The 102,009-nt window shown below is 42.4% G+C and overlaps 3 protein-coding genes across 4 annotated transcripts; all 3 read left to right on the top strand.

Moving 5' to 3' along the window:
* Positions 1-19,002: 19,002 nt before the first annotated feature.
* Positions 19,003-30,257, top strand: LOC142184519 (myosin-4-like). The gene is made up of 40 exons (XM_075259415.1): positions 19,003-19,048; positions 19,889-20,101; positions 20,191-20,334; positions 20,691-20,847; positions 20,931-20,958; positions 21,050-21,164; positions 21,398-21,490; positions 21,583-21,646; positions 21,731-21,829; positions 21,938-22,041; positions 22,134-22,272; positions 22,369-22,487; positions 22,577-22,726; positions 22,810-22,980; positions 23,064-23,370; positions 23,501-23,574; positions 23,708-23,795; positions 23,902-24,019; positions 24,150-24,273; positions 24,354-24,490; positions 24,582-24,837; positions 24,924-25,166; positions 25,250-25,426; positions 25,512-25,657; positions 25,745-25,835; positions 25,917-26,306; positions 26,388-26,514; positions 26,754-26,872; positions 26,961-27,157; positions 27,266-27,449; positions 27,540-27,705; positions 27,883-28,007; positions 28,140-28,448; positions 28,708-28,911; positions 29,003-29,128; positions 29,224-29,394; positions 29,478-29,582; positions 29,747-29,842; positions 29,928-30,062; positions 30,160-30,257. Exons 2-40 carry the CDS (start codon positions 19,901-19,903, stop codon positions 30,175-30,177), a joined length of 5,817 nt encoding a protein of 1,938 aa, XP_075115516.1. The 5' UTR covers positions 19,003-19,048; positions 19,889-19,900; the 3' UTR covers positions 30,178-30,257.
* Positions 30,258-38,447: 8,190 nt separating this feature from the next.
* LOC142184520 (myosin-4-like) lies at positions 38,448-61,869 on the top strand. The gene is made up of 39 exons (XM_075259416.1): positions 38,448-38,481; positions 38,881-39,093; positions 39,187-39,330; positions 39,436-39,592; positions 40,216-40,243; positions 40,743-40,857; positions 43,761-43,853; positions 43,937-44,000; positions 44,167-44,265; positions 44,728-44,831; positions 44,928-45,066; positions 45,146-45,264; positions 45,354-45,503; positions 45,579-45,749; positions 46,241-46,714; positions 47,425-47,512; positions 47,589-47,706; positions 49,842-49,965; positions 50,044-50,180; positions 51,723-51,978; positions 52,056-52,298; positions 52,632-52,808; positions 53,107-53,252; positions 53,328-53,418; positions 53,501-53,890; positions 53,970-54,096; positions 54,996-55,114; positions 55,187-55,383; positions 55,644-55,827; positions 56,678-56,843; positions 57,775-57,899; positions 58,433-58,741; positions 58,842-59,045; positions 59,159-59,284; positions 59,365-59,535; positions 59,614-59,718; positions 59,832-59,927; positions 60,637-60,771; positions 61,770-61,869. The coding sequence occupies exons 2-39, from the start codon at positions 38,893-38,895 to the stop codon at positions 61,785-61,787; spliced, it is 5,910 nt and encodes a 1,969-aa protein (XP_075115517.1). The 5' UTR covers positions 38,448-38,481; positions 38,881-38,892; the 3' UTR covers positions 61,788-61,869.
* Positions 61,870-65,124: 3,255 nt separating this feature from the next.
* LOC142185022 (protein bicaudal D homolog 2-like) lies at positions 65,125-99,684 on the top strand. 2 transcript variants are annotated; one of them, XM_075260234.1, is made up of 9 exons: positions 65,125-65,281; positions 69,515-69,752; positions 71,871-72,083; positions 76,258-76,410; positions 77,067-77,480; positions 85,949-86,893; positions 96,779-96,930; positions 98,216-98,440; positions 99,432-99,684. In XM_075260234.1, coding segments are annotated over exons 2-9 (2,304 nt in total). In that variant the 5' UTR covers positions 65,125-65,281; positions 69,515-69,551; the 3' UTR covers positions 99,433-99,684. The 2 variants fall into 2 exon arrangements, with proteins under 2 accessions (XP_075116335.1, XP_075116334.1); XM_075260233.1 differs by lacking the exon at positions 65,125-65,281 and having other exon boundaries at positions 69,452-69,752.
* The last annotated feature ends 2,325 nt before the right edge of the window (positions 99,685-102,009 follow it).

Consider the following 102,009-nt stretch of genomic DNA (forward strand, 5'->3'; position numbering starts at 1 on the left):
TCAGGACCCCATTTCCACCATGACTGTACATCAAGAACTGCACCGCATAGGCTTCAACAGTCAACTCCCGAACTGCGTCCCTTTGCTGATGCTGCAACACAGTGCTTGAAGACTGGCATGGTCTGATGAATCCCGGTTCCAGTTGTACAGAGCCGATGGGTGTGAGAGAGTGTGGCGTATGCCCCATGAAGCCATTGATCCAGCATGTCAACAGTGGGAGGTGGCTCCATCATGGTCTGAGCCGTGTACACATGGTCGCAATTGGGCCCCATTGTCCAGGTGACCGAGGCTCGATATGTGCAACTTATGGCAGACCATCTGCACCCCTTTCTGGTGTTGGAGTTCCCTGATGGGGATGCTCTGTACCAACAGGACAATACAACACGTCATCGCTCGTTGGTGGCACGGGACTGGCTTAATGAACACACCAGTGACCTCACGACCCTCATTTGGCCTGCCCGCTCACCCGACCTTAACCCCATACAGCATTTATGGGATGCTGAGGATACTAGTGTCTGCTCCATGGACCCACAGCCAACTACACAGGACCAATTGTAGGCTGCAGTGCAGACTGCGTGGATCAATATCCTTACAGAACTCTTCCAACACCTTGTTAAGTCCATGCCTCGTCATCTTTCTACAGTTATCAGGGCTCGCGGAGGGGCGAGCCGCTATTAACGGCACATCCGGTACCTTCCCATGATTTTTAGCCACTGATATATATTTCTCTTTTGTAGCCATTTTTTGGGTTTGGCTTAAAAAAAACGCAGCATAAGCAAAATCTGGGACAAAAAGCGATGCAGTTTGGCAACATGGGGCCTCAGCCTTAAACTAAAGCCAGGGGTGCTTTGGTGCCATTATCAACTGAATAAAATGTTGTATTGCCGCAACAGTTGCCTGTCACCCAGCTTCTGTAACAGTTACCTCTATCAGTGGAGGAAAACAGCTGTTTGCTGCTGAAAGGGCCAAGTCTGTGTGTTGGACAGGTGTTGCAAAAGACTGTATCACTCACCCTACTCCCCATCCTAACTGCACCCAGGGCATGTGCCTCTTTAGCTACAATTATGAATCACCATAGGTAATTTACTAGATTTTCAACTTAATGCCAGGTCATTGAGGGTCTAACACTCCTGTGAAAAGACTATTTAATTAAGACAAAAACTCTGATCACTCTGATCGCAGGCATTACACTGCGTTGTAGCCCCCTCTGTCTCCGTACCTTTATTGGTGTAGGATGGCTCCAGCGTGGTAAGATTGCTGGAGTCGTCCTGTTACTACGACAGCTAGAAGCCTACTGAAGGCTTTTAGGCATGTCAGTAATATAGTTATTGAGAATGGTCTATGAAAATGGTATAATTGCAAAGTACAATTTGTCACAAAAACAGTGGCTCAAAAAAAAAAAAAAAAAAGGCTCTGAACTGAAGAATAACAAATTTATGAGGTTTAGAAAGTGAGGAGTCAAAAGCGAAAATTTATAATCCTGCAGCAGGAAGGTATTAAAGGGGTTTTCACAATTATGGTTTTAACTGCTCTCCCCTTTCCCCTTCACTTACTCAATGACATGTTGGTGGTGGGTTTAGGCTATTTGATGAACAATTCAAACCACCAGTGTGCTCCAAGGCTTATTCCCTACAGCACATTATCTTTGGATTTACATACATGTAAACACACACAAAAAATGCAGCAGCACTCTGCTAAAGCACTTAGAATATTATTACTGTCTACTATAGTTATAGTTATGAAAATGAGATTCCTAGCACACACACTTTGATCAAATTGTGAGGGCCCATTTGCCAGCAACAAGATTTACATACAGAGATACCAGAGGCACTGATCAAGTGCATTTTTGAAGCCCTTACCACGACTCAGTATCTAAGTGCTCCATTAGTTATTAATCACAGTTAAGAGAACAGAAGTGGCCAGGAAAAGGAATTGTCATCACAAGTGCAGTCACTGCCGCTAGATAGTACTGGTGATCTGAAACCTAGACAATGTGCTGTAAACACAAGACACATTCAGCGGTAACTGACAAATGCAGCAAGATAGATAAAGCAATATAGTGCTGTGCCCAGTGGCTGTGTGTTGAGTGGCATTTCCCAAAGTACAGCCTTTGCATGTTGCAGTCTGATGCTTTACTATCACGCTAGGGTGTCTCTCTGGGTAGAACAATGGCTCAGTGGTTAGCACTGGTTAGCATTGTTGAATCCAACCAAGGACAACATCTTCAAGGAGTTTGTATTTTCTCCCCATGTTTGTGTGGGTTTCCTGAAGTTTCTTCCCACATTTCAAATACATACTGTTAGGAAATTTATATGGATAGTGGATGAATTTCTATAAATGCTGCAGTATAAGTTGGCAAGTAAGAGAATGAATGTTGAATGTTCATTGCAGCTTTCTGCTGTCCCAACTCATGTTGCAAGACTTCTTTATAATTAAGTTTCATACAAGGCATGAAAAAGTCGAAAGTCAGGTTTTTGTGCAAAAAGTTTCTACATTTTTCATTGTTTCTCCACTATTGACTTATAGAGTTGCTATCTTTCCATAAGTGGAAGTTTTACTTTTTCCATCAAGGAGAACTAACATGTTGTCACCCTATGGTCTGGTTGCCCTCTTTGGGACCTGATCAGTACCATTGATTTGTACTATTGAAATTACCAGTGAGGTCAAGCTGTAAGGTTATGCAAATCGAGAAGTATCAGGTGTTGCTATGATCTGCTCAAATGCTGAAGCACTAAGTTCCAATCTGTGGCATGTGTAAAGCAAGATTGAAGGCAAAGTTCTTTAGACACAGGAAACCTCAAAAACTGGATCAAGTGTTGTGGACTAATTATGTTATGCCTCCTGTTCAACAAGCCAGATAACACCACTTGTCATATACTGAGGGAAAGACTCTTTCAACTGAGAAACCTTAGTTTTTTTTGTAACTCAAATTTTTTATTGAAAATTTTTTACAATAAGAAAAGAAAAAACAATTACAAGTTACAAGGCGAACACCCGCCCTGCGAACAGAAAAGCACACAGTGCAACACAAAATACAATCATAGAAGAATAAAAAATAAAAAAATCAAAGACAAAGAAAACAACATAGAAAAAAGAAAAAGGAAAAGGGGGGGGAGGAGGAGGGAGGGGGTTAGTGGGACAGGTGGGTGGGGGAGAGGACTAAATGTGGTGGGTGAAAGGGTAGGTAGGGGTGAGTGTGAGCAGCCAGGAAACCAGTGAGAGCGCCTCCGTCGTCAGGTCATCCATACCACAGCCAGATGGGGAGGGCTCGGGAACAACCACTGGTCAAATACCTGAGACGAACAACAAGAGTATCAATCAGAGGAGGGGTCAGAGCCCAGAAGCGTCCGGTACTCTGCAGACTGTTGAAACCTGAACCAGTAGAACCAGGTTTTGATGTACGCCTCAGTCGTGCCATGCAAGAAAGACGTGAGATTTTCCATGCGCATTATCTCGTTGACCTTCGAAATCCAGAGGGAGAAGAGGAGGAGGATCCACTCGTTTCCAAAAAAGGGGGATACAAGCCCGGGCAGCGAGGATCAGGAATCTAAGTAGGGAACGCTTAAAGACCTTTACAGAAGACTCACAATGATTAAGGAGGAACAGGGCAGGGCCCAAATGGTGAGAAGTTTCAGTAAGCTGGAGGGTTATCCGCTTGACCCCCTCCCAGAAGGACGAAAGGGCAGGACAGGACCAAAAAATGTGTAGCAACGTGCCTTCCTCGTCGCCACAGCGCCAACATAATGGGGAGACCTGAGGAAACATAGCATGGAGTCTCGTAGGAACCCTATACCATCGGGACAAGATTTTGTAGCTGGCCTCCTGGTGGTGAGAGCTGATGGAAGCAGTATGAGAAAGGCGAAAAATGCGCCTATGCTGCTCCTGAGAGAGGGAAAGGGACAAATCAGATTCCCATTTCAGCAAGAACGGTGGAACAAAATCCTCCGGAGGTTCAACCAGGATCCGGTAAGTGAGCGAGAGGGAGTGGCAGAGGGGGCCAGCACCAACACAAATCTTCTCCAAGGGGGTAGGTTCGACGCGGAACTCTGCAGGAGCAGGGAGAGAATGTAAAAAGTGACGAAGTTGCATCCCCCGCCAAGCATCCAAAGGGGGCAGCTCAGGAGGGGCCTGGGAATTCAGAAGTGTAGTCCATCCCCCTGCGTCCTGGAAGTGACAGGCACGGAAAATCCCATGACGGCGCCAATTACGAAAAACTCGGTCAAACATTCCAGGTGGAAAGGCAGGATTGCCCAGCACTGGAAAAAGAGCGGAATCCTTAGGGAGGAGAGTGGAGCAAACAAGGCCTCTGGAACAAATCCGAAGCGTGGGACCAAGGGTAGGGTGAGAAAAGAGAGACGACAATGAGGAGGAGTCCAACCATGGGGCAACCTGCAAAGGGATCGGAGAGAATGCCTGTTCGATGTAGACCCAAGGTTTAGAAACAGCATGCCTACACCAGTCCACGACACGAGTCAGGTGGGTAGCCAAGTAATAGGACTTCAGGTCCGGAAGCGATAAACCACCGCAACTCTTGGGACGAAAGAGAAAAGCCTTGCTCACTCGGGCGGGTCTGCCTGACCAGATGAACTTCAGTTGGACGGAAGTGAGGGATCTAAGAAAAGACAGAGGGATGTGAATGGGAAGCGTCTGCATCAAGTAGAGAAGACGAGGGAGAATGTTCATTTTAAAAATCGCGCATCTCCCGAACCAGGTAAAGGCTCCAGTGGACCACCGAGTACAATCAGCCCTGATAGACGCCAGAAGTGGGGGAAAGAGATCTTTCGGGTCCGGAGTAAGATAAACCCCCAAATATTTGAGAGAAGTGGGGGCCCAATGAAAAGGGAAAGATTGACTCAAGGAGGTGGCCGCCGAGGAGGAAAGGGTCACATTAAGGGCTTCCGACTTCGAAAAGTTGATTTTAAAATTCGAAAGGGTCGAGTAAACCTGAAAGGCGAGCATCAGAGCCGGAAGAGAGACATGCGGGGAGGAGAGAAAAAATAGCAAGTCGTCTGCATAAGCCGCCACTTTGTATAAACGGGAAGAATGAGCAGCGCCTGAGATGTTCGGGTCGGCTTGAACCTGGCGGAGGAAGGGTTCAAGAGTCAGGACGAAAATGAGAGGCGAGAGGGGGCATCCTTGCCTAGTGCCATTTCGGATAGGGAAGGACTGGGACAATAAACCGTTCACCCTGACCATCGCTGTAGGGAGAGAGTATAGAGCCATGATCCAACTCATCATGTGATTTCCAAGACCAATATGTAACAGGGTCTCTTCCATGAACCGCCAGTTGACCCTGTCGAAGGCTTTCTCAGCGTCAGTTGAAAGAAGCATGAGAGGAGAGCCCGATTGTTTAGCCCCATACCTGAGGTTGATAGCTTTGGTAGTATTATCTCGAGCCTCACGGCCGGGTAAAAATCCAGCTTGATCTGGGTGAACAATATTTCCTAACAAAGGCGATAAACGGGTCGCAAGGATCTTGGCTAAAATTTTGAGGTCAACATTGATTAGCGAAATGGGGCGGTAGTTAGAGCACAGAAGAGGGTCTTTTCCGGGTTTGGAGATAACCGCTATGTGAGCACGCAGGGAGTCACGACAAAGGGCCGAGCCATCGGTGAGAGAATTGAAAACTTTCAACAGTCTGGGGCAGAGTTCAGGGCCAAGTTTCTTATAGTATACCAAGGTAAGGCCGTCTGGGCCTGGGGCCTTACCCGTTGCCATACTGGAGATAGCTAAAGAAATTTCCTCTTCAACAATAGGAGATTCCAAGGCCGTCAAGTCCTCTAGGGACAACGACGGGAGACCAGAGGAGGAGAGATAGGAACGAATGCGATCTTGGAACTCCGTTTCAGGGAGAGGAGAAGGGCCAGAGTCTACAGAATACAAAGAGGCATAGTAGTCCCAAAAGGCAGCCGCAATATCGAGGGGCATGTGTAGTCGAGTACCCTGGGCGGAACCGATGCATGAAACATAGGTGGAGGACTGCTGAACCCGAAGGGCCCTAGCTAGGGAATGCCCACTCTTATTTCCGAACTCGTAAAAATGACGTCTACATTTAGCTAGAGTACCCTTCACCCTATCAGTGACGAGCGTACGCAATTCTTCTCGGGCGAGAAACCTTAGTTTATCACTCCGGCAGATCTGTAGGTTCCTAGGCCAAGATCTCAGCACTGTTCTCTTTTTTTTTAAAAAAAAAACTGTAAATTTTTATTGAACATTTTTATTAATTTTTACAAACCAAAACAAGAGAAAAGATCAGACAATAGTAACACAATGGATAAGGTAAGCAGCAGATACCACAGCCTAAAAATTAAGGAGCTAGGGGGAGAAAAGTGAACAAAGGGAAAGAAGGGAAGGGAGAGGGAGGAATCACAAACCACGTAAAGCACAGTATGCATCTCAGGACGATCATACAGCTTGGAAAGCATCCAACATGTTATTAAAGGAGGCAGTAAGATGTTTCATGCTGCGTATGTCCTTCAATCGGGCGATAAGATCGGGACCTGTGTGTGTGGGGGGGGCACCATCTCCAATGCAGAGCTATAAGCATCTTAGCAGCTGTACACATATAAAGGAACAGTTTTGAAGTCTGGTTGCCCAGATGATTTGGCGGAAGGTTAAGTAAATAAACAAGTGGATCAAGCGGGACTCCCTGAATAAAGAGAACTTCTGAAAGAGACTTAACCTCCAGCCAAAAGGGGCGAATACGGGAGCAGTCCCAGAAAATATGATAAAGCGAGCCCACTTCAATTTCACAGCGCCAGCACTGGGAAGGTATGCTAGGGTTGAGTGAATGAAGTAAGGCAGGGGTATGATACCAGTGCATATGTAATTTGCATTGGGTCTCGCGAAACGTAACACATGTGGAGGACTTAGCTGCACGCAACCAAATAACCTGCACTGGCCGGGCAAGATCTGCCTTCCCAACGCTTCAGACCATCTGGACATATACTTGTGGGAGATCAGAGGTTGTCCCTCAGGAGAGGAGATAAGTCTGTAGATGGTTGATATTAATCCAACCGTGGAGGTACCTGCACAGCATATCATATATAAAAAAATAAAGGAGTTTTGGAAGGAGAGTCATTTTAACCACCGTGATGCGACCGATAAAAGAGATGGGAAGGGAGCGCCATTTATCAAGCAGGGCCCATAAGTCATTAAACAAATGGGGGTAATTGGCTGAATAAAGAGTAGGATAGGAGTGTGAGAGCTGGATCCCCAGGTAACGTAAGGAGTGTGTACACCACTGGAAGTCGAAGTTGGATTTAAGTAGCTACAAGGTCTCAGCAGGGATATTGATGGGGAGGGCTTCTGTCTTAGTGGGATTAAGCTTATACCCAGAAAGTTCACCAAAGGATTTTAGTTCTCAGAGGAGGAAGGGAAGGGACGTGTGGGGATTAGTAAGAGTTAAGAGGACATCATCCGTGAAAAGACTGATTTTGAAGTCCCTGTCCTTAACCATAACTCCGAAGATATCAGTAGTAGAGTGAATCTTGGATGCTAAAGGCTCAATACATAATGCAAATATGAGTGGGGACAAGGATGCCCCCTGACGCGTCCCATTGCGGATAGTGAACAAGGAGGAGACAGATGGTGGCAGTCATAAACGACCAGTCTAGGCGGTCAAAAACTTTTTCAGCATCCAGCCCCAGGAGAAGGGTAGGGATGGCGGAACGGTTGGCCACATCTATCGGGTCCACAGCCCTTCTAATGTTGTCTCCCCTCTGACAGCAGGAGACAAAACCCACTTGGTCCTTGTGAAGAAGAGAGGGGAGCCCAGCGATAAGTCAGTTAGCCAGGATCTTAGTGAAAAGTTTTAAATCAGTATTGAGAAGAGCGATCGGGCGATAATTATAAGTAATATGAGAATGAAGTATGGACCGGGGATGGGAGCACCCTCAAGAAATGAATTAAAAAGGCGACACAGGTGGGGAAGAAAGTCAGAACCAAATATTTTGAAGTACAAATATGTAAAACCGTCTGGGTCTGGGGCTTTGTCATTTGGCAAACCTTTGAAAGTATCGGACAGCTCGTCCTCAGAAACAGGGGCATTCAGGGAAGTAGCTGCAGAGGGTGGAAGTTTGGGAAGGGGACACACGTCGAGGTACTGTCGAAGGGCAGCATCAGGAGCTATGGAGTCAGGCCCTGAGCGAGGGGGGAGATTGTAAAGCTTAGAGTAATAATGCTGAAACAGAGAGGCAATAGAATCGGGGAGATGGTGAAGGATACTGTGGGGGTCGCGGACAGCGTGAGGAACAGAGGAGACTTGGTGGTCTCGTAGGGTCTTGGCCAAAAGGGTATGGGCTTTGTTGCCTCTCTCATAGTACCGCTGGCGAATGTAAAGGAGGAGGCGCTGGACATTCTGGGTGGTGAGATCTCAAAGGTCTGCCGAAGGACAGATATCGAGGGGGATGCAGCTAAGCGAGTGGAAAGAGATTGAATCCGAGACAGCAATGCCGCCTCTCTAGCCTTTCTATCCTTTTTCTGGGGAGTAGCTAAAGCTATACAATGCCCTCGCATAACAGCCTTATGGGTCTCCCAAAGGGTAGAGACAGAGGGGACCGAATGGGTATTGTGGGTGAAATATTCTTGAAGATGGGTATGGAGGTTGACACTTGAGGTCGCAGAGTGCAGGAGAGACTCATTCAACCGCCAGTGACACCGCCTGGTGGGAGCAGAAGCAGGGGATAGCGACACTGTGACAGGGGCGTGGTCAGACCACGAGATAGGACCAATGTAAGCATCTGCCAAGAGCCTAAGAGTCAGAGTATTGCCAAAAAAATAATCAATTCTGGTCTAGGTGGGAAGTAGAGATTGAGATGGGGCAGGAGCGGGAAAGCAAAATAGCGACTCCCCCCCCCCCCATTCCTATGGTTATTAAAAGCAGAATAAGCGTGCGGATAATAGGGATGAGCAAAATCAAAGTTGCCCGTGTGGTCAAAATGAGTCTCCTGAAGAAAAACTATGTCTTCCCTAAGAGAGCGTAACTTGCAAAGCACTAGGCGTCGCTTAGAGTTGGAGCCCAGGCCCTTGACATTCAAAGTGACACTCTTCACCATTAGGAGGCAGAAGAAAGGGTACCAGCAGATGTAGTGGAAAGAACGTAAAGGCAGATCTCACCCGGACCAGAGAGGAGGAGGCCAGCAAGGGGGGCACTGAAAACATTCCTGGGGGTAACGCAGCGCCGCACCTCTAATGAGGCAAGGTGAGGTGCCCAGACCGGAGGGGGGTGGCAGCCTGGGCGATTTATTTTTTTTTTTACTTTTTTCTCTGAACCAGCGCAAGGAAAGCTGCCACTCCTTGCGCTAGTTCAGACGTCTACGTATCAGAGTAGGCGGCGTCATCATGCCCGCTACACTGAGACGCAGTACCGCCGGGAGAACAGGAGCGGGAGCAGGAGCAGGGGGAGCAGAGCGAGTATAAGAACTTTATGTTTGTTTGTTTTATAATAGGCCGCTACCTGCTAGAGTATCTCCAGTAGGTAGCGGCCTATTTACCAACCTCCCCGGACCTGATCACTGCTGCCCCTGCTTCCCTTTATACTATAGGCCACATAGGACGGTAGTGAGTAGGCCCGGGCCAGGCCGTGATCCCACTACTGTTGTTATTATACTTTTCAGACCCCCGAGTATAATCGGAGCCCCAGGGGAGGTGAGGGAACATAATAAACTGTGTTACTTATCTCTCCGGGATCCGATGTTACTCCTAGGAGGCTTCGGGCCTATGTGGTAATGTCCCAGACGTTATGTGGTCTGCGATATTACCATATAGGCCAAAGCTTGTGCTAGCAGTACCATATAGGCCCGAAGCCTGTGCTATTAGTAATAGCCTGTTACTGCTAGCACAGGCTTTGGGCCTGTATGGCAACAGACTGTTACTGCTAGCACAGGCTTTGGGCCTATATGGTATAATATATATATATATATATATATATATATATATATATATATATAATATTGTATATGAGTATAATAGTTCATGGGTGTGCAACTGTGGGGCATAATGCAGCTTGAAGGGTCCACTGTGGCCCCTGTAACCTATATTATGCCCCACAGCAGTCCCCCTTAAACCTCTATTATGCCCCACAGTCTGTGGGTCATAATATAGGCTGCAGGGACCACTGTGGGATATATAGGGGTTGGGTGCGTGGAGAAGTGAGGAGTCAAAGATGTCTGTGTTTCAAACTTTACAGAGTCAAGCTGTAAAGCTGAAGAAGTGGTCATGTTGATCTAAAAGGAAGAGATCGGAAATGTTGGAAGACATCACCTGTGAGTATTACTGCACAAAATATTACTGCATTTCATTGTAATGTTAATGCTAGCATCCCCAACATTACTTCAATACGAGGGGGGGAGGGTGTTTTTTTATAGTCTTCCTCAATATTCCTGAGGCAATAAGCATACATTAGGATCAATATTAGTGGCATAGCCAATAGGACCCTAAAACAGGGTCCACAACTGGAAAACGCCCCAGCAGTAGGGAAACATGGAGGGACCATTTGTAGACAGACCATAATGAATTCTAGAAAACTACTAGAATGAGAAGGAGAATAACCTCCAACCCTGCCTGCATTAAAACACATGAATAAGAGAACATTATGAAAAAGACCTGCTAAGGGGGAGGAAAAAGCAAGCACATGAAAGCAAGTAAAACTCAGGAACAGGCAGCCAACCGATCTCAAAAAACATGAGCTGACAAATTCAAAACACATCCTGCAAAAAAGAGAGAAAAAAGTCAGCGTGGTGGAGACAGAGGAGCCATCCGTCTTCGTGGAGCAGCAGCGTCGGGAGAGGATAGCTGTCTCTTCTGTGGCTTAGGTTGAGACCACAGCGGGGGAGGAGCTGGAGGGGGAACTGCCAGTTCCCAATCAGAAATGTCCAGAGGAGGAGTAATGTCCAAGACCGCGCAAAACTGTTAAAGATCCAAGTGGGAGTGCAAGGTCGCTGAGCATCCGTTAAGTCTGGCCATCAGGGCGAAAGGAAAGCCCCACCTATATGGGATCCGGTGTTCTTGCAGCAAATGAAGGAGCAGATGAAGATGGCGCCGCTTTTGCAGGGTGATCCAAGAAAGATCCTGGTATAGCTGAATTTTTGCACAATCAAAGTCAATTTCCTTCATGACTCTGGCTTTAGATAAAATCGCCTCCTTTAGAGTAAAGTCATGCACACAGCAGATAATGTCCCGCGACAAGGGCCCAGAGCGTTTAGGACGCAGAGCTCTATGAGCACAGTTGAGTTTGATCTTGTGAGTGGGGGGTTCACCAAGGATGGAGTTGAAAATAGCCTCCAGGGTAACAGGCAGGTCTTCCTTGTGGGTGGCCTCTGGGAGCTCCTTTTTGTGTATGTTGTATGTTGTCCTACCTCTGTTATCCAAATCCTCAACATGGCATTGTAAGTCGAGAGAGAGATGAAACTGAGACACAACAGAGTCCTGGTGGTTGGAAATATGAGCACGGGTTTGGTCATTATCGTCCTCAAGCGTCTCCACACGGGAGGCAATGCAGTGAAGGTCCTGCCGCAAAGCCGAGATTTCAGCCCAAATTTCAGTGCAGATTTCCTTGCGACACACCGCAGTGACCTTGGTAATCAGAGAGTAAGAAAATTGGAACCACTGAGGAGGTGGATAGGTCAAAGGAGGTCCGATCAGAACCAACTGCTGAGCCTGGTCCAACTGCTGGGCCAAGGAGACTGAGGATGGAGAGTGAGCAGACAAAGCAGCATATGGAGACATACAAGGGGTAGCCCCAATGTCCAAGTCTTGCTCCCAAGAGTGCGCAAAGTAAGGCAGAATCTTGATGTGAACATACTGCCAGGGAGGAGAAGGAGGGTGGGTGGGGGGCAGCCATACCTGGAAGGTTCACTGCTACAGAAGGAGCTGCAGGCCAGGGTGCAGGATTAATACAGTCCAGGAGGGGAGGAGATGCAGGCTGTGCAGCAGAGGACGGAGGCCCAGGAGGTAGTGCAGATGTAGCAGTGCTGAAGGAGCAGGAGGAGGAGGCTCAGGGGCCAGCGCCATTTTGGGGCCTAAGGCCTCTGCAACAGGGGAGACCATACCGAGGCCGGTGGGAGTTAGTGGAGGAGATTCATCTACCAGAGGCGGTCGGACAGGAGCCAGGAGAGTGGGAGCTGTGGTGGAGCCTGTGGAGAGCCGTGCAGCATGACTGAGGCAGAGACTGATGGCAGCGCGGCCTGCAAAGATGGCCACCGCCGCATGGAGGATCGCCCAGAGGAAGCCGGCGGGACCATGAAGGTAGAGATCCCGGACTGTTTGGAGGCACCGGAGGACGCGGTCGCTGGGGGACACAGCTTCTTCCCCATGTGGAGGCAGGGAGAGCAGCTAAGCAGGCTTTAGCAAGCAGGCAGGGCCAGAGTTGAAACGCCACACATCTTACCACATCATGTCACAGGCCACACACCCCTCCTCAGCACTGTTCAACGTTGCCTGTCCTGGTGGTTGGGAGACTACAAACTTGAATGACAGCAGAAGTTGTGTGGAGGGGAACCTCTACCTGGGAGGATTATCTGATTCTAAACATGGGGCTATGAAACAGACGTCCAGCTACAGGTTTTCCATTGACATCACACCATCGGCTTTTGTCTCAGATGCAATGACAGCTGAAGATTGGTCTGGATACCGCATGTGAAATGTTATCAAGAGGACTTCACAAGGGAACGTCACAACAGTCGTACTCCTGGGATTATGGTATGGATGGCAATTTGTGCTGTAGTTGGACCTCTTTAGGCTTAATTTCACATAACCTAACAGCTAGGCAGTAATTGATTTAGTGGCAAAACCAGTGGTCAGGAGTTGTTTTTCAGGACAATGCCAAGCCGCATGCTGCTTGTGCTACTGTCAGCAGCCCGCATGACCTGAATGTACTACTATGGTCTGCAGTGTCTTTAGACTTGTCTTCCATCGAGTACATCTGGGAAGTCACTGATCGATTGTTATGGTCAGCAGGGTTTATTAAAAAAAAAAACTAAACAACTGAAAAACCCTGCGGAGCCCTCTGGGCTACTGACTGCTAAAAACCTGGTGTGAACAGTGTCTGACAGTTGATGTTACTGCCAGCTAAATTAAACAACCAGGTTTGCTCTGTTACCAATCACAGAGTCCTGTGCAGTCAGAGCAGCTAACAAATAAACAAACTGGCTAGCCTGAACTCCAGGACAAGCCAGAGACCAAGTAAACCCTGTGTGTAGTTGTTCCACCCAACCACCCAGGCAACTACTGCCAAGCCCACTCCCAGTCACCCTGTCTGAGAAGTAATGCTAGCTGAACCTACTGAGTTCTACCACACACATACAAGGCAGCATGCTGCCTGACTAACAGTGGCATTGCTACCTCAGGGGTACATTACTAGCTAGGGCAATTAATGTTTACAGGCTGGAACCCATACATACATACATACATATACATATACACACACACACACACACACACACATTATTTCAGGTTTCAGAATGTGATCATAGAGCGCCGGGCGTCCAGAACAGCCCCCTTATATAGGCAAGGGGCGGTCACCAGCAGATAGCCCAGCTGCCCAATCCGAGTGTCCATTGGTCGACACACCAGTCCATCAAAGACTCGACCACACCCGGCTGTTGCAAGGCAGATTAACCCTTGCAACCCTTGACTGTGCAGAGGAACAGACAGCGACGCTCAGATCATGGCCGCAGTTACTGCACAATCCTAACATCGATAGAGCTGCCAGCAGCCAAACATGATGATTTATGTGCCCATGTGCATTCAGAGTGGCATAACTTTTCTCAGTCAACCATTAATAAGCTCACTGATGGCATGCCAAGGCATTTGAGATGTTTTGCATATTTTGTTTCCATTTTTATCATTTACATATCATTAACTTGCCTATGGAATCTGTGATTTCCATAATTCCGACTTTTCCTTTTTGGTGTTGTAATTTCAATGTTGAGGAGTGTATAATAAATATAGGATAATAGGATAATAAACTACTCTACTCTTAAAAAATAAAAAAGTTTTATGTGCCCTGATTAAATAAATAAATAAACTCAGAGTAAATTAAGAAAAGGCATCTTAAGAAAAATGTCTTACTTTTATCTGACATGCTGCAGCAAGTCAGCCATTTACTCTGCAATAGTTGTATCAGAAGGCTGGCATTTATGTAATACATGAACCACTCTCAGGGTATGTTCACATTGTGTTTGTTTTCTTGTCCATTTTGGAATATTTCCAGTGTTGGAATCAATGTGTAAAACACTAGCTACTGCCTCCTATTGTGTTTGGTGGGAAATCACACTATCAAGCTGTAGTTTATACGACACACAATTTCCCCTGCCAGTGAAAATCAATTCCTGTGTTGCAATAGTAAGCAGCATGGTTTTACTTGTGAGGCCACAAAGATTTTAGAAAATACACATGGTACCTCCAACATATATAAACTGACCTCAAAGTATACAAATCTAAAATATAGGAAAAAATAAGGGCCGGAAAAACCAAAAAAGAATCATTCAATCATAAAACAATTAAATTTATTAATCATAAATGTAAAATCACAATCCAATAATACAGCAGGGATGTAACATATGCCAAAACACAACAGGACACTAGACGTAAAGCAGAGCAGTCAGATGGATGCTAACACGATGTTAAATCAAAATTATATATATATATATATATATACTGTATATATATATGCATAACATAATATGAATATATCAAAGTAACCAATGAAGATTATATATCTATCATGGACTGAATAAAGTAATGTATATAACCCAAACAAGGGGTTAATGATGTCTCTATATACTTGCAGGTCACATAAAAGCAATATGGTTGTAATAATATAAAACCAATAAAAAATTAAGGAAAACCTTATCCCTTGTAGTTTCCCATGCACTATTTATCCTAATTCATAATCTATAATGACTTCCCTCTTGGACTTGAATTTGGTCGGAGAATGAATTGGCAGCTTGTGTTCTAAATAGTGCATGGGATACTACAAGGGACAAGGATTTCCTTAATTTTTTATTGGTTTTATATTATTACAACCATATTGTAACCATATTATAACCCCTTGTTTGGTCTAAACATGTAAATTTACATACTACACCAGCTGGTTATACAGTGTTGGCCAAAAGTATTGGCACCCCTACAATTCTGTCAGATATTACTCATTTTCTTCCAGAAAATGATTGCAATCACAAATTCTTTGGTATTATTATCTTCATTTAATTTGTCTTCAATGGAAAACCACAAAAAGAATTGTCAAAAGGCCAAATTGGATATAATTCAACAGCAAACATAAAAAGAGGATGGACAAAAGTATTGGCACTGTTTGAAAAATCATGTGATGCTTCTCTAATTTTGTGTAAGTAACAGCACCTGTTACTTAACTGAGGCACCTAACAGGTGGTGGCAATAACTAACTCACACTTGCAGCCAGTTGAAATGGATTAAAGTTGACTCAACCTCTGTCCTGTGTCCTTGTGTGTACCACATTGAGCATGGAGAAAAGAAAGAAGACCAAAGAACTGTCTGAGGACTTGAGAAGCAAAATTGTGAGGAAGCATGAGCAATCTCAAGGCTACAAGTCCATCTCCAAAGACCTGAATGTTCCTGTGTCTACTGTCCGCAGTGTCATCAATAAGTTTAAAGCCCATGGCACTGTGGCTAACCTCCATAATGTGGACGGAAAAGAAAAATTGACGAGAGATTTCAACGCAAGATTGTGCGGATGGTGAATAATGAACCTCAGCTAACATCCAAACAAGTTCAAGCTGCCCTGCAGTCCGAGGGTACAACAGCGTCAACCCGTACTATCCGTCGGCGTCTGAATGAAAAGGGACTGTATGGTAGGATACCCAGGAAGACCCCACTTCTTACCCAGAGACATAAAAAAGCCAGGCTGGAGTTTGCCAAAACTTACATGAGAAAGCCAAAAATGTTTTGGAAGAATGTTCTCTGGTCAGATGAGACAAAAGTAGAGCTTTTTGGGAAAAGGCATCAACATAAAGTTTACAGGAAAAAAAAAAAAAAAAGAGGCCTTCAAAGAAAAGAACATGGTCCCCACAGTCAAACACGGCAAAGGTTCCCTGATGTTTTGGGGTTGCGTTGCTGCCTCTGGCACTGGACTGCTTGACCGTGTGCATGGCATTATGAAGTCTGAAGACTACCAACAAATTTTGCAGCATAATGTAGGGCCCAGTGTGAGAAAGCTGGGTCTCCCTCAGAGGTCATGGGTCTTCCAGCAGGACAATGACCCAAAACACACTTCAAAAAGCACTAAAAAATGGTTTGCGAGAAAGCACTGGAGACTTCTAAAGTTGCCAGACCTGAATCCCATAGAACATCTGTGGAGATATCTCAAAATGGCAGTTTGGAGAAGGCCCCCTTCACATCTCAGGGCCTGGAGCAGTTTGCCAAAAAAGAATGGTCTAAAATTCCAGCAGAGCATTGTAAGAAACTCATTGATGGTTACCGGAAGCGGTTGTTCGCAGTTATTTTGTCTAAAGGTTGTGTTACCAAGTATTAGGCTGAGGGTGCCAATACTTTTGTTCGGCCCAATTTTGGAGTTTTGTGTAAAATGATCAATGATTTGACTTTTTTTTCATTCTCTTTTGTGTTTTTTCATTGCAAGCAAAATAAATGAAGATATTAATACCAAAGAGTTTGTGATTGCAATCATTTTCTGGAAGAACATGAGTATTATCTGACAGAATTGCAGGGGTGCCAATACTTTTGGCCAACACTGTATACATTACCTTATTCAGTCCATGATAGGTATATAATCTTCATTGGTTACTTTGATATATTCATATTATGTCATGTATGTATATATATGTTTTTGATTTAACATCGTGTTAGCATCCATCTGACCGCTCTGCTTTACATCTAGTGTCCTGTTGTGTTTTTGGCATATGTTACATTCTTGCTCTGCTGTATTATTGGATTGTGATTTTACATTTATGATTAATAAATTTAATTGATTTAAGATTGATTGATTCTTTTTTGGTTTTTCTGGCCCTTACTTTTTCACAAAGATTTTAGCCCCATTGAATTGGGCCAATGTGGACCCTGCCAGTTCAAAACTGTAAACCGTGGCTGAATACAAAAACTCGGCATCTAATTTTTGCTTTGGGCTCTATGGCGCTGGTCATGTGCAGGAACCCATAAATGACGCCATATTGCTAATCTTATTTTTATCTTAAAGAGGTTGTCCAAATTAGTAAAACACAGAAGCTTTCTTTCAAAAACAGTGCTACACCTGTCCATGGGCCATGTCTGGTATTGCTGCTTTTCTCCATTGAAGTGAAAGAAGTTTTGCTGCCATGCCACAATCTGTGGACAAGTGTGGTACTGGTTTTAATTTTTATTTAAAAACAAAACAGCCATGTGTTTTTAACCCCTTTTTGCTGAGGGAATGTATCAATTTTGTTTTTGACTCTCCACCTTCCAAACCCCACAACTTTAATGAGGGCTTAATGTCTGCAGGATAAATTGTATTTATTAATAGTGTCATTTATTATTTTTTACAATGTATTAGAAAGCTTTAAAAAAACATTTCAGAATACGGAAGAATTGGAGAAAAACTGCATTTGCACGACATTCGCAAGGGCTTTGTTTTCACAGCTTTCACTGCGGAGACAAAATTACATGTCACCTGTATTCTATGGGTCGGTACAGTTCTAGCGGATTCCAAACTTGTACACTTTATTTTACATTTTAACTGCATAAAAAAAAATCCAAAACTTTGTGGAAAAAATTATTAGAGTCACCCGTACCTGTTTATATTTCCATGCGATGCTAAATGTATTCTATATATTATATTTTTATATCTATTTATTTATTTGATTATTTTTAGATGTGTACAAATATTTTATATATGTGTGTGTATATATATGTGTGTGTATATATATGTGTGTGTGTGTGTGTGTGTGTGTGTGTGTGTGATTGTAAACTGGAACATATACAAGCAATAGAAAGAATATACAAAAGATAGAAAACATAATAATTTACATAATCTAACACATATGAAATACAATGCAATGAGGTTTTATTTGAAGTAAATGATTAGAAATATACCCTCACCAATTCTCCTGTTACATTATTATTGTTTTGGATTACATTTATCTATATGCCTGAGCCTATGTAAGTTATAATGCATGTACTATAGAAGGGAACAGTTGCAGGGTATCCAGACCAGTCCTCCTGTTACATTATGTGGGTTATTTTTACTTGTGATGGATTGACTATTTGGGCTTGTTGCACACTTAAGGAAATATGAAGACACTTCCTTTTCTACAAAGAGCTGAGTAGGCAAGGGTCTGCACTATATAAGCAGGCAAGAGGGTCTTGCGCTTGTCACATCTAAGTTGGTGGTAAGTGAAGTACTCTATGTCTCTGTCTTTGTGTTAGGATATTATGGATATCTGCTAAGAAGAAAAAAAAATGTTCAACTACCTCTGTATAGGCACCTGATGGAAAATATAGAGTTACTGGACTGTTGTGTTATTATACCTTTTCTTATTCAACTACAAGGTGCTTATAGAGTCAGTACTAGATTAGGAGCCTAATGATTTAATGCATGGACTGTAGTATTCCATACTGAGGCTTCTAGCAAAAAAAGTATATATATATATATATATATATATATATATATATATATATATATATATATATATATATATATCGCCACCAAATGGAATCCTGAACAAATAGTACTTAAACAATGTCTAAGAAGCCTAAGGCTACTTTCACAATATAATTGGCTTTAGTTTTTATGACTCTTTTATTTTCTCATTTACTAGATCAGTTTAAGAGTTATGAGAATTGATGCAAACTCAAGACCTTCAGTTTATATCAGTCTTTCATAGACTTCAATGTTCAAAACTGATTTTTTTTTTGGGTGGGGGAGGATCAATGAGCATAAGAAAGGGTCAAATCTAAACAGTAGTAGAAACTATTTTAGCATCAAAGCAGTCTAACATGAAATGTACTCAAAATGTTTGCTTTTTTTGTCTTCTAGAGGGGGGATCACCAAAGATTTTTTTACAACATCTGGCAATAAAAGGTGAGTGACTCTGCTTTGTTATACTATGTTTTACATTTTATCTACTGTAGACAATTCCCTTCTCCCTTACATATGGATGCAGTAGAGTAGAAATTCTTGATTTCGACCCCTATATTTTGCTATCTGTGCTATCATGGATTACCCATTCATATTAATAAGCATCAAGTAATACGTTATTTCTAATGCATCATCCATGCAAGGTAAATAGGCACTTGACAGTTCCTTAATCTGTACATTAAAGTTAATCATGGGGTTACACAGTTTGTCCACCTCCAGATCAGAACATTACAGAGGGGCTAGTTAGAAGCATAGATATTAACAACCTGTAGCATAGACTGCCTCTAAGTGGGACCAATAGCAATGAAGATGAGTTTTATCTCATGGTGAAGAGCAATATCAATTAAAGTAAGGCTCCATGCACACGACTGAGTGTGCCATCATATGCTCCTCCAAGTATGCGTCCAATGGCCCATTTCAGTGATGAAAGTAAAGCAGGTCCTATCATATGTATGTCTACTTTGTATCCCTATATCCCTGTTTAAATTCACCATTTACTATGACATCTTCAAAAGTTAAATTTAACATAGTACAAAAACGACCCAAAAATGTGATTAAAAATGTAGGTAAAAATATATAATTCCCCATTAGAATTTTGTGTAACTAATAAATTCTGAAAACAGAGAAGGAACGTGTACAGTGATAATATTTACTGTTTATGCTTATTTGGTAATTCACCCTCAGAATAGGGTTGACTTGTCATTATGTTGTAGTATTGGTTTATGTTTTAGACATGAATATACAGTACAATATAGAGTAATATAAAAGAGTTATCTCTTGCAGAAACCAGCAACCATGGGTGACGGTGAGATGGCCTGTTTTGGCGAAGCCGCCCAGTACCTCCGTAAATCGGAGAAAGAGAGACTGGAGGCCCAGAACAAACCCTTTGATGCAAAGAACACCTGCTTCGTAGATGATCAAAAGGAACTCTACGTGAAAGGTTTTGTCACTGCTCGCGAGGATGGAAAAATCACAGTGAAAACTGATGATGGAAGGGTAAAATATTATATCTATAATTCACATAAATCAGATGCTACATTAATCATTTGCCTGGTGCACCATTAAATGTTTTCTCCTCTTTCCAGACCGTAACTGTAAAGGAAAGCCAAGTTTACCCTCAAAATCCTCCAAAGTACGACAAAATTGAAGACATGGCCATGATGACTCACTTGAATGAGGCTTCTGTGCTTTTTAACCTCAAAGAGCGTTATGCAGCCTGGATGATTTACGTAAGTAGGAAAGGTTTTGAATACCATAGTAATGAATAAGGACTGACATTTTAAGGAATAACATGTCTATTAGACATACTAAATAAGGAAAAAATTCTAAAATAAAAAAATTCTAAAAAAAATAAATAAATAAAAACAATTCTAAAATACTAATGTATGTGGCTGTATTAGTTAGAATGATATAATCATGTTAATAAAGGGATTAAAGCAGATAACATTTACATATCTAGTGGAGGAATTCACGTAAAGGAGTAGACACGTACAACAATTCTAGGTAACAGTTTAGCTTAGCAATAACCATGGATTTTTGGGAAAATTAAGGTATATTATTACACGATGTATTGAATATATTACAGACCTACTCTGGGCTTTTCTGCGTCACTGTCAACCCCTACAAGTGGCTGCCAGTGTACAACCCTGAGGTGGTAGCTGGCTACAGAGGAAAGAAGCGTATGGAAGCCCCACCACACATTTTCTCCATCTCTGATAACGCCTATCAGTTCATGTTAACAGGTACACACAAATCAACACACACACCTATGAAACATTATTTCTGCAGAATATTTAATGGTAATATTTTATCTTTTTACTGTCAGATCGTGAAAATCAGTCTGTCCTGATTACGTAAGTAATGTCAGCTACATTTTTTCTGAGATATACAATGTTTCTGAGTTCTATATAGTCATAATTCATTCACTCTCTCCCTTATCCCCAGTGGAGAATCTGGTGCTGGTAAGACTGTAAACACCAAGCGTGTCATCCAGTACTTTGCAACAATTGCAGCTATTGGAGATGCCGGAAAGAAGAAGGAAGCTGCCAACAGCATAAAGGTAAATACTAAATTACAGGAACCTTAGCGCCTACCCATGAAAAGACAAGTGTTTATGTATTATAGCAAACTATAAAAGTAAAGCTCAGAATGCGCTATGCTCTTTTCTATGTGATATAGCATGTTAACATCATAGTTTGTTAGTTTCTACTTTGATTTCCTAATCATAAAATTCACCATAAACTATTAATAATAGTGAAGAAACTAAATTGATGCATTTTTTACACTCTCAAGGGAAATCTGGAGGATCAAATTATCCAGGCTAACCCTCTGCTGGAAGCCTTTGGTAATGCCAAGACCGTGAGAAATGATAACTCCTCTCGTTTTGTAAGTATTATAAGTACCAATCTGCTCTAACAACTTTATACTTTCTTATCTATATAATTCCTAAGCATTAAACTGCTCTTTGTCTCGTTTAGGGTAAATTTATCAGAATCCATTTTGGAACCACAGGAAAACTGTCTTCTGCTGATATTGAAACTTGTAAGAATTAGATTCCTTATGTGTCTCTTACTTATTGTGACTTATGACATGTACTAAAAGGTCCCTTTTTATACACAACTACAGATCTGCTGGAAAAGTCTAGAGTAACATTCCAGCTTTCAGCTGAAAGAAGCTACCACATCTTCTACCAAATCTTGACAAACCATAAACCAGAGATTGTTGGTAAGTTTATGAAATAAGCATTTAATGCAGAGGTTCTTAAGAAAGAAAATGCATGAGATAAGTGTTATGTTTTGAGCCCTTACTGGATTATATTCTTGTTGTGTTCAGAGATGCTTCTTGTCACCACCAACCCATATGACTACCCTTGGATCAGCCAGGGTGAGATCACAGTGAAGAGTATTAATGATGAAGAGGAATTGGTAGCCACAGATGTAAGTGTGTGGTACATAAAAGAGAATGTTATTGCTGTATATCTGGTAAAGGCTAATGTCTAATGATCCTGTATTGTATTATTGTCTAACAGACTGCTATTGATATCCTGGGATTCACTCAAGAAGAGAAGATGGGCATTTACAAAATGACTGGTGCTGTCATGCACAATGGTAACATGAAATTCAAGCAGAAGCAGAGGGAAGAGCAGGCTGAGCCAGATGGCACTGAAGGTTAGCACTATTTTTCAATATGCAATAAGATAACTGTGGATTCTTCTCTTTTATCATCCACTTAAAATAACACGGTGCTATGTATCTAAAATGTAGTTGCTGACAAAGTTGGATATTTGATGGGCTTGAATGCTGCTGACTTGCTTAAGGCATTGTGCTACCCAAGAGTGAAAGTCGGTAATGAATTTGTCACCAAGGGACAGACTGTATCACAGGTACATTGTGAAGAAAAAATATTTAAGAAAAAAACTGAGCCAGTATAATAAAGCGCTTTATGTGAACATTGTGGTACTGTCCACTTCAGGTCTACAACTCTGTCGGTGCCCTCAGCAAGTCCGTCTTTGAGAAATTGTTCTTGTGGATGGTCACACGTATCAACCAACAACTGGACACCAAACAGCCCAGACAATTCTTCATTGGTGTGCTGGATATTGCTGGATTTGAAATCTTTGACGTAAATATTTAAGCTATTCAAGTATTATAAGTCTCCTGAGCCAGCCATACTGTACTTTCTCACATAATTTGTATCATTTACAGTTCAACACCCTGGAACAGCTCTGCATCAACTTCACCAATGAGAAGCTGCAGCAGTTCTTCAACCACCACATGTTCGTTCTGGAACAAGAAGAATATAAGAAGGAAGGCATTGACTGGGAGTTCATTGACTTTGGTATGGACTTGGCTGCCTGCATTGAACTCATTGAGAAGGTAAGCTTATGAATATGAATTCTATAAGTCTTCATTAAATAACCACGTTATTTAGGAACTCAATATTTACTATCTGCTTTCAGCCCATGGGTATTTTCTCCATCCTTGAAGAAGAGTGCATGTTCCCAAAAGCCACTGACACATCCTTCAAGAACAAGCTTTATGAACAGCATCTTGGCAAGTGCAAGAACTTTGAGAAGCCCAAGCCCGGCAAAGGAAAAGCTGAAGCTCACTTCTCTCTTGTGCATTATGCTGGTACTGTGGATTACAACATCACGGGCTGGCTGGAGAAGAATAAGGATCCATTGAATGAATCTGTCATCCAACTCTACCAGAAGTCTTCTGTCAAACTGTTGTCCTTCTTGTATTCCAGCCACAATGCTGCTGAAGGTAAGTGACTCGTTCTTGTCCATTACTGCTGCCTTCATATTGAGCGCATTACATCATAAAAAACATTGAGAGAACTTGCATGATAAAGATGGTCTTTAATATTTTTCTTCACTCTTATTTACTGTTGCAGATGCCGGCGCTGGTGGAAAAGGTGGAAAGAAGAAGAAGGGATCCTCCTTCCAGACTGTGTCTGCTCTCTTCAGGGTCAGTAGAAATAATTGCTTTTTATCAATATTAAATGTATGTGTAATTCAAAGTGTTAAAGATTTACAGAAATATAGATGTTCATTAGATGTCTAAATGCAACTAATTGTATATTATTTTGTGTCTGCTTTAGGAAAACTTGAACAAACTGATGACCAACTTGAAGAGCACTCATCCTCACTTTGTGCGTTGTCTGATCCCCAACGAGACCAAGACTCCAGGTATTTATTCATATATTTCTATTCAGCTGTTCAGATAAATAGAGAATATTATAACAAAATGCCATTGTTTATCACTGGTGAAATCAAAAGAATTATTTACTTTCAGGTATTATGGACAACCACTTGATCATTCACCAACTGAGATGTAACGGTGTGCTGGAAGGAATCAGAATTTGCAGAAAGGGATTCCCAAGCAGAATTCTCTATGCTGACTTTAAGCAGCGGTAATTTTGTTTTCTTCTCCCATAATACAAGTGAATAATATCTCACAACTGATATAACATATATTGCCAATTAAAATTACTAAACCATTTAAGATTGACCTGTATTTTTCCCATTCCTTTTGTTCATTAGTTACAAGGTACTGAACGCTAGCGCAATCCCTGATGGGCAATTTATTGACAGCAAGAAGGCATCTGAGAAACTCTTGGGCTCAATTGATGTCGATCACACTCAGTACAAATTTGGACACACTAAGGTAAATAGTTAGTAACTATCAGACATCTCGGTAAATGTGGCCTCTGTGGGTCTTTGAAATTAATTTTTTCATGTCTCAAGGTGTTCTTCAAAGCTGGTCTCCTGGGTACCCTGGAAGAGATGAGAGATGAAAAACTGGCACAACTGATCACTCGTACTCAGGCACTTTGCAGAGGTTTCTTGATGAGAGTTGAATTCAAGAAGATGATGGAGAGAAGGTATTTTTCTTTTTAAGAATATATCTGTTCATATCTATATTCTGTATGTGTGTTTGGATAACCAACAACTAAATCCACTGTGTTCAAACAGGGAGGCCATAATTATCATCCAGTACAACATCAGGTCCTTCACAAATGTCAAACATTGGCCATGGATGAAGCTGTACTTCAAGATCAAGCCTCTTCTGAAGAGTGCTGAGACAGAAAAAGAGATGGCTAACATGAAGGAGGAGTTTGAGAAGACAAAAGAAGCTTTGGCTAAGGCAGAAGCCAAGAAAAAGGAGCTAGAAGAAAAAATGGTTGCCCTTGTCCAAGAAAAGAATGACTTGCTTCTCCAAGTTCAATCTGTAAATACATTTTCATACATTAAAATATCCTTATATCAGTTCACTGCAAGTTGCACACAAGACTAACAGAATTTTAATTTGTGTAGGAATCTGAGACTTTGGCAGATGCTGAGGAAAGATGTGAAGGTCTCATCAAGAATAAGATCCAATTGGAATCAAAGCTCAAGGAACTGAATGAAAGACTTGAAGATGAAGAAGAAAGTAATGCTGAGCTCACCGCCAAAAAGAGGAAATTAGAGGATGAGTGCTCTGAGTTGAAGAAAGACATTGATGACTTGGAACTCACCCTGGCTAAAGTTGAAAAAGAAAAACATGCCACAGAGAACAAGGTATTGTCAATAATGAAAAGTCATCTGCTCACCAGTATACCACAAAATAAGTTTCTAAGCTCATGAGTATTCATTGATTATAGGTTAAAAACCTTACTGAAGAATTGGCAGCTCTTGATGAAAATGTCTCCAAAGTCACTAAGGAGAAGAAGGCTCTTCAAGAAGCTCATCAGCAAACTCTTGATGATCTTCAGGCTGAGGAAGACAAAGTCAGCTCTTTGACAAAAGCCAAGACAAAGCTGGAACAGCAAGTAGATGATGTAAGTATCTCTAAAATATTTCATTCCAAAGTTTTGTTAAATCCAAATTTATAAGAAATAATTGAGACATTTTCTATCCGTGTAGCTGGAAGGTTCTCTTGAACAAGAGAAGAAACTCCGCCTTGACCTTGAAAGAGCTAAGAGAAAGCTTGAAGGTGACCTCAAACTGTCTCAGGAAACAGTCATGGATCTTGAAAATGACAAGCAGCAAACTGAGGAAAAACTTAAAAAGTTTGTCATTATTTCTCAAATTCGATTTTAATACAAAATATTTAAATTAAGCTCATGTTTATAATGCACATTGTTTTTACCTCACAGGAAGGACTTTGAAATTACCCAGCTGCAAGGAAAGATAGAGGATGAGCAATCCCTGGGATCACAACTGCAGAAAAAGATCAAAGAACTGCAGGTAAAACCCTGACAAGATGGTGTCATTATGTAATAATCCAAAGATTATATTACATGTATTTACCAACTGCTGCTTTTCCAGGCTCGCATTGAAGAACTTGAGGAAGAAATTGAAGCTGAACGTGCAGCTCGTGCCAAGGTTGAAAAACAGAGAGCTGATCTTTCTAGAGAACTTGAAGAGATCAGTGAAAGACTTGAAGAAGCTGGAGGTGCAACATCTGCCCAGATTGAGGTGAACAAGAAGCGTGAAGCTGAGTTCCAGAAAGTTAGACGTGATCTGGAAGAAGCCACCCTTCAACATGAAGCTACAGCTGCTGCCCTGCGCAAGAAGCATGCCGACAGTGTTGCTGAACTTGGTGAACAAATCGATAACCTGCAGCGTGTGAAGCAAAAATTGGAGAAGGAGAAGAGTGAACTGAAGATGGAAGTTGATGATCTTGCCAGCAACCTGGAGAGCATCTCTAAAGCCAAGGTAACGCCAGATCCTAGTTACTTTCTAGGATTCTCCAAATTTTGTGGAAAAACCTCTTAATCTTAATATTTGTTTTTGTAGGCCAACCTTGAGAAGATCAACCGTGTAGTTGAGGACCAACTGAGTGAAGTGAAGGCTAAGGATGATGAGCATCAACGTGTGATTAATGACATCTCCGCTCAAAGAGCACGTTTGCAGACAGAAACCGGTAAATTCATTTATTCATTCTTTTTTTTTTTTTTTAAACTATAGTCAGTAGCATGCCATATTTTATTTATGAGAAAAAGCATATTATCAGTACATGCTATACTGGTTTTCTGATTATTTATAGTGTGGTCCTGATTATCACATTTTATCATATAAAACTTACAATATTCCATTTCCAAATGTTATCTAAAATATAACCCTTAAATATTTAGAATGTGGAACATCTTTTCATAATTCTAGGTGAGCTGTCTCGTCAACTTGAGGAGAAGGAATCTCTGATTTCTCAGCTCTCCAGAGGAAAGCAGGGATTCACCCAGCAGGTGGAGGAACTCAAGAGACAACTTGAGGAGGAATCAAAGGTATTAAGTTTATTAGATAAAGCTTACTAGTAAAATTTTGACATGATCATTTTGATGTTTTAACGAGTGAAATGTCTGTACAATTTAGGCTAAGAACGCCCTTGCCCATGCTCTTCAATCTGCCCGTCACGACAACGACTTGCTCCGTGAGCAATATGAAGAGGAACAAGAAGCCAAGGCTGAACTCCAACGTTCTTTGTCCAAAGCTAATGGTGAAGTTGCTCAGTGGAGGACCAAATATGAAACTGATGCCATTCAGCGCACAGAGGAGCTGGAAGAGGCTAAGTAAGCTCAAACACCAACTGATACTACACTCTTAGGGATCAACTTTTAAGGTATATCTATAAATAAAGAAAACCATTCCTTTGATACATTTGATAAATGTACTTATAGGAAGAAGCTGGCTCAGCGCCTTCAGGATGCCGAGGAGCAGGTAGAGGCTGTGAACTCCAAGTGTGCCTCCTTGGAAAAGACCAAGCAGAGACTGCAGGCTGAAGTGGAGGACCTTATGGTTGATGTGGAGAGAGCAAATGGTGCCGCAGCTGCCCTTGACAAGAAGCAGAGGAACTTTGATAAGGTAGACTTTCAGTTTATAACTGTAATAATATTACAACTTTGCTGATGCCTATGCAGATATATTAGATTTTATTAATTATTTTTTTTAAAGGTCCTGGTTGAATGGAAACAGAAATATGAAGAGGGACAGGCCGAGCTTGAGGCTGCTCAGAAAGAAGCCCGCAGCTTGAGCACTGAAATCTTCAAGTTGAAGAATGCTTATGAAGAAGCTCTGGAACAAGTTGAGACCTTGAAACGTGAAAACAAGAACTTGCAACGTGAGTCTATTTCTGCATCCAGTATTCCTTTTGCATACAAAATACTCAACCTAGAATCCGCTGTTACATTGTTTTATTGGCTTAACTATGGTTAATGGCCTGCACTTTTGATATTTGATACTGCAAACTTCTTCATATTTTGCAATGTTTAAATTTATTTCTAATTCTCTTCTTTAGAGGAGATCTCAGATCTGACTGAACAGATTGGTGAGACTGGAAAATCTATTAATGAGTTAGAGAAGGCCAAGAAACAGGTCGAGCAAGAAAAGGGCGATCTTCAGGCTGCTCTGGAGGAAGCTGAGGTAAATCTCAATAAATACAATTTATACACTTTACTATTAAATATTTAAAGATTTATTACATGCTCATAGTGTATCATTAACATTTCTTTACATTTCTTCTTTTTTTTTTTTTTTTTTTAATAATTTTTAAAGGGATCACTGGAACATGAGGAAGCCAAGATCCTGCGTGTCCAGCTTGAGCTTAACCAGATTAAATCAGAAGTGGACAGGAAGATTGCAGAGAAGGATGAGGAGATTGAGCAGCTGAAGAGGAACAGCCAGAGGTCTATTGACACCATTCAGAGCACACTGGACTCTGAAATCAGAAGCAGAAATGATGCTCTGAGACTGAAGAAGAAGATGGAAGGAGACTTGAATGAACTTGAGATCCAACTTAGCCATGCCAATCGCCAAGCTGCAGAGGCACAGAAACAACTCAGGAATGTGCAAGCACAACTGAAGGTACTCATAAAAAAGGAAATATACATACATACATACATGGCTACATGTATACACACATATATACATACACATATGTATTTCAAAATTTATACCTGAACCCCACTACCATATATCATTTATAAAATACCACCATGTAATTTATATTATTCTACCAATTATTGTGTTTCAGACTCTATATTTCTTATAAGCGCACTACAAATTAAAAAAAAGATTAATAGTATTTACAAAGTTTAACACTATCGGTCCACTTTTCTAACAGGATGCTCAATTGCAACTGGATGATGCCTTGAGAGGACAGGAAGATCTGAAAGAACAGGTTGCCGTCATTGAACGTAGAGCCGGTCTGCAACAAGCTGAAATTGAGGAGTCTAGAGCTGCTCTGGAACAGACTGAGAGATCTCGCAAGATTGCAGAACAGGAACTTCTGGATGCCAGTGAACGTCTTCAGCTTCTGCACTCTCAGGTAAGATCTCCTACTAACATGAACTGGAAAAACGATAAAAATATTTACCCAGACCATTGTGCAATATTAAAAAGTGTATTTTCTCCATTAGAACACCAGCCTGATCAACAGCAAGAAGAAGCTTGAAGGTGACATTGGTCAGCTCAGCAGTGAGGTTGAGGAGGCTGTTCAGGAAGCAAGAAATGCTGAAGATAAAGCCAAGAAGGCCATCACTGATGTAAGCCTACTCTTTATTGTCCCTTCATGCTACTAGTGTAGAGTATATCAGTTTTGAACTGATCCCAAACTTATTGCTGCTTTATTGTTTTTAAGGCTGCTCTGATGGCAGAAGAGCTGAAAAAGGAGCAGGACACTAGTGCTCACTTGGAGAGAATGAAGAAGAATCTGGAACAGACTGTGAAGGACCTGCAGCATCGTCTGGATGAAGCTGAACAGCTGGCACTCAAGGGTGGCAAGAAACAGCTCCAGAAACTGGAATCCAGGGTGAGCACAATTCTAAAGTCTTCAGAGAAGTGCAAATACAATTATATTACATAGTTACATCTTTATACTACTGTTATCTGCAGGTCCGTGAACTGGAAAATGAGCTGGACAATGAACAGAAACGTGGAGTTGAAGCAGTGAAAGGTGTTCGTAAATATGAGAGGAGAGTGAAGGAACTGACCTACCAGGTAACAAAAAAAAGACAGAATTAATATATATATATATATATATATATATATATATATATATATATATATATACTATGTGTCATGTAAGATATCTTTGGGTAATGGTTTTACTATATTATCTTAAATCATAGTTAATTTTGTAATAATTAATTCCCATTTTATAGACTGAGGAAGACAGGAAGAACGTTCTGAGACTCCAGGATCTGGTCGATAAACTGCAGCTGAAGGTTAAGGCCTACAAGAGACAGGCTGAGGAATCTGTAAGTAAAGTTTCTTTTCTTTTCAGAATAAAGTTATTTATTGCATATGATACATTTGTTACATTTATTATATATGTTACTATAGGAGGAACAGGCAAATGCCCACTTGAGCCGCTTCAGAAAGGTTCAGCATGAGCTGGAAGAGGCTGAGGAGAGAGCCGACATTGCTGAGTCCCAAGTAAACAAATTGAGGGCCAAGAGCCGTGACATTGGTGGAAAGGTAGCATTATATTGTCTTTTATAAAATGAGTCATATGAGATTAGGGTATATTAACAAGCTGTCAACAATTAACATATTTTTTGTTTTTTACTTGCAGAAGGACAGCGAAGAGTAAAGACTATAAATGAATGAAGACTGAGGAACACTTAAAGTGAACTTCTAATTTTTGACCCCCCCCACACCTTTCCCGAAATAATGTACCTTCTAAATAAATTTCATATTTGAGCTTTCCATAACTGTGTCATGTTGTATTTCAAGTAAAACCAGTCTGGAATAGCGGAATCCATTCCAGCATTTACTGAGTAAACTACCAATAGAATGTTTATGGATAACAGACATTTTTGACTCTCTGACACTAAAATATTTTTTATTTCGCTGGTAAAATAATATTTAAGCTGCACTATATCCCTGTAGGAATGGGATCTGAAGGAGGTTTGGCGTGTATTGTGGTGAATTTTAAGAGAAACTGTCTTGTCAGTGAGATGCAAACAGTGTAAATCAGATAACAAAATCTGGCAAACGGCACATATGGTTTACGTGGTTTACAAGTGGTTTATGTCTACAAAAAAAAACACTTTGTCACCATTTCTTGTTCCTGTTCCAGTTATTATCCACTATTAAAGAAAAGAGAAAGCACTCATCAAACTCATTGGAAACCCCTAATGTTTTTTCACTTCACCCCAATTATTGTTAGTCACTTACCTTGCTTGTGAATATTACACCTATAGGACACTTTTGCTTTGATCTTTTTACTAAAGACTAGGTTTGGAGTGAAAAGTACTCTGAAGCGGGAAAGAATGTCATAAACTAGAGGTACTGTCTGGCAAGTGACAGGTGGTTAACATCTGTCAATCTTGCTGTCTTCAAGTCCACAACATGAATCTATAGCTAGATCGAGAAGGAACGCAGAATCTTTCAAGGAAATTCAGTTTAGTTTCTGGCTTATATATATATAAAGTGACAAAATCTAATGTAGCAATTCCTCGTTAGTATAGAGGTAAATATCCCGCCTGTTACACTAGAAACTGAAATTCGATACTGTGATACTAAAATATGCAACTTTACCTCCTCCTTGGTGGTCTAGTGGCTAGATTTGGATTTGGTGCGCTCATCTGCATAACCTGGGTTTGTTTACCAGTGAGGCAAAAAGGCAGTGTTTTTCAGAATTAGTTGGAGGGCTTCTCTCCTTGACAGATTTGTCTTAAATATAAAGACTAGGTAGAGTAGATGAAGGTAAGAATAGGTAGACTAGATGAACCATACAGTCCTTTTCTGCTATCAGTCTTCTGTGTTTCTGGGTCTGTAAAAATGAGAGCTATTTCTGGTTATGATCAACGATACAAGGGAAACGTTGTAGTGCTGCTTCCAAACACTAGACACAAATAAGTTGATATAACCATCTGAATATATTGTATATACCTGTCTAGTGAAATAAACACATAAGATACATTGTATACAGCTGAACAGATTCATGAAAATCAGACTATTAATAGAGTCTCTGAATTGACCTGGAGAAAGAATTGCTTCCACGTCATAAATCAGTAGTGGCCTAGTGTCACATAGAAATGCCTTAAGCACCCAGCCAGCTGTCACACCAGCTAGGAAGGCACATAATATTCTCAGTGTCAAGTTGTAATGAAGAAAAATATATTGAACATATGCTTCGGTAATTAAGCAAGAATGTGTTCACAAATAGAAGCGTTAATGGTTTATTTCTGTCATTTAACAAAATGAAGTGAAAGAAGAAAAGTGAAATCTAAATTCCATCAATATTTTGTGTGAGCGCCTTTTGGAGAAGGAGTCCTTTGGAGAAGAAACTTATGACATGAACCCCACAGATATAGCCCTGATCTCAACAGCATCCAGTCTATCTGGGATTACACAAATAGAAGGATTGGAGTAAGCCTACATCCACAGAAGATCTGTGCTTAGTTCTCCAAGATGGTGGGAACAACCTCCCTGCCAAGTTCCTTCAAAAACTGTCTGCAAGTACTGAGAAGAACTGATGGAAGGCAAAGGGGAAAGGCCACTTGGATAGGATTTAGATTTCGCTTTGTGTCATTTACCTAATTTTGTTAAACTATGAGCACTTCTATTTTTGAAAGCATTCTTACTTTTCAGATTTTTTTCTAAATCTTTTATGTGCTTGACATAACACAAAAAAACCACTAAATTTTATTATTGTTATGGACAAATGATAGAATAGATCGAAAAACATTAACCCTTTAAAGTCCTTAATGACCAATGTATTTTTGGACTTAAAGAGCTGTTCCACAATTATGTTAAGGCCAAGTCATAAAACATGGATTACAGAGGTACATCTGCTCAGATGCCAATAATTCCAAGGAGAGTATGGATTTAATATCCATTTACCGAAAGAGAAGATGGCAGGTATACACAGTCTACCAGAAAGGAGTGAAAGTTACAGAAGCTACCGAGTGAAAGCTCTAAATCATAGGCAGTGACAATTTCCCTTCTAGAAAAAGACCCTCAAGCTCAGCTTAATGCATATACCATGTTAAAAGTTTAGCAATAGAGACAGCCATTTTATTTGCCATAGACCTCTTTAAAACAATGGCCACAAATAAACATAATAATTTTGACTTCTAAGAAATACAGTCCTGAGTGAATACATTTTATGTTTACATAACTCAGCCTAATGAGAAACATCCCTCTTTCCATATCTAGATTTTCCTTCAGTGTAGAAAAGACCTGCAAACCCAGAACATTTGTACTCCCTTCCGTGGGAGTTCTATCTTGCAAGTCAAGTCGTAGTTGATCTTCCTTCCGAGTTTAGGAATACAGTCCAGTCATCCCTCTTCTACTGAGGAGACCGGGCTGAGCTTCTCGCTCTCATCCAGCAGGTGATAGTAATAAAGGACATGCCTATTACTCAACTCCCAGGAATTCTGCCCACTCCGTTCTGATGCTTTAGCACTTTCTGTCTTGTCACATATGCCAACCTTGAATAAATTTAATTTCTCCTTTGACATTTTAATGTGTGTAACATTGAGTAGAGGTTACTGCAAAGACAATTCTTACCACAGAGCAGTATTTCCCTTCCTCGAACCCTAGTGTTTTATGGAACATGGCATGAGTTCTGCTAGAGACACAGCCAAAAGGGTTGACAAAGCAGTCCACAATACTCAGACAGAACATGGCGCTGACTTACAACAAGCTTGTTTGAGATGGAGTAGAAATAAAAACAGGCAGTATATAGAGAGTTTAGCTAACAGGATGGACATGCATTCAGTCATACAGCCGTGGCCAAATATGACATACACAAATTGTTTTTCACAAAGTTTGCTGCTTCTGGCTCAAATCCTGACTGATGAAAAACCATTTTTGCCGAATCTTTGCTTGGAGTTTATTACAATCTCTGTGTTTTTATTTGTCCAGCTGCCTTGTGACATTTGACTACAGTTTCTCAATGGGATCAATGGGCCAAACAGTTAGGGAGTTTTTCTGACCATGGACCCAAAATTTCAATTTAGTTTTGTTCCCTGAGGCATTAACTTATCACTTTTTCATTGTGACATGGTGCACCATCATGCTAGAAAATGTATTTTCCATCACCAAATTGCTCCTGGATGGTTAGGAGAAGTTGCCCTTGGAGGATGATAAGATACCATTATTTATTCAAGGCAGTATTTGTAGGCAAAATTGTGACTGAGGCCCACAAAACAACCCCACCCGTGAGTGGTCTCAGGATGCTTAAAGGTCCTCCAGCTGACATCACCAGTGACATCCAATATGTGCTATGTGACCACTGCAGTCCATCACAGGCCTCAGAAGGGACCTCTTAGCAAATGACATGTGACTGCTCGGCTCTATGTAGCATCTCTACATCACCCTGGATCATCATAGATGAATCCTGGATGGGCATTCTAAGGCTAGGTTCATATCACATCTGCGTTCGAGTTTCTGCTTAGGGGGTTCCCAAGTGGAAACCTAATCCGCATAAAAAAAACAGTTACCTTAGGAAACCCACAGACCCCATAGACTATAATGGGGTCTGTGCGGTTTTCATTCAGTTTCCGTCCAAACAGAGCAAAAAATTTGGAAAGAAAAGCACTGCTTGCAGCGATTTTCTCACCACATTTTTTGCAGAGAGGGGGACAGAATCCCCAAAGGTAGTTCAAGTACTGGTGTGAACCCTGTGTCAATGAAGTTTATGCATAGTGAGTGAATATATGGACCTATCACTGAAGAAGGGAACTACACAGTTCTATCTTTTATAAGGGTGGTTCCATTTTAGACAGTTAAAGAGGTTGTCTGAGGCCCATGAGTAATGGATATTGATGAACAATCCACAGGATATGTCATCAATATCAATTTGTTGAGGGTATGACACCCACAACCAGCACTAGTCAGCTGATTTGGCTGCCAGAAGCCGTATAGAAGGTATATGAGCAAAAGAAGCTGTGCTGCTATTCCTCCTCCAAAAAACGCCTCACCATACAGTCCTATGATGAGGCATTTTTAAGAGGAGGAATTTGAGTCCGGCTGTCTTATTTATTGCAGCCTGTGGATATTTTTCATTATACTACATACTCATCATACTAATACTCCTTTAAGTGCTATTCCTATCTGAAAACGTTGATTATGTAGATAATCTGTCTTTCCTTAGTCCAAACAGCAGCACAACAGATGGGGTATTCCTGCACCTGTGTGCAGTTTAGGACAGGTGGAACTTTTAATAACGTTAATTTACAAATTGACTCTCCTATAAGAGGTAAGAGGAACCTCCCCTCTTGTGTTAATTATAAAGTACAATATATAATAGGGAGGGAAGTCTTGTGCTGCTGTTTGGACTAAGGGAAAACAGATTATCTACATAATCAACGATTCCCCCACTTCCAAACCGCAACACAACAGATGGGGATGTAGCGAGATAACCCCAAGAGAGGACCCCCTCGGTATACAGTAGACAAAACTGACCGTCCAAAGGCAGTCGCCTCTGAACCTTGTAAATCTAGCCTGTAGTTTTTGACAAAGGTAGAATGGGAGCGCCAGGTGGCAGCTGAGCAGATCCGTTCTAGGGATACTGGGCGTTGTTCCACCCAGGAGGCCGACATTGCCCTAGTAGAATGAACTTTCACAAATTAACTTGATCAATAACTTGATTGATGTTAGAATAGGAGGGAACTTTGGGTAGAACTCCAAGCAAAAATCTCATTTGCACTCTTTCTGGAAAAAACAACACATAAGGCTCTGTAGTTCTCTTACTCGTTTGGCTAACATTATTGCCAAAAGAAAGCCATCCTGAAAGATAGATATTTCAAAACCACTATTCAATGGTTCAAAGTGGGGACTGCAAAGGCCCACTAAAATTGTGGAAAGGTCCCATTGGGGAACCGGCGAGCATATGGTCGTTCTTATCCTAGGTCCCCCTTTAAGGAACCGGGCTATGAGGATATCGTGAGACAGACAGCTGTCTAGACAGGCAGATAGGGCAGCCACGTGTACCTTAAGAGTGGCGAGTCTAAGCCCCTTGTCCAGGCCATCCTGCAAAATCTCCAGAATTGAAAATATGGAGGGATTCTCATAGGACATCTGCTTGTCCGTACATCAGACCTTAAAACCCTTGAAGACTCAGTCATAGGCCTTGGTTGTAGAAGGAGCTCTGGCACTGCTGGTCAATGAACAAGCTACACACAGCTGAAAAAATGTCAGTAACAGAAAAGCAGGAAAGATAAAAGACTGCAATATAAACCTAGATCTTTCTCTCAGAAAGATAAAAGGAAAGGAACAGAAAGAGAAGTAGAAGAAGAAGGCTTTAAAACCCCTCTTCTAAACCATTCAGGAGGCTACAGAGCCTCCACCACCTGTCCAACACACAGGACAGAAAAAAACACAAAGGGGGGAGGTTCCTCTTACCTCTTATAGGAGAGTCAATTTGTAAATTAATGTTATCAAAAGTTCCACCTGTCCTAAACTGCACACAGGGGCAGGAATACCCCATCTGTTGTGCTGCGGTTTGGGCGTGGGGGAATCTGCTTTTGCATTTCTATACATTTAGAAACTGTGTTTTCTATGTAATCTCTTTTCAAATGTAAAAGTCTGTGGTGCTCTAAAAATAAATGGTAATAGCATATTTCAGATTTAAAAAGTGTGAAATATTAATGTGGTGTAAGCTAAACAATCAGATCCTTCATTATATTTTCTGCCTTTAATCTTCAGAATGACAGGTGTACTGTTGCAGCATCAAGGTTACTATGTGCACACGACTTGTTGGAACTCCCAATATGTAGTCAGATTGTATTAAGTTCTTTTAATTTAATTTTCATTAAGAGCTTCCTATTCCTAGGCTCAGTGAAAAACAATCCCCACTTTAGTGATAGATTGTACATTGCAAATGTTACATTCAACATCCAAGTATTTATGGTGTCTTCCAATTTAAGGTATGTTATTTTTACATGTGATGAACAGACAATTTTGAGGCCTAGTGCATGATTAGGGCAATATCAAGGTCCAATCCATTAGCGAGGAGGGCAGAGTTTGCAGAAGATTGCTATATATAAGCTTACTTGGTGGCCATTCTTCATCTGATTTCTGCTCTGGTCTTGGTGAGTACTGTTTGTATTGCATATGAAAATGTAAATCTCTATACAGGTTTAGTTGACTTTGTTTTTTTGTAATAACGTACTGCCAGACAAAACTTTTAAGTATTAGGAATTATGAGCAAAAATGTAAAATCTAGGCTAAATATTTTTATCTAAGTACAAACATAGGAAGATAGGAGTAACCATTAGTCCCTGACATCTCCATGCCTTATACATGGCTCATGATATACTTAAAGGGGTTGTCCACTACCTATTTTTATTTGTTTATAGCGCTACTACAGGGCATAAAAATATAATGGCTACTCACATGAACCTCAATTTTCAATTTTTTCGATACAAAACTGAAGCGTCATTTTAAAGAATATCTTTTACCGATTTACATTAAAAACAATGTCAATAAATTATTTTTTTTAATGAGCTAGGCTACTGAAAATGACTACATAGATTCTAGACAGTTTGCTTACCACAAAAAAAATCAGTAGTATATTATATTATAATATACTAGAATATTCTAAATTTATTTTGTGTCTTGAAAACCATTGTTTGGCAATAAGTAACCTGAATATGCACTTAAAGGGATATTCCACAAAGTAAAGGACCTCTGTCCCACTCCACATTCCTCGAAAAAAAATCTCACAGTTATTTGATAAAAGATAGATGTCCTGACGCAGACTCTAAGCATTGCGGGGGAAAAATAAATTAGATAAGCATCTCATCACAGAAAGAAAACCTTTGTCCAACCTAAATGGGATCCAGCAGAGGCTGTACTGTACTCTAATTGGGCATTTATAACTAAAAGAGCCTCTCTAGAATGACTTACACTTACCAATACATTTTAAACTACAAGTAAAAGTCCTTTAAGAACAATACTTTATAAAATAACTGCGACATCTCTGCCTGTTTGGGTCTCTGCGCCACCCTCTGCTCGCGTGCTGTGGCGCAGGAGGCGTGTGCAGTTTGATAATTTGCTTAAAGTTTTTAGTTGCACTGTGTGAACACGGCTCTAGTTCTGTGATTGTATTTGCACCACACCGGTCTTCTGCCCTTGTTGCCTCTGTCCATTAAGTGGTTAAATTTTGTCTTGCCTCCCCTATTTAGTCTTTGCTCACAACCACACTGGTGCCTATTATTGCCTCATGCTTGCTGGCTTCTCGTGCTGTTAAATTACTTGTACTCTAATCCTTGACCTCTGCTTCCCTACTGACTATTCTTTTGGACTTTGATTTGGCACTGCATTGCTCGACTGTTACCGGACCCTTGGCTAGCTGACCTCCCTTTGTGGTTGTTCGTCTTGTCTGCGTTTTGTGTGTCAAATATACAGGAAGGGACCATCTTCGTGCTTACCGCCTATTACGTAGGATAGGGCCTGGCAATAGGAAGGGACAGTTGGAGGGCTTCGTCTTAGGGCTCACTGTCTCTTGTGCCCCTTCCTCCAGGGTTCTCCAGCAGCTTCTGGGGAATTGTCATCTAGCAATTCCCTAACAGTAACTCAAATGCATATTTGGTTTACTTACTGCCATTTGTATTGATGGTCCAGTACCTTTCATTAATGGACCCAGGACTTGCCATGACAATCCAGCCTGCTGGGATTTTTTGTCTTCTTTTAAAACTCTGACATACTGTAATGGAGAGAACAGAACACATGCTTGACCTACTCTCTCCTTCTTCTGGGCACTCTGGCTTGGAGAACGGTGGGGTTTGGGTCACTGTTCTCCATGGATGATCCATAATTGGGAACTTTGCTGTCATAATTTTATATTTACTGATATTTTACATTTTACTGATATGCCATTTCCTTTGCTTTTTCTTTTGTTTTTAGATAGATACACCTTCTTTCTTGGCTGTGCTAAAAAGTAAGTGGTGGTGCAACACAAATGTACAGAAAGTACTTGAGACTAGTGTAATAAATTAGTGGCTATTCACTAAAAAGTAGTTCAAATAGTAATTTAGTAATAGGACCACCTAAACAAAATCAACTGTCTACACATGTAGAAATCACTCCATCTTTGCAGCGGTATTGGAGAAATACGCAATACAATCTGATAAATGTACTACAATAATCCACCAAAATTCTCAATCAATTTGCACCAAAAATGCTTTATACTACATTATGTTTTAGGCCAGGGGCATCACATGGTGTAAATTATATGGTTTGGCCAGGGACAGAAACGTTGTGGCAAAATCCACAGCATTTTACATATATTAACACCATTAACAGATTAAGCTCATATATCAATGATTTATTCTTGCAGAATCCAGTAACTATGGGTGATAGTGAAATGGCGGTCTTTGGGGAGGCTGCCCAGTACCTCCGTAAAAGTGACAAAGAGAGGCTAGAAGCCCAAACCAGGCCTTTTGATGCCAAGAAATTCTGCTTCATAGATGACCAGAAGGAACTCTATGTGAAAGCTGTTATCACTTCTCGAGGAGAAGGAAAGGTCACTGTCAAGACTGAAGATGATAAGGTAATTATGACAACCATATATCTAATAAGTACAAAGTACATTTGTAAGTGAATTTTTTAAGTAGGAAATAATTGTATTCTTTTTCTCCTGAAGACTGTAACTGTAAATGAAGATCAAGTTTACCCTCAAAATCCACCAAAGTTTGATAAAATTGAAGACATGGTCATGATGACTCACCTGAATGAGGCATCTGTTTTGTATAATCTCAAAGAGCGTTATGCAGCCTGGATGATCTATGTACGTTTTACTTAAGGCTTACCTTAAATTGAAAGACTATGTGTAATATAAACAAAAATTTAGATTTTTCAACCCTCTTTAAAAAAATTCTTTCATATATTACAGACCTACTCTGGACTTTTCTGTGTCACTGTCAATCCCTACAAGTGGCTGCCAGTGTACAACCCTGAGGTGGTGGCTGGATACAGAGGCAAGAAGCGCATTGAAGCCCCACCACACATCTTCTCCATCTCTGACAATGCCTATCAGTTCATGTTAACAGGTACACACTCTTCTTTTTCAAGATGGTGGATAAATCGCCTGATTCATGACAAGGCCTGTGCTTCTTTATTAATCATGTGCATCTTCTGCCAAGCCGTGCACCTCAACATAAATCTATGCCGGGGGGCCACACGGTGGCTCAGTGGTTAGCACTGCAGCCTTGCAGCGCTGGAGTCCTGGTGTTCAAATCCCGCCATGGGCAAAAAACCATCTGCAAGGAGTTTGTATGTTCTCCCCGTGTTTGCATGGATTTCCATCCCATATTCCAAAAAAAGACATACTGATAGGAAAAAATGTACATTGTGAGCTCTATGTGGGGCTCACAATCTACATTTAAAAAAAAATAAATTAAAAAAAAAAAAATCTATGCCGGCTCATAGCCGCATAGATTTCTTTAATATTTCCATCACAAAGTTGGTACAAGAGATGGCTCTGTCCACTTTGAGAAAACTGGTAAGAGCAGAGTAAAAATGCCATCTGCAGCTTTGTTAGTCGTAAGTGGAGTTAATTCACAAAACACAAATTTATGACTTTGTTGCCAAAAAATTGCCACAGATTTATAACAAATCTGGCCTATTATGTTTGTGACCTAAACAATACTGACCTACTGTATTATTTTTACAGATCGTGAAAATCAGTCTGTCCTGATTACGTGAGTTAAACCCTATTCCTATTTAAAGGGGTCATCCAGGGAATAAAAAGTTCTTTTAATTCAGGTCCCCTGATGACAATTCAACTCTGGATCACATGACCAATCTGTTCTACTCTAAGGGTGCATTCACACGGAGGAAAATGGCACTGAATTTGATGTGGAATCCGCATCAGATTCAGCGCTGAAAAAAAAGCCTCCCATTGACTTCAATGGGTTCCTTTTTCTGCTTTTTCTTATCTATCCTAAAATGTGCAATCAGTGGAGAGTTGGGAGGACCCTATACACATTACAGATTAGATGGTTGGGATGGTCTAACCGAAATCAGGGAGTTCTCTAAACATACAACTAATGCGCATGGCTAACTTAAAAAATTGGATAATCAGATTGTATCTATGTACTTTTTCATCCCTTACACATTTTTCTAGTTAGGAAATTTTAAAATGGATGGATATACATCTTTCTTTCTATTCAGTGTTTATTTTCGCCACTTTTTCTTTAGTGGAGAATCTGGTGCTGGTAAGACTGTAAACACCAAGCGGGTCATCCAATATTTTGCAACAATTGCAGCTATTGGTGATGCTGGAAAGAAGAAGGAACTCTCCAACAGTATGCAGGTAATCTCTGGCATGGAGGCACATGTGATCTGTTTCAATGTAAGTGGATATATATCATACCAACCTCATGGACTCTGTGGCTGCAGATATGTAACCGAGCTAGTAATGGTGGCTCATAAAAAAAAAATTGCCTTCTTAGCATTCTCCAGGAACATGTTCTAGACGCCTGTGTTAATTAAGACCACTATGTAACTGAGAAGGGACATGGAGAGCTTATGTCAAGCTTGTCAGGTTTAGGATTCCAGGATGTGGAATTATGAGGCTCGTGTTAAGAAGAGATCCTGACTCTATGGTATACAAACTATTCTTACTGCTGAAACTAAAGTCCACAATATGATAGAGAGGAAAAATGTAAATGAGAACTGGATCAGTTTCCCAGTTGGATTTGGTGAAATTATTAGGACACTGCTCTACTCTCTTTTATAAAAGATTTTTTTTAATTTTTGCGAGTAGGACTTTATCTTCAATCTAAAACAATACCAAGCAAGACAGTATGGACATAATGGAATAAACATGAAGAATATTTATATGGATACATAGTTTCTATTGAATAAAGTTGGCAATAAACCTCACCGCTCTCACAGTACGGTGCAATAGGCACTGCTACTGTGAGGAAGGAAGGGTGTTCCTAACTGACTGTCAGGAACACCCTTCTAATGGTCAAGAGCTATGGTACCGGCACCGATAGCTCTTCACCCGGGGCACAGATCGTGACAGCCGACAGTGTGCTGAATTCAGTGCTCTGTCGGCTTTCCAGCGGTATATAAAGCCGCATGTGCCCCAACTCATGAAAGGTCCTATTTAAATAGGACACCTTATTAATAATACCCCCTTATATTATTAATGCCCCTAATAGTCCCTATATAAAGTCGCCATATTCTGACACCTGTAACTTTTTTATACTTCCTTGCATAGGGCATCTTTTTTTGTGAGGTCGAGAGTACTTTTCAGTTCTACCATTTTGGGGACTGTTTATTGCTTTGATCACTTTTTATTCAAATTTTTATCGGAGGCAAAACAGTAAAAAAAATTCGTCAGTTTGACACTTTTGACTTTTTTCCTGCTACAGTGTTTACCGTACGAGAAAAATATTGTTATAGATTTGTAGAGCAGGCGTTTTAGGACACAGGTATACCTAACATGTATGTGTTTCACAGTATTTACATACTTTTATATGTGTTCTAGGGACAGAGGGGTGATTTGAATTTTTAATACTTTTTATTTTTTTAATATTTTAATTTTTTTAATTTTCTTTTTGTACTTATTAGACCCCCCAGGGGTCTGATCACTAATACAATGCATCACAATGCATTGCAAAAATCCAGCATTTCTATTGCAGGCTACATAGAACAGCCTGCAATAGAAAGTATAGAATGACAGGCTGGAGAGCCTTCACAAGGCTCCCGGCTGCCATAAAAACGCACGCAGGTCCCGAAGCTTGCTCCGGGTGCCTGCGATTGCCTGTGAAATGGCGCTTCAGTCAAAGCTGGGGGGTTATTGCTAAAACAGCAGACACCATTATTGTGTTGGGCTGCTGGGGATGGGTTGGAGTGCTGGGGGGCGGTTTGGGGGGCTTTTGGATGTCTGACTGGCCCTTCCTTGGGCTTGAGGACTGTTTTTTTTTCCCACCCACTTGCAATACTTGCACTTGGGGGTTAATAGGAGCACTACAAGTGCAAGAATTACAAGTGGGTGGGAGAAAAACAGTCCTCAAGCCCAAGGAAGGGCCAGTCAGACATCCAAAAGCCCCCCCCCCCCATCATCATAATCATTCTAGTATTTATCCTCTATCCGTAGGATAGGGGATAAATACTTGAAAAATCACTGTACTTTTTTCAGCAGAAGTTTACCTGCTCTTCTGCCTGTGCAGCGGTCTTGTCACTGGAGACCGCGTAGGAGCGCAGGCACACGTCGGGTGTGGGCCTGATTACGTGGCCACGTCACCCGACGTGTGGGGAGGAGGAGGGGGCAGCGTTAGCATGCAGAAAGCAGGCAGGGAGACGACCTGCTCTCTGCGAAGGATGAGGGGCGGCCGCTGGAGCAGCACTGCTGCTAATAGGTGAGAGTTAAAGCAGCGCTGCGTCCACAGGGACGCCCCAAACCACCACTCGCTTCCCCTGCCGGGCTGCTATGACGCTAGGCCAGTCCAGAATAGTTCGCACGCAGCTTGTCTTGGAATGGCTTAAGTCAGTAAAATTGCCGCCCCCCGGCATTTTGCCACCTGAGGCAGTTGCCTCACGTCGCCTCATTAGAGGTGCGGAGCTGGGTGGCCACTGTGGAGAAGATTGTACTGTGTGGGGGCCACTGTGGGGCAGATTGGACTAAGTGTGGACCCTTCACTATTTACATCACACACTATATCAGTTTTATAGCACATATGTAATATTATTACAGGTTATAATAACATTGCACGGTCCTATAAAACAGGCCTTTAAGATGTAAATAGTGAACATTAATTGTTCAAAATGATACCAAATGTAAAACAAAGTTGTTTGTATAAATGAAAGCTCTGTAAAGCCCCATTTACACAACCATATTTTACGGGTCCGTAATTGTCTGCAATTGTGGACCTGCACAGTATGAAGGTTAAAATGCCGTGTTGGCACTTTGTGATAATTTAGTGGGTTTGGGGTTGCAGATTGGGCACTTGGTCTCTAAAAGGTTCGCCATCACTGTTATAGAGCATGCCTACAACATTCTTCATAGAAGTCAATGACTCATCTCTAGACTATAGGTTCCTGTGGTCCATGGGGCTTCTATAAAGCAAATCTCTAATGATTGCGCATGGGTAATCATGTAGAGAAAATAGAATTAAAAAATCTACTTAAAAAATATGCATTGGTATTCTGGTTTTAATTATTGAGTATAGATGATTCATTCCCTTCATATTTCTTCTATTTTAGGGTACTCTGGAAGATCAAATCATCCAGGCTAACCCTCTCCTAGAAGCCTTTGGCAATGCCAAGACCCTGAGAAATGATAATTCCTCTCGTTTTGTAAGTATTACTGGCAAAAATTTATTATTTTCTATTTTAACTGGTATCGAAAAACAGTCATGTTTTCCGTTTATCTTTTTTAGGGTAAATTCATTAGAATTCACTTTGGAACCACTGGAAAACTGGCTTCTGCTGATATTGAAACCTGTAAGGATGAATGTGTACATATTAACAGACATTAGACTTGTACTTATAGTTATTAGTTTTATATGTATATTACATTGTCACACCAGCTGTAAGAATTCCTTTTGTGTTACTTTTTTTGGTTTATGATGTGTTCTATACACAACATGTGTTCTATACACAACTACAGATCTGCTGGAAAAGTCCAGAGTAACATTCCAGCATTCAGCTGAAAGAAGCTACCACATCTTCTATCAGATCTTGACAAACAAGAAACCAGAGATTATTGGTAATGACACCTCTATACTACAACATCTGTATAATAAATTACACTGTAGACTGTCTATACTCCATGTGCTACCATAAGTTCCTCCACGAGGCACCATGTTCTCCCCTAAAAACAATCAGATTACAGATCATTGCCAGGGGTCCCAGCTACAACACACCATATGATATTTTTTTTTCCAAGGAACCCTTTGAAACAGACAACTTGTACAACATGCACAATTGTATGCACGAGCTGAGTAATATAATTAAAAATAATCATTTTATTTTGAAGCCGGAGTCTAACTTTTTTCCAACTTCATCCAAAATTGGTTGCAACTCTGACTCCATGATTCCAACTTCATAGCCCTGTTCGGAAGCTCCTTAATTTATGAGTTCTTAATTTCTAGATGTTCGAAAAATGTAGATTGCAGTTGTATCATATGCTATAACTTATGGCTATTGACCACGGTTTTCTTGTTTTTAGAGATACTACTTCTCACCACCAACCCATATGACTACCCTTGGATCAGCCAGGGTGAGATCGCAGTGAAGAGTATTAATGATGAGGATGAATTGATAGCCACAGATGTAAGTAGCTAGCAGATTTATTGTAAGACACACAAACATAAAAAAGCAAGTATGTCATTGGCTACTAATCTTGTCTATTATTTTGCTTCTTAATAGACCGCTATTGATATTCTTGGGTTCAATTCAGAGGAGAAAATTGGGATCTATAAGATGACTGGTGCTGCCATGCACCACAGTAATATGAAATTCAAGCAGAAACAGAGGGAGGAGCAGGCCGAGCCAGACGGCACTGAGGGTTAGTACTCATTGGACTGAGTAGGATAAAATTACACATTTATTGTACACAAGGAATAATTGTGTTATATATTTTATAGTTGCTGATAAAATTGGTTATTTAATGGGTCTCAACTCTGCTGACTTGCTGAAGGCTTTGTGCTACCCAAGGGTAAAGGTCGGCAATGAGTATGTCACCAAGGGACAGACTGTGCCACAGGTATTTAAGATGACCAACAATATAGACGAAAATAATGACAAAGTGTATTACTAAAGGTTAAAAAAATTCTATTGTGTTTACCTCTTCAGGTCTACAACTCGGTCGGTGCCCTCTGCAAGTCTTTGTTTGAAAAACTGTTCTTGTGGATGGTCACACGTATCAACCAGCAGCTGGACACCAAGCAGCCCAGACAATTCTTCATCGGTGTGCTGGATATTGCTGGATTTGAGATCTTTGATGTAAGGGAGCAATCTTTTCTAGTTCCCTAAGTCAACCATACTACATCTTCACACCTGTTTTTGTATAAATTACAGTTCAACAGCTTGGAACAGCTCTGCATCAACTTCACCAATGAGAAGCTGCAGCAGTTCTTCAACCACCACATGTTCGTCCTGGAACAGGAAGAATACAAGAAGGAAGGCATTGAATGGGAGTTTATTGACTTTGGTATGGACTTGGCAGCCTGCATTGAACTTATTGAGAAGGTGAGCTTACATATGATTTATATTATTCTTTATTAAAGGGGTTGTCTGGGATTTCAAGCAACCTGTGGGATGACTGGGGGATCTAAAAGAAAAAAAAAAGGATATTCACTTGTCCTCTGCAATCCGTTGTCTGCCACTGGTCCCCTTTCTGACCGAGCCATGGCTCTGAAAGACCTGAGCCTCAAATGACCACTGGAACTAATCCGTGGCCTCAATGGTCACTGGAGAAGGACTGGTCACATATCTCACATATGTCACCAATTGCTGACCCGTGACGACTGATGCCAGCAACCACTGATGTCACCAGCCACCTGATGCTAAGGACTTTTGGTCCCAGCGTGCAATGGAAAGGAGTCAAATGTAGAGTATGCTTTTTCTTTTCTTTTACACTCCCTTCATAACTGCCTCACAGGTTGCTGCAAATCCTGGGCAACCCCTTTAAATAACTGCATATCATTCAGGAATCCAACATTTGCCATCTGCTTTTTCAGCCCATGGGTATTTTCTCCATCCTTGAAGAGGAGTGCATGTTCCCCAAAGCCACTGACACATCCTTCAAGAACAAGCTTTATGAACAGCATCTTGGCAAGTGCAAGAACTTTGAGAAGCCCAAGCCCGGCAAAGGAAAGGCTGAAGCTCACTTCTCTCTTGTGCATTATGCTGGTACTGTGGATTACAACATCACGGGCTGGCTCGATAAGAATAAGGATCCACTGAATGAATCTGTGATCCAGCTCTACCAGAAGTCTTCTGTCAAACTGCTGGCCTTCTTGTTTTCCACCTATAACAGTCCTGAAGGTGTGTTCTGTGTCCTTGTATTTCACATTCTTACTCTCAAAGTTTACATGGTAGAAATTGTGTTGAAACTTGTTCTCTCTGTCATAGCTGAAGCTGGTGGTAGTGGTGGCAAAGGAGGAAAGAAAAAGAAGGGATCCTCTTTCCAGACTGTGTCTGCTTTATTCAGGGTCAGTTAAATTTTTCACTTGAGCGTTAGGTAAACCCAAATAATTTGAAATATTTATTAAATATACTTGATATTAGCAATGAAATGGGATTAACAGGATATTCCAATATTATATTGGTGGCAGTCAGACCTCTTAGTTTCCCATTGATGACAAGTAAGGGGATCCTGAGCCGTCCATTTAAATAGACCATCAAACACTTGTGCGTGCTGCCATTCCTTTCAATTCTACGGGTCTGCCTGAGATAACTGAGGACTTTGCTAAGTTTCTCTTCATCAGTTCCACAGAAATTAACTGAGAGCAGTGCACATGCGTGACAGCACTCCATTTAGGTGATCTCTCTTTATGAACAGTGGGGGCCCCAGCACCAGTGTAATAGGTATCTACTATCCAATGTATAAGGTATAACTTTTATACAATTTACTGCAATTTAAATAATGCTAGATTACAAAAAAATTGTGAATGACATCTTAGAAAAGCAAATAAAAATGAATCCTATGGATAAAACAGTATAAAATTCTAAAATAGTACTACTAACATTCAATTATTAAATAACCTTGCTCCTGGTATTATGAAATTATACAATTTCTTTTTTTTTAGAAATCTGTTTTAGACATCTTCACAATTTTGTGTTGGAAAAAAGGGCAAGTGGTCAAGACATCTGAGCTTCTGGTTGTTCTCATACAGAATTTATATTGTTCTTTTTGTTAAAGGAAAACTTGAGTAAACTCATGACCAACTTGAGAAGCACTCACCCTCACTTTGTACGTTGCCTGATCCCCAACGAGACTAAAACTCCAGGTAAATTTTCTTTCTCATGAGCATTTACGTTTGGTAGAATTTCTAATGTTTATCATAAGTATATTCTTGTACCTAGGTGTCATGGACAATCAGTTGATCATCCATCAGCTGAGGTGTAACGGTGTTCTGGAAGGTATAAGAATTTGCAGGAAAGGATTTCCAAGCAGAATCCTCTATGCTGACTTTAGGCAGCGGTAATTATTCCATATCATTATTTGGGCAAAATTTTGCTGTGTATTACTACATAGGCTCATGGTTCCGGCAGATAGATTACCCAAACCTATCACATTTGAATCAGGAATAGGTTCATAAAAGGTAGACATGGGGTGACAAATAAAAGAAGGATATTGGGCCAGGTCTCAGTGGAAAAATCTGATATAGTGTCCCTTGTTGTTTAAGGGAGTCTATCAAGACAAACACCTCTGTAAGTTAGATACAAATGACCCCATATTAGGGGAAAAGGTTCATCTTAACACACACCTTCTATTAGTTCTCTACACTTAGATGTGGGTTTCACCTATGTGAATATCACCTACCAGTTCCCAGATCTATTACACATACTGTATATGGTATACTGTAACATCTCTGCCTGTTCGGGCCTCTGCGCCACCCTCTGCTCGCGTGCTGCGGTGCAGGAGGCGTGTGCAGTTTGATAATCTGCTTAAAGTTTTTAGTTGCACTGTGTTGTAATTGGATTTGCACCACACCCGTCTTCTGCCCTTGTTCCCTCTGTCCATTCAGTGATTGACAGCTTTCCTTCCTATCAGGTTCAGGGTGGGTTCTTCCTCCCCTATTTAGTCTTGGCTCACAGTCACACTGGTGCCAGTTATTGCCTCTAGCTTTCTGGTTTTTCTTGCTGTTATTACTTGTACTCTAATCCTTGACCTCTGGCTTCCCTACTGACAATTCTTTTGGACTCCGTTTTGGCACTGCATCGCTCTCCTGTTACCGAACCCTGGCTAGCTGACCTCCCTTTGTTGTTGTTCGTCTTGTCTGCGTTTTGTGTTTCACGTATTCAGGGAGGGATTGTCTTCGTGGTTGTCGCCTACTACCTAGAATAGGGTCTGGCAATAGGAAGAGAAAGCGGGGGGCTTCAGTTTAGGGCTCACTGTCCCTTGTGCCCCTCCCTCCAGGGTTCACCAGCAGCTTCTGGGGAATTATTGTCTGCCATTCCCTAACATATACACTGTAAATAATTAAACCAGAGGTTCTCAAACTTATTTTGTCTACCGCCCACTTCGAGAATTAATTATTTTCTAGCGCCCCCCCCCCAATTTTTTTTACTTTACTACATCTTAAGAATCACAATCGCAGTCATTATGTTAATATTGGAGCTTACCGCCATCTATGGCACAGTTTGACAACTTTTGGACAGGAAACAGTTACTGTCTAGTCCCCTAGATGGCGTTACACGAGGAAACGCGCGTTAAGCGTAAAGGAGCGGTAAAGTTTGTGTTAAAAGCAAAAAAACAATTTTAAAGGGGTAGCCTCATGAAGCTTGATCTGCCTTCTAAGCTGCCTAAAAATCTTCTTTCTTCCTGTTTGCTCGCGTCAATTAGCCCCGCCCCCAAATTAGTGTGTAGCTCCGCCCACCACATAGCGTGATCCTATGGGATGACTGAAGGGCCTGTGATGTCATCAAAAGGTCCTGTAGACTTGGATTTACTTTGTACGGAGTTTCCTAAAGGACCTGGCTCCTCTGCCCACTAGCAGCCTGCTCTATATAATAAAGCTTTATCCTAGTAAACAGAGAGACCAAGTCCTTTAGCCCAGTAGGATTTAGACTACTTTATATAAGAAAGCAGTACTTATTCCACACACCCCCCTCTATCTCACAGCAGGGAGCTAGGTGATGTGTATGTGATGTGTATGTGTGGTGCAGACACAGGCTGGCTCAGTACACTCAGCCCCCCCCTCTCTCCCCCCACACAGCAGGGAGCTACGTCATGTGGCTCCCTCAGCAATGAGCAGGGGGCCAGGTGCTAGTGTCCATAATGAAGTGAATAAAGTAAGATAGTGGACAAACAAAGCAGTTTTGCTGAAGCAGTGTATTTAGGAAAAGTCTTAAATCCACATTAACAAGCAGTATAGATAGAATCATTGTTATGATACCACCCCTTTAAATTAGCCATCGCCCCCCTAAACTGCTTCAACGCCCCCCAATCTTATCTGTGCCCTTTACTGCCCCCCTATAGGCCTCCAGCGCCCACAAGGGGGCGTTATCGCCCACTTTGAGAAAGACTGAATTAAACTATAAAGAAATCAGGTGGTTTTGTGCAGGTTTGGAAACCTTCAGAAGTGAATCATACCTCTCTCTCCTATCTCTTAGTTACAAGGTGCTGAATGCAGCTGTAATTCCGGATGGTCAGTTTATTGACAGTAAGAAGGCATCTGAGAAACTCCTGGGTTCAATTGACATTGATCACACACAGTACAAATTTGGACACACCAAGGTATAAAACAGTACCTATCAATCTTCTTGCTTCATCGAAACATCTTCTCTATCTTTAAGGTTTTTTTTGTGGTTCAAGGTGTTCTTCAAAGCTGGTCTCCTGGGTACCCTGGAAGAGATGAGAGATGAAAAGTTGGCACAACTGATCACTAGTACTCAGGCACTTTGCAGAGGTTTCTTGATGAGAGTTGAGTTTAAGAAGATGATGGAGAGAAGGTATTTGCATCTGTATTTTTCTTTTGAATGAAACTGTTGAGTACTAATAATTTGGGTATCCCATCTTGGCATTCATGATATATCCAGAAGATATGGCATAAATGCCTGATAGATGCTGGTCCCCATCTTTGAGACTTTCATCTATCTTGAAAAAGGAATCGATTTCCATCTGCAAGTGCACAAGAGAGGACTGTGCATGTGTGATTCTATCCATTCACTTGTTTAGGACATCAAAAAATAGCCGAGCCTGTGCCTTTTCTGTCCAGAATTTAGCTATTTATAGGCATAACCATAACAAGACATTCTTAAATGTAATGAATGTAAAGTAATATTTCAAAAACTTATAAAATTAATTGTGAGCCAAATGGAAAAAGACAAAGTTCCATTACTAATTTTTAGGTCTAGGTCTTATGGCATTCACATATTTCATGCTACCTTTATACCGTGGGTCACTAAAGTTACAGCGATACCAGAAGAAATTCTGGTATTTTCTGTGTAGGTATATTTGAAGTAGAAAGTCTGCATAAGGAAACTCTGTGAACTTTTTGCGAAAAGTACTGCAGAAAAACGCAATGCGTTTCCACAACAGCTTTTCCTGTCTTTTTTTGGCTGTGGCTCGCTAGGTGGGGCCTTAGCTTTGTTTTGTTGTATATTTTGCTGCAGTTTTTTTTAGCCAAACCCAGGAATAGATTAAGCAGACTGGAGAAGTATAAAAGCTTCCTATATATTTCTCTTTCAAAAAAATACAGCAATATCTAAAACAGAAAAGGATAATTTCCACAACGCCTAAGCTTAAAGAAGCTTAATAGAGGATAGTGGGAGAAAATTGATACTTACAAGTTATTACATACAACTGCTACCTGCATACCTACCGTATTTCAAAAAGCATCAGCATGCATATGCATGTATGTACTGTATATCATGGTCTATGGCAATTTTGATGTCAGGGTTTTTTTTTTTTTATCTCTGAGTACAGATTAAAATAAAGATAAATATGCATATTGCATATGGAATGGAGGGTGGTATAAGTTTTAACTGTTATTTTGAATGTTTTGCAAATAAATATTTAAAAAAATACATTTGTAAGAATTTCTTAAAGGGGTTGTCTGACTCTTTTTACAATGTTTAATAGGGCTGCCGGAGGGACCATGAACATTAAAAAATTTAACTCTCCCTGAGCCTGGTCTTCTGCATACAGGTCCCTCTGGCTGACGTCCACATTGATGCCCTGTTTGTGCTAGGTGACTGCTGTGCCATTTCTAAAGAGATAACCACGGAGGCTTGTGACTGGCTGCAACAGTCACCTGGCACAAAGACCCTAGAGTCCTGTAAACTAAAGACCTGACCTGCCTCTGCTGGAATCAGAGGATCTGGGAGAGAGAGAATGTTTATGTTGATGGCCTTTAAAAAAAAGACTCGGCCAACCCTTTTGATGAGATGGGTTTAGAAAAATGGCAAATAGATGAGAAGCAGTAATTGACAACAGTCATTCATCGCTAACTTATCAAAAATACATTAATATTATATACACTTTCTCAAAAGGGAGGCTCTATTTGTCATCCAGTACAATCTCCGATCCTTCATGAATGTCAAACACTGGCCATGGATGAAGCTGTACTTCAAGATTAAGCCTCTCTTAAAGAGTGCTGAGTCAGAGAAAGAGATGGCAAATATGAAAGAGGAGTATAAGAAGACAAAAGAAACTTTGGCTAAGGTGGAAACGAAGAGGAAAGAGTTAGAGGAGAAATTGGTTTCCCTTGTAACAGAAAAAAATGATTTGCTTCTCCAAGTCCAGGCGGTAGGAGCTTTAGCAAAAATCTTTATTTATTTGCAATTATTACCATAGGTATGTGACCTATATCTGAAAATTTACAGGAATCTGAGACTTTGGCAGATGCAGAGGAGAGATGTGATGGTCTTATAAAATGCAAGATCCAACTGGAATCTAAGATAAAGGAGCTCAGTGAGAGACTTGAAGACGAAGAAGAAAGTAATGCTGAGTTGACAGCCAAAAAGAGAAAGTTGGAAGATGAATGCTCTGAACTAAAGAAAGACATAGATGACTTAGAACTGACTCTAACTAAAGTAGAGAAGGAAAAACATGCCACTGAAAACAAGGTAGAGTTAGAGAAAACAACCTTTACAGTGGGCAAAGCAATTATGTTAAATTTGGGAGCGACATTTAAGTAAAATATGTTAACATATTAAATGTGATGAAATACAAAATAATGAAAATTCTAGATTTAAAAAATTCGATTTCAGTTTAATTTTTGACAGACTGGTATTATACTACCATAATTGGTGAGTTCTGGCTGTAGTATATGTCTGAAATATTCAAAATATGTCAAATTGTAGCCAGTTTATATGAGCTCCTAGGGCATGTAATACAAAGGAGTGGGAGTCAGGTGCCACATGTGGGGATCAATTCATTATGATAAACTTTATTTCTAGGTTAAAAACCTCACTGAAGAATTGGCAGCTCTAGATGAAAATGTATCTAAAATCACCAAGGAAAAGAAAGCTCTTCAAGAAGCTCACCAGCAGATTCTTGATGATCTTCAGGCTGAGGAAGACAAAGTCAATTCTTTGACCAAAGCCAAAAGCAAGTTGGAGCAGCAAGTAGATGATGTACGGATTCATAAAACAATATGTTTTCTTCATTATTCCTTTGTCGAGAACCTTCATATTTGATTAAATTACATTGTCTTACTGTCCTTCTGGTCCATTAGAGGACCGAAAGAATGCAAAAACGGATATCATTCGATGCATTGTATAACGGACCCGAACAGAGACCAGGGGAGCCCATTGATAACAATTGGGTCTGCCGAGTGTCTGCCATTTATAAATCCTTTTTAACTGAAATTGCCAGACAAAAAAGTTGGGCTTGCAGGATATAAACTCAGCATTAAATATCTTATCTTTCCAGCTTGAAGGTTCCTTGGAGCAAGAGAAGAAACTTCGCCTTGACCTTGAAAGAGCCAAGAGGAAGCTTGAAGGTGACCTCAAACTAGCACAAGAAACAATTATGGATCTTGAAAATGAAAAACAACAAAATGAGGAGAGAATGAAAAAGTTAGTATTTTTGCCATTTTAAACAAATAAATTCCATTCAGGTAATTTAAAAATGTTACCTTTTATTGTTCACAGAAAAGACTTTGAAATTAGCCAACTCCAAGGAAAGATAGAGGACGAGCAATCCCTGGGATTACAACTGCAGAAGAAGATCAAAGAACTGCAGGTAGAATACCATGAAAATAATTCCCCAATCTTTCTTTTTATCACACTTTGAGCTTAGTGTTCTAGATATGCTTTGTTTTTAGGCTCGTATTGAAGAACTTGAGGAAGAAATTGAGTCTGATAGGGCAGCTCGAGCCAAAGTTGAGAAGCAAAGAGCTGAACTCTCTAGAGAACTAGAAGAAATAAGTGAAAGACTTGAAGAAGCTGGAGGTGCAACATCTGCTCAGGTGGAGTTGAATAAAAAACGTGAAGCTGAGTTCCAGAAATTGAGACATGATTTAGAAGAAGCCACCCTTCAGCATGAAGCTACAGCTGTCACCCTACGCAAAAAGCATGCTGATAGTGTAACCATACTTGGAGAACAGAACGATAACTTACAGCGCATCAAACAAAAACTGGAGAAAGAAAAGAGTGAACTGAAAATGGAAATTGATGACCTTTCCAGCAACTTGGAAAGTGTCTCTAAAACGAAGGTAAAGCAGTTCTGTATATTACATTTTGAGTTGTCCCTTTTTAGTTATATCACCAACACGAATGTTCTTCTTTTCAAAGGCCAACCTAGAAAAAATTAACCGTGTAATTGACGATCAGCTCAATGAAATGAAGGCTAAGGAAGAAGAGCACATGCGATTGATTAATGATCTCACTGTCTTAAGATCTCGATTTCAGTCTGAGAATGGTAAACTGAAAAATAAAAATTTAAATTCAAATTGTATTGACTAATTTAAGCTTTGGCAAGCAGTGCTCCTTACATAAGACACTAAACTTTACCAGAAAAAAGTCATGCCACTTATTTCTGATTGAATCATAAAAATCCAGCCCCAAACATGTTTTTTAGCCTGATGGCCTAACCATAGGATAGGTCACTGTTCGGTCCAACACTAGGACCTCATACAGAACAGCTGTTTTAGCAACCCCCAAAAGCAGTGGACAGTAGCGGATGCAGTCTTCCCCTATTCAAGTAATAGGAGCAGAACTGCAATTCCCCACCGAGACCACTGTACAGTGGACAGGGTTGCAGCTTTTCCCCTTGAATACTATCCACTGCAGTAGGTTCCAGCACCCAGTGGCTGCTGGAACAGCTAGTCAGTGCAGGGTACAGGTGTCAGACCTCTTAAGTTAGTGGCAGATTCTGCCTCCCATTGTTTTTAAAGTGAGGCAGACATCGCAGCAGGACACTGAAAAAATAAGCATCCTGCTTGATCTTGCAGTGGTTGCCCCTAACTAATTCAGCCGTGGATTCCACAGCTTGAGACTCCCTGGTGATGAGGTCCATTCATCTGGGACTAGTCAGCAGCGTAAAGCCACGACTGAATGACAATGCCCTGCGTTGGCATTCCATCGAGGTTAGTCTGTGGTCAAAAATGAAGATGAAAAATTAAAAGGAATTCCTCTTTATTTTCCACAATGTGAACTTAATACATCCAGTCTTCTCAGATATCAGATTATCACACAGCTATATTTAACTAGAATTAACATATTATTTGCATCGTATTAATGAATTAATAGACAGTGACTCCGGACACAGATATGAACATGGTCTAAATCTCTTGTTCACCTGTATTTATTTAATTCTAGGTGAGCTGTCTCGTCAACTTGAGGAAAAGGAATCTCTGATTTCTCAGCTTTCCAGGGGAAAGCAGGGATTCATCCAGCAAGTGGAGGAGCTAAAGAGGCAACTTGAGGAAGAGTCAAAAGTAATAAATCACTGTTGATGAGACTTTTTGAAAGCTCTATAAATGCTCACAATATTTTGTTGTTCACTTCAGGCTAAAAACGCCCTTGCACATGCTCTTCAGTCTACCCACCATGACAATGACTTGCTCCGTGAGCAATATGAGGAGGAGCAGGAAGCTAAGGCAGAACTCCGTCGTGCTTTGTCCAAAGCTAATGGTGAAGTTGCACAATGGAGGACCAAATATGAAACAGATGCCATTCAGCGTACAGAAGAGCTGGAGGAGGCCAAGTAACTATTTTAAATCTTACATACACAAAGAGCTAAAAATAATGTTGAACAATATGATACCTATAGTTTGATAAAGAAGTTATTGGAGCTCACCGTGAATGACAATCAGTCCTGGGCGAGGTGCACGATAAGTTTGTGGACCAACAAACGAAGGTAATGGATCAAGAAAGAGAGAAATCGGCATCACTCCGCGGAGTGATGCCGATTTCTCTCTTTCTTGATCCAATATGATACCTATATATTGTTTCATTTACTTATAGAAAAAAGTTGGCCCAGCGATTGCAAGAAGCTGAAGAACAAGTAGAAGCTGTGAATTCTAAATTTACCTCACTGGAGAAGACCAAACAGAGGCTTCAGGCAGAGGTGGAGGACCTAATGGTGGATATGGAGAGAGCAAATAGTGCAGCAGTGGTTCTTGATAAGAAACAGAAAAATTTTGATAAGGTAGATTTTTAAGTTCTCTACCATTGTTAAATTAACATCTTCTCGATTGTACTATTATGGTGGATTTTTGGTCTTTAAATATGCTGGCCACTCAGGAGCTGAGTAGCTTCCATAGCCACCAGGTCTCCATTGTATTACACAGCAGAGACCTGGCCATGCTGATCACAGGCATTGACACTTAAGATGCCTCAGGTCAAACGTGAATGAGGCATCTTTTTACCAGCGGCCACTTTGAGTTTGCTTAGGACTTCGGCCTTGTGTGGTACCACATGATGGTAGATAAATGGACTATCGTCCATAGCCCATGCTAGCTGTCACAGCCAACCATAAATGTTCTATGTCACTGGATGAAGGACACACAATCTTTCAAGGAAAGATTGTCTTTGGAAAAAAAGATCCTTTATTTATCTGAAAAGAAATCCATACCTGCACAACAGTCGGCTAATGCGTTCGTTCGAAATTAAAGTGGTTATCCAGTTACTAGGAGTGAAGGCCTATTCTTAGGATAGGCCATCAATATTAGATCTGCAGGGGTCCAACTCCAGGACCCCTGCAGATCACCTGTAGCAAGACAGTATGGCTCTCAGTAATGTAGATACTACAGAGCTGTCCAATAGACTTCCAGGATAGGATAGGCTAACAATCCTCGAATTTTTAATTTTCAAATGATTGAAACTGACCATTTTTTCCAATATTAGTCTAATGGTGTATGGGCACCTTCACATGGCCAGAACAAATTTTAATTAATGAAGGTTCCCACTGAATGAAAGCAAATAAAGCCCTTGAAAACCATGAAGAAGTCCATGGAGAGCAATTTTATTTTAATATCATATTATTTGCTCTTTAATAGATTCTATCAGAATGGAAACAGAAGTATGAAGAGGGTCAGGCTGAACTGGAAGCTTCTCAAAAAGAGTCTCGCACATTAAGTACTGAGATCTTTAAGATGAAAAATACTTATGAAGAAGCCTTGGAACAAAATGAGACATTGAAACGTGAAAACAAGAACTTACAACGTATGTTCACATCATGCTTTTTCAGCAGTTACATTCTCAAAGGGGTATTCCAACATGATACATTTATGTCATATCCATAAGATATTCCATAAACATTTGTAGCATACTGTAGATATGTTCGGTTACCAGGCTTCCTTAAAGGGGTATTCCCACGTTGCATACTCACCAGTCTTCACTGCTGTAAAATCTTCTTTCTTCCTGGTTTATTGCGTCATTTGGTGGGCGGGGTTTTATATGCAACCTGCCATTTAGCTCCACCCCAAATTGTTGTGTAGCTCCGCCCACCACATAGCGTGATCCTATGGGCCGGCTGAAGGGCCTGTGATGTCATCAAAGGTCCTCAAACAACACTATATGCACAATATTGGACTATGAAGTACAGGCAGGAGCAACACCATTCTTTGTTACATACAGAGACTGCCTGTCTCTGCCATAATAAACACAATTGAATTAGCTAGCCTGATAACTGGGAGAACAGAAGATGAGTTCAGAAATGAAAGCAGCTCCTCTCCCCTATCTGAGAGCAGGGAGTTAGATCACATGGTGTAGACACAGGAATAGCTAGAAACACAGGCTCGCTCCCGTCCACTTAAACCCTCCTCCCTCCCCCCTGAGAGCAGCAGATACATCACTTGACTTTTGAGCAGATAAGTCAAGGGCTGTGTCAACAATGAATTGAATAAAGTAAGATAGTGGACAAACAAAGCAGTTTTGCTGAAGCAGTGTATTTAGGAAAAGTCTTACATCCACATTAACAAGCAGTATAGATAGGATCCTTGTGATGGGACAACCCCTTTAACCCAAAAGACATTTTAGACGCCAATTTTAATTAGGTCTGTCAAATGGCAATTTGGTTGGTAATTTTACTTTCCCTTTCTAAAAAAAACAAAAACAAAAAAACTGACTATTTTTTTGTATTTCTTTATTTCAGAGGAAATCTCAGATCTGACAGAAGAGATTGGTGAGAAAGGAAAATCAATCAATGAACTAGAAAAGGCTAGAAAGCAGAATGAACAGGAAAGACATGATTTACAGGCTGCTCTGGAAGAAGCTGAGGTTGTTGACTATATGTGTCTGCATGCTTATTGAAGTAACCCAATCTCTTATCAAATATTTCAAGGCCTTCTAATACTTTATTACATTGGAGGTAATAAAGTATTAAGCAGGATATTGTACAGTACATATACCCTGTGATGCTTCCTGTGATGTATAAATAAATATCTTTAAGTATTAACAGTTTGGGACCCAAAAAAGCTTTGGCTGGCAAACAATCTAGTAGGTATATTTAATATGCAACTATGCAAAGTACCAATGTCCAATGAGACAAAAATCGATATACATACTGTATATGTATACAGACATGTATAGTTAAGTAGACATATAATTTCAGTGGAAGGTGGGGCATACAGTGGCTGCCACGAATTCCTAGTGTCACATATCTAACGTCAAAGTTAACAAATGTTTTAATTGTGTCTCTCTAGAAGGCAGAGACTGGATGATTCTCCCCATGGACATTAGGCAGTTACTGGATCTGTCCACTGAAATTTATGGCAATAGCCAGCTTCTTTTCTAAATTATATCTTCAAAAGGGTTCACTGGAACATGAAGAATCAAAGATCTTGCGTACCCATCTTGAGCTAAGCCAGGTTAAATCAGAGATAGAGCGGAAGATTGCAGAGAAGGATGAAGAAATTGAACAGCTGAAAAGAAACAGCCAGAGGGTTATGGATACCATGCAGAGCACTTTGGATTCTGAAATCAGGAGTAGAAATGAAGCGCTGAGACTGAAGAAGAAGATGGAAGGAGACCTGAACGAGATGGAAATCCAGCTGGCTCATGCTAATCGTCAGTCTGCAGAGGCCCAGAAACAACTAAGAATTGTCCAAGGGCAATTGAAGGTGATTTATTAATAAAAAAAGTTATTCAACTATATTTGTAGTGTATTCATTTGAAGAATATACATACAGCAAGCAATTAACCATTTTTTTTTCCCAGCAGGATGCTCAACTACAATGTGATGAAGCCTTGAGAGCACAGGAAGATCTGAAAGAACAGTTTGCTGTCATCGAACGCAAAAACAATTTGCAGCAAGCTGAAATTGAGGAGTCGGTGGCTACTCTGGAACAGACAGAGAGATCTCGAAAGATGGCAGAACAAGAACTTCTGGATGCTAGTGAACGTCTTCAGCTCCTCCACTCACAGGTAAGATCTTCTGAGTGTTTAATGAAACTGCCTAAAGTTATCCACAAGTTGTTACATAAATGGCTATTTTACATCAATATAAAAAATATTAGATAAAAATCTATTTTTCGTAGAACATCAGTCTCATTAACAGCAAGAAGAAGCTTGAAAATGAAATCGGCCAGCTCCAGAGTGAAATTGAGGAAGCTCTCCAGGAAGCTAGAAATGCCGAAGAGAAAGCTAAAAAGTCCATCACAGATGTAACTCTTGTCCTTCATACTATTACTAAGCAATCTATTTATTGACTACCCAAACTTATTCTTTATAAATTCTTTTCAAGGCTGCTCTGATGGCAGAAGAGCTGAAGAAGGAGCAGGACACTAGTGCTCACTTGGAGAGAATGAAGAAGAACCTGGAACAGACCGTGAAGGACCTGCAGCATCGTCTGGATGAAGCTGAACAGCTGGCACTCAAGGGTGGCAAGAAACAGCTTCAGAAACTGGAATCCAGGGTGAACACAATTGGAAGAATAAGTGGCAAAATATTAACGTCATAAGCATGAAAACTAGAGGAATATTTGTATTTACAGGTCCGCGAGCTGGAAAATGAATTGGAGAGTGAACAGAAACGAGGCATCGAGGGCTTGAAAGGTGTTCGGAAATATGAGAAGAGGGTGAAAGAACTGACCTACCAGGTAAAGAACCTGTTTTTCAGATCCAAAATTTACGCCAGTAGTGTCCTATTCACATAAACCATTGAACATAAGCCACCTGAATATAATAAGTACCGTTTCTATTCTTCACATAGGCTGAGGAAGACAGAAAGAATAATCTGAGATTACAAGACCTGGTCGATAAATTGCAGCTGAAAGTTAAGGTCTACAAAAGACAAGTTGAAGAATCTGTAAGTTAAAATACCTGCATTTGTACATTAGTCCTAATAAATGTTCAATCTCTGACAGTGATCACAAGAGGGAACACACTGCTATAGTCAATGTTCTTCTTTTCGGGACTTCAGGGAGTAGTGAGCTATTATATTACATGTTCTCATGTCCTGATTTAAAAGGGTTGGAAACATGGCCTTCTGGTGCTTATTTAACAAACTTTCAGAAACCCATAGCCACCAAAAGGGTAAGGGTGGATTCACACCTGCACCCGAACTTCGTTTTCAGGTTTCCGTCTTCTGCCGACAGAAGACGGAAGCCTGGCAGACAGTGTCCCGCCTGGAGCGACTGTGAGCGTTTTGTGCTCTCCGTGGCGAAACCATTTTTTTTTTTTTTTCAACCGGACACAAAGTCCTGCATGTCTGACTTTGTGTCCAGTTAAAAAAAAACGGTTTTGCCACAAAGAGCACAAAACGCTAATAGGCACTCACGGCCAGACACTTTCCAAACCCATTCATTTGAATGGATTTGAAAAATGACTGCAGGTTTCTGTCTCCTGCCCAGTTTCGGGCAGGAAAGGGAAACCTGCAAAATGGAGACCGGGGCGCAGATGTGATCCCGCCCTAATACTAATTTATGGATACTAGATATGGATTTAGTCCCCCTTATGTTGAAATTCTTCTTAAGAGGGGCCTTCAAAGTTACATATTGCCAATGTCTTTTTCTCAGGAAGAACAGGCAAACGTACTTCTAAGTCGTTTTAAGAAGGCTCAACATGAGCTTAAAGAAGCAGAAGAACGAGCCGATATTGCCGAGTCTCAAGTGAACAAAATGAGGGCCAAGAGTCGCAATATTGGTGGAAAGGTAGCATGATTGTTACTATCAAATATAAATGCATATGTCGTATGTGTTGAGTTTATTATTTGCGGAATACTTATTTTTCTGAATTTTCAGGAAATACCGGTACATTCACAGCAATAATAAATATTCACTGTTCCCTTGTAAACTCTTTGCTTAGCTTTATTTTACTTGCAGCTCCTTGTATCAATATTATTTACATGCAGTGAATCTGTGGACAAACTACATTACCCATGATTCCTGCTCACTCTCTGTATACTCCTCCTTTCTTCCCTGGAATGAAATCACTGCCTTTGTGCAAATTCCCTCCCTGGTGTCTGTGTTGTGTCACAGTACTAGTGACTACTAGTTTCATTTTCTGACTGAATTGCTTACAGGGAGGGGTAGTGAGCTTGTAAACAAAACGTTACAACTGTGGTCAATGACCTGAAAATAAAGCAGATAACTAGCTATGAATTTAAATAGGATATATATTAGGAAGTGTTCAGTATTGATGCATATATTATTTGGCCCACGTTTTTTTAAAACCTGGATAATTCCTATAATATTGGTGGAACATAAGTGTGATTACTGTATATATTTACTGTTTATATTTATTTTATACCCTAGTCCATGTAAGGCCTTGTTCACATTTGCATTCAGTATTCCGAACGCATTGAAAAGCAGTGAGATTATGAAAGCACACAGACCTCATAGAACTAGAATGGGGTCTGTGTATTTTCCACATGGTGTCCGCACGAGTCATGCAAAGAGGAAAGTAGTTTATGAAGTACTTTTCTCTCCGCATGTTCAGTGCGGACACCGCACGGAAAACACAGGGACCCCATTCTAGTCTATGGGGTCCGTGTGCTTTCATAATCTCACCACTTGTCAATACGTTCAGTATTCCATTTGGGGGTCCCCAAGTGGACTCCCTGAAAGGAATACCGAACGCAGATGTGAACCAGGCCTTTGTTTTTTATAGATGTTTTGGTTATATAACATTTGTATTTTTTTCTTTACAGAAAGACAACACAGAATAAATACCCTTATACAAATATGGAGATTTATCAAATGTTCCAGTTAATCTCCCCTATTACTTATATTAAATAAAAATATTTAAAGCACAACAATTTTGTAATCTGCTTTATTAAAGAAAATCGACTGTTTCTTTACTTATTTTCCTCCTTCTGCCACTGATCAAACCTGTACAATAAAAGTCTATGGAGATGGCTTCACAGGTATGGAGGACTGCTAAGAAGGTATCTACAGTAGATACCATGCTTCAACCATGGATCCCTTATGGAATAACCCTATGTTTCCCCATCTCCTAACTATGGACGAGACCACATTTTGGATATTGCACAGTGACCTGCTCCTGGGTGACATATATACACTGACAGAACTGTTAGATTCTTAAGATTGTAAGATGCTTTTCCGTTACCATGCACCTCATTTTATAGTTATTTACAGCTAAGACATGGGCTCTGGAGCCAGTTCCTACACATGTTTTGTCTGTTTTTTTTCACAGCGCTTTTCACAGAAGGTCCGCAGAGTGTTCCTCTGCAGACTTTCTGCTTTCATTATACGAAAACCGCCAGCATTTCCGTAGGTATAATTGACATGCTGTGATGTCAAAAATTTGACAGCTTTGGAAATCTCAACATTTTGCTACAAGTTGCCAACATGCTTCAGGAAAACAGAAGGAGGCTGAAGAGGTCCAAGCCTTGGAGCAATCCCCTGCTAAGTAGTTTCCATGGTGCTACATGGATCTGTGAAATACAGTGGGGAGACTCCGCATAGAATGTGAGAATATAGTGCAAGTCTTTCTATCTACCATACTATGTAACTATGTAATTCATAGTGGCTACCGGTGGTCCATTCTCGTTCTTGCTCCTCCCACCAGATCTATTTGATGTGACTGATGTACCTCTCTCTATAGCGGGCAGCACATCACTCTCTGTACCATGAAAACTGCTTAGCAGATTTCTCCAAGGATTGAGCCTCTTTAGCCTCCTCCTGTTATCCTGAAGCAACTTGTAGCAGCTAGCGAATGTTGGACTAGCGTGCCTAAAATTAATTCTGAGGGCGCACTATACAGTTATATACAAATATTACCTGATACTCCTAGATTTGTAGATATTTTTTTTTTAGTTTTACCTTGCTGCATAGCCCTTGAAGCCTGTGTTTAGGCCTCAGCAGTCAAGCCAGCATCAGTATGAAGCATACATGCAAGCGATATAATGCCAGCGTGTCACACCTGACAGCTGAGGCCCAATCATAGACCTCAGTGGTCCCTGACTTCATTCCCAGACCATGACCTGCAACAGATCCCAAGGGAGGTGAGTAACTCTGTTTCTTATGTGTAATCACCTTCCTTGGGCCTCCAGTAATTATACACTGGGATCTCTTTAGACCCTCAGAATATAATAGTCATTCTTGGGAGGTGAACCCCCAAAATATGTAATGAGAATGGTTATCGTCCATCCCTATGTAGGTGTTATTTTGTTTTTCATTTTATTAGAATAAAGGCCACTTTGGGACATTACACTGTGCAGGGGACACTATGGGACATTACAGTATATGGGGGCCACTATGTAACATTATACTGAGTGGAGGGACCAATATGGGACATTATACTATATGGAGGCCACTACAGGACATTATACTATATGGGGCCACTATGTAACATTATATGGTGTGGAAGGTCCACTATGGGACATTATATTGTGTGCAGAGGACACTATGGAACATTATACTGCGTGCAGGAGCTGCTATAGAAAAATATAGAGTATGGAGGGTAACTATGGGACATTATACTGTGTGGAGAGACTACTATGGGGCACAATACTGTATGTAGGCCACCGTGGTACATTATACTGTATAGCAACCACTATGGGACATTATACTTTGAGAAGGGGCTACTATGAGACATTATAATGTATAGAGGCCAGTTTCGGACATTATACTGCATGAAGGGCCACTATGGGAGAATATATTGTGTGGAGGGGCCAATGTAGGACATTATACTGTGTGAAGGGGACACTATGGGACATTATACTGCATGGAGGGACACTATGGGACAATATATTGTTGCAGTAGCAACCGTGGGACATTATACTGTGCAAAGGGGCCACTATGGTACATTATTCTGTCACAGGGATCTTTCTTAACAGCCCAGGGCCTATGGTAACTTTAATCCTACTTCTGTCACATTACAACAGATGCCTCAGTGGTTAGTACTGTTGTTTTAGGCCCCATTCAAACCTGCGTTCAGGCCTCTGTTCGGGGAGTCCGCTTGAGGACTCCCGAAGGGAAACCTATACGAATTAAAAAGTGGTTACCTGGGAAACCCATAGACCATAATGAGGTCTGTGTGGTTTCCGCTCGGTTTTCGTACAAAACATGCGTAGACAAAAGTCCTGCAAGCGGTACTTTTCTCTTCACGTTTCATGTGGATGCCACACGGACGCCATTATAGCCTATGGGGTCCGTTTAGTTTACTTAGGTAACCGCTTTTTCATGAGCATAGGTTTCCATTTGGGGGGTCCCCATGTGAACTCCCCAAACGGAAGCCCAAATGCAGATGTGAATGGGGCCTTACAGAGCTGTGGTCCTGGGGTCAAATCTGGTCAAAACTACATGTAAATGGAGCTTGTATCTCCCTGTGTATGTGTGGGTTTCCTTCAAAAATATACTGATAATGGCTTCCAGTAAAACAACTTTCCCTGGTGGGTGTTGAGAATGAGCTCCCGCGCCGCAGCCGCTCACGCCATAATGGTTCCTGTGAGAAATGCGTCTTACAAATGTTTGTCACGTATTCTGTATTGGAGAATGTTCACACAGCTCAAATTGCATCTTTTTGCTGTAAATACCACAAAACTGTGACAAAACCGCAGTATTTTGCCTCATAGTCAAGGTAAATCCGCCATATGACCGCAGTGTGTGAACAGGAGCAGTAACTATATAATAAGCAGCTTTCCTCTCCTCATATGACACGTCACAGGACTATACTTATCTATATCTAGTATAGGATACATCGGATATTTTGTGTCAGAAACGTGAACGGTATTTTTAAGCGCCCTTTTTGCTACAATCTCACACCAGCCCACATGAGGGCCCCCGAGGACTCACCACAGCTCACCTACTTTTTTTAACACCTTTTCTCCTGAACAAAACACAAGTGCAGACGTAGCGGCGCCTCAAGCCAGTCAACTAAACGCTGGATACGAAAACAACCAATCAGCGCCGAGTAATCTAAGGGGGCGGGCACTGCAGAAAGATTGACGGTGCAGCTGACCAATCGGGAGTCACTATGGGGCAACACTGGGGAGGACTATGACGATGCATTGGGCGGGAGAAGCTTTTCAAACCAAACGAATAGTTGGCAACTCCGGCCCCTGACTGAAGTACCGGAAACAGGCGGAGAGAGCCGGCAGCGCTCCGTACATCTCTAACGGGGCGAACAAGCGGACATTACCGGCTGCCTGCTCGTCTCCATGGCCGTGTAACATACGTCTCTGCGGTTCTCGGGTAAGTGAGTAGTTCTAGAGCTGTCCGCGGGCGGGCGCTGTTCTTATTCCATTTGTGTTTTGTTTCTTGCGCCCTCCCGTCCGGTTATTTCCTAGTGGCTATGGCTTCTCTGTAGGGAGTCCATTATTTACCTGGTGGGGGCTGCAGGCTGAGGCTCACCAGCTGGTGTGGAACTACAACTCCTAAGCATGGCGCCCACACGTATGAGGGGGGTTGTTGTACTACATCGTGTCCTTGCATCTAGCTATCTGTCTATGCCCTGGGGGCTGCAGACACAATTGGTTTGGGATACCGTAATGGTGGGCTGATATTTGGGGCTGTCCATCTGTAAACAAATTGAAACTGGCTCAGAATGGGTTAACGCGGTAAGACATCAGCATAGGTTTATATGGTGGCTGCACGATGGTATCACAGCCAAAGATGTTGGTCACCTTATACAATCCGAGTGCGGTCCAGGCTGTGTGTTGCAATATGGAAGCAGGACATACACACAGACCCTAAAGACTGTCATCTAGACCTGGGTCATACACTTGGTTGTGTGCATGATGCCTAATGCACTGTTCGCATTGCAGATTACACAACGCAATGTGGCGGTGACCTGCAAGTTGCAATGCAGCTGTTGTAACTTTCCTATGGTGCGACAAACGTGGCACTACCTGGTGACTATTAGGCTACATGCACTTAACCGAGTGTGCACGCTAAAAGGGGACTGAATTCATATCAGAATGCACTTGGATGACATCAGGTGACTTCCATTCCCTATTGACTTCAGGGGGGGGGGGGGGGGGGGGGCTGTTCCACGTTGATGCTCCAGAGCAGGATAGGGCCTGCTTTATAACCATCAGCTGAGACTCTGCCTGCATTCTCGGTTGTGTGTATGAGGTCTAATGACTCCTATTTAGTGATAAAAGATGGCACGGTTGTGCTGCAACTCCTTCATTAATGCACACCCAGAGGTACCGCCATTTCTAATTGCAAAAAGATCTAACATTGCAATCTGGCGATCTTTGGGAGCCTTGGCCTAAGTTAACTGATAGGTTTGGCCATGTAAGTGCCTTATTGCTTGCCATTCCTGATCTCCTTCCATTCTCTGTACTTATCATTTCACACATTTGACCACTGCAATACAATGGTCGCATGTCCGTGCCAGGACGTTATAGCTACCTTAGAGACCAAAGGTGGAAGAGTGTGGTGACTGGCTTCTATTATTATTGTAACCTATTCTCCTGATGTATCCCTCAGATGGCTTATGCAGAATGTAGTGTAAAAGCTGTCTCTCATATCATCAAGTCGCTGCCAAGACAAGAATAATTGACCTATCTACCATGGTGGGATATATGGAAATAGGCAAGTGGTGCTGCTCTGTGGCTTCCATTACCTGAATGAGAGCTACAGAAACAGCCTTGCACAGCTGAACTACACAGTTTCTGTACCGTCGCTGCTACAGGAGCAGTGGAGCTAAAAAATGGACTCTGTTCTTCCTGTAGCTCCCATGCATCTCTATGGCGTTACAGAAGCAGGACAGAGCAGTGCTGCTTTGCTATTTCCATAAGTCTAACCCAAGTAGTAGGGACTTGTATCAGCTATTCTAGTTTGGCAGCAGCTGAGCTGGGAATTAGTCTGAGCATTCTCAAGTCTTTCCATTTGATTGTATGGAATTTAGGAAAATAGGCAAGTAGGAAACCTCGGATATTTTTGGGAGTCCTGTAGTGAACGGAGGGACTTATGCATGCATAGCCCCCTTTTGATTTTCTTGTGGCTGTGAATGGTTCTCAGAAGTGGGATCCATCCATATCATATCCATATCAGGCACTTTCTTATCTTAGTGATATACCCAAAAATGTTGACATAATACCCCTTTAAACGGGACGTGTCATATACCACTGGAAGGCTGGCATTACGCTGAATTCAGGTCACCATCAGCTTTGCAGATATCTGTCCCAGTTTCTATTAGTTTCGGTACTGATATTACTACATAGTGACAGAGGACGGACTAAAGTTCAGCCTCATTGCTGGGTGGTGAGGCATGCATCCTTGACGATAAAAGGCTATGGAGCTGTGCAAGGATGTTACTTGGCCAATTTTGGAAGACTTGAAAGGTCCTCTTTAAAGGGGTTGTCCATGACTTTATTTGTGGCCTATCCTTAGGATAAAACATTAAACAATCATATACATCATTGGTGGAGCTGAAAGCCAACCCTGCATGTTTGGGGATGCATAAGCGCACTTCTGAACAGCTGATCCCTGTGGGGGTTGGCTATTGACCCTCCATGGAAAAGATATTGTACGGATAGTCCTTTAAATAATAAAAGAAAGTCATGAACAATTCCTTTAAGTGGTAAGGTAGCTCCTTATGTTTACACTCCTGTCTTCACTTTTGGGAGAAATGCAGTCAGTGCTGGTTAGCCGGTGTCACTGCTGACATTTGTCTTAGTGGATACAACTTGCTGACTTCTACGCCCTACTTTTTTTTTTTTTTTGCATTCACATAACTGTGAGGGTGTTGTTATGGTATTGTCATGAGGTTGGGCAGTCTGCTTATAGACCGGTGATGGGGAAGTTCATGATGGTTTCCTGTATGGTTGATGAAGGCGTGTAAAGAACAGAAGAGATCTGCTTAACCACAAGCCTTGTAATTCTCAAATCTCATTTCTCGTATGTCGAGGTCTCGAAGAGTGATAGAAGGCTGACAGGAACTGAGAATATTTTAGTTGGGTCTCATTCACACAGATGTGGTGTTCTAGGACTAACTCCAAAAACAGCACACAGACACCCCCCCCCCCCCCCCCATAGCTCTACCGAGCTAAATCTGTAACAATATAGAGATCTGTGGTGCTGTAGGATTACATTAGTAAAACCACACAGGCCAGGTATTGTAATCAAGGTATGTACTGTTGGAGATGAGTGTTGATGACCTTTCCAACACTTGGGACCCCTACAGATCAGCTGCTTTCACTTTACTGGGCAGTGTCTTCATGTTAGTTACTGTACGTGTGCCTGCCGTGCTGTTCAGTCACCACCGTCTGCAAGGGGCCTTAGCTGTGGGCCGGATTTTTTTTTTTTTTTTTTTTTAAATTGTGCATTTTGCAGTGCTCTACATTTATAGATTTTGGATAATAGAAATGCTGAGGGAATTATCCACAAACAATTGTACAGCTCTGTATACCTTTTAGGGGCCAGGGAATTTACTGCAAGCTCAGTCCCATTCAAGTCACTAATCTTGCGGTACTATTACTCGCCACGACACAGTATATGGAGTTGTTTGTTGTAATATAATGATGTAACACACTGTATTTCCTCATGGTGGGACTATTAAAGGATTATTTTACCTTAAACAACTAATCTGTTCAGGGAGTTGGAGCCCTGCCTGCAGCATAGGAGTTCAGGTTAGGGATACCTGGTGCCTTCGATCACAAGGTTTGTGCTATTTGCCTGCAAATTGCTATTTTAAATATTATTTCTATAGTGTTTTGTGACTATTTTTAGTATTATGATTTGACCAAACTGCAGACCTGTTGTAGTCTAATGCTATATTGAGGTTTTAGCTGGCAACGTTTTGCATGACTTTCAAACTGTAAATAATTTTTGCGTCTGTTATGTTGCTGGAGTCCTGATGCACAGGAACTGAGGGGGGAACCAGAAGGGAGTACCTAGAGGGGGAAAGTATAGTGGGTTATAGTTCTAGGTGGTTTTCAGCAGGTGAAATCTGCAGCAAAATTGGCACAATCCTGTTTGGTTTCGCTTCTGCTCTTTTCACAATGGATTCTAGAAGAATTTCTGTTAAAACCTTTATTTGTGAAATCATCCTTGTGAAGCCTATGCCGCATCAGTTTTCTAATGAAAACCAGTGGACACCATTGACCGTCATGGATAGTGATGCAAGCTGTATTATTCTTGACAGCAAAATTTACATAGGAGCAAGGGAAACGCCATCAGAGTCTCTGAAGGTGAATGTGTACTGAGCCCTACATGCTTCAGATCTTTGTTTTAAAACTTTGGGTGACGTTAATCACCACAAAGTAGGAGAATCTGCTTTAGGTCTTTGCTTTGTCAGATATTTAGGTCACGGGATTACTGTTATGCTTCCATTTGTTTAACTTTAAACTTTTTTTCCCTCCTCCTGGCAGGATTAGTTGGCAGGGATAGCCGTTCACTTTCCCCTCCCTCTGTTCAGTTTGTTGACCAGAAAGTAATGTCGTCGGCTCCACATCTAACGGGACTTCTGTCATTTCCACAGGTTCAGCTGCAGGTTTTCCTTGTTTGGAAGTAGAACAATGGACAGAGAAGACATTGCGGTTTTGCGGGCAGAGCTCGATCGTGTGTCAGCTGAGCTGCATGAGACGACGGAGGAGAAATTCCAGGCTGCTCAGTACGGCTTGGCTGTGCTGGAGGAGAATGCAGAGTTGAAGCAGAAGTATTGTGACCTAGAATCTGAATGCGATGCACTGAAGCTGGAGCTAACGCAGATGAAGGAGGTATGGGGGAGCTGAAGCACGCTGGAAGAACACAGCCCGCCTTTTTATGGGGTCTTGGCATAGAATAGGGGGAAAAAAAATGTACTATAGGTTTAACTATGAACCTTGGACAATAATAAGGATGCATGTTGACCTTATGTAAAAGCTGAGAAAAACAGAGCTCAGCAAATCTGTATCCGTAAGATAACCCATGTGATTCCTGTTTTTGTAGAGTTCTTCACTTTTTTTTTTTTCTAGATTATTGTAAGTATTAAATTTTTTGCAAAACTAAGTATTCACTGGAAGAGTTGGACTTAAGTTACATCACTCTGTTAGCAACAAGTGCATAAATGCAAATGTTTACTGTATATAATGAAAATTAGGTTCTTGGTAATTCTGGGCAATTATGACCTAAATCAAAATCATGATTAATTGGACATTTTACCCCAATTATGATTAATTAAGAGACCACAGATCATAATGATTGGCGGCCCAGGGATGGTGATCAAGCACATAAGTGTTGACTTGCCTTCCCTGGGCTCCGGCACAACTTCCTACTGTTTTCTGCAATTGTGATTGATGTCCGGTACCGCTGAGGCCTGTAATTGGGCCTCAGCAGTCACATGGGTCATGCAGCGTCGTGATGCTTGCGTCTGTGCTTCATGATGTCACGAGACCATCTGAGGCCCAATCACAAGCCTCAACAGTCCCTGATGTCAGAAGCACCTAAGACAATGGGGAGTTGTGCCTCAGGAGATATAAGGCCAAGGCCTCACATAGCCGAAACGCCACAGAAAAATAGCAACGTTTTACTGTTCATGCATAGTGCGTGGGATTCCAATGAATCCTGTCCACACACTGTGGGAAAAATATGCACATTGTGCATGCTGTGATTTCCAGAAACGTCATGGTCTAGGACAGGGGTAGGGAACCTTTGGCTCTCCAGCTGCTGTGAAACTACAACTCCCAGCATGCTCCATTCACTTCCATGGGAGTTCCCAGAACAGCAGAGCCAGTATGCATGCTGGGAGTTGTAGTTTTGCAACTGCTGGAGAGCCGTACGTTCCCTACCCCTGGTCTAGGAAATTGTAGCAAGTCCGCTGCGAAAACAACAGCAGTTTCCCTATAGGTGTAATGGAAGTGGAAAATCCGTAGAGGAAATCTGCTGACTTCATGTGAAAAGCGCTAAGAGAGAAACGCAGTGCATTGCCACCAGTTTTTACCACCGCACTTTTTTTTTTCTTTTTTTTTTGGCTGTGGTTTACTACGTGGGGCCTTAGCCTAACACTGTTTTATGTTTGATCGCCTTCCCTGGGCTTCCGCCTTATGTACTCTTCAGAGCTCAGTATATAAAAGCCGTTCCGATTCAGATGGAATGCGCGTATCACATTGAAAGCAATAGGTAAAAAAGCCTCCCATTGATTTCAATGTGTAGCGTGCGTATGCTGACACCCATTCAAGTCCATGGGATCTGTTTTTTACGCCACTCACTCTGAACGAGTTTTATGGGCTTATGGAAAAGGGGTGGGGCTTAATATGCTAAACTGGGAGGCAGAAATTGCACAAAATTTTGGTCATTGCCTTAAAATTTGATCAGAACGTAACTAACCAATAAGTGGCATAAAGTTAGACTAGACAGTCTGAAAGTACACCTGATTCACAGACTGCTATAAACAGTCTGGAAAATCTGGTGCATTTTAAGATTGTCTAGTCTAACTCTGCACTGTCTAAAAGATAGCTAGTTTACGTTTTCTGCCCCAAAATGTGGACCAGTGGGCGAACTGGATAAACAAATGTTTTACAAAAAAATAATTATTACACATTCTGGCCTTTTGGCATACAAAGAATCTACAAGTAAAAGTTATGTAATATGCTGTGGGATTGTGTGCATACCTGCGAGTGAGTCCAGTGTTATATAGGGAACTAATGTTTTATTGTAATGACCCTTCAGTCACTCATGGCGTCCATGCCTTGTAAATCTTCTGTGACCTGTCCTTGGATTATTCAGGGACTGCTGACATATTTACTAGTTTCGCTGAGCTCTGAATGTAAACCAATTAATGATCAAGTTTCTGTGAAATTGTCGTATTAGGCTGGAGGTTTTCCTGGTCTGTAATGGGTTATATGTCTATTTTTCAGGCGCTAGCAGAAGCTCACAGCAACCAGAAGAGAACCGCTGCCGATGGAGAAAGCAGAGAAGAAACCCTGCTGAAGGAAACTGCCTCAAGGGAAGCAAAATTTACAGGAAAAATAGATGAACTGCAGAATGAACTCCGCCAGATGAAATCTTTCATCTCCAATACCTCAGCAGACAATGAACGCCTCACTCTGGTCATACAGAACCTGAAGAAGGTAAAGTGATGGACTTCAACAAAACAAGTGTGTAATAAAAGCGTATTCCAATATTAGACATTTATGGTAGAAGCGCAAGCCTACTCAGTTTAGAAGTGGATGGTGAGAGCTGCTGGACACAATCACTTCTCCGTTAATTCTCTTTGTATGTAGCTGCGATTGCCCAGCTCCTCAGGGGGCACATATGTCACTTCTATAAATGTTTATAGAGTAGAGTATTTCCTTTAAGGAACTAATTTTGAATGATGTTTGGGTGTGCTTGGACTTCATTTAGGAATACTATTAAGGTTAAAAGGTGGACAGTCTTACTGTAAGGTCTCAGTTATAAAATTGCTGTATAATAAATGATGCACAGTAAAAACTTTTCTAAAGGCCACCTCTTTGAGAAGACCATCGCTTTATCCAGAACATGTTTTCTGTGCAGTTTTTTTTTCTTTTTTTGAGCTACTTAAAAAAAAAAAAAATAGTTTCCTGAAGCAGATTTTTATAGCTTGCAAAAAACTGTGAACTGATGCTAAAATAGGACCTTTCATGTCCTCAGGCACATGTGGTTTTATATACCGCTAGAAAGCCAACCCTGAATTCAGCGCACTGTCGGCTTTCCCGTTATGTGCCCCGGGGCAAGAGCTATCGGCGCCGTTACCGATATCTTTTCACTGTCAGAAGGGCGTTCCTGACAGTGTAGCTGGGAGCACCTCTCCTCACAGTACTGTATAAAGCTCTGTACTGTCAGAGGGAGCGTTTTTTACTGCCCAGCCATGAAGAACGCCCACCCAGTGCTAGTCTATGGACGCGTACTGTCAGGAGGGTACGGTGTTCCTCATAGCTTAGTTTCATGGCTGGACAGTAAAGAACTCTTGACAGTGCAGAGCTATGGACGGTACAGTCAGGAGAGGCATTCCTCACAGCCCACCTAGATTGTCAGGAACTCCTTTCTGACAGTGAAGAGATATCTGTAACTGCGCCGATATCTCCTGTCCTGGGGCACATAACGGGAAAGCCAACTGAATTCAGCACACTGTTGGGTTTCTAGCAATATATAAAACTGCATGTGCCTGAGGACATGAAAGGTCCTCTTTAAATGCAATTTAGGTCACCTGAGCGCGGTTTCACTGTAGATGTTTTGTGTACTTTAGTAAAAGTCTTTAGCGTCGAGACCAATTTTAGTTGGAGTTGGAAAAAGTTACTGAATCTGGTTTCCAAACAAAATGAATCATTTTTAATAATTCTGTTACAGAATTAAAATTGTTTAATTAAGTGAAGAAAGGAGTCGGCATTGGTTGTTCTACTAACTTCCCAACTCTTCTATAATTGTACAGCACCAAATTGTATATCCAAGTCCTAATAATAATAATAATACATTTTATTTATATAGCACCAACATATTCCGCAGCGCTGTACAATTTGTAGGGTTCAAATACAGACAGAAAGATACATTACAAAGAAAGTCATTTCACACATTGGGACTGAGGGCCCTGCTCGCAAGAGCTTACAATCTGAGGTAGAGAGGGTGACACGAGAGGTAGCAGGGGCGGCATTGCTTATACAGTGGTCAGACAATTTTGTAATAGAGGTTACTGTCATTACACAAACATAAAACTTTGAGCCGTCACCAGTCGTGTCCTTTAACATGTGGTTGGTGCTTGGACATATAGAGTTAGCCTGAAATGGCATCATATCATGTGGGGTAATGGAGCTGGAACAGAGGAGGGTTAAATTTTGGGGATTCTAATTACGCTATGGAAGGGTTTACATTAGGAATTGATAGGCCTGTCTGAAAAGATGTGTCTTTAGTTTGTGTTTGAAACTGTAGAAATTGGGAGTTAATCTGATTGTCCAGGGTAGAGCATTCCAGAGAGGTGGTGCAACTCGGGCGAAGTCTTGTATACGAGCGTGGGAGGTTCTGATAATAGAGGATGTAAGTGTTAGGTCATTGAGTGAACAGAGAACACGGGTTGCGCGGTATACAGAGATGAGGGAGGAAACGTATACTTCTGGATTTGTTCTGCAGTGCGTATTGCTTTTACTGTGTCAGCAGAGAAACAAGCTGGTTGGCTGTGTGCACTGCTCTTCCTGATATTTCATGAGAAGGTGTAGCTTCTGTGTAAGCCAGGAAATCCCATAATATATCAGCAGGTAGTATAATAATATAAAATAATTTCATGTTGATCCAGAGTTGGCAACTTTTTTCAAAACATGCGCAGTATTTGAAATAGTAACGTGTCAATTATACTTTCGGAAACACAGGCGGTTTCCCTATAGATATAATCGAAGTAGAAATCTTTGCAAACTTTCTGTGCAAAGCATTGTGGGAAGAACCGCGATGCATTGCTGTAGCTTAGCATTAATGATGTTTTTTATTGTTAATTTTAGCCACACCTAGTTGGTCCTGTGATCAGCCATGAGCTATTTTAGCTCATTTATTCAGCTGTAGAGGCTTACTGCTCTGGCTTCTTGCTTTTTCTATGTACTGCTTCAAGTTGTGGATTGAAAGACTTGTCTGCTTTGTGCTATCCGGAGATGTCTTGGCTGTGCCTAGCATTGTCTGCTCTCCCTTCTGTTCATTGTTGAGTAGACACTGCAGAGTCTGTGTGCAGTGTCATGTTTGCAATCACTCATTCGCAATACGCACAAGTAAAGTACAGTAAGTATTTTCATTCTCAAGCACTATTGGTTTCAATAGGCCCCTTTAGTCTTGTCATTGCTTGGAGGCCAAATTACAGATTTCCATCTCTGCTGATGTGACCTGTCTTGACTGTGTATGAGAAAATATGTAGAAGAGATTTGGAAATGGTGTCTGCTTTATTAGCATAAACTGTACTTAAGAATTTTATTTTTTGCCAAGTAGAACAGAATACTAAAGGCAGTAATACAAAATGATCTTACCAACACAAGGGGTAAAATAATACAAACCTAGATACGTGTCCACTAAAATTGGGGTCGAGAGGAGTGAGGAACAGATGAGAAAGAGGGGTAGAGGTGAAGTGGTGGGAGAAAGACTTAATACAGTGCAGAGCATGCGGAATAGAAAGCTATTACACCTGAACCGGAGAGGTTTGTCCCAGGAGCCCAGAATATTCCTTGAAAGTCCAGAATTCTATCCAATAGTACTAGGATTTATAAAATGTCGTAAGAATCTGTAGGAAGAGGCAAGATCTTCCATATGCATTACATTATTGACCTTAGAAATCTGTATTTGTCTTTTGGAAGTGTGAGTCTGACACCCGGTATCCCTGCTAGTTGGTTGTTTGTATGGGCCGTGGTACTAGTATAACCTCTGTGGTCTGCCCACTGTGTTAACCCTGCCTGTTTCATAGCAGCTGTGTGTTGTATTGATTATGGAACTTTACTATAGTTAGAGAAGAAAGATGCAGGGTATGGGTGCCTGTGTGACTGGAAAACATCTTCATAAGTGAAGAAGTCAACATATATGTCTTAAATAAACTTTTTACTTAAAACTTTAAACTTATATTATTTGTTTAGGAATATATAATTTGTAGGTATGTTTTTAATAAATATTACCATAGACTTTGCCATAGATGTCTGATAGAGGTCCCACCTCTAGGACCCACACAGTCACCAAAATAGAGGTCCCCTGACTCTTTCCCAACCCTGTTCTTATTGGTGCCGTGGCTGCAGTGCATGGGTTGGTGGCCACATAAGCACAGCTCTCTCTTTTTTTTATTTCTGAATGTATCTGCGATACAGGTCTGAGACCATAAAGAGCGGTACTGTGTCTAGACAAAGCCGGGATCCCTCTTTTTAGCTGATGGCATGATCTAATAATATCTTGGAGGGCTGTAGATAGTTTCCCAGCATAGACCCCACAGAACCTCATTCTGCCTGTATAATGGGCACAGGCCCTACCTTTGTGTTGCTGAAACTAAAAATAGCAGCATTAGTCTTCAGCCATCTGTGGCAGGTTAGTTTGTGTGGCTTTGTACAGATGCTGCTATTCTGGGGTTGTTTGCTCTGAGTCTGTAAGGATTGAGCGTTTCTTCTATTATTACATGGTGAATGATGAAATGTCCTGTAACCATGTTATTATAACGTGATGTGAACAGAGCCTTAGTCAGGACAGGTGCAGTGGGGGTGAAGGGGGGGGGTAATTTAGTGTAAACCATAAAAATGTATACTCACTGTGATCCTTAGCATTTTTTCTTTACAATTCTAGGAATGCCATGATTCGGATAAGGAGAAAGTTCAGTTGCGAGAGGAAATAAAACAGTGCAAAATTAGGGAAATGAGACAGCTCCAAGACTTCTCCGAGCTGGAAGAAGAAAATATCTCTCTGTTGAAACAAGTATCTATATTGAAGGAAAGCCAGGTGAGTAATATAGTTAATACAGCAGTCAATTTTTATTTCTGGTCTCTAGTGGTGGTCTGGTGGAGCAAATAAGGAAAGAGCAAATATCATTTTCAAATATATCTCATGTATAACGTTCTCATGATTTCCAGACTTGGGGCCTGTTCACATGGCAGAATCTGCTGTTGATTTTTGAGGCTGCTTCTGCCCTTATTTTGCCCTCCATTGTATTCAGTGAGGGGCTGAGATCAGCAGGATGCTAGAAAAATATGCGTCCTGCTGACTGTTGCCGCAGAGTCCATGGCTTGACCTCCTGCTGATCAGTGGTGGAAAGTCGATGCTCTTTCGTTGTTCTGCTGCAGCGAGGAATCTGAGGCAGATAAACGGGCCCTTAAAAGGTTTGTCTAGTCCCTTCAAAGTCTTAGAACTGTGATATAAGATTATTACGCCCCCCCCCCTCTATCCTAGCCTTCAGCAGTAATAACCAGGACACAGACCTGTGACTACTGCATTGGGGTCCTTAGTGTCGTCCTGCCGTTGGTGACTGGCCTGAGCCGTCTGAACAGATTTGCTGAAGGATGCAAAGACAGAAAATAAGAATTGCCCGACAAACTGTGCATAACTCAAGCCTTGTCTTTCATTGCAGCATTGCTGAGTAACTTACATGTATCCCACAGGTGGACTATGAAGGCATAAAACATGAACTAAAAAGACGAGATGAAGAAATCGACATTCTGAATGGCCAGGTGGATGAGCTGATGCGGCTAAAGGATATTGCGGAGCATCAGCTTGAGGAAGCCCTGGAGTCACTGAAAACTGAAAGGGAACAGAAAAATGAACTCCGGAGAGAGCTATCTGGCTACCTCAGCTATGATTCTATAGGAAACCTGCAGACACACTTTGAAGACCAAAATGAAGAGGAATTTGACAGCGGATATAACTCTGGTGGCCTAAACAAGTCAAATGGAGAAATACTGATGTCTACGCCTCGTAACAGCGACATCTTCCATCCCGGCCCTAAACTGGCTTCCGATCTCTTCACTGAGCTTAATCTGACAGAAATTCAGAAACTCAAGCAGCAGTTATTGCAGGTATTTCTCATTCTCTCCTCCCTTGCCAGATGTACTCTGCGCCATGTTTTTAATCGGATGAAGGCTTTGTAGACTTTTTATGGGTAGATTAGTGTTTATATATTTACATGCTAGAAATAACTTGCATCTTAATACATTTCCAATAAAGATCTTTGTGAGTGTAAGTCTTCAGATCTGTGGGCGTCTGAGTAGGAATGGCTAAATGTCCTGCCTCTAGGAACGAAGGACGTGGTGTTTTCAAGATTCACATGTTAGTCATGAGGTTTACATCTCTGTGCACGTACTTAAAGAGGACCTTTCACCACTTTTGGGCACATGCAGTTCTATATACTGCCAGAAAGCCGACAGTGCGCTGATTTCAGCACACTGTCGGCTTTCCCGATCTGTGCCCGGTGTACAGAGCTTACGGTGCCGGTACCGTAGTGCTCTATGGTCAGAAGGGCGTTTCTGACCATTAGCCAGAGATGTCCTTCTGCCTCGCGGCGCCAATCGCGCTGTGCTGTGGAGCGGGGAGGAACGCCCCCTCCCGCTCCTGATAATGCTCGTTTATGGACGAGCTGTGTGAGCAGAGGGAGGGGGGAGTTCCTCCCCGCTCCACAGCACAGCGTGATAGGCGCCGCGAGGCAGAAGGACGTCTCTGGCTAATGGTCAGAAACGCCCTTCTGACCATAGAGCACTACGGTACCGGCACCGTAAGCTCTGTACACCGGGCACAGATCGGGAAAGCCGACAGTGCGCTGAAATCAGCGCACTGTCGGCTTTCTGGCAGTATATAACACTGCATGTGCCCAAGTGTGGTGAAAGGTCCTCTTTAAGGGTTATTCTGTCTGTTATGGTAGGAAGCTCTTTAGTCATGTGCTGGTTGTGATGTCTTGAAACTACCCTTATATTTAGTAGGCTTTGTACAGTGAGTGTACTTTACTATTTGAAACTCAAAAGAAGAAAAACAGACACCGAGCAACCTTATAGTGTAGTATTACTGTCAAAACCAGTTTGGAATAGATAAAACCAAATAGCCTCTCACCTGTAACAGTTGTGAACTGTTCACAACTACGTATTAGGGTTGAATGACCAGGCAGAGGGGGCAGCACACCTCACAGGCACCGAATTCCAAGGGAACCCAGAGTAGACAGCAGCAATAGGGAAGTAGTGGGAGTGGCGCTCACAGGTCAGAAGTAACTTCCCAATAAACTTCAATGAACCAACATGCCCCTTTCTGACCTGTGAGCACTACTTCCCTATTGCTACTTTACTATTTGCTCCATTATACACAAGCATACAGTGCACACTGCATACAGATCTTGCCTTGTAATGGGCATAACTTAACCAATCAACCATGGCGCTCCCTGGACCCTACTTCTGATTCATTGAACCATGTCACTTCATATTCATCAGTGACCTTGCCGGTGAGCAGCTCAGCCCCATTCAAGTGAATGTGACTAGACTGCAAAACCAAGCACAACCAGTATACTGAAATCAAAGGATAGCGCCATACATTGTAAAGAAGCAGCAGCATTCACGCAAGTGTTGGAGTCTTTTCACAGAAGTATTACTCCCTCCCTAACACGTAGTTGAAGACACAGGTCCATAAAGTCCAACCTATAATCTTACAGTGTTGATCTCAAGGAGATTTTATTTTGCTTACTTTATATAGCACCATCATATTCAGAAGCGCTCTATTGTCAATCAGTATGTATCTGGAATGTGGGAGGAAACCAGAGTGCCCAGAGGAAACCCACGCCAAACTCCTTCCAGATGTTGTCCTTTGACAAGGCATCATTGCTAACCAAATCGTTCAGACCCCACCTGCCTACTATCCTACCGCATGCTTTTGTTGGCTGATAACTACATACAGCCATATAAAGATGTCTGCATTATATATTTTTTCCATCATAATACAGTTTACTTTCTCTGTCCAGTTGGTGAGGTTCATAACCATAATTTTTAGAAAAGCGGAGCTGTGTGCTGCCATTGATGGCATAAAAATCCAGGCAATGCAGTATATACACAACTCGCTGGGAGTAAAACTCATCACTGTCAATTTGTTGTTGTATGAGGTGAAGCCTGAATACATGCATAGAAACTTCTGATATCTTAAGAAATTAATAACAGCGATGCCATAGGATGGGGAAATGATCTTCTGTCTGTGCTATCCCATTACTATGAGCTTGTTTGCACAGCCGCTTTGCTTCTCCTTAGAACTCTGTTATCTCAGTGTAAATATTGGTCCTTGTGCAAATGAGTAGTGATGGAAACCATAATGTCACTGTGCACATAGGCACCCCCTAGAGATATGATGTAAGTTATAGGCTCTCTCCATGTCTATATATTCTTCTCACAACCAACAAATCCATATATACTGGATTTAAGACATTTGTAATACCCATAGTATGACAATGAGCAGATGGGATCATTATTTTCATGGTGAAGAATCTGTATAGAAACCAGCCAATGTCCCTAAAAATGAATCCTCCATCCTCTTACCATTGACGATTAGATCACTTACCTGTGATCTGTGTATCATGCAAGATAGACAATCCCCAAGTTCACAAAATGGATTAGACTGCAGTCCATACGGTAATATTGTTACCTGTTACTCACACATTGGTGTATACAAGCCAAATTAAAGAGTGGAGGATGTAGAGAAGGTATAGTGGAAAGGTTTGTACCTGTCCTATGTTTTCAACCTGTTCCTGGTTTTGGCTTACAAACATTATTGTGTGAATGGACCTTAAAGGGAGTCTGTCGCTAGAAAATCAACTTGTGAACTAATGTCACGTTGGAATAGCCTCAGGGCACATGCAGTGTAATACACCGCTAGAAAGCCGACAGTGCGCTGTCAGCTTTCCTGTTCTGAAGCGCTATCTGTACTGGTACCATAGCGCTTCGTCGTCAGAAGGGTGTTTCTGACAGTCTGTCAGGAACGCCCCTCTTCACAGCAGCGTCTACTGCACTGTACCGAGGGGCATTCCTTATTGCCCAGTGAAGATGCTAGCGGTGTGGAAAGGCCCCCCAGTACTCGTCTATGGCCCCCCGCCCTCCCCCTGTGCTCATAGCACCCCTGCATCATCACATCACGGCGACCCTTAGTTAGTCCTGTTGACGCCCCCTTTTTATGTCTCCTGATCTTCTGGCATCCGCTGCTGCGCTATATGCAGACTGTGCATTCTCCGCTGCCGTTTTCTGGTGATCTGTTACACGCTCTTGTAACAGATCACTGCAAAATGGCAGTGGAGCATGCGCAGTTGGCATATAGCACAGCAGCAGATGCCAGAAGATCAGGCAAACATAAAGAGGGGCATGAACATAACTAACTAAGGGTTGTTAAGAGGTGTTGGTGCAGGGATGCTCTGTAAGCGTAATTTGCATATCACAATAAACAGATTTTTACAGAAATGGTAGGGAGAAGAGCATGCAAGGTAGGAGTAATATAGCCTTTTTAAAGGCTGTTCCAACGTGCCATTAGGTTTTTTTTTTTGTTTATTTTATTTTAAAGATAGACTCCCTTTAACCCCTTCCCGACATGCGCCGTAATAGTACGGCGCGTGTCGGGTCTGTAACTATGGCGACCGCCCGGGAGCCGGGCGGCCGTCATAGCCGCCGGGTGTCTACTGCTTTAACCCCTCCGGCGCTGCTGTCAAAGGCGCCGGAGGCGCCATCTTCCCGGCGGCTTGTGTATACAGCCTGCAAAAGAGATGATGATTTTTTTGCAATGCATTAGCATTGTAATGCATTGCATTAGTGATCAGACCCCCTGGGGTTCAACACCCCTAGGGGGTCTAATAAATGCATAAAAAAAAATTAAAAAAAAATATAAAAAAGTATTAAAAGTTCAAATCACCCCCCTTTCCCTAGAACAAATATAAAAGTAGTTAAAAACTGTGAAACATATACATGTTAGGTATCCCCGCGTCCGAAATCGCCCGCTCTCCAAATCTATAAAAATATTTTTCCTGTTCGGTAAACGCCGTAGCAGGAAAAATAGTCAAAGGTGCCAAACCGCCGTTTTTTCACTGTTTTAATTCTGATAAAAAGTGATCAAAGCAATAACATTTCCCGAAAATGGTAGAACTAAAAAGTACACCCGGCCCCGCAAAAAAAGACGCCCTATGCATCACCGTACACCTATGTATAAAAAAGTTACGGCCGTCGGAATATGGCGACTTTTAGAAAAAAAAAATTTTAACACCGTTTTGGAATTTTTTTTAGGGGTCAAAATGTAAATAAAACCATATAAATTTGGTATCCCTGGAACCGTACCGAAACACAGAATACAGGGGACATGTCATTTTGGCTGCACAGTGAACGACGTAAAACCAAAGCCCGTAAGAAAGTCGCAGAAATGCATTTTTTCTTCAAATCCACCCCATTCTGAATTTTTTTCCTGCTTCCCAGTACATTATATAGAATAATTAATGGTGGCATCATGAAGAAAAAATTGTCCCGCAAAAATTAAGACCTCATATGACTCTGGGAGCGGAGAAATAAAGTTATGGGGTTTAGAAGGAGGGGAGTCAAAAACGAAAATCAAAAAATGCCATCGGCGGGAAGGGGTTAAGGTCAAGGGATAATCTGTTATAATAAGTGACTTCCTGGAACCAAACAGCTTAAAGGGACTCTATCGTTGGTAAGTCATTTTTAGCTAAGCACATACTTGCATAGCCTTTAGAAATGCTATTCCACACCTACCTTTTGTATGTAAATCGCCGCAGTAGTTTTTGAAAGCCCATTTTTATTCATATGCTAATTAGCTTCCACTGTGCACCTGGAAGTCTCATCATGCACCCTCTGTTATTATCTCCTGTGTGTGTGTACAGTACAGGCTGCTGCTGATGACTCCTCTTCCTGCTCGTACACACACAGATAGGAGAGAGGGTGCAGAATGGAAGCTAATTAGCATATGAATAAAAACTACTGAGGCAATTTACATACAAAAGTTAGGTGTGGAATAGCCTTTCTAAAGCCTATGCAAGTATGTGCTTAGTTAAAAATGACTTTTCCCAATGATAAAGTCCTTTTAAAGGGAATCTGGCACATGAAAAATGCTGTCCAGTTTGCAGAGCTGAGCAGACTGATAAAGTATATCTTTACCCATATATCTGTATAACTTGTTTAGCCATTGAAATCTTTGTGTTGAGGAGGCGGAGTGATTGAGGGATCTTTGTATTTACTGTTAATCACAATAGCTCCACCTCCTCGACTTCTCAGTATAAAGCAGAGATTTCAGTAAATAAGTCACTAGTTATACTGAATCGTTTTCCACATATCTATAAAGATGTCTGCTCAGCTCCTCCTGCTCTATAATATGATTGCACTGTATTTTCCATGTGACAGGGAATGTATTTGGTCAGTGTAGGGACCTCTTATTGACAATATGTTGGGTATGGGGTCTTTGTTACTTTCCTGGTCATCCCATGGCAGAATCCTGATCTCAAAATTCATCCAAATACAGCCAGTTAAAGGGGTATTCCTAACTCTCCAATTTTCCTGAAATGCATAGTGCAGGTTAATATATGAACCTGTAATATATCTTATTAAAGAAATGTTTGTTTTTTTCTCAATATTGGTCTATCCCTCTCCACCCTTTGTTCACCATAGAGCTGTATGTATAAGGCTGAATATGGAAAAGGTATGCGTAAACAGTCAAACTGAAGATGAAAAGCTTAATAAGGGGGTGTTCACACTTGTGCTGCAGTCCGCCCACCGTAATTCTGCCGAAATTGCAGGAAAAAAAAACAGCTTGTGGACGGCTTGCATATGGTCATTTTAAAATCCCATTCATTTCAATGGGTTTTTAAAACAAACCGCTGGCGTCCATAAGGCCACTCCACCATGAAAGTGCTTTTTTGTTTTGTTTTGTTTAAATTTCAGCAGAATCATGGTGGGTGGACAGCGGCGCAAATGTGAATGCCCCCTAAGTGGAGAGGGAAACAGATCACCTCAATAAGATATATTACAGAGTTTCTCATCTTCATCTGTACTATTCATCTATGGAAAGTTGTTGTAAACAACAACAAAAATGAAGGTACACGTTATGCTAGGTTTACACTAGTGTTGGCCTTCCGTCTTTCATGTCCATTGCAACAGCAATTACACATGGAGCCCCACAATTCCCATAAACTATAATAGTGTCCGTTATAAAGTCTCAAATGCAGATGTGACCCTAGTCTGTGTTTTTTCTTTTTTTTTAAATGTAGATTGAGCCCCACAGAGTTCACAATGTACATTACCTATCAGTATGTCTTTGGAATATGGGATGGAAATCCATGCAAACACGGGGAGAACATACAAACTCCTTCCAGATGGTTTTTTGCCCTGGGCGGGCTTTGAACACCAGGACTCCAGCGCTGCATGGCTGCAGTGCTAACCACTGAGCCACCGTGTGGCCCCTACCCTATTCTGAGTTTTGACCACATCAGCTGTTTGTTAGCAGTGGCTGGGTTGGAGTTGTCACTCCCTGTATCCTGCACCTCTGTCTTTGTTGTGATTGACTCAGAGTTGACAGAAGGCTCCATTAGCCAAGTCCATTTAGCTGCTGAGCCCTGATAAGTGCTAGTACAGGGGGCATGATCAGGGGCTCTCTTATGTCTGTAGGTAAATCTCAAGCACACTGTTAGTTTTGGAATACTCTGCTGCTCTGAACTGTCCATCTTTGTAGCTAAAACCAGCAAAAGGAGAAACCTGAGATAAGGAAAAACTTTTAGGCCGCAGCGTTTTACAGGACCTGCAAAATTGAATTGCATCCACACAATGTGGTAAAACATGTGCAGTGGACATGCGACTTCCAAAACCGTCACGGTTTTGGAAATCGCAGCATGTCAATTACCATATAAGCCGAGGCCCCTATTTTTACCACAAAAAACTGGGAAAACTTATTGACTCTATAAGCCTAGGAGGGAAATGCAGCAGCTACTGGAAAATTTCAAAAATTAAAATGGTCGGAGTTTTTGGGTGCAGTAGGTGCTGGGGAAGGGGAGGGGGTGTTTTGGTTGTCTGTCCGCGCCTTCCCTGAGCTTGAGGACTGAGGGTTTTTTTTTGTTTTTTTTTTTCCCCACTTGGAATTCAGCCTGGCTGAATATCGGGTATCTGCATTGCTCCTATTAACCCCTTTCCGACGGAACAGGAGCACTGCAGATCCCCTATATTCAGTAGACCGGGCACTTTCAGACACAGGGATACCTAATGTGTATGTGTTTGTCATTTTCTACGTTTATATGTATCCTACCCTGTTTCCCCGAAAATAAGACAGTGTCTTCTATTAACTCTCTTCCGAAATATATGACCTGTCTTATGGAGCGGGAAACAATCGGCAGTCATGCCAGCGCTTCCTTAATGGAGTGCCGGCATGACTGCTGGTTGTAGGTGGTGCAAGAGGTGGTGGTGGCGGGGGGAGGTATGCTAGTTACCTTCCCCATCTTCATAGCAGCGCTAGTGCTGCTGTTGGTCACTGTGGTGGAAGTGGTTGAGATTAGCGAGGCTTCCGGCGGTTGTGCCGGAGAGCCTCACTTAGTGAGCATTGCAGCCGGCTGAACGCTGTGCTCCATGTGCACAGGAAATCTGGCTTCCTCCTCTGCTGTGATACCACTGTTCCGGCTGCTGTGGGATGAGCTGGGAGAGTGGACTCCCCGCAGCATACGATGCTTTCCCAGCTCATCTTACAGCAGCAGGAACAGTGGTATCACAGCAGAGGCAGCAGCCGGCATACCTGTGCACACGGAACATCGTGCACAGTGTTCTGCCGGCTGCAGTGTTTTTGGGGATGTCTTATTTTCGGGGGGTGCCTTATATTAGGCAATTTAACGAAACCTCCCCCATGCCTTTACTTTTGGGGATGTCTTATTTTCGGGGAAACAGGGTAGGGAGAGGAGGAATTTAGAACTATTTACTTTATTTTTTTTTTTTGTAAAGCCTCTTTTTTTTTTTTTTTTCCCCACTATTTTTTGGGAGATTCTATACATTATTATTGTGGCTGGTCATAGACAAACACCCCCCCCCCCCCCCATCCCCCCCAAAAAATATTTTTATTTATTATTTTGCTTGACTCGAGTATTAGCCGAGGGGGGGCTTTTTCTGCACAAAAACTGTGCTGAAAAATGCGGCTTATAAAAACATGTGTTTCCACAATATGGGGCCTCAGCCTTAAACTGAGTGCCCATATCCTTACTATAGAGGGAGAAGGATTGATGTTTTGTTGCAGTCTGTACACACACTTGCAGTGTACATTGGAGGGTTTCCCAGCACACACCTCTGAAGGGTGCCAGTGTATAGGCATATATATGTCTGCATTGCACACGTCATGTAGTATATCTTTTTGTAGGTTGCCTCTGAATGGGATAGAACAGAGCACACTACACCAGCCCAATAACTACCAAAGGGCACTCTTTTGGCATTGGTTGGTTGAGTGGGGGTTTGGGAACACATTTGTCCTTAGTCTCTTTATTCTAATTGTACTCTCTGCTGTCCTGCAGGTTGACCGGGAGAAAACTAACATGGAGCTTAACATGCAAGAAATCCGAAATAATTTAGATGAGATGAACAAAGATCTATGTAAGGAGCAAAATAGAAATGCCGAACTAGTTGAACAATTGAAAATGCTTCAGAAAAACGGTAATCCTAGACACCAGCTGGATAACGGAGATGATGTCACCAAATGTACGTGCGGACAAGAAGGGGCAGAACTGTTAAGACTTGAGAAAGAGCTCAAGGAAATAAAACAGAGATATGAATTGTTTGAGAAGAGGTACCAAGAAGAAAAAGAGGAGTGGGAGATGAATAAGCAGGTGGTGGTCAAGGAGCTTCATACATCTGCAAAATTGGACAATGATGATCGAGGACTCTTATGTGCTCTCCAGGAGGAGTTGAGGATGGCAAAAAGATTGTACTGTGACTTTCAGAGCAAGTTGACCTTGGCCCAAGACGAGCTCCTGTCCTTCATAGAAGAGCTCGCCCATCTCTATAACCACGTCTGCATGCGCAATAACCTGACGCCCAACCGCGTCATGCTCGATTACTTCAGAGATGGGAAAGGTGCCAAATTGACTTTTAGAAAAAGAAAATCTTCAGACTTTTTTGGTAAGATTCTGGTAAATCCTGACTTGGAGATAACTGACCTTCACAGTGGTGAGCGCTCGCCTCTAAGTAGCCCCGATTCCTCCATAGGGTCAGATTTTGGTGACTCTTCTAGAGAGCCTCTCAGCATCACCCACCTCATTGCAATTGTTAAAGACCAGGTCAAACATCTACAGGGTGCCCTTTCTGTGTCTTGGCACCACACGTCACTCGAAACGATCACATCAGAAATGGATAAGGAGAAAGAGGTTCTGGTGGAAGAGATCATGAAACTGAAAGCTTTGCTGAGCACTAAGCGAGAGCAGATCGCTACTCTGAGGACTGTTCTGAAGGCTAACAAGCAGGTACATTTTGTCTTAATCAAGGCTCCCGCTTTTATAGTATTTATCTTTTAAGTGTTCCCGTCGTGTCTTGTCATTGTTAGTTATGTATATTTTTATACTTTTTTTGATTATTTAATAAATTAAGTTAGTTCTCCTTTTTAAGATTTGTGTTTTTTATTCCCAATAGGTCCTCTAGGTGTGTTTGTATGTGTGGCCAGACAAGCTATAGACTGTTGGGGGTCCGTTCATTGGCATGCTGCTGCTCCACTCATCTGAGACCTGCCAAAATAGCTGAAAGCTGGGCACAGTTAGCTCCGGTAGTCCCATAGAATGGAATGGTTTAGCAGCATGCCTCCAATGATCACTGCTCCAGTTGGATGTACAGACTGGCTCTATACAGCAGGTTGGCAGGTCGTACTCTCCTGCTGCTTCTCTCTATATAGTGGGTTGTCAGGGCGTACTCTCCTGCTGCCTCTCTATACAGCGTGTTGTCAGGGCGTACTCTCCTGCTGCCTCTATACAGCAGGTTGTCAGGTCGTACTCTCCTGCTGCTTCTCTCTATACAGTGGGTTGTCAGGGCGTACTCTCCTGCTGCCTCTCTATACAGCGTGTTGTCAGGGCGTACTCTCCTGCTGCCTCTATACAGTGGGTTGTCAGGGCGTACTCTCCTGCTGCTTCTCTATACAGTGAGTTGTAAGGGCGTACTCTCCTGCTGCCTCTATACAGTGGGTTGTCGGGGCGTACTCTCCTGCTGCTTCTCTCTATACAGTGGGTTGTCAGGGCGTACTCTCCTGCTGCTTCTCTCTATATAGTGGGTTGTCAGGGCGTACTCTCCTGCTGCTTCTCTCTATATAGTGGGTTGTCAGGGCGTACTCTCCTGCTGCCTCTCTTTATACAGTGGGTTGTCAGGGCGTACTCTCCTGCTGCTTCTCTATACAGGGGGTTGTCAGGGCGTACTGCTTCTCTCTATACAGTGGGTTGTCAGGGTGTACTCTCCTGCTGCTTCTCTCTATATAGTGGGTTGTCAGGGCGTACTCTCCTACTGCTTCTCTCTATACAGTGGGTTGTCAGGGTGTACTCTCCTGCTGCTTCTCTCTATACAGTGGGTTGTCAGGGCGTACTCTCCTGCTGCTTCTCTATACAGGGGGTTGTCAGGGTGTACTCTCCTGCTGCTTCTCTCTATACAGTGGGTTGTCAGGGTGTACTCTCCTGCTGCTTCTCTCTATATAGTGGGTTGTCAGGGCGTACTCTCCTGCTGCTTCTCTCTATACAGTGGGTTGTCAGGGCGTACTCTCCTGCTGCTTCTCTCTATATAGTGGGTTGTCAGGGCGTACTCTCCTGCTGCCTCTCTATACAGCGGGTTGTCAGGGCGTACTCTCCTACTGCTTCTCTCTATACAGTGGGTTGTCAGGGCGTACTCTCCTGCTGCTTCTCTATACAGGGGGTTGTCAGGGCGTACTCTCCTGCTGCTTCTCTCTATACAGGGGGTTGTCAGGGCGTACTCTCCTGCTGCTTCTCTCTATACAGTGGGTTGTCAGGGCGTACTCTCCTGCTGCTTCTCTATACAGGGGGTTGTCAGGGCGTACTCTCCTGCTGCTTCTCTCTATATAGTGGGTTGTCAGGGCGTACTCTCCTGCTGCTGCTTCTCTCTATACAGTGAGTTGTAAGGGCGTACTCTCCTGCTGCTTCTCTCTATACAGGGGGTTGTCAGGGCGTACTCTCCTGCTGCTTCTCTCTATACAGTGGGTTGTCGGGGCGTACTCTCCTGCTGCTTCTCTATACAGCGTGTTGTCAGGGCGTACTCTCCTACTGCTTCTCTCTATACAGTGGGTTGTCAGGGCGTACTCTCCTGCTGCTTCTCTATACAGTGAGTTGTCAGGGCGTACTCTCCTGATGCTTCATTATACAAGGGGTTGTCAGGGTGTACTCTCCTGCTGCTTCTCTCTATATAGTGGGTTGTCGGGGCGTACTCTCCTGCTGCTTCTCTATACAGCGGGTTGTCAGGGTGTACTCTCCTGCTGCTTCTCTATACAGTGAGTTGTCAGGGCGTACTCTCCTGCTGCCTCTATACAGGGGGTTGTCAGGGCGTACTCTCCTGCTTCTCTCTATACAGTGGGTTGTCAGGGCGTACTCTCCTGCTGCTTCTCTCTATATAGTGGGTTGTCAGGGCGTACTCTCCTGCTGCCTCTCTATACAGCGGGTTGTCAGGGCGTACTCTCCTACTGCTTCTCTCTATACAGTGGGTTGTCAGGGCGTACTCTCCTGCTGCTTCTCTATACAGGGGGTTGTCAGGGCGTACTCTCCTGCTGCTTCTCTCTATACAGGGGGTTGTCAGGGCGTACTCTCCTGCTGCTTCTCTCTATACAGTGGGTTGTCAGGGCGTACTCTCCTGCTGCTTCTCTATACAGGGGGTTGTCAGGGCGTACTCTCCTGCTGCTTCTCTCTATATAGTGGGTTGTCAGGGCGTACTCTCCTGCTGCTGCTTCTCTCTATACAGTGAGTTGTAAGGGCGTACTCTCCTGCTGCTTCTCTCTATACAGGGGGTTGTCAGGGCGTACTCTCCTGCTGCTTCTCTCTATACAGTGGGTTGTCGGGGCGTACTCTCCTGCTGCTTCTCTATACAGCGTGTTGTCAGGGCGTACTCTCCTACTGCTTCTCTCTATACAGTGGGTTGTCAGGGCGTACTCTCCTGCTGCTTCTCTATACAGTGAGTTGTCAGGGCGTACTCTCCTGATGCTTCATTATACAAGGGGTTGTCAGGGTGTACTCTCCTGCTGCTTCTCTCTATATAGTGGGTTGTCGGGGCGTACTCTCCTGCTGCTTCTCTATACAGCGGGTTGTCAGGGTGTACTCTCCTGCTGCTTCTCTATACAGTGAGTTGTCAGGGCGTACTCTCCTGCTGCCTCTATACAGGGGGTTGTCAGGGCGTACTCTCCTGCTTCTCTCTATACAGTGGGTTGTCAGGGCGTACTCTCCTGCTGCTTCTCTCTATACAGTGGGTTGTCAGGGCGTACTCTCCTGCTGCTTCTCTCTATACAGCGGGTTGTCAGGGCGTACTCTCCTGCTGCTTCTCTATACAGGGGGTTGTCAGGGCGTACTCTCCTGCTGCTGCTTCTCTCTATACAGTGGGTTGTCAGGGCGTACTCTCCTGCTGCTGCTTCTCTCTATACAGTGGGTTGTCAGGGCGTACTCTCCTGCTGCTGCTTCTCTCTATACAGCGGGTTGTCAGGGCGTACTCTCCTGCTGCTTCTCTATACAGTGGGTTGTCAGGGCGTACTCTCCTGCTGCCTCTCTATACAGTGGGTTGTCAGGGCGTACTCTCCTGCTGCTTCTCTATACAGGGGGTTGTCAGGGCGTACTCTCCTGCTGCTTCTCTCTATACAGTGAGTTGTCAGGGCGTACTCTCCTGCTGCTTCTCTCTATACAGGGGGTTGTCAGGGCGTACTCTCCTGCTGCTTCTCTCTATACAGTGGGTTGTCAGGGCGTACTCTCCTGCTGCTTCTCTATACAGGGGGTTGTCAGGGCGTACTCTCCTGCTGCTTCTCTCTATATAGTGGGTTGTCAGGGCGTACTCTCCTGCTGCTGCTTCTCTCTATACAGTGAGTTGTAAGGGCGTACTCTCCTGCTGCTTCTCTCTATACAGTGGGTTGTCAGGGCGTACTCTCCTGCTGCTTCTCTCTCTATATAGTGGGTTGTCAGGGCGTACTCTCCTGCTGCTTCTCTCTCTATATAGTGGGTTGTCAGGGCGTACTCTCCTGCTGCTTCTCTATACAGTGAGTTGTCAGGGCGTACTCTCCTGATGCTTCTCTCTATACAGCGGGTTGTCAGGGCGTACTCTCCTGCTGCTTCTCTATACAGTGAGTTGTCAGGGCGTACTCTCCTGATGCTTCTCTCTATACAGCGGGTTGTCAGGGCGTACTCTCCTGCTGCTTCTCTCTATACAGTGGGTTGTCAGGGCGTACTCTCCTGCTGCTTCTCTCTCTATATAGTGGGTTGTCAGGGCGTACTCTCCTGCTGCTTCTCTCTCTATATAGTGGGTTGTCAGGGCGTACTCTCCTGCTGCTTCTCTATACAGTGAGTTGTCAGGGCGTACTCTCCTGATGCTTCTCTCTATACAGCGGGTTGTCAGGGCGTACTCTCCTGCTTCTCTCTCTATACAGTGGGTTGTCAGGGCGTACTCTCCTGCTGCTTCTCTCTATACAGCGGGTTGTCAGGGCGTACTCTCCTGCTGCTTCTCTATACAGCGGGTTGTCGGGGAGTACTCTCCTGATGCTTCATTATACAAGGGATTGTCAGGGCGTACTCTCCTGCTGCCTCTCTATACAGTGAGTTGTCAGGGCGTACTCTCCTGCTGCTTCTCTCTATATAGTGGGTTGTCAGGGCGTACTCTCCTGCTGCTTCTCTATACAGGGGGTTGTCAGGTCGTACTCTCCTGCTGCTTCTCTCTATACAGTGAGTTGTCAGGGCGTACTCTCCTGCTGCTTCTCTATACAGCGGGTTGTCAGGGCGTACTCTCCTGCTGCTTCTCTATACAGCGGGTTGTCGGGGAGTACTCTCCTGATGCTTCATTATACAAGGGATTGTCAGGGCGTACTCTCCTGCTGCCTCTCTATACAGCGGGTTGTCAGGGCGTACTCTCCTGCTGCCTTTCTATACAGCGGGTTGTCAGGGCGTACTCTCCTGCTGCCTCTCTATACAGCGGGTTGTCAGGGCGTACTCTCCTGCTGCTTCTCTCTATACAGCGGGTTGTCAGGGCGTACTCTCCTGCTGCTTCTCTCTATACAGCGAGTTGTCAGGGCGTACTCTCCTGCTGCTTCTCTCTATACAGCGAGTTGTCAGGGCGTACTCTCCTGCTGCCTCTCTATACAGCGGGTTGTCAGGGCGTACTCTCCTGCTGCCTCTCTATACAGCGGGTTGTCAGGGCGTACTCTCCTGCTGCCTCTCTATACAGCGGGTTGTCAGGGCGTACTCTCCTGCTGCCTCTCTATACAGCGGGTTGTCAGGGCGTACTCTCCTGCTGCCTCTCTATACAGCGGGTTGTCAGGGCGTACTCTCCTGCTGCCTCTCTATACAGCGGGTTGTCAGGGCGTACTCTCCTGCTGCCTCTCTATACAGCGGGTTGTCAGGGCGTACTCTCCTGCTGCCTCTCTATACAGCGGGTTGTCAGGGCGTACTCTCCTGCTGCCTCTCTATACAGCGGGTTGTCAGGGCGTACTCTCCTGATGCTTCTGACCTTGGATTTTGAGAGGCACAACAACACACTGAATTGGTTGAATTGTCAAAGCAACAACTGAAGAGGTGCGTTTCGTGTATGGGTCTGATTACTTATAATAGGACCTGTGCATGATACTGGTAATCAGGACACATTGTATGTGTCTCTTCATACCTGATGCCAGGTTATGCTAGGGCAACACCTTTTAAATGATTGGCACAAAAGTAGAAAATCATTTGTACAGGAATGGTGCCACTTGTGTCCAATGGTTATGTCTGGTATTGCAAGTCATCACTATTAGCATGTCCCTGGGGTTTTGTTCCAACATAGTATGCAATGACACATCATACTCATTCTTTATAATTCAGGACTTGAGAACTTAGTTCATGTTATTCAAAAGCTTTACTGCCTAAAATCTACAAAAGAAAACTTTGCAAGTCTTTTGCCTTATTGTTTTGTAACCATTTTAACCCCTTCCCGACATGCGCCGTAATAGTACGGCGCATGTCGGGTCTGTAACTATGGCGACCGCCCGGGAGCCGGGCGGCTGCCATAGCCGCCGGGTGTCTACTGCTTTAAGCAGTAGACAACCGGCTCTAATGCCTCCGATCGGTCCGGGGACCGATCGGAGGCATTAACCCCTCCGGCGCCGCGGTCAAAGGCGCCGGAGGCGCCATTTTCCCGGCGGCGCATGGGCGCCACCATTTTGTCCGTGATCGCCGGCTCCTGGAGCATGCTCCAGGGCCGACGTCATGTTGCCATGACAGCCGGGAGCCTGTACAAGGCTCCCAGGCTTGTCTGCAAATTGTCTCTTTTGCAGGCTGGTCTATGCAGCCTGCAAAAGAGAGGATGATGCATTGCAATGCATTAGCATTGTAATGCATTGCATTAGTGATCAGACCCCCTGGGGTTCAACACCCCTACGGGGTCTAATAAATGCAAAAAAAAAATTAAAAAAAAAGTTAAAAAAAATATAAAAAGTATTAAAAGTTCAAATCGCCCCCCTTTCCCTAGAACACATATAAAAGTAGTTAACTGTGAAACATATACATGTTAGGTATCCCCGCGTCCGAAATCGCCCGCTCTACAAATCTATAAAAATATTTTTCCTGTTCGGTAAACGCCGTAGCGGGAAAAATAGTCAAAAGTGCCAAACCGACGTTTTTTCACTGTTTTGATTCTGATAAAAATTTGAATAAAAAGTGATCAAAGCAATAACATTTCCCGAAAATGGTAGAACTAAAAAGTACACCCGGCCCCGCAAAAAAAGACGCCCCATGCATCCCCGTACACTTACGTATAAAAAAGTTACGGCCGTCGGAATATGGCGACTTTTAGAAAAAAAATGTTTTAACACAGTTTGGGATTTTTTTTAAGGGGTCAAAATGTAAATAAAACCATATAAATTTGGTATCCCTGGAACCGTACCGAAACACAGAATACAGGGGACATGTCATTTTGGCTGCATAGTGAACGCCGTAAAACCAAAGCCCGTAAGAAAGTCGCAGAAATGCATTTTTTCTTCAAATCCACCCCATTCTGAATTTTTTTTCCTGCTTCCCAGTACATTCTACAGAATAATTAATGGTAGCATCATGAAGAAAAATTTGTCCCGCAAAAATTAAGACCTCATATGGCTCTGGGAGCGGAGAAATAAAAAAGTTATGGGGTTTAGAAGGAGGGGAGTCAAAAACGAAATTCAAAAAATGCCATCGGCGGGAAGGGGTTAAAGGGTTATCCACTTTCTGCTATTGATGGCCTAAAGATTGGTAGAGACCCCTGCAGATCAGCTGTACAGAAATGTAAACCATACCGAAGCTGTTCAACTGATGTGTAGGGTCCCAGTTATCAGACCCTACAAATCTAGGCCTAGATAATTCCTATAACGTTCCCCTTAGTATATAAACTTCAGTTTTGCTGGCTGTCTTTGGGAACAGGGAGGACTTTAATGCTACCTTTTGTGACCTTGCATGATCTATGTACTTGTTGCCTTACGCTAGGTTCACACCTGTGTTCTGTTTTTTTTTTGTTTTTGTTTTTTTTAAAAAGCGGATTTGGGGATGGAAACCCCAGAGAGAGACCCTTCGCAGGTGTGAACCTAGCTTAAGATGCCACAATTGAATTTTAGTTGCTCATACTTGGCACCATATAAGTAAAGCAATGTTTGGCAACATTAACTAGGGTTGTCATAAAACACTATTCAGAAAAATTGATTTCCTTCTTTGTCAAATCCTTTTATGAATTAGGTAACGTTTATGTTACTGGGAGCCTTATAGTATATAACATAAGAGATTGTTTAACAATTCTAGCTGTGGACATGCTCTTAATCCCTTATATACCCTATACTGGGAGCTGTGGCTGCTAGGTGTCTACCAATGACTTTATGTGCATGGGTGTTCTCTACTCCCTGAAATAATAGGCTAAGGACCTATGTTTCTTAGGGCTAGTTCACACGGGATTCCGCATGAAGACATTCCGTCGCGGCTTTCCGCTCTGGATTAGGCCCAAATGAATAGGCCTAGTCCGGAGGGTGGTGTGGCGAGGCGGACGCCACGGCTGAATCAGCCGCGGAATTTGCCTGAAGAAAGGAAGTGACAGTCTCCCATTGATTTCAATGGGAGGCGGCAGGATTTTGACGTCAGAATCCTGACCATTTTGCCCTGTGTGAACTAGCCCTTACAGATTTTTCTCTAAACTTCTTTGAGGTGATAACAGTTGTCTGGATGAACTTCCTATGGATACAACCCTGAATACAGGAACTGGGACTTATCAGACACCCAGCCATATGCATATTGTGGACAGGCTATCAGGAGGACACTACATGTATGAGAAGATATCCCGGACACAATAAGGACGTCATGGCTAGCAGACCATAGAAAGTCCCTGTACTCATGATTGTATCCATTGGCAAATGTTCAAAACTAAAAATATCACAATTTTGATGGTTAGAACAGCTTTAAAGTTTTGCAAAACATATTTATATTTGCAAAAATGTTGAATTCTCCACAAATTGCCAAACGAGCATTTCTGACCTACAGTAAAGGCCTTTATTTTCAGGGCCCTATAATCTGTCCATTTATCAGTGACTACTGTTCCTACGGACAGCGATTCCCAGTCATTGGCCCATGTAAATGTTGCGTGACTGAATGTTTTATACAATATATAGTTCATTCAGTAAATAAGTGGGGAACAAGCTCTTAGAACATTTGTCCCAGGCCTTGTGTGCTGTTTTGACCCCTATAAAAGGGCCTTTGTGCGGTGTATGGTTGGCTAGAATCTTGATCATTTTTGTGATAGTTTTCTACAATGTATCAGTGCTGATAAGACCATATCATGTGATGGACCTGCAGATCCCTTCATACACCCGGGGTCCATCAGCCAACAGCTATTGAAGAGTTTGCAGAATTCATGTGAGCGCTGCAGCCTCTTGTGTACTACTGTACATTGTATAGTGGCTGTGCTGGTCATTGCAGATCAGCCCTTTCACTTGAATGGGACCAATCTGATCCTGCCGTGTGACCGATGAACCTGATGTCACATGACCTGTGAAGTGGGCACTCGGTGAACACCTTTGTCTCCTCAGACAGCAGATCTGCAGGTTCCCAGGTGTCAGACCCCACAGTTCTTCAATCGATGTCCTAGCCTAAAGAGTTGTACACAGCTTGCATAGATTTGGCAGTCAGCAGAAATCCCACCGTGCTGGATCTCTCTGTGACTACACTTGCTATCATTAGTTGACTGACAGCGCAACATTTGCAAACTTAACTCGGGCTGCGTCTGTGCAAGAGCTTGTGGCCGTCCAACATTGAGTCCATAGGAATGAATGGTAGTTGAACAATATAAAACGGCCCTTTAAAAGTGAAAAATGCAGCAGGTCTTTTATGTGGGGTGTGTTAGGGGATGATGTGGTTTATTGCTCCTATAAATCACAAAGCATCTGATAGAATAGTGACAACATACGTTGTTATAGATTTCTCACTATTTATAGCATGTTGTAGAAACCCGAATAGGCAGATTCATCAAAAGTAATAAAAGGGAAAAGTTGTGGAGTTGTCATCGATCAGATTCTACTTGTAAGGCCCTTTGGTAAATGAAAGCTGTAATGTGATCGGTTACAGTATCTGCAGCTCTGCTACTTCTCCTTTACAATTAATCTTCAGTCTGGATAAGGTAACGACTATAAAGGTTTAATGCTGATGAGGAGGAATAAATAGTTCTTTCAGATATAGTCTATCCGTATTATCATTACCAAGTGTCAAAGCCCCATTGATTAATATCAGTTTTCTATGTAGGGCATTGTAGGTAGTCATCCTAAGGTCCATATACTCAGAGCCGTCTAAGATAGTACATCAGACGCCAAAACTAACTGCAGTGATTGCTCAGGAATCTCTCTCCCCCCCCCCCCCCTTCCTATTTTAAGAATGTGGATAAGACTTGGTAACATCTCCTCCGCTTTGCTACTACCGTAAATGCAGCAAATCTTTCGCCTGCAGTTGTCCAGTGGATAAACTACAACGTATACATGGACGTGTCTTTAAGGCCTGCTTCACATGGGAAGAATCAGTCCATGGGATCTGGACCAGGTGTTGGCCATATTTGATCTGATCTAGTCTGTATCTGTGATTCGCTGACCTGTTTTATCTCATTGCCTGCTGTTACTGATATCCTCTAATGTGGACTTGACTTCTGTTCAGACAGCGGAGGTAGCCATGTCTAACTTGAAAAGCAAGTATGAGAATGAGAAGGCGCTCGTATCGGAGACCATGCTGAAGCTGAGACACGAGCTAAAAGCCCTAAAGGAGGACGCTGCTACTTTTTCGTCAATGCGCTCTGTGTTTGCTAGCAGGTACGGTATACGCTTGGTATGGATGTTTGTTTACTTTGTCAACACAAAATGTTTCACTGAGGCAGATGAGCTATTCTAGAGATATATTGGTGAAGGTGTGATCCTGGCGCTCAGCTGACTAAATGTAGGGTTCAGGTGAATGCTCGCTCATTTATTTCCATGCCCAGCTGCATACATTTTATAGTGGCCATAGTGAAAGGTACAGCCATGATGAGATGGAAGGTGCCATCTTTGGTAAGTGACACACTGCACTGCCACAGCCCTTTCACTCAGTTGGTCAGCAGGAGATGGACCCCCACCATTCTGATGCATGTGGCCTGTCTTCAGAATAGGCCATTGATTGTAAAGTAAAGGTACACACCATTAGGCTAAGGTCAAGATGTTGCAGTTAAAGGGAAGCCATCAGGTTGATCTGGGACATAAACCATCCACAGACCAGGAGTTTAGTGTCCCAAATTGCCCTATTTAAATCCATCAGTGTCCTCAATTAAAAAATCAAAACAAAAAAACACTGTATACTTGCCTAGAGTCTCATTGGACGCCTGCAAAGTTAATCAGTAAAGCCGAGGACGTACACCCCAGCTTTACTTCACAAGTGCTGGAGGTACGGGGTATGGGCACTGATTCTAAGCTGTACTCCTCTGGCTTCAGGGAAGAACTGCTGGTGGGAGGAGCATTGAGGACATGGAAGATTTGGGACACTAAAACCCCCGGTCCATAAGGGCCTGTGTGTGGTTTAGTGTGCCAAATTGCCCTGACAGATTCCCTTTAAATATTGCTGCAGGAAAGAAATTACTGGAAAACGGCGGTCCTACAGCTAATATTAACATGTTGTACATGGTTTTGTAAAAACAGTTTTTCTGCAGCTTCCCTCCTCCCATAACGTGTAAAGGAGATTAATCAAAATCTCATCCACTTTGCTGGTACTGTAAAACACAGCGTTTCTGCAAAGTGGCGGCTTAGCTGTAGATGTCTTTCATTGCGTTTTTCCATGTTTTGCAAATACAAGTCAGTTGGGGGGAAACAGCATAACCCCAGGTAGAAGTTTAACATCTGCATCTTTCAATAACATACTGTACAGTGTTTTTTCTGCAGTTTGTGGATGAGACTGCATAAAATGTCATTCCCTTTGCTGGGTCTGTAGCACTTGTGGCCTTAACCCAATGAGAAGGGCAAAGACAGTCTTTGCATTAGAGCACTTCTTAGATGAATGGCTTACAGCCCCTAGTAGGCCTTGCTTACAGCGCCCACCATTGGCTTACAATAGAATTGTCTCTGTCTTTAGATGTGACCAATATGTTAACCAGTTAGAGGACATGCAGCGCCAGCTTGTGGTAGCCGAGGATGAGAAGAAGACATTGAATGCCTTGCTCCGAATGGCTATCCAACAAAAACTGGCCCTCACCCAACGCTTGGAGGGACGGGAAGCAGCTCAAGATACCTCCAAGTCAACTCGTTGCAAATCTGCGACAAAGGCGAAGACCCGATCTTCGAAATCAAAAGTGAACTGGTGCGTAGTGACTGAAGTACTTAGCCGGGGTGTGTTCTCTCTTTATGTAGGATCCTGCCATGTGATATTAGATGAAATCTCTCTCTTATTTTCTTTCTAATGGAGTGCAAGTCACAACTTTAAATTAGGGAATAGCTTGATTCCTTCTGAATGAGGAGGGGGTGATGAGATAAATGCTGCAGGTCTGGAGATATAGCATTAGCTACATGTGGAGGAAAGCCAGTCATTGCAGGGTTATACCAATGAAGGGGGGGGGGGGGGGTACCTGCATATTCGTGTACTAGAGGGCAGGCAGTACCGGTGGGACAAGCTACAAGAGATCACTCATTTAGACTGCGGTTAAATGTGGCATGCACCCAGCGAGCGAGCCATCTGCAATGTTGCCTATGATCCTCTGAAAAACCTACAGCATTGGTTATTTTGTACCAACACAATTCAAAGGATGAAAGCCTGGCACAAGTGCCCATGCTAAAACCACCTAATTTAGTACAGACTTTGTGGCTGCTTTCAGCTGGTTTTACATGACGGCAGTGTGCCCACCCCATGTAACCCCAGCCTTATGTTACAGGTAAAATGTGGTAGAATATATGGCTTTTTTTCTTTTAGGACAGAAGACCCTTTTTAGAAACCACTTTTTGTTCTGAATTATACAGGGGGGTCCCGATCATGGAGCCATTGCCATGTCCTCAATATCTACAAATAGGGAGTATGAACGGGGTTGCCTAATTTCCTTCAAGTCCTGCATGGAAACCCTCATGATCATCATCTAGGTCAGGGGTAGTGAACCTTCGGCTCTCCAGCTGCTGTGAAACTACAACTCCCAGTATGCTCCATTCACTTCCATGGGAGTTCCAAAGACAGCAGAGCAAGTATGCATGCTGGGAGTTGTAGTTTTGCAACAGCTGGAGAGCCGTACGTTCCCTACCCCTGATCTAGGTGGACCCAGCAGAATCTTGTAATGTTACTTATTATTCTTTTTCTTTTTTTACAGAAAAAAAATGAATTTTTTCCATGGTCTTGGCGATGATCTCCTTCCCCTCCAGTTCTCTGCATGAGACCACCAGCCACAAATACATTCCCTCTTAATGGACATTGGAGACGTCCTGCACAGTAACCACCCGCACCAGCCTCCTGCTCGGACCGCATACGATTCCTTCACCTCTTACTAACCTTTAGGTCCTTCATCTGCTAGCAGAAATTGTTTGCTTTGGGAGACAAAAATGTAATTTTTTAACTTAAAATATTTTATCGGATTAAAAAAAAATGTATATAAAGTTTTTATCACAGAAAGTGCCTTAAATGGTTGAAAGTTGACTAACTTATTTAAGTCTTAAGAAATTACTAATACGGTTTCTATGTCATTTTGCAATCTTTTTTTTTTTTCATATTTAGAAGCAAATTTTTAGTTTTTCTCTAGAAGAATAAAATTGCACATATGGAGATAATATTGCTGAACAGACTTCTGGAAATATTTGACATTCATATGTAATGACCATAAGCTATGATGGGGTTGATGGTATTGGCATTGGATTATGTGGAGCTCTTCTGTTTGGGAATAGGAGCTGAAGTGTAGTAGGGAAGCACAAACTCTCTACCTGCTCCAACTCCACACCATGCAGATATCAGCTGATCAGTGGTGGTGCCGGGTATGTCACCCCCACCAATCTCATTCATGGCTCTGTTCAACCACATGGCTCTACTGTACCTCCAACTACTTGTGACTGCTGCATTTCCACAACGTGGGGCCTCAGCCTTAAAGTGGGTCTGTCAGTCTACGTGGAAAAGTTTTGCTTCTATAGGAAAGACCCGTCTTAGTTTAATTTTTGGACTTAGAAATTTTGTTCTGTCTTTCCTTTATTCTTCAGCCTGGTCCCTTGCGTGGTGACATTCTCACGCATATGTGCACGCTAGTGTCAGGGTGTTGGACTGTTGGAGGACCAGAACAATGAATAAACAGACTGCTAAAATAGCAGACACCAACAGAGCACGACTGAACCCATTGACTGTAATGGAGTCCATCAGGTGTCCATTTCTTTTTAACTGGAATAGCTGGACAATAAAGTTACACTTGAAGGACTGTTGGTTTTTTTTTTTTTTTGTTTTGTTTTTTTTGGGGGGGGGGGGTTGTTTTGTGAACCCATCTTGATCCACCCACTGAGCAGAGGCTGCTACACTACTCAAGTTTGTATGTTTAGCTGTCACCCACACAGTGGGTGGTCATGAAGGGCCGCAGAACTTAAAGGGTTTACACTTCTTCACAGGATAGTTGATGTGTCTGATCAGTGAGGGCCCAACCCACTGACCAACAGTAGGAGGACCCTGTGCCTGTTGTTCCATGTAAACAGTGTTACCTGAAACCCCCATTCCAGTGATTGGGGGGGGGGAGGGTCTTCAGTAGACGGACCCCAACCAAGGGATGTTTTAATTTGTTGTACAACCTCCTGCAGTGCTGCTCAGTTCTTGAGCAGATCACAGTTCCTATTATGCCTGGGTAAGTAGACTGAAGAATTGCCTTGTTACAAGCACAGTCTACTTCCCTATGCTTCAGACACTTACAACTGTTCGCCCATACTGCTGCAGACGTCTGCCATTGAAGTGGTATTGAAAGGCACGTGGCATCAGTATGGATACTCTTGTGGCACATGTTCAGCTGTTGCATTCTGTGGACACTTGTGCATACACATGTGATTTTTGCACCCTATACACTGACATCACAAGTGAGTTAAATTTGGTCAGCTGCTGTGACATAATTATGTTATCGCAATTTCAACCTGGAAACACAAGTTGGTTTCATATAGGTAATGTGTTGTGACATCACAAGTGGGATTTAGACTGGTAATGTGACATCACAAATAGGTTTCAGACAGGTAATGTGAAATCTCAAGTGGGTTTCAGATTAACAATATGACATCACAAATGGATTTCAGACAAGTAGCATGTGACATCACAATCAGTTTCAAACTGTTCATATGTTTTGCAGGTAGATAATGGTGGTGCCTACTAAACGGAGTAGTAGCCGGAGATGTCACCGCTGCTTGAACGGGGGTGGTGGGGGAGAGACCTACCTCTTTGAAAAGCTTTCTCTATTAGTGTACATATTCATGGGATGGTTTTGACTGCAGAATTACATATTTCTTTATCGCTTCTCGGCCTTTTGTAGTATGTAGTGTAGTATCTGTTCTTAGCAGAAGTAGCAAGTAGGCGAAACTGCTGGAGATTGCGGTCCGCTAGGCCGGTCACAGCAGGAGTAGTCCGAAAACTATGGAGATCTGAACGTGAGAACCACTTTGGGCATGTTGCTGGGGGAAGCAGCTAGTAGTCGGATCCGCAGGTGGTATGGCATGGGCCACCGTAGGGAACCGACGAAGACTGCTGACGCTGGCAACACGACCACTTGGCACTTCGGTGTCATGGATCTTGGCTGGAGGTCGGGGAGCGCTCGAAGGTCTCTGTTGTCGTGCCCTGGGGGTTGAGTGGCCCCCAGGGTGCCTTAAGTCACTGGGCGTGGGAAACCCACTGATTTAGGCACTATTGCTATGGCACTGGATTACACCATTTGAGCACCCCAC

This window comes from Leptodactylus fuscus, chromosome 11, assembly GCF_031893055.1.
Source record: "Leptodactylus fuscus isolate aLepFus1 chromosome 11, aLepFus1.hap2, whole genome shotgun sequence".
Lineage (NCBI taxonomy): Eukaryota > Metazoa > Chordata > Amphibia > Anura > Leptodactylidae > Leptodactylus > Leptodactylus fuscus.

Bases quoted from the DNA above. Each gene is read 5' to 3' on its own strand.
- LOC142184519 (XM_075259415.1), top strand. From the start codon at position 19,901: ATGGGTGACGGTGAGATGGCCTGTTTTGGCGAAGCCGCCCAGTACCTC. The intron at 21,165-21,397 runs GTAAATACTAAA...TACACTCTCAAG, and splicing joins AAGCTGCCAACAGCATAAAG to GGAAATCTGGAGGATCAAAT. The intron at 26,873-26,960 runs GTATTAAGTTTA...TGTACAATTTAG, and splicing joins AACTTGAGGAGGAATCAAAG to GCTAAGAACGCCCTTGCCCA.
- LOC142185022 (XM_075260234.1), top strand. From the start codon at position 69,552: ATGGACAGAGAAGACATTGCGGTTTTGCGGGCAGAGCTCGATCGTGTG. The intron at 72,084-76,257 runs GTAAAGTGATGG...TTACAATTCTAG, and splicing joins TCATACAGAACCTGAAGAAG to GAATGCCATGATTCGGATAA. The intron at 86,894-96,778 runs GTACATTTTGTC...ACTTCTGTTCAG, and splicing joins TTCTGAAGGCTAACAAGCAG to ACAGCGGAGGTAGCCATGTC.
- LOC142184520 (XM_075259416.1), top strand. From the start codon at position 38,893: ATGGGTGATAGTGAAATGGCGGTCTTTGGGGAGGCTGCCCAGTACCTC. The intron at 39,331-39,435 runs GTACGTTTTACT...CATATATTACAG, and splicing joins ATGCAGCCTGGATGATCTAT to ACCTACTCTGGACTTTTCTG. The intron at 59,719-59,831 runs GTAAAGAACCTG...TTCTTCACATAG, and splicing joins TGAAAGAACTGACCTACCAG to GCTGAGGAAGACAGAAAGAA.